Here is a 144,179-nt window from a genome sequence, read left to right as displayed (position 1 = left end):
ACCCAGACCCTACCACTCCACCCTCAGGGTGATGGTCAAGTTAAGCATTTTGAGTAAACACTCACTACTCAGCTGGCCATCGTCACTGACTAGCGCCAAAATGACTGGTACTGACATTTGCCCCTGGTCCTGCTGGCTTGCCCTTCCATTGTGCAGAAGTCAACTAGATTCACTGATTCACTCTTCAATACTGTCTCCATGCAGTGAACCTGCTTGCCAGAGGCCATCGCCCAACAGGGCATTTGACTTGCGTTGTCAAGGACAACCACTGTTGTTTGGAGTCTGAGTGTGGCTGTCTGTACGTCAGTCACCCTGATTATGTCCCTGTGTGGTAAAAGAACACCTAGGTGAAGAAGCATATTGGGTCCAGGTGGGGTGGTGGACTGTTGTAGTTCATAGGGATAGACATGCCATCTACCGGCCCCATAAATGGAAGACGTGTCAGGGCAGGTGGAACCGTTGCAGCAGGGGCATCACCCTGAGGTGGACTTGGAAGCACCCGGGGGCCCATTTGCATGCCTTCTCTGAATGCTTATGCCAACCAGGACAGTGAACATTCTGAGACCCCTGCTGCAGGGAGACAGCAGTGGAGGCAAAACCCTCTGGTGCAATTAAAGGACTTTGTTTGAGCAATGCTCGTCACCGGTACGACAGACCTTTAAGTGGGCTTGGGGCATTCCACCACTGGCTGTGATGCCTTTGGAGTTGGCAAGCGTGCACATTCTCAGGTGCACATTCTCAGTAAAAGGGACTGTATGTATGAGACTAGCCACACCCAGGCATGCTGAATTTAAACATCTCTCAAATAGAACCTGTCTGACAATGTGAAGCTGACAAAAAAGTCTCAAAAAGCAGTACATGATGCCACACTCTAAAGAGATTCAAATACAGAATACAGTGAAATAAAGTCATTGAAATCTATGTCTGGAAAGGGTTACAAAGAAATTGCTTAGGCTCTGGGACTCCAGCAAATCACAGTGAGGCCCATTATCCACAAATGGAGAGAACTTGGAACAGTGGTGAACCTTCCCAGGAATCGCTTGCCTACCTAAATTTAATCAAAAAGCACATCAATGACTTATCTAGGAGGTAACTCAAGAACCCAGATAAACATCTAAAGAACTGTCGGCCTCACATTTTTCAAAAATTACTTAAACATTCAACAATTTAGATGTAAACAAAATCATTCAGAGTGGTTTGGTGTGAAATGTGCCTTTCTAGAGACATTTAGAGAGTCAAAATTGTTCACCATTTTAGTACTAGGAACCAGACATTTTTATGTCACCATTTTATCTGCTACCCAAACTGACCACTGAATGTGTGTTATAAATGTTTATAAATCACGCTGATAATCGTAAAACAGTGCTAAGTTTGAAAAAATATGCTTTCTTTGGGAACTATTTGTTCCTTACAATGCCCTGCATGTACCTCTCCAACTTTTGTGTTGTCTAGGTAGCGGCATTGTGTTGCGTGGTGTCAACAAAACTCATAGCTGATGTGAGTAGCTGCACTTTGCTGGTTACTTTTTCAGAGTGGTGGTGAACTGCACTTTAACAGGATGCAAAAATCAATTAAGAGAAACACTGTACGGTGCAATTTTTCAGTTGCCATTCCAAGTACATTTTAGAAATAGACCTCCGTTCATGTAAATTGATCTCAGTTGAGAATGTGGTTTTGAGAGGAAATTAAAATGTACATGTGTACATTTTACTCCAGAAGTGATCCTGGAGAAATACTTAATAAATAAAATACAATTTTTGCCAAAATGTTTTACAAAACTATCACAAAACAATGTCTCAGGTATCAAGCAACACATTCATTACTATTTTGTATGATAAGTTAATGGGATGTAGCTTTTGGAGCCATTAAATGCTTCAGATATCTGGTTCTCAATTCTGACTCTGTAAATTTCTCTACAAAGGTGCATTTCACACTGAACCACTCTGAGTGATTTTCTTTACATCTAAACCACCACATGATTAATTTTGCTAAATCAGTGGAGTTCCCCTTTAAGGTCAATCTACATGATTCCACAATAAGAAAGACACCAGGCAAAAATGGCTTTCATTGGAGAGTTACAAGGCACAAACCACCGCTAACCAAATAGAACACAAAGGTACTTCTCGCATTTGCCAAAAACATCTAGGTGACCCCCAAGACTTTTAGGATAATATTCTGTGGCCTGCGAAGTCGGTGGAGCATTTTGAAAGACATGGGTTCTGCTACATTTGATGTAAAGCTAGCACTGCATTCCACCATAAGAGCATCATACCAACAGTCAAATATGGTGGTGGTTGTGTGATGGTCTGGGGTGGCTTTGCTTCTGCAGGACCTTGACGTCATAACTGATGGACCCTGCTCTCTGACTTCTGCTCTCTGTGAGAAAATCCAGAAGGAGAATGTTGCCCAGTCAGTTCATAATGTAAAGCTAAAGCGAATGTCTCAAAAAAAAAGAAAAGAAAGAAAATTAAGGTTTTGGAGTAGTTGAGTCAAAATCCTGACTTGAATCTGATTGACATGCTGTGGCAGGTTAAATTAAAGCACTTCCGCAAAATAGACAGCAAGAAAAAAAAATCCATGACATCATAAGTTATCACAAACCTTTGATTGCAGTTGTTACTGCCAAGGGTGGCACAACCAGTTATTTTGTTTTGAAGGCAATAACCTTTTTACATAGTTGATATAGGTTTTAAATAAATCTTCATTTTGAGTGAAAAGAATGATCATTTAGTTGGATGATCTGAAACATTTCAATAGGACAAATTAGCAAAAACAAAAGAAATCAGGTCGGGGGGAGTTTTTTACAGCACTATAATACTGAATGAAGTCAAATTCACAGAGTAGCATCATTATAGACCTAACTCACTTAGGGAGCTGTTCAGTAAATTGTCTTGAGGCAATACTTCCATTTCATCAGTTGTAAACATCACGTCAGACTCCAAATATCTATATAAGCAATGATGCCAGAAAGTGACAGGCTAGAGACAGACAGCACCACTTACAATGTCCAGTAAGTTGCTGTCAGCTGGCTGTGGACACTGTATCTCATGAACTGTACAAACGTTGCTGAGTCAGGTGGTTCATATTTTATTATAGTTTAAGTCAGGACAATTATGCTTTTAAGACCATTTAAAAGCGTGACATCAATTTTTGTATTCAAATGTACTGACAAAATGCCAGACAATTCCTCTAAAGAGTTCATATTCGTGCTTCATGGACTGAATGACTCAAGGACAAACAAACACATTTACTTTGCATTTGGTCTTGTTGTTTATATTGTGACTCTGTTCGTGAATCTGACTCTGATTATCACAATTATTCTGGAAAAAACACTTCATGAGCCCATGTATCTGTTTATCTGCAATTTGTTTTTAAATGGAATATGTGGTGCTTCTGCTTTCTATCCAAAGATTCTTGCTGATCTTTTTTTAGACTCTAATATCATTTCATATACAGGGTGTCTAATACAAATGTACATAATTTACTGTTATCTTTTCAGTGAATTCACAAGTTTAACAGTCATGGCATATGACCGATATGTAGCCATTTGTAAGCCTTTGGAATATCACAACGTTATGACACAGCAGAAGGTGGTAAATTTGATGATTTTTATCTGGATATTTTCCTTACTACAGGTATCTGTTGCAACTGTACTGACAGTGCAAACACCCTTATGTGGTAATGACATTGACAAGCTTTACTGCTTTAACTGGGATGTTGTTAAGCTTTCCTGCACAGATGTCACTGTGAACAATGTTTATTCGTACATTATAATGTTTTTTCAGTTTTTTCAAGCTGTGTTCATCATTATCTCATATACTCGCATCATCAGGGCTGCTTTAAAGTCCAAGACAGAGCGAGTTAAATTCATGCAGACTTGTCTGCCACATTTAATCACCCTCATCAACTTCACCATTTCTGTGTTATTTGATGTTTTGTGTGCACGTTATGGCAAAGGTCAGGAACTTCAAACTCTGCGCAACATCTTGGGAATAGAGTTTCTTGTTGTGCCTCCTCTTCTAAACCCCATCATATATGGATTAAAAATGAATCAGATACGGCGCCGGTTTATGCAACTGTATAGTCACAGACTCAAAGAAGTAGAACAGAGCTTAAATTGATTGTAGACAGATTGTTGTTGTAATACAGGTCTTGCAGAGGAACCTTGAAATGAACTTCTTCAGACAAGAACACATGTGATATGACAAGATCTGATATAAATGGCATGGCACAGCTGCATTTCTAATATGAATACAGCAGTACAGGTGTCCGCTGCTAAAGAGTAGTTTTCAGACTTTAGAATTAGACATTTACATCTGGCATATGTTATATAACCTGGATGGAAGAATAAGCATCAACATCAGGAGTATAAATGCAGTGACATTGTGAAAAATTGTGATGGCAATGCATTGTGGGGAATGGACATTCTATTAATTGCAATGTAATGCAACCTCATTGTTTGGAAATCAAAAATTACAAATGATCAGCACCAACAAATCAGTCCAGCAGTCCTCCTGCCCACCAGCTCTACCGTCATGACTAAGTTGTGCAGCAACATTATTATAGACATTTTCCTTCATTCGAATCTTGCTTGAAATATTGCAAAAATAATCCATCCTGAACCCAGTGTCATATTTAATCATAGGCTAAATGTATTATTAATCAACATTTTTAATGCTTTTGTGTTAAGCTTAAGATGTCTAAAATTGATATGATTAATCTGAACAAAATGACAGATACAACTTTGCAGGACCTTTAGCTGCATCACTGAACATCATGCTGTAGATTACAGTGATTTACCCTGTCTGTTGTGCCCTCAGTTGTTAATGCTGAAGTTACATAGTTGATCAACATGATTTTGAAATAAAGATTGTAAACATTATGAAAAATACACTTTTTTCTTTTTATTCTTTTTCATCCTGAGGCCGAATATAGTCTCTTTTCTTAATTTTATTTACTTTTGTGTAAGTTTACTTTCATAAAATTTTATTTATTTTTATATATTTTTTTCATTTATTCTATGCTATTTGTGGTTTTGAGATATCACTCTATGGTTGGCTAGACCTTTGGTCATACAGGAAACAGCGGATGATACCTAAAATAATACAAAATATGGACATTTGAGATTAAGACAAATAATAAATTAATCTTAAGGGCTTGTTTCCTGAATACTAGTTGAGCCTCTTGGATGAGAGTGCGGTGCCATTGGGGAATCCAGTAGACCAGGAGACCAAAAAACATCTCTGAGCACTTATAAGAATTAATAATCAAAAAGTGGTACATTTGAAAGCATGAGGTGTTACTTCCTTTGTGAAGTGGAATTACATGAGCTCTTTTCAAAAAGGGAGTAAAATAGATAGATTAAAAATATATGTAATGTGTTCTAAAATAATCAGGGTCAGTAGCCTCTGAAAAACTGAACTGTCCTCTCCTATACCTTTTTAGTGTTGCTGGTGTTAAGGGCATTAGCTACTATACTAAAAGAGTAGGGTAAATTGTAAAGAGACCCTGTCTCACATCAGAGGGTGTATCAATTTCACAGAGAGGTGCTTCCATATTAGTATAATCAAATCAATGTCCAGTAGCTGCAAAGTGAGTATTACGTGCTTGGCAGAGCTCTCTGATCAGAAATCTGTTGATAATCAATAACAACATGAGTTGGAATAGGGACTGATTTGTTTTTGAGCAAATTAACTGTCTTCCAGAATTTGAAGAAGTTTGAAGATGAATTTGTAAATATCTGAGGGTTGATTTTATGATGTAGGAAGTACATTTATTCCTTAGTTGCCTGAAATTAAGCCACTGGTCACTGTCGCTCTTTTTTCTTGTGAGAGCCCATGAGTAGAGAGGCAGATGCCCATGTCTGTAAAGAAAGAATCTATCCTGCATGAACTCCTTGTGTGCATTTTAAGCCAACGTGCATACTCGGGGTGTTACCTGTGTTGCATTTCATAATGAAACACTGTTTTACTGACTTTTATCTTGTAGGTATAACTGGCCCTTTCTGTTTGTATGTTATCCCTGTGTCTGTGTGGATTTCCTCCGGGTACTCCAGTTTCCCCCCACAGTCCAGAGACATGCAGTCAGGCCAGTTGGACATGGTAAATTCAGAGAATCTGGAGAAATCTCTGCAAGTTAGCAGCAAGGCAGAAAACCAACATTGAATGCCCGTGACCTTCGATCCCTCAGATGGCACTGCATTAAAAACCCACATCATTCTGTAACGGATATTACCACATGGGCTCAGGAACACTTCAGAAAACCATCGTCAGTGAACACAGTTCGTCGCTCCATCTACAAGTGCAAGTTAAAACTCTGCCATGCAAAGCGAAAGCCATATATCAACAACACCCAGAAACACTGCCGGCTTCTCTGGGCCGAGCTCATCTGAGATCATCTGGACTGACGCAAAGTGGAAAAGTGTCCTGTGGTCTGACGAGTCCACATTTCAAATTGTTTTTGGAAATCATGGACGTTGTGTCCTCCGGGCCAAAGAGGAAAAGGACTGTCCGGATTGTTATTAGCGCAAAGTTCAAAAGCCAGCATCTCTGATGGTATGGGGGTGTGTTAGTGCCCATGGCATGGGTAACTTGCACATCTGTGAAGGCACCATTAATGCTGAAAGGTACATACAGGTTTTGGAGCAACATATGCTGCCATCCAAACAACGTCTTTTTCAGGGACGTCCTGCTTATTTCAGCAAGACAATGCCAAGCCACATTCTGCACGTCTTACAACAGCGTGGCTTTGTAGTAAAAGAGTGTGGGTACTAGACTGGCCTGCCTGCAGTCCAGACCTGTCTCCCATTGAAAATGTGTGGTGCATTATGAAGCTCAAAATACGACAACGGAGACCCTGGACTGTTGAGAAACTGACGTTATATATCAAGCAAGAATTGGAATGAATTCCACCTACAAAGCTTCAACAATTAGTGTCCTCAGTTCCCAAATGCTTATTGAGTGTCGTTAAAAGGAAAGGTGATGTAACACAGTGGTAAACATGCCCCTGTCCCAGCTTCTTTGGAACGTGTTGCGGACATCAAATTCAAAATGAATGAATATTTGCAAAAAACAATAAAGTTTATCCGTTTGAACATTAAATATCTTGTCTTTGTAGTGTATTCAATTGAATATAGGTTTGCTAAATGTAATGTAAATCTGCTAAATGCTGTGAATGTAAATGGATTTGCAAATCATCATATTCTGTTTTTATTTATGTGTTACACAATGTCCCAACTTCTTTGTATTTGAGGTTGTGTATATATATATATATATATATATATATATATATATATATATATATATATATATCGCCTCTGCTTTTGCAAAGAGCAGTGACTGGTGCCACACAGCCTGCATAAAGCAGTGTTGGGTGCAGTGCATGGGGCAGCTGGCCTGAGCAAGAACCTAAAATGGCTGCAGAAGAAGTTCTCCTGGCTGGGATTCAGCCTGAACTTGGAGCGCTATGTACACTGCTGAGCAAGAGCCTAAAATGGCTGCAGAAGAAGTTCTCCTGGCTGGGATTCAGCCTGAACTTGGAGCGCTATGTACACTGCTGCAACCTATGTACCGCCTAGAAAGGGCTGCAGCAGCCGTCGCACAATTTTTTAAAGTCTTTCTGCTCCAGTGCTTCAGTCCACAAAGATAAGAGTAATCATGGATATCCTGAGCCCCTGTCCCATCACTGAGACCGGGAAAAGGTACAGGCTTATGATTATGCATTATTTAACTGAATGGCCCGAGGCATATGTTGTCCTGGACCAGAGTGCAACAACAACAGTGAAGCAGCTGGTAGAGGATTTTTTCTACCAGTTCAGCATACCAGAGAAACTTTACAATGATCAGGGGCGCAACTCGTCGACAGTCGACAGTCATGGCTAAGGTTTGCAACCAGCTGGGCATCCGGTCCATTTGCCCCTGGTCCTGCTGGCTTGCCCTTCCATTGTGCAGAAGTCAACTAGATTCACTGACATTCTTCAATACTGTCTCCATGCAGTGAACCTGCTTGCCAGAGGCCATCACCCAACAGGGCATTTGACTTGCGTTGTCAAGGACAACCACTGTTGTTTGGAGTCTGAGTGTGGCTGTCTGTACGTCAGTCACCCTGATTATGTCCCTGTGTGGTAAAAGAACACCTAGGTGAAGAAGCATATTGGGTCCAGTTGGGGTGGTGGACTGTTGTAGTTCATAGGGATAGACATGCCATCTACCGGCCCCATAAATGGAAGACGTGTCAGGGCAGGTGGAACCGTTGCAGCAGGGGCATCACCCTGAGGTGGACTTGGAAGCACCCGGGGGCCCATTTGCATGCCTTCTCTGAATGCTTATGCCAACCAGGACAGTGTCCATTCTGAGACCCCTGCTGCAGGGAGACAGCAGCGGAGGCAAAACCCTCTGGTGCAATTAAAGGACTTTGTTTGAGCAATGCTCGTCACCGGTACGACAGACCTTTAAGTGGGCTTGGGGCATTCCACCACTGGCTGTGATGCCTTTGGAGTTGGCAAGCGTGCACATTCTCAGGTGCACATTCTCAGTAAAAGGGACTGTATGTATGAGACTAGCCGCACCCAGGCATGCTGAATTTAAACATCTCTCAAATAGAACCTGTCTGACAATGTGAAGCTGGCAAAAAAGTCTCAAAAAGCTGTACATGATGCCACACTCTAAAGAGATTCAAATACAGAATACAGTGAAATAAAGTCATTGAAATCTATGTCTGGAAAGGGTTACAAAGCAATTGCTTAGGCTCTGGGACTCCAGCAAATCACAGTGATGCCCATTATCCACAAATGGAGAAAACAGTGGTGAACCTTCCCAGGAATCGCTTGCCTACCTAAATTTAATCAAAAAGCACATTAATGACTTATCTAGGAGGTAACTCAAGAACCCAGATAAACATCTAAAGAACTGTCGGCCTCACATTTTGCAACAATTACTTAAACATTCAACAATTTAGATGTAAACAAAATCATTTAGAGTGGTTTGGTATGAAATGTGCCTTTCTAGAGACATTTAGAGAGTCAAAATTGTTCACCATTTTAGTACTAGGAACCAGACATTTTTATGTCACCATTTTATCTGCTACCCAAACTGACCACTGAATGTGTATTATAAATGTTTATAAATCACGCTGATAATCGTAAAACAGTGCTAAGTTTGAAAAAATATGCTTTCTATGGGAACTATTCGTTCCATACAATGCCCTGCATGTACCTCTCCAACTTTTGTGTTATCTAGTGAGAGAAATTAAGCTTCTATCTTCTGACCTGAGGATGGTCAGCTCCCTCCATTGTTCATCCTATCTGCTGATCTAAGGTGGTCAACTCCCTGCATTGTCTTATCACCCTCATCCCCCTTGCTTACCCCCCCTAAAACTTTTATCCTCCTTTTATCCGCACCTTTATCCTCCTCCCCCAACTTCCAGTGTTTATAAGGTTCTCTTAAAATATCCCTAATCAGACTGGCTGTGATAGACTGGCTGCGATCCACTAAGCTGTGCCCACATTTCCTGTGTGTCAATAAAATCAAGTCTACGCTGAAGGTCTCCTGACTTCTGATTCCTGAAAGCTGAATTTCTAACAACTTGGTGCCGTGACCCAGATGGCATACTGAAACCTGCTTGGTGAGTAAACGGCATTTCGAACTAAAAAGAAATTCTGGTTTTATAACACGGAGAAGTCAGTAAAGTTTAGCCTCTCTGAAAAAAGGGAAGTTTATTTGTTGTCACTGGTAAAGAAACCTAGTGGTTTTTGTGGCTGTTATCCCCTTTGTTCCAAGGAAAGTTTATTTGTTGTCACTGATAAAGAAATCTAGTGTTTTTTGTGGCTGTTATCCCCTTTGTTTCAAGGGAAGTTTATTTGTTGTCACTGATAAAGAAACCTAGTGTTTTTTGTGGCTGTTATACCCTTTGTTTCAAGGGAAGTTTAGTTGTTGTCACTGATAAAGAAACCTAGTGTTTTTTGTGGCTGTTATACCCGTTGTTTCAAGGGAAGTTTACTTGTTGTCACTGATAAAGAAACCTAGTGTTTTTTGTGGCTGTTATCCCCTTTGTTCCAAGGGACGTTTATTTGTTGTCACTGATAAAGAAACCTAGTGTTTTTTTGTGGCTGTTATCCCCTTTGTTTCAAGGGAAGTTTATTTGTTGTCATTGGTAAAGAAACCTAGTTTTTTTTGTGGCTGTTATCCCCTTTGTTTCAAGGGAAGTTTATTTGTTGTCACTGATTAAGAAACCTAGTGTTTTTTGTGGCTGTTATCCCCTTTGTTTCAAGGGAAGTTTAGTTGTTGTCACTGATAAAGAAACCTAGTGTTTTTTGTGGCTGTTATACCCTTTGTTTCAAGGGAAGTTTAGTTGTTGTCACTGATAAAGAAACCTAGTGTTTTTTGTGGCTGTTATACCTGTTGTTTCAAGGGAAGTTTACTTGTTGTCACTGATAAAGAAACCTAGTGTTTTTTGTGGCTGTTATACCCGTTGTTTCAAGGGAAGTTTACTTGTTGTCACTGATAAAGAAACCTAGTGTTTTTTGTGGCTGTTACACCCTTTGTTTCAAGGGAAGTTTACTTGTTTGTTTGTTTGTTTAGTTGATTGTCTTGTCACTAGTCACCTCACCATGATTTCCAAAGGCCAAAATGCTCAGAAAAATGTTAAAGATTCCTGGAAACCTATTAACTATAAAAAGAGCACACTAGTTAGGGGTGGGACTGAAATGCGGCAGTGGACTGACTCTGAATTTGAAATGGTAATGGAGAACATAGTCAAAAAACATGTTAATAAGAAAAAAAGGTCAGAGTACTTTTCTTCCAAAGGTTTTCCTACTGATAGAGTGTGGTCTCCTACAGAATGCAAAACAGCTTTGGGCTATGGGATTAAGCATGATTCTGTGAAGGAATGTCTTTTTGAATTTCTAACACTAGGTAGCGGCATTGCGTTGCGTAGTGTCAACAAAACTCATAGCTGATGTGAGTAGCTACACTTTGCTGGTTACTTTTTCAGAGTGGTGGTGAACTGCACTTTAACAGGATGCAAAAATCAATTAAGAGAAACACTGTACGGTGCAATTTTTCAGTTGCCATTCCAAGTACATTTTAGAAATAGACATCCATTTATATAAATTGATCTCAGTTGAGAATGTGGTTTTGAGAGGAAATTAAAATGTACATGTGTACATTTTACTCCAGAAGTGATCCTGGAGTAATACTTAATAAATAAAATACAATTTTTGCCAAAATGTTTTACAAAACTATCACAAAACAATGTCTCAGGTATCAATGTAGCTTTTGGAGGTATGTAGCTTTTGGAGCCATTAAATGCTTCAGATATCTGGTTCTCAATTCTGACTCTGTAAATTTCTCTAGAAAGGTGCATTTCACACTGAACCACTCTGAGTGATTTTCTTTACATCTAAACCACCACATGATTAATTTTGCTAAATCAGTGGAGTTCCCCTTTAAGGTCAATCTACATGATTCCACAATAAGAAAGACACAGGGCAAAAATGGCTTTCATTGTAGAGTTACAAGGCACAAACCACCGCTAACCAAATAGAACACAAAGGTACTTCTCGCATTTGCCAGAAACATCTAGGTGACCCCCAAGACTTTTAGGATAATATTCTGTGGCCTGCGAAGTCGGTGGAGCATTTTGAAAGACATGGGTTCTGCTACATTTGATGTAAAGCTAGCACTGCATTCCACCATAAGAGCATCATACCAACAGTCAAATATGGTGGTGGTTGTGTGATGGTCTGGGGTGGCTTTGCTTCTGCAGGACCTTGACGTCATAACTGATGGACCCTGCTCTCTGACTTCTGCTCTCTGTGAGAAAATCCAGAAGGAGAATGTCGCCCAGTCAGTTCATAATGTAAAGCTAAAGCGAATGTCTCAAAAAAAAAAAGAAAGAAAATTAAGGTTTTGGAGTAGCTGAGTCAAAATCCTGACTTGAATCTGATTGAGATGCTGTGGCAGGTTAAATTAAAACACTTCTGAAAAAAGAGAGCAAGAAAAAAAAATCCATGACTTATCATAAGTTATCACAAACCTTTGATTGCAGTTGTTACTGCAAAGGGTGGCACAACCAGTTATTTTGTTTTGGGGGCAATAACCTTTTTACATAGGTGATATAGGTTTTAAATAAATCTTTATTTTGAGTGAAAAGAATGATCATATAGTTGGATGATCTGAAACATTTCAATAGGACAAATTAGCAAAAACAAAAGAAATCAGAGTTTTTCACAGCACTATAATACTGAATGAAGTCAAATTCACAGAGTAGCATCATTATAGACCTAACTCACTTAGGGAGCTGTTCAGTAAATTGTCTTAAGGCAATACTTCCATTTCATCAGTTGTAAACATCACGTCAGACTCCAAATATCTATATAAGCAATGATGCCAGAAAGTGACAGGCTAGAGACAGACAGCACCACTTACAATGTCCAGTAAGTTGCTATCAGCTGGCTGTGGACAGAAAACTGTACAAACGTTGCTGAGTCAGGTGGTTCTTATTTTATTGTAGTTTAAGTCAGGACAATTATGCTTTTAAGACCATTTAAAAGCGTGACATCAATTTTTGTATTCAAATGTACTGACAAAATGCCAGACAATTCCTCTAAAGAGTTCATATTCGTGCTTCATGGACTGAATGACTCAAGGACAAACAAACACATTTACTTTGCATTTGGTCTTGTTGTTTATATTGTGACTCTGTTTGTGAATCTGACTCTGATTATCACAATTATTCTGGAAAAAACACTTCATGAGCCCATGTATCTGTTTATATGCAATTTGTTTTTAAATGGAATATGTGGTGCTTCTGCTTTCTATCCAAAGATTCTTGCTGATCTTTTTTTAGACTCTAATATCATTTCATTTACAGGGTGTCTAATACAAATGTACATAATTTACTGTTATCTTTTCTGTGAATTCACAAGTTTAACAGTCATGGCATATGACCGATATGTAGCCATTTGTAAGCCTTTGGAATATCACAACGTTATGACACACCAGAAGGTGGTAAATTTGCTGGTTTTTATCTGGATATTTTCCTTACTACAGGTATCTGTTGCAATTGTACTGACAGCGCAAACACCCTTATGTGGTAATGACATTGACAAGCTTTACTGCTTTAACTGGGATGTTGTTAAGCTTTCCTGCACAGATATCACTGTGAACAATGTTTATGGGTACATTATAATGTTTTTTCAGTTGTTTCAAGCTGTGTTCATCATTATCTCATATACTCGCATCATCAGGGCTGCTTTAAAGTCCAAGACAGAGCGAGTTAAATTCATGCAGACTTGTCTGCCACATTTAATCACCCTCATCAACTTCACCATTTCTGTGTTATTTGATGTTTTGTGTGCACGTTATGGCAAAGGTCAGGAACTTCAAACTCTGCGCAACATCTTGGGAATAGAGTTTCTTGTTGTGCCTCCTCTTCTAAACCCCATCATATATGGATTAAAAATGAATCAGATACGGCGCCGGTTTATGCAACTGTATAGTCACAGCCTCAAAGAAGTAGAACAGAGCTTAAATTGATTGTAGACAGATTGTTGTTGTAATACAGGTCTTGCAGAGGAACCTTGAAATGAACTTCTTCAGACAAGAACACATGTGATATGACAAGATCTGATATAAATGGCATGGCACAGCTGCATTTCTAATATGAATACAGCAGTACAGGTGTCCGCTGCTAAAGAGTAGTTTTCAGACTTTAGAATTAGACATTTACATCTGGCATATGTTATATAACCTGGATGGAAGAATAAGCATCAACATCAGGAGTATAAATGCAGTGACATTGTGAAAAATTGTGATGGCAATGCATTGTGGGGAATGGACATTCTATTAATTGCAATGTAATGCAACCTCATTGTTTGGAAATCAAAAATTACAAATGATCAGCACCAACAAATCAGTCCAGCAGTCCTCCTGCCCACCAGCTCTACCGTCATGACTAAGTTGTGCAGCAACATTATTATAGACATTTTCCTTCATTCGAATCTTGCTTGAAATATTGCAAAAATAATCCATCCTGAACCCAGTGTCATATTTAATCATAGGCTAAATGTATTATTAATCAACATTTTTAATGCTTTTGTGTTAAGCTTAAGATGTCTAAAATTGATATGATTAATCTGAACAAAATGACAGATACAACTTTGCAGGACCTTTAGCTGCATCACTGAACATCATGCTGTAGATTACAGTGATTTACCCTGTCTGTTGTGCCCTCAGTTGTTAATGCTGAAGTTACATAGTTGATCAACATGATTTTGAAATAAAGATTGTAAACATTATGAAAAATACACTTTTTTCTTTTTATTCTTTTTCATCCTGAGGCCGAATATAGTCTCTTTTCTTAATTTTATTTACTTTTGTGTAAGTTTACTTTCATAAAATTTTATTTATTTTTATATATTTTTTTCATTTATTCTATGCTATTTGTGGTTTTGAGATATCACTCTATGGTTGGCTAGACCTTTGGTCATACAGGAAACAGCGGATGATACCTAAAATAATACAAAATATGGACATTTGAGATTAAGACAAATAATAAATTAATCTTAAGGGCTTGTTTCCTGAACACTAGTTGAGCCTCTTGGATGAGAGTGCGGTGCCATTGGGGAATCCAGTAGACCAGGAGACCAAAAAACATCTCTGAGCACTTATAAGAATTAATAATCAAAAAGTGGTACATTTGAAAGCATGAGGTGTTACTTCCTTTGTGAAGTGGAATTACATGAGCTCTTTTCAAAAAGGGAGTAAAATAGATAGATTAAAAATATATGTAATGTGTTCTAAAATAATCAGGGTCAGTAGCCTCTGAAAAACTGAACTGTCCTCTCCTATACCTTTTTAGTGTTGCTGGTGTTAAGGGCATTAGCTACTATACTAAAAGAGTAGGGTAAATTGTAAAGAGACCCTGTCTCACATCAGAGGGTGTATCAATTTCACAGAGAGGTGCTTCCATATTAGTATAATCAAATCAATGTCCAGTAGCTGCAAAGTGAGTATTACGTGCTTGGCAGAGCTCTCTGATCAGAAATCTGTTGATAATCAATAACAACATGAGTTGGAATAGGGACTGATTTGTTTTTGAGCAAATTAACTGTCTTCCAGAATTTGAAGAAGTTTGAAGATGAATTTGTAAATATCTGAGGGTTGATTTTATGATGTAGGAAGTACATTTATTCCTTAGTTGCCTGAAATTAAGCCACTGGTCACTGTCGCTCTTTTTTCTTGTGAGAGCCCATGAGTAGAGAGGCAGATGCCCATGTCTGTAAAGAAAGAATCTATCCTGCATGAACTCCTTGTGTGCATTTTAAGCCAACGTGCATACTCGGGGTGTTACCTGTGTTGCATTTCATAATGAAACACTGTTTTACTGACTTTTATCTTGTAGGTATAACTGGCCCTTTCTGTTTGTATGTTATCCCTGTGTCTGTGTGGATTTCCTCCGGGTACTCCAGTTTCCCCCCACAGTCCAGAGACATGCAGTCAGGCCAGTTGGACATGGTAAATTCAGAGAATCTGGAGAAATCTCTGCAAGTTAGCAGCAAGGCAGAAAACCAACATTGAATGCCCGTGACCTTCGATCCCTCAGATGGCACTGCATTAAAAACCCACATCATTCTGTAACGGATATTACCACATGGGCTCAGGAACACTTCAGAAAACCATCGTCAGTGAACACAGTTCGTCGCTCCATCTACAAGTGCAAGTTAAAACTCTGCCATGCAAAGCGAAAGCCATATATCAACAACACCCAGAAACACTGCCGGCTTCTCTGGGCCGAGCTCATCTGAGATCATCTGGACTGACGCAAAGTGGAAAAGTGTCCTGTGGTCTGACGAGTCCACATTTCAAATTGTTTTTGGAAATCATGGACGTTGTGTCCTCCGGGCCAAAGAGGAAAAGGACTGTCCGGATTGTTATTAGCGCAAAGTTCAAAAGCCAGCATCTCTGATGGTATGGGGGTGTGTTAGTGCCCATGGCATGGGTAACTTGCACATCTGTGAAGGCACCATTAATGCTGAAAGGTACATACAGGTTTTGGAGCAACATATGCTGCCATCCAAACAACGTCTTTTTCAGGGACGTCCTGCTTATTTCAGCAAGACAATGCCAAGCCACATTCTGCACGTCTTACAACAGCGTGGCTTTGTAGTAAAAGAGTGTGGGTACTAGACTGGCCTGCCTGCAGTCCAGACCTGTCTCCCATTGAAAATGTGTGGTGCATTATGAAGCTCAAAATACGACAACGGAGACCCTGGACTGTTGAGAAACTGACGTTATATATCAAGCAAGAATTGGAATGAATTCCACCTACAAAGCTTCAACAATTAGTGTCCTCAGTTCCCAAATGCTTATTGAGTGTCGTTAAAAGGAAAGGTGATGTAACACAGTGGTAAACATGCCCCTGTCCCAGCTTCTTTGGAACGTGTTGCGGACATCAAATTCAAAATGAATGAATATTTGCAAAAAACAATAAAGTTTATCCGTTTGAACATTAAATATCTTGTCTTTGTAGTGTATTCAATTGAATATAGGTTTGCTAAATGTAATGTAAATCTGCTAAATGCTGTGAATGTAAATGGATTTGCAAATCATCATATTCTGTTTTTATTTATGTGTTACACAATGTCCCAACTTCTTTGTATTTGAGGTTGTGTATATATATATATATATATATATATATATATATATATATATATATATATATATATATATATATATATATATATATATATCGCCTCTGCTTTTGCAAAGAGCAGTGACTGGTGCCACACAGCCTGCATAAAGCAGTGTTGGGTGCAGTGCATGGGGCAGCTGGCCTGAGCAAGAACCTAAAATGGCTGCAGAAGAAGTTCTCCTGGCTGGGATTCAGCCTGAACTTGGAGCGCTATGTACACTGCTGAGCAAGAGCCTAAAATGGCTGCAGAAGAAGTTCTCCTGGCTGGGATTCAGCCTGAACTTGGAGCGCTATGTACACTGCTGCAACCTATGTACCGCCTAGAAAGGGCTGCAGCAGCCGTCGCACAATTTTTTAAAGTCTTTCTGCTCCAGTGCTTCAGTCCACAAAGATAAGAGTAATCATGGATATCCTGAGCCCCTGTCCCATCACTGAGACCGGGAAAAGGTACAGGCTTATGATTATGCATTATTTAACTGAATGGCCCGAGGCATATGTTGTCCTGGACCAGAGTGCAACAACAACAGTGAAGCAGCTGGTAGAGGATTTTTTCTACCAGTTCAGCATACCAGAGAAACTTTACAATGATCAGGGGCGCAACTCGTCGACAGTCGACAGTCATGGCTAAGGTTTGCAACCAGCTGGGCATCCGGTCCATTTGCCCCTGGTCCTGCTGGCTTGCCCTTCCATTGTGCAGAAGTCAACTAGATTCACTGACATTCTTCAATACTGTCTCCATGCAGTGAACCTGCTTGCCAGAGGCCATCACCCAACAGGGCATTTGACTTGCGTTGTCAAGGACAACCACTGTTGTTTGGAGTCTGAGTGTGGCTGTCTGTACGTCAGTCACCCTGATTATGTCCCTGTGTGGTAAAAGAACACCTAGGTGAAGAAGCATATTGGGTCCAGGTGGGGTGGTGGACTGTTGTAGTTCATAGGGATAGACATGCCATCTACCGGCCCCATAAATGGAAGACGTGTCAGGGCAGGTGGAACCGTTGCAGCAGGGGCATCACCCTGAGGTGGACTTGGAAGCACCCGGGGGCCCATTTGCATGCCTTCTCTGAATGCTTATGCCAACCAGGACAGTGAACATTCTGAGACCCCTGCTGCAGGGAGACAGCAGTGGAGGCAAAACCCTCTGGTGCAATTAAAGGACTTTGTTTGAGCAATGCTCGTCACTGGTACGACAGACCTTTAAGTGGGCTTGGGGCATTCCACCACTGGCTGTGATGCCTTTGGAGTTGGCAAGCGTGCACATTCTCAGGTGCACATTCTCAGTAAAAGGGACTGTATGTATGAGACTAGCCGCACCCAGGCATGCTGAATTTAAACATCTCTCAAATAGAACCTGTCTGACAATGTGAAGCTGGCAAAAAAGTCTCAAAAAGCTGTACATGATGCCACACTCTAAAGAGATTCAAATACAGAATACAGTGAAATAAAGTCATTGAAATCTATGTCTGGAAAGGGTTACAAAGCAATTTCTTAGGCTCTGGGACTCCAGCAAATCACAGTGAGGCCCATTATCCACAAATGGAGAAAACTTGGAACAGTGGTGAACCTTCCCAGGAATCGCTTGCCTACCTAAATTTAATCAAAAAGCACATTACCTAGGAGGTAACTCAAGAACCCAGATAAACATCTAAAGAACTGTCGGCCTCACATTTTGCAACAATTACTTAAACATTCAACAATTTAGATGTAAACAAAATCATTTAGAGTGGTTTGGTATGAAATGTGCCTTTCTAGAGACATTTAGAGAGTCAAAATTGTTCACCATTTTAGTACTAGGAACCAGACATTTTTATGTCACCATTTTATCTGCTACCCAAACTGACCACTGAATGTGTATTATAAATGTTTATAAATCACGCTGATAATCGTAAAACAGTGCTAAGTTTGAAAAAATATGCTTTCTTTGGGAACTATTCGTTCCTTACAATGCCTTGCATGTACCTCTCCAACTTTTGTGTTGTCTAGTGAGAGAAATTAAGCTTCTATCTTCTGACCTGAGGATGGTCAGCTCCCTCCATTGTTCGTCCTATCTGCTGATCTAAGGTGGTCAACTCCCTGCATTGTCTTATCACCCTCATCCCCCTTGCTTACCCCCCCTAAAACTCCTTTTCCGCACCTTTATCCTCCTCCCCCAACTTCCAGTGTTTATAAGGTTCTCTTAAAATATCCCTAATCAGACTGGCTGTGATAGACTGGCTGCGATCCACTAAGCTGTGCCCACATTTCCTGTGTGTCAATAAAATCAAGTCTACGCTGAAGGTCTCCTGACTTCTGATTCCTGAAAGCTGAATTTCTAACAACTTGGTGCCGTGACCCAGATGGCATACTGAAACCTGCTTGGTGAGTAAACGGCATTTCGAACTAAAAAGAAATTCTGGTTTTATAACACGGAGAAGTCAGTAAAGTTTAGCCTCTCTGAAAAAAGGGAAGTTTATTTGTTGTCACTGGTAAAGAAACCTAGTGGTTTTTGTGGCTGTTATCCCCTTTGTTCCAAGGAAAGTTTATTTGTTGTCACTGATAAAGAAATCTAGTGTTTTTTGTGGCTGTTATACCCGTTGTTTCAAGGGAAGTTTAGTTGTTGTCACTGATAAAGAAACCTAGTGTTTTTTGTGGCTGTTACACCCTTTGTTTCAAGGGAAGTTTACTTGTTGTCACTGATAAAGAAACCTAGTGTTTTTTGTGGCTGTTATACCCTTTGTTTCAAGGGAAGTTTAATTGTTTGTTTATTTGTTTAGTTGATTGTCTTGTCACTAGTCACCTCACCATGATTTCCAAAGGCCAAAATGCTCAGAAAAATGTTAAAGATTCCTGGGAACCTCTTAACTATAAAAAGAGCACACTAGTTAGGGGTGGGACTGAAATGCCGCAGTGGACTGACTCTGAATTTGAAATGGTAATGGAGAACATAGTCAAAAAACATGTTAATAAGAAAAAAAGGTCAGAGTACTTTTCTTCCAAAGGTTTTCCTACTGATAGATTGTGGTCTCCTACAGAATGCAAAACAGCTTTGGGCTATGGGATTCTGTGAAGGAATGTCTTTTTGAATTTCTAACACTAGGTAGCGGCATTGCGTTGCGTAGTGTCAACAAAACTCATAGCTGATGTGAGTAGCTGCACTTTGCTGGTTACTTTTTCAGAGTGGTGGTGAACTGCACTTTAACAGGATGCAAAAATCAATTAAGAGAAACACTGTACGGTGCAATTTTTCAGTTGCCATTCCAAGTACATTTTAGAAATAGACCTCCATGCAAAACAGCTTTGGGCTATGGGATTAAGCATGATTCTGTGAAGGAATGTCTTTTTGGGCTAGAACAATACTGGGGGTATAAACTTAGGCATATGGAGGATAAGTTAGCAGAGGCTGAGGGGAAGATCCTAGAGTTGACTACTGAAAGTAAAAAGCACAAAACAGCTTTACTGAATGCCCAAAGAATATGCAAAAAACTTCAACAATCACTGACTGAGGTTGAACAGTTACATGCTAACTGCAAACCTAAGCGCCACGGTCAACCAGGTCAGCCATGCTACACAGAGGATGAAAATCCTCCAATGTTGCATGGGCTGTACCCGGACATGGACGCATTCTGCTCACTCTCTGATGAAGATTCTGAATCTTCTCAGAGTAAAGTATTTCAAATGAGACCTGTAACAATCAGATCTGCTGAGGTCCTCAATAGGGGTGGTGAAGTCAAGGAAACAAGGGTACAGATTGGCCACATTCCTTTGGATGCCGCCACATTGGATAGACTGTCCAAGGAATTTAAACATCCAAGGGTAATGGGCCTTGACTTCATTGACCTTATTGAGAAAAAGAAAAACCTTTATTCATTGCATCCTAATGACGCTGTGGCAATAGCAAGCCAAGTTCTTAACATTACTGATAGCAGGAAGCTTGCCAATAAAGTGTTAGATGGTTTGGGTGATAATAGCCAAGACATTAATAAAGGGTGGGAAGTTTTCAAAGAGTGGATTAGCCACAAATGTCGTAAGACCACTGATTGGGGGCAGATAAGTAATTGTAAACAGAGAAAAGGAGAATCAGCTGCAGAATATTGTGACCGGTTTGAAAGAGTTTTTCTTCGTCATTGTGGCATTGATACTTACAACAACGATAGTATTGATTGCACCACTGAGGGTCCACACTTTGGACAACTGGTCGACTCACTGCGACCAGACCTTAGACAGGCTCTAGTGACAGCTGTTCCAAACTGGCGTAAGGTTAAATGGGGTGAGCTTAAAAGTGAACTGGACAGATTGGATCTTGATCTGGAGCCAAGCCATGTTTCAGCGTCTGTACATGTCCTAACAGACAAAGGCTTCAACTCAAGTCCCAATCACAGGGTCACTAACCAGAAAAATGAGTGCCATTATTGTCATTGAACTGGTCATTTTGCAAGGGATTGTCATAAGAAACAGGCAGACAATTCTAGAAGGTATCCAAAGATGAGGGAAAACACTGCTAGAAGATCCTCTGAGGGATTTCCGCAGGATGATACAATAGGGAAGTCTTTCCAGGGTCTTTCACATGACCAATTGTCTATGTTAATCAAGGCAGTGCAGGGCTATACAGAGGTGTCAACGTCTCCATCTGCCCCAGCTTTAAACTAATTTGCCCAGCCGTTTCTGCCCATCTGTGTGCCATCAGTAGAGTTTTAGAGAATCGCCTTTTTGCTGATGTACAAATTAGGGGACAGGATTTTTCATTTCTTGTAGACACAGGGGCTCAGGTTACTACACTTTCTGACATTGTTTGTGCATCTTTAGGAGTATCATTGACAGACAGACACATCACTGCTGAGGGACTGGATAATGCTGGAATATTCTTAACTTTATCTACACCCATAGATGTTAATCTAGGACCTAAAACCATTTCATGGCAATTTTGGGTGGGAAAGGTTGAGAATATTCTTGGGATGGATTTTCTGAGAAAATTGAACTGTTCTTTGTCTATTAATGCTGATTCGTGTGCTTGGAACATTGCCTCTTTGAAACAATCTGATTTGGCTAATCACCCTATTTGGTCAGATGATAAGGATGACTGTGGCCTTTTAGAAATGGAACCAGTTGTTCTCACTGGTCGTCAACCTCCTTGTACTAAACAGTATCCTCTATCAACAAAGAGGCCTTGCAGGGTATTAGACCAATCATAGATCAGCTTGAGAAAAGAGGTATCTTGGTCAAAACACACAGTGTATCCAACAGTCCTGTATGGCCAGTTCGCAAAGCTAATGGAACTTGGCGGCTAACAGTAGATTATAGGGTAGCTAATCAGCATATTGACAAGCTAACTCCATTGGTGGCTGACCCATCCACCATCTTTGACGGTATCCCTACAACACACAGTGTTTTTTCTGTGGTTGATATGGCTAATGGTTTTTGGTCTGTTCCATTAGCATCACAAAGCCAGCCTTGGCTTGCTTTCACTGTGGGGGATGTGCAATACCAATGGACACGGCTGCCTCAGGGTTTTCATAACAGTCCAACTATTTACCATCAAGCACTCAGAAAACACCTCTCCCAGGCTGAGCACATTTTGCAGTCCTCTGTTGTTATTCAGTATGTTGATGATGTCTTGTTGAGTAGTGAGACTGAGGAAACGCATGACAAAGACTTGAAGGCGCTTCTTGAATTTTTGGTTAGCAAGGGACACAAGGCCAGTCGTGACAAAGCTCAGTTGTGTTGTCCTGGTGTACAATATTTGGGGCAATGGGTTACCCAGGGTTCTAGAGGAATTTTGCCTGCTAGAAGCTCAGCAATTAATGCACTGTCGTTGCCAACCACAGTACACAAGTTGCAAGCTTTCTTAGGCCTCTGCAACTACTGCAGACCTTGGATAGATTCTTATGCTGCGATTTCACAACCACTATACGATCTGCTTAAAGGTAAACCTGGACAACATGACCCTCTTGTACACACAGATAACACAACCACTGCTTTTGCAAAGTTGAAATCAGCCTTGATTTCTGCACCAGCTCTTGGCCTTTGTGAGCCAAACAAGCCTTTCACTGTCTTTGTGCATGAAGATTGTGGTTTTATGACGTCCTGTCTGACTCAGGAACATGGTGGTATGCAGCGTCCAGTAGCTTATCATTAAGCTAAATTAGACACGGTGGCTCATGGTATGGGTCCATGTTGAAGAGCAGTACAGGCTACATATCTGGCACTGTTAGCTTTTGCGCTACGGATGCTAGAGCAAATAGTCACAGTCAAATGTCCTCATTCTGTGTCAGCCTTACTCAACAATGGCCGCGTGTTGTCAGTGACAGCTTCTAGATGGGGCAACTGGCTTGCTGTTTTGACAGCTCCTAATGTGGTGATTCAGAACGCACCAATGAACAACCCTTCCTCCTTTATGATGTCCTCATTGACTGATGCTTATGAGGAAGGGGGTGATCATGATTGCATTGAATTATCCAGTTCTCATCCTGTTGTTAAAGATGTCCCTCTTGATAATCCAGATTTGATTCTTTTTACTGATGGTTCCTCAACTTACACTGATGGTCAGCATAGATCTGGATGGGCGGTGACTGACAGTCTTCAAACTTTGGCCAGTGGTAGTCTTCCTCCTTCCTACTCAGCCCAGCAGGCTGAGTTGGTGGCCCTAAATGAAGCATGTAAACTTGCATCAGGTAAATATGCCACAATTTTTACTGATTCAAGATATACCTTCGGCGTTGTGCATGACTTTGCACATCTGTGGAGTCATAGAGGTTTTTTCACAGCTGCTGGCACTCCAGTTAAAAATGCTGACTTAGTACATTGGTCTTTTGGAAGCTGTCAAGTTACCCGCAGATCTAGCCGTTGTGAAAGTCAAAGCGCACACAGGTGGTAATACTTTTGAAGCACAAGGCAATAGAATTGCAGATGAAGCGGCTAAAAGGGCATGTTTTTTACCACCAGCTAGTATTGCATCCCTCACTAATACAGAGTGTAATACTAATGACATTTCTTCTATTCACAAGCTACAGTCCGATTCCCCAAACTGGGAACTCTGGACATGGCTGAGCAAATTGAGTCAGATCAAGGTACTCACTTCACTGGACAGGTAGTGCAGGCTGTGTGTAAACTTCTGAAGGTGAACTGGAAACTTCACTGTCCATACAGACCACAAGCTTCAGGACAGGTAGAGCGTGTAAACCGTGTCATCAAGGAACGACTGACTAAACTCCACAGTCGTGGTGTCAAATGGACTGCAGCCTTGCCAGCTGTACTTTGCAGTATAAGGGCAACTAGCAACAAAACGGTTGGGCTTAGTCCTTATGAAGTTGTGTCAGGTAGACCAATGCTGGTTCCAGGGGTGATTGATCTCCGCAAAGCAGATGTGCATTTACTGTCAGATGCACTTCTTAATTATTGCCAAACACGAACACAAGCAGTACAGGCAGCTCAGAGTCAGGTCAATAGCGCTTGGAGCAAACCAGCTGAAGGTGGCCATACAATAATTCCAGGTCAATGGGTCATGGTGAGGAAACATGACAAACAATCTCTAGAACCCAGATGGGATGGCCCATATCAGGTTCTTTTGATTACTAACACAGCAGTGAAATGTGAAGGAAAGAAAACATGGATTCATGTTTCTCATTGTAAGGTTGTGCCTGCTCCTCAAAAATGAGTTTAAGGGCCAGTAAAAGAGGAGGTGGGTGATGTACAGAGCCTCAAGGAAGAACTATGATTTCTATTATCATGGGGGTTACCCTTGAGGTGAAGACTCCACAACACTGTGTATCATCATAACAGCCTTTTCTGAGGGACAGATAGTGGGGAGCTGCATGACAATCACTGAATGAAAATCTTCAAATTTTTCTGATGAACAGTTCACTGCGTATGTTCCTTTTGTGTATTCTATAGAACCACACAGCGGAGACGGTGTCCCCATCCACTCAGAACACTGCATTTACTTCTAGATGCCTTGTCGACTCTTCAAGAAACGTGCATCTCAAGAAAATCTGCGCAGCTGATTGGAGACGAGGACGAGACCTTGAGGACGACCTACCAAGCAACAGATGCTGTCAAGTTCACCAGGACAACATGAATACATCACAAATCCAAACACTGTGCATGATCATAACCATGATCCATCCATCCATCCATCCATCCATTTTCTAAGCCGCTTCTCCGTCAGGGTCGCGGGGGGGAGCTGGAGCCTATCCCAGCAGTCTTCGGGCGGAAGGCAGGATACACCCTGGACAGGTCGCCAGTCCATCGCAGGGCAGACACACAGACACAGACAGTCACTCACACACTCACACCTAGGGGCAGTTTAGCATGTCCAATTGGCCTGACTGCATGTCTTTGGGAGGAAACCGGAGAACCCGGAGGAAACCCACGCAGACACGGGGAGAACATGCAAACTCCACACAGAGAGGACCCTGGTCACCCGGCCGGGGAATCGAACCCAGGCCCTCCTTGCTGTGAGGCGACAGCGCTACCCACCACGCCACCGTGCCGCCAACATAACCAACATAGATCATAACCATGATCTATGGTTCAAATGCATGGGATTGCACACGCATGCCCACAGAAGACCTGACGTTCCATCATGCAGAAGCAAATCATCCAAGCTCCCTGACCTGCATCCATCTTTGTTTGTTTTTGTTTTTCGACTTCTTGTTGTACATATATTCTATACTTGTAGTCATAACATAATTTTGTGATTCTCCATTAAGGAGAATCAAAGGGGGAATTGAGAGAAATTAAGCTTCTATCTTCTGACCTGAGGATGGTCAGCTCCCTCCATTGTTCGTCCTATCTGCTGATCTAAGGTGGTCAACTCCCTGCATTGTTGGTTTGGCCCTTTGATTGCTGACCATAAGGTCACAAAATAACCCTCCAGGGTGGCAACCATCAAGGAGTGTTGATGTTCGCCATCCTTGCAGGGAGTCGGCACCTCTGTGCTTTTGATAGGGTAATCATCATCCCCCTGCTTAACCCCCTCTTCTTATCACCCTCATCCCCCTCACATAGCCTTGCTTAACCCCCTCTTCTTATCACCCTCATCCCCCTCGCTTACCCCCCCTAAAACTCCTTTTCCGCACCTTTATCCTCCTCCCCCAACTTCCAGTATTTATAAGGTTCTCCTAAAATATCCCTAATCAGACTGGCTGTGATAGACTGGCTGCGATCCACTAAGCTGTGCCCACATTTCCTGTGTGTCAATAAAATCAAGTCTACGCTGAAGGTCTCCTGACTTCTGATTCCTGAAAGCTGAATTTCTAACAACTTGGTGCCGTGACCCGGATGGCATACTGAAACCTGCTTGGTGAGTAAACGCCATTTCGAACTAAAGAGAAATTAAATAATCAAAAAAAGAGAAATTCTGGTTTTATAACACGGAGAAGTCAGTAAAGTTTACCCTCTCTGAAACAAGGGAAGTTTATTTGTTGTCACTGGTAAAGAAACCTAGTGTTTTTTGTGGCTGTTATCCCCTTTGTTCCAAGGGAAGTTTATTTGTTGTCACTGATAAAGAAACCTAGTGTTTTTTGTGGCTGTTATCCCCTTTGTTTCAAGGGAACTTTATTTGTTGTCACTGATAAAGAAACCTAGTGTTTTTTGTGGCTGTTATCCCCTTTGTTTCAAGGGAAGTTTATTTGTTGTCACTGATAAAGAAACCTAGTGTTTGTTGTGGCTGTTATCCCCTTTGTTTCAAGGGAAGTTTAGTTGTTGTCACTGATAAAGAAACCTAGTGTTTTTTGTGGCTGTTATACCTGTTGTTTCAAGGGAAGTTTACTTGTTGTCACTGATAAAGAAACCTAGTGTTTTTTGTGGCTGTTATACCCGTTGTTTCAAGGGAAGTTTACTTGTTGTCACTGATAAAGAAACCTAGTGTTTTTTGTGGCTGTTATCCCCTTTGTTCCAAGGGAAGTTTACTTGTTGTCACTGATAAAGAAACCTAGTGTTTTTTGTGGCTGTTATACCTGTTGTTTCAAGGGAAGTTTACTTGTTGTCACTGATAAAGAAACCTAGTGTTTTTTGTGGCTGTTACACCCTTTGTTTCAAGGGAAGTTTACTTGTTTGTTTGTTTGTTTAGTTGATTGTCTTGTCACTAGTCACCTCACCATGATTTCCAAAGGCCAAAATGCTCAGAAAAATGTTAAAGATTCCTGGAAACCTCTTAACTATAAAAAGAGCACACTAGTTAGGGGTGGGACTGAAATGCTGCAGTGGACTGACTCTGAATTTGAAATGGTAATGGAGAACATAGTCAAAAAACATGTTAATAAGAAAAAAAGGTCAGAGTACTTTTCTTCCAAAGGTTTTCCTACTGATAGAGTGTGGTCTCCTACAGAATGCAAAACAGCTTTGGGCTATGGGATTAAGCATGATTCTGTGAAGGAATGTCTTTTTGAATTTCTAACACTAGGTAGCGGCATTGCGTTGCGTAGTGTCAACAAAACTCATAGCTGATGTGAGTAGCTACACTTTGCTGGTTACTTTTTCAGAGTGGTGGTGAACTGCACTTTAACAGGATGCAAAAATCAATTAAGAGAAACACTGTACGGTGCAATTTTTCAGTTGCCATTCCAAGTACATTTTAGAAATAGACCTCCATTCATATAAATTGATCTCAGTTGAGAATGTGGTTTTGAGAGGAAATTAAAATGTACATGTGTACATTTTACTCCAGAAGTGATCCTGGAGTAATACTTAATAAATAAAATAAAATTTTTGCCAAAATGTTTTACAAAACTATCACAAAACAATGTCTCAGGTATCAAGCAACACATTCATAACTCTTTTGTATGATAAGTTAATGGGATGTAGCTTTTGGAGCCATTAAATGCTTCAGATATCTGGTTCTCAATTCTGACTCTGTAAATTTCTCTAGAAAGGTACATTTCACACTGAACCACTCTGAGTGATTTTCTTTACATCTAAACCACCACATGATTAATTTTGCTAAATCAGTGGAGTTCCCCTTTAAGGTCAATCTACATGATTCCACAATAAGAAAGACACCAGGCAAAAATGGCTTTCATTGGAGAGTTACAAGACACAAACCACCGCTAACCAAATAGAACACAAAGGTACTTCTCGCATTTGCCAAAAACATCTAGGTGACCCCCAAGACTTTTAGGATAATATTCTGTGGCCTGCGAAGTCGGTGGAGCATTTTGAAAGACATGGGTTCTGCTACATTTGATGTAAAGCTAGCACTGCATTCCACCATAAGAGCATCATACCAACAGTCAAATATGGTGGTGGTTGTGTGATGGTCTGGGGTGGCTTTGCTTCTGCAGGACCTTGACGTCATAACTGATGGACCCTGCTCTCTGACTTCTGCTCTCTGTGAGAAAATCCAGAAGGAGAATGTCGCCCAGTCAGTTCATAATGTAAAGCTAAAGCGAATGTCTCAAAAAAAAAAAAGAAAGAAAATTAAGGTTTTGGAGTAGCTGAGTCAAAATCCTGACTTGAATCTGATTGAGATGCTGTGGCAGGTTAAATTAAAACACTTCTGCAAAAAAGAGAGCAAGAAAAAAAAATCCCTGACTTATCATAAGTTATCACAAACCTTTGATTGCAGTTGTTACTGCAAAGGGTGGCACAACCAGTTATTTTGTTTTGGGGGCAATAACCTTTTTACATAGGTGATATAGGTTTTAAATAAATCTTTATTTTGAGTGAAAAGAATGATCATATAGTTGGATGATCTGAAACATTTCAATAGGACAAATTAGCAAAAACAAAAGAAATCAGAGTTTTTCACAGCACTATAATACTGAATGAAGTCAAATTCACAGAGTAGCATCATTATAGACCTAACTCACTTAGGGAGCTGTTCAGTAAATTGTCTTAAGGCAATACTTCCATTTCATCAGTTGTAAACATCACGTCAGACTCCAAATATCTATATAAGCAATGATGCCAGAAAGTGACAGGCTAGAGACAGACAGCACCACTTACAATGTCCAGTAAGTTGCTATCAGCTGGCTGTGGACAGAAAACTGTACAAACGTTGCTGAGTCAGGTGGTTCTTATTTTATTGTAGTTTAAGTCAGGACAATTATGCTTTTAAGACCATTTAAAAGCGTGACATCAATTTTTGTATTCAAATGTACTGACAAAATGCCAGACAATTCCTCTAAAGAGTTCATATTCGTGCTTCATGGACTGAATGACTCAAGGACAAACAAACACATTTACTTTGCATTTGGTCTTGTTGTTTATATTGTGACTCTGTTTGTGAATCTGACTCTGATTATCACAATTATTCTGGAAAAAACACTTCATGAGCCCATGTATCTGTTTATATGCAATTTGTTTTTAAATGGAATATGTGGTGCTTCTGCTTTCTATCCAAAGATTCTTGCTGATCTTTTTTTAGACTCTAATATCATTTCATATTCAGGGTGTCTGATACAAATGTACATAATTTACTGTTATCTTTTCTGTGAATTCACAAGTTTAACAGTCATGGCATATGACCGATATGTAGCCATTTGTAAGCCTTTGGAATATCACAACGTTATGACACACCAGAAGGTGGTAAATTTGCTGGTTTTTATCTGGATATTTTCCTTACTACAGGTATCTGTTGCAATTGTACTGACAGCGCAAACACCCTTATGTGGTAATGACATTGACAAGCTTTACTGCTTTAACTGGGATGTTGTTAAGCTTTCCTGCACAGATATCACTGTGAACAATGTTTATGGGTACATTATAATGTTTTTTCAGTTTTTTCAAGCTGTGTTCATCATTATCTCATATACTCGCATCATCAGGGCTGCTTTAAAGTCCAAGACAGAGCGAGTTAAATTCATGCAGACTTGTCTGCCACATTTAATCACCATCATCAACTTCACCATTTCTGTGTTATTAGATCATATGTGTGCACGCTATGGCAAAGGTCAGGAACTGCAAGCTCTGCGCAACATCTTGGGAATAGAGTTTCTTGTTGTGCCTCCTCTTCTAAACCCCATCATATATGGGTTAAAAATGAATCAGATACGGCGCCGGTTTATGCAACTGTATAGTCACAGACTCAAAGAAGTAGATCAGAGCTTAAATTGATTGTAGACAGATTGTTGGTGTAATGCAGGTCTTGCAGAGGAACCTTGAAATGAACTTCTTCAGACAAGAACAGATGTGATCTGACAAGATCTGATATAAATGGCATGGCACAGCTGCATTTCTAATATGAATACAGCAGTACAGGTGTCCGCTGCTAAAGAGTAGTTTTCAGACTTTAGAATTAGACATTTACATCTGGCATATGTTATATAACCTGGATGGAAGAATAAGCATCAACATCAGGGGTATAAATGAAGTGACATTGTGAAAAATTGTGATGGCAATGCATTGTGGGGAATGGACATTCTATTAATTGCAATGTAATGCAACCTCATTGTTTGGAAATCAAAAATTACAAATGATCAGCACCAACAAATCAGTCCAGCAGTCCTCCTGCCCACCAGCTCTACCGTCATGACTAAGTTGTGCAGCAACATTATTATAGACATTTTCCTTCATTCGAATCTTGCTTGAAATATTGCAAAAATAATCCATCCTGAACCCAGTGTCATATTTAATCATAGGCTAAATGTATTATTAATCAACATTTTTAATGCTTTTGTGTTAAGCTTAAGATGTCTAAAATTGATATGATTAATCTGAACAAAATGACAGATACAACTTTGCAGGACCTTTAGCTGCATCACTGAACATCATGCTGTAGATTACAGTGATGTACCCTGTCTGTTGTGCCCTCAGTTGTTAATGCTGAAATTACATAGTTGATCAACATGATTTTGAAATAAAGATTGTAAACATTATGAAAAATACACTTTTTTCTTTTTATTCTTTTTCATCCTGAGGCCGAATATTATCTCTTTTCTTAGTTTTATTTACTTTTGTGTAAGTTTACTTTCATTTTATTTATTTTTATAATTTTTTTTCATTTATTCTATGCTTTTTGTGGTTTTGAGATATCGCTCTATGGTTGGCTAGACCTTTGGTCATACAGGAAACAGCGGATGATACCTAAAATAATACAAAATATGGACATTTGAAATGAAGACAAATAATAAATTAATCTTAAGGGCTTGTTTCCTGAACACTAGTTGAGCCTCTTGGATGAGAGTGCGGTGCCATTGGGGAATCCAGTAGACCAGGAGACCTAAAAGCATCTCTGAGCACTTATAAGAATTAAGTGGTACATTTACATTACAGCACTCTACATATACCTCAGACAGCATGTTTGTAACTATTTCATTTAACAGCTTTCTGTGAGGTAGTCTTCATAGGCATTAAGCTTTCATCTCTGCTTTGAACAGTATGTTCTTCTAGAACAGTGGCTTGCTGGTTCTAGAACCTCTAGAACCAGCAGGCCACTCTGTTCACAATTCTTCACTGTTTCATGTGATGTCACATTTGAGCCATCTGCCATATAAATGACCTACACAACCCTGACTGAAGACTGTCACCAGCTGGACAGAAGTTGTGCTACTGTAACATGTCATTAGTCATTATTGCTATATTACTATACATATATTTATATACACATTAACTATCCATAGATAATAAATATATACATACATATTATAATTACTGTATTACTTGTGGGGTCTCAAGCTATACTTCTTACACAGTCCAAATAATTAATAAATCAATCAATCAATCAATCAACCTTAATTATAAATCAGTGGACACTAATGGAGCCCCTCTATGTGGCCAAGCCCATACAGAAATTAAAGACTGAAAAAAAATTGTACTGTAAAAACATATCAAATGCTAAAAAAAGCAATAATAATATATAATTAAATTATTATAAAATAATTGTTTTATTATTATTATTATTAATAATAATAATTTTAAAATGCTGTGTTTTTCCACTGCAGCACCAATATAGTCAAGATGGTGATTATTAGCATATAAATGTACTTTGCATTTGGCAACTTAGTTGGTGATATCATTAATATAGATATTAAACAAGGTCTGAGGAGTGAACCTCTTAGTTATCGCTAGTAGCTCTGAATTACTTTGTTCCAGGGCCACACATTGGTGTCTATCAGAGATCATTTCTAATCCATCCCTCTGGTCAAAGCCAATATTTAATAGACTTTTTAAAAGTAAGGAATAATCAACTAAATCAACAGCTAAGCATGAGGCGTTACTTCCTTTGTGAAGTGGAATTACATGAGCTCTTTTCAAAAGGGAGTAAAATAGATAGATTAAAAATATATGTAATGTGTTCTAAAATAATCAGGGTCAATAGCCTCTGAAAAACTGAACTGTCCTCTCCTATACCTTTTTAGTGTTGCTGGTGTTAAGGGCATTAGCTACTATACTAAAAGAGTAGGGTAAATTGTAAAGAGACCCTGTCTCACATCAGAGGAGGTATCAATTTCACAGAGAGGTGCTTCCATTTTAGTATTATCAAATCAATGTCCAGTAGCTGCAAAGTGAGTATTACGTGCTTGGCAGAGCTCTCTGATCAGAAATCTGTTGATAATCAATAACAACATGAGTTGGAATAGGGACTGATTTGTTTTTGAGCAAATTAACTGTCTTCCAGAATTTGAAGAAGTTTGAAGATGAATTTGTAAATATCTGAGGGTTGATTTTATGATGTAGGAAGTACATTTATTCCTTAGTTGCCTGAAATTAAGCCACTGGTCACTGTCGCTCTTTTTTCTTGTGAGAGCCCATGAGTAGAGAGGCAGATGCCCATGTCTGTAAAGAAAGAATCTATCCTGCATGAACTCCTTGTGTGCATTATAAGCCAACGTGCATACTCGGGGTGTTACCTGTGTTGCATTTCATAATGAAACACCGTTTTACTGACTTTTATCTTGTAGGTATAACTGGACTAATGAGGCAAGTCCTAAATGTATACTTGCTTTATGCTAAGAGATTAAGTAATTCAGTAGAATGAATTCAGCATGGTAAGAATCAGAAGGATCTGCATAACCTCTCATTACCTTTATGTTACATTTCAAAGTACTAAATAAATGACATTTTGCATGTGGTCTATTGCATATTTTTATATTGCAAGAACACATTTAACAACTGAGCTCACTGTAATATGTCTTATATGCGTCCAATTTCTTCCTCCACAAGTCAGACTGCATTTAGCCTGCAATGGGAGCTTGATAAGTCCTTGAAAATCACAAAAATTAGTGTATATCTGTCTGCCCTGCGATGGACCGGTGACCTGTCCAGGGTGTATCCTGCCTTCCGCCCGAAGACTGCTGGGATAGGCTCCAGCATCCCCCCGCGACCCTGACGGAGAAGCGGCTTAGAAAATGGATGGATGGATGGATGGATATATATATATATATATATATATATATATATATATATATATATATATATATATATATATATATTACAAAACAATTAACAAGTGTTAGCTATGAACTGTGAAATGTGGAGCTGAATTCTGGAATATTTTGATATTTCTCATTATTTCATTCTACCATTTTTATTGTTTTTCATATTTTATGCCATTATACTTTTCTGCATGCTGCACCTATTATCTCAATGCCATCTGGGACACTCTGCCATACTGCTTGAGCGGTCTGATGAATGCTTTAACACTGGCTCCAAAAAGAAGAGCAAGTCACACAGAGGTGAGGTTAGCCTTGGAAACTGCATTGCAGAATCAGAGGCTATTATGCACTGAAAACACAAGAGGCCAAGGAAATTCATATATAAATTCACTACATCACCAAATGTTAAAGCACAGTTACATTATATTTAACTAAAAAAAAATAGAAAAAAAATGGTAAAAGTTTGTACATCCTTCCAGTTGCAACGTCTCAAAACTAGTTCAGCCTTAACTGACACCTTAGGGCTGGTTATTTAGGTCAAGAACTGCCTATAAAAACTGTCAAATAATGACAATTGCAGTGTGTAATAAATTATCAGACTCTTCCAACCGTGTGCTAACATTCGACAACCAGGGACTCCTCTAAGACGCTAGCTGAGAAAATTAAGCTAATTGACCTCTACAAAGCAGGGTAAGGCTATAAAAACATATCTGCCTGTATGTTTGCCAAAACGGCAAAGCAAACCTCCGTAGTAAAGGGCCTACAGAAAGGTTCGGCTGACACAAGCAGGGTGGTGCACTATTCTACTGTACAGCATTGCTTGCATGGAAGAGCCATCAGAAGAAAACATTACCAGCGGCCTCCTCATAAAAGTTAAAGTCAGAATTATACAAAACGTGTTAAAATTGGACTCTTGTGCCAAAATCACCACCTTCAAAGGTATTTTGCAGAAAAAGATCAGCATTTGAGGAAAAGAACACCTTGCAAACTGTTGATCATTGAGGTGAATCTACAATCCTATTTTCAAAAAAAGTTGGGACACTGCAAAATGTAAATGGTAACAGAATGCAATGATGTGTAAATAATTTAAACCCTATATTTAGTTGAAAACAGGAAAAAAGCACCTGGACACTTACTTTTGGAGCCATTCTGTTATAATACATGCAGAATGCGGTTTGGCATTGTCTTGCTAAAAAACAAGGTGTTCCCTGAAAAAGATGGCATTGTCTGAATGGCAGCAAATCCATCCATCCATCCATCCATCCATCCATCCATCCATCCTCAACCACTTATCCGGGTCCGGGTCGCGGGGGCAGCAGCCTAAGCAAAGAGGCCCTGGCCTCCCTCTCCCCCGCCACCTCCTCCAGCTCTTCCCGGAGGGATACCGAGGCGTTCCCAAGACAGTTGAGAGATATAATTCCTTCAACGTGTCCTGGGTCTTTGCCGGGGTCTCCTCCCCATCGGACATGTCTGGAACACCTCGCCCAGAGGCCATCCTTGCCAGATGCTCGAACCACCTCAACTGGCTTCTCTCAACGTGGAGGAGCAGCGGCTCTACTCCGAGCCTCTCCCGAATTGCCGATCTTCTCACCCGATCTCTAAGGGAGAGCCTGGTGACCCTGCGGAGAAAGCTCATTTCAGCCGCTTGTATCCACAATCTCATTCTTTCAGTCACTACCCAAAGCTCGTGACCATAGGTGAGAGTCTGAACGTAGACTGACCGGTAAATTGACAGCTTTACCTTTTGGCTCAGCTCTTTCTTCACCATTACTGCAGATGCCACACCAATCCGCCTGTCAACCTCTCATTCCATTCTTCCTTCACTCGTGAACAAAATCCCAAGATATTTAAACTCCTCCATTTGGGGCAAGAATTCACTCCCAACCCGAACATAGCATTCCACCCTTTTCCGACTGAGGACCATGGTCTCAGATTTAGAGGTGCTGATTTTCATCCAAGCTGCTTCACACTCAGTTGCAAACTGGTCCAGAGAGAGCTGGAGGTCCCAGCCTGATGACGCCAACAGGACCAGCAAATATTGCTCTAAGACCTGTATGTATTGTTCAGACATAATGGTGTCTTCACAGATGTGCAAGTCACCCATGCCATGTGCTCCCCTACACTATTATGAATGCTGGTTTTTGAACTGTGTGCTCTTAACAAGCCGGATGGTCCCACTTCTCTTTAGCCTGGAGGATGCGGCATCCATGATTTCCAAAAAGAATTCCAAATTTTAACTGTGAGACTACAGGGCACTTTTCCACTTTGCCTCCATTAATCTTAAATGAGCTCAGGCCCAGAGAAGGTGGTGGCATTTCTAGATCTTGTTTGTATGTGGTTTCTTCTTTGCATGGTAGAGTTTTAACCTGAATTTGTGGATGTAACGACAAACTGTATTCATAGACAGACACAAGACGAGAAGATCGCAGCCAGCCGATTGTTTTTTTGGCCTTGATATTATCATCAGGAGAACAGACTCAAGCAAAAAAAAGAAAATTTCCTGTATCTCAGAGATGTTATTTATATAGGCATATAAATCTATGTAATGTGTATTATAGCTTATTTAATGTTTTCTGACTTTTTTTTCATCAATGACCTCAACTGTTTCAACCATTTCTTCATTTTATATTGAGTAATGTAAAGTAGTGTATATCATTGCTGTCCAATGAAAACCATCTCCATTTTTTGCGATTTTCATTTCTCTGCATCATTTGAGCTCAGCAACTATCCTTTGCATTGTGTGAAGATTTCATGATTGAACCAATACAAATGCTCCAAAACAGCGAGAATCTCTTCATTATTATAATATAAAAATATTCTAACAAATCTCTCATGTTTTAGGAGCCATTCATGCAAAAGTCCAGGTAGATTTCAGAATGTATGCAGCAGAGAACATGTTTAATAACAAAAGATTATTTTAAAGTGGACTGACGAGGACAAACTCAATTGGTGAGCTGCTCAGTATCGTATCCTCAGAGATTTTTCTTACATCATCATTTGTAAACAGTATATGTCAGACTGTACAGTCAAACGTCTGTATATAAGTAAGACCACCAGGTGTAGAAAGTTACTGGCTAAGGGACAGGCAACACCATTATAAGACACATAAAGATGTTAGACTCTAAGAAATTACACTTTCAAGACTTTTTAAAACTCTGACATTTGCTTTTGAATTCAAAAGTACAGAGAAGAAATGATGCTAAATTCTTCTGGAGAGTTCATGTTTGTGCTTCGTGGACTGAATGACTCAAGGACAAACAAACACATTTACTTTGCATTTGGTCTTGTTGTTTATATGGTGACTGTGGTTGTAAATCTAACTCTGATTATCACAATCATTCTGGAAAAAACACTTCATGAGCCCATGTATCTGTTTATCTGCAATTTGTATGTGAATGGAATATGTGGTGCTTCTGCTTTCTATCCAAAGATTCTTGCTGATCTTTTTTTAGACTCTAATATCATTTCATATACAGGGTGTCTAATACAAATGTACATAATTTACTGTTATCTTTTCAGTGAATTCACAAGTTTAACAGTCATGGCATATGACCGATATGTAGCCATTTGTAAGCCTTTGGATTATCACAGCATCATGACACCCCAGAAGGTGGCAAATTTGATGGGTTTTACCTGGTTCTTCTCCTTTCTAGAAACAATTATTGGGGTTGCACTGGCAGCTCGACTACCTCTGTGTGGTAATGTCATTGAGAAGATCTACTGCTTTAACTGGGATGTTGTTAAGCTTTCCTGCATAGATGTCACTCTGAACAATGTCTATGGGTATATTCTAATATTTTCTCACTTTTCCCAATGTGTGTTTATCACTGTCTCATATATTTGCATTATCAGGGCTTCTTTGCGTTCTAAGACGTGTCTGCCTCATTTAATCACCCTCATCAACTTCACTATTTCTGTGCTGTCTGATTCTTTGTGTGCGCGCTATGTACAAGGTCAGGAAGTGCAGGCTTTGTGGAATATCTTGGGAATGGAGTTTCTTGTTGTACCTCCTCTTCTAAATCCCATCATATATGGAATAAGGGTGGCACAGATTCGCAGCCGGTTTGTAAGAATGTACAGCCATAAAATCAATTTTCGTACATCAGTAGCACACCAAGGGTAGAACCTGACTTAGTTTGCATTACAAATGACCTAATGCATAATTCTAAGGTTGTTCATTTTAAATGTGTTAAAATTGTGTAATTATGCTTTTAGAAAGAAAGAGTTGCACATTTTTGTGTTCTTAGAAATTCAGATATGCATGGGTGCTGAACTTCTGCAAGCCACCATATAAATATGAAACAGCAAATGTTGACCAAAAAATAATGTATGTGATAAAAGGAATAATGTCTATGATGACTGGTATTCTACTTTACATTACACTGAAAAATTCTAAACAAATTAAAATCAGTTACAGTGTTATGTATAAGTTTGAACATCTCTGGTTATTTTGATTCTCCAAGTGAAACTTATAAAAAAAAAAACTGTAGACTTGAATACGACACTTCTCTGCAAATCTTAATGCACAAGTTCTATTTTATTCACTGAGTTTAACATATTGAAAGAAAAAATCTAAAACATGCAATGGTGCATGGTGGTGTGGTGGGCAGTGCTGTTGCCCCTCATAGTAAGAAACTCCCCAGCTGAGTGAAAGGTCCTTTCTGTGTGGCCTTTACACGTTCTCCCTGTGTCTGTGTGGGTTTCCACCAACAGTCCAAAGACATGTAGTCAAGGGAACTGGAGATGTTAAACTGCCCCTAGGCAGGGGTGTAAGGAGTACTGAAAATCCCTACTCAAGAACGAGTACTCTTACTGTAGTGATAGTGATAATTTAAGTATAAGAATTAGTAAATAAAATTACTCACGTAAATGAGAACATTTAAAAACGACTTAAGTACTTCGTTTCTTTTTCGCATTTCCGCTGTCACAACCTGAACGGATTTCTGAGCTGACTCAGTAACATCACTAGAAATAACCTGCACAGAAAAACACTATGATAATATGTGGGAAAACATTCTGAGAGCTGAAAGCTCTGCTAGTGCACATTTAAACACCCTTCTGTGAGCTGCGTAAGGAACAAGGTTTACAATACACTGCATGTGTTTCATGGTTAGATTATAGATATGTCCTAGTTTATGTTTCCAATAAAGTATTTTAGAGTCCCTGAAAGACTGCGCAGAGGCTGGCACTGTTTAATTAAGGGTATTTAAAAGGGAAAAAAAACTGAGTCAAAATGGTCATTTTAGTGAGTCCTGCTGCCCATCAGCTCCCTGGACTCTAGCTTACATTAATAGGTGTGAACATAAAGACAGTAAACACATACACAGCCTTCAAACTGTATATTTTCACTGATATCTGTTCAGTGTACTGAAGAGATACTGTAATATATTTCACTAATCATGCTGTTTACCTCATACAGAATCAGACATTATTACTGCAATTACAGCTACACAGCCTCTCACGATTAAAGACACCAAGACAGATGGGGAGAGCGAGAGAGACAGACAGAGACAGAGAGGAAGAGAGAAAGGAAGAGAGAGACAGAGGAAAAGAGAAAAGAAGAAAGAGAGAGGAGACAGAGAGGAAGAGGATGTGGTCTGTTCCTCTTGTGGGCTGGGTCAGTTCTCTTCTGTCCTTCTCTACTAAACTGGACATCTCTGTAGTGTTTCTCCTGCCGGAGCTGCTGTTTTTTGATCGGTGAACCGCGCGTTGTTCGTATTGGCTTCTGAGCTGATACGCCTATAGTTTATTTTACTCTGTAAAGGTTATGAAAATTAAAGTAGTGTGGTAAAAGTATTTCATTAAAAATGAACTCAAGTAAAAGTACTATAATTCTACTAAAAAGTACCGTTACAGGGAAAACTGTACTCAATTACAGAAATGGGAGTAAATGTAATTCGTTACTCACACCTCTGCTCCCAGTGTGAATGTATATTGTTGGTTAGTGTAGTGGATAACACCTCTGCCTTCTATGCTGTAGACTGGGGTTCAATTCCTACCTGGGTAAGCACCCTACACTATACCAATAAGAGTCCTTGGGCAAGACTCCTAACACCACCTTCGCCTACCTGTGTAAAATGATCAAACTGTAAGTCGCTCTGGATAAGAGCGTCTGTCAAAATGCCATAAATGTAAATGTATATGTGGACTTGCGACCTGTCCAGGGTGTTTCCTGCCTTTCGCCCAATGACCGCTGGGATAGGCTCCAGCAGTCCAGAAGGTTAAGTGGCCTAGATAGTGTGTGCTTGTGTAAAATAAGTTTTAAAATAAACCATAACTTTTGCACAGACCACCCATTATGTTTTGTTAATTTTTCACAATATGTCAAATTAAGTGGAAAAACAGTAAGAGTGCATTAAAACGTGCAGAAGTGTGTTCTCTTTAGAGGACTACTGAATTATTTACACCTAGAAAACCACAGGATTTGGTTATGAAACTGCTCCTCCAGGGCGCCATTATATCAGTTTTTGAGAAATCAATTCCGTCAATTTGCCTAAGCAAACTTTTATTGGTAAAAGAAAAGAAATGCAATGCATGAAACAAGGCTTCATTATCACCACAAATAAATAATTGATTTACACACATTAACACTGTAAAGAAAATATTCTTCCTTTGGTTTTCAAAACTCATTTATCTAAAATATATAATCTGCTCTCTTTGCACTACTTTATATGCCAACATTAAGTGCTTTCTTGTATAATCTCTTCTCAAAATCCAGGTCATGTAACACCTCATGGAAGTTATACATGGTGTAATGTTAGGAATATACAAAATAAATATATTATCATGTCCTGCTACCAATGATAAATCTCATGGTCGAAAACAAAAACTGAATATCTGCACTGCTACAGTTAATTCAATAAGAGCAGCACGTTTTCCTTTGTTATGAACGACTGTGCGAACCACTTGTACACAGACACACAAAACCACAAATCAACCAAGATCCACAGAACACCACATACAAAAGAGATTGCTTAAATGGGATTAAGTGGATGAAGTAGCTGCACAGCTGTAAAGGAGGTGTCTCATCATCACAAGCAGCAACTGTTATAACCAGCAGGAGAAAAGCAAAGCAGCGCTCTCTAACAAGAAAACTTGAGTTCAACAGCAGCCATTTTTGGTTTCTTGCCTTGTTCTAAATTGTGAGCAAAGCTGGTTCTACCTAAATAGATCATATCCATTGCTGCCTCTATGTTACAACAACCCAACTTTGGAAAACTGAATTAAATCTGTGACAAGACTGCCCCAAGTCATTAAATAGTAGCATTCATGTACTATCTACTGTTAACTTTTACTCTGCAAGGACTACCATTCTGTGCACCACTGACACCACACTGTGTAAACAATGATTTTTAATAGAGTGCTGATGTACTTCTGTATAGTTTTATAGCTGAAGGCAGGAGTGAGGTATTTTATTTATTTACTTATTCTGACTTATTCTGCACACATCAATTTAAGCAAATGTAATCAAACCAACTTGGAACACAAAATAAGATCAATATAATCAATGCAATCAAAATCTACACTTTGAATTTATTAACTGAATGACCCTAGAAAATTACCCTTTCATCCACTCCTATACACAGATTGGCTTTCTCAAGAGCACCATGTTCCCCTGACAACTTTTCACACAGCTTGAACACTGTGTAGCACAGTTTTGTCCATTCCGGCCCTTGAGTGGCCCTTCCCTGCACAATTTTGTAATTTCTCTCCTTTTCTGACCTTAATCTAATGTACAAACCTAGCTTTTAACTTTGAACTGAGTGTTACAGGAGGGGAAATAAGATAAATATTTAAATATGCAGGGCAGTGGTCATTCAGGACAAACACTGAGGTCTACTGCTCTAGTACATTTCAATACAATGTGGTTCGGTGATATCAAACTGTTCAGACCATCAAACAGCCAAGCAGCATTTAACTGTAATGCCACCCCATCAGGCTTTACAGCTGGCATAATGTCCTCCTGCTCAAAAGCAGTTTCTGCCCATCTGGAATTGAGCTCAGAACAGCCCTTGACCGGCCTATCCACAGCACAGCACTCAATAATGCGTAAAACGCTAGAGATTGAGATTTTTCAATCACTTCTGAGCAGGCATTTCTGAATTAATGAATTAAAAGAAAGTCAATATCAAATAATACTGATCAATGTAAATCCTTTGGGTAATTTTGAAGTAACTGCCATCATATGTGCATTTGTGAGATGTGTGGGTTTCCTCCCTTTCAGTGATGCACACAAAAGCTATTTGAGTGCAAACAGCTCTCTATTGTGCAGAATCCTCAAGCCCATCACTACCTTTGGCTCACAAAAAACAAGACAGTTTCCAGTTCAGCTACAGATAGCAGTGGAAACTATGAAGTATTCCATTTTCAGTATTTTATAACTTATTTAAACCAATGGGCCTCTTAAGCTCTAGAGAAAATGCTCAGAACTGATCCTAGGCATGGTATATCACAATCTAGGAAACCTACAGTAGATACATTGAGAAATCTGCTTTAGCTTATCCTAAATAATGCCCTCACAATGCTTAGTCAATAACAGGAGAAAAGAATACATATTACATGTAAATATTACTTAGTATCATCTTTCTTCATGTCTTCTACACAAATATGTCACACATTTCTTGCCAAGAATAACCATCAGGTTACATGTATTAAGAGAGAACTTTGAAAAGTCTTTCAAATGGCTCCTGCATATTAGGACATGCCTGATCTTCTCATGCTAGCATTGATTGTTGAATTGGCAGTGAGCTCTGTCAATGGTGATCCATTCTATCTTTAATCACATCCATAAGGGCATAGATCATAACGCAAGATGGGACATTCCACACTGTGGAAAATGATCAATTAGTGTAGTCTTCTCATAACTAACCAAAACCAAAAACATCATGGAGAAGAAAAAAAAATTGCTGCTTATTTTGATTGACCAGACACTCGTTTTCAAGAGAACTCTATGCCACTGTAAATACTCATGATACATAAACGACAAAGGCAGAACCAAGCATGCTTATTTACTCTGCATTGATCTGCATCTTAAGAACTTTGCAGCAACAGACTTCATTTCACAGTGAGAAATACATTCCGATTTTTTTAAATCTATCAAGATGAAGCAAGTCCACAAGGACAACAATCTTTGTAAGTAAGACACTTCTAAACAGATCTGCGAATCAGATTATTCCTCTCAGGTTCCAGAAACTCCTCCACCAGAGCAGAGGTCACTTTCTTTAACTCCTCTTCAAGATTGGAGATATCACTATAAAGCAAACAAAATGTTATTTTCAATTATTTTTAAACATTCTTTCACAAGACAGTCTAGAATTGATTTTTTTCCCAGAAATTCAAACACATGCCCTCCTGACTGCTCCCTGAAACAAGGTCTGGGCAGAGAATCAGCAAACAAGAACATGACCTGAAATTAATTTAAGGTGTTTTCAATCATGACCCACTATTATTGAAAAACAACCTATAACAGATATTGCAGTAAATAGTATATAAAATAATATTCAATTAGTGAAAAGACTATGATTATTATATCAGGCACATTGTTAAAATATTCCTAAACCTAATCAATTCAAGCTACAAATCTCAAAAGTGTAACAGGGTTATATTTTTAAAACACGACTACTGTAATGTTATGTTAATAACAGGATTACATGTAGATGTACATGTAAAGTTCGATAAGCTGTCTATTTAGAAGATGGAACATTTTAAAAGAATATTATGCCTAACATGACACTTCCTTTACTTAAATTAGGACTACAGTGGTTAAAGGAATGGGAAAAAAGTGTTAGGATACCTGCAGGAAGTAGACAAAAGCATCCTCTTTTTGCAAAATGCCACAAGTAAACATGAAAGGTAGCTGAATCTGTGTATAGAAGATATATCTGCAGGTATCATCATACTGAATGCACTTTAGGTCATTTTTAATGTAATTCTGAGCAATCTGTAATGCATCTTTAAGCTTCTCCCAGACATGCATATCATTTACTGCAGTAACACTGCTGTAGATTTTTGTGTAAATATATCCTGAGTACCCCTGCTACAATAACTACTCATTTTCCCTAATAGAGGCCCATCAGAATGTCAGTGTATTGCTCTTCAAATTGCAAACTAATTACTAAGCCAGTTTACCATAACATACATTTTAAATTGAATATTCGATTTTAATTATGGAAACATGACTTAAACATGATATTTTCACCCTGAAATTGTTTAAAGTCAGTCTATATCTTGATTTTTTTTTTTGTTCCTTGAATATTTGGCTGTAAGGAGAAAAATTCATTTCAAATTTTCCAGATATGCAGTTACCATTCTGGCTGAAACAGTCTTTTGAAGTTGAGAGAATGAGCCTAGGAGTTCCTAACCCTGGTCCTAGAGTACCCACAGTACCCCTGCTCCAACACCCACTTCAACTAATTAGCTTATTAGCTGGACCATTAGAGCAGAGAAAAAACAACAACAGGACCAGAGTTGGGAACCACTGTGCTACACAACTCCTTTGAAGATATCTGAAACACAAACCTCTTTCCAGGTGGTGCGCAGAACTCTGTGTAGTATTTGATTTTGGGCTCTGTCCCACTAGTCCTAAGAGTGGCAACAATGCCATTGTGAAATGTGAATGTAATCATCTGACTGCTTTTGGACATTGGGAGAACCTAAATAAAAAAAAGATACACAAATGTTCCTGATTACTTGACCACACACTGTATCTGCTGAAGTTCAGCTGTGTCAATAAAGAAGATACATACAGATTTTTTGTCAGGCTGACTGCTGTCATAACCTGTAGTCACATCTCTGATGTGTGCAATGCTGTATCCTCCACATGTCTCTGGGTAAACGTTCTCTTCTTCAAAGTTGCGCAAGTGGCTAAATATTCTTTTGACAGTGGGAGGGTCATTGCAACCAACATAGGACGTTCTAGAAATGTGGTAGCCATAACTAGAGAAAAACAGTGAAACAGACAGAAAAACAGGTGCAGACTGACATCATATAGAAAGCAACATCAACACACACTCAGCATAATGTATTTACAATGCCAAACTAGCGTAGTGTAAGGTTAAAAAAGTATTGTGAACTCTATCAACATTTCAACCAGGCAAACTACGCACCACTTTACCAAGCTTCCAAGCTTTGATATTCTGTAGACATCTTATTATACACACACTTCAGGAACGCACAACTAAGTTAGTGTTTCAACTTTAATTCTTGTGTTTCGCACTCTTAGATTTTAGCATAAGGTACAAATATGCAAACGTACATCCCTTTCCTAACATCTGCACCCTACTTCAGAAAAAGCATATTAAAACAAAACACACTTTTTGACTAAACACTATATTTAATACTTAAACGTGGACCACAGGATCCCACTTTTGGTTTGGAAATTCTGTAAAATTACGGGTGTACTTAAGTTAACGATATTCTAGCTGTATGTGTAAATTGAGTCTGAATTTTTGCTGTAATTCTTTTTCCACCCAAATCATAGTCATCAAAAAATTATCCCGCCCCCAAAATTGGTCGCCATGGAAATGCCCGCACTGCACCATACAACAATATTTAGCTATTGAAAATAAAATGTCTAGGAATTTCCACCAATCTGCTGCTTTTTCATGAGAGATCCACTGATTACAGCAAGATGGTTGCAGTTTCTGCATGAAGACAAGTGAATTGCAAAAACCCCAGAGGCATTATTGATCTATGCAGCTGTGATAAACAGGTTCATGTGTGTGAAAATGGCAAGAAGCAGATTAATAAAACAGAAAGAATGAGAAGCAGCACTCACGTTTCATAGATGTTTTGAAGTTGTTGGTTAAGAGTAACATTTCTGGTATGTAAATATGCTGCCATCTCAGCGACAACAGCAGCAGCACTAACTCCATCCTTGTCAAGCACCATGCTCCCACATAGAAATCCTGACCACACAGGACACAGGTGAAAAGCCACAGACCAAACTGACCACAGCAACTGCTAACTAGTCGATGACAATCTTGACCAATAACCTTAATAACATTAATGACTGCCTGCAGATTTTGGCCTGTTTAGACACTTGTACCAATATTTTAATTCAAATCTGTTCCATCTTTTATGCAAAATCAAAAAATTCATATTTTTATAAAAGAAAAGAAAATTGCCAACTGCCAAATTCATCAGACACTTGTGGATTAAGAATGCATAATCTGACCTATTTATTATTATTATTATTATTTTTTTTTAAATAAAGCAGATCTGGTTGAATGGGTAAGTGTTCATCCAGTGGCAGGTGAAACACTAAAATCAGACATAAAATATAAAAAGGTTTTCTCTTAGTCTTTAGAACGAAAACAGGGGGCAATGAAAAGAAAATGGGGAAAGGGGATAACACTTTACAACTACTTTAAATGCAAAATGCAATCTGAAAATGCTGCAATATAAATCATAAGTTTATATTCCAAGCACAGTGAGTGTATTCAACAATGCTACAAAAGAAAATACACACACATGCACTACCAGCTAAAAAGTTGACACACCTGACTGAATATCCATTTTTCATGATCTTAAAGGAATTTTGATTCAAAGGCTTAAATGTCTTTATGTATAAGCATAAGTTGATTCCTACATGTGAAGTTATTATCAAAACTCCAATTTTTCATTTTTACATTTCTAAGTGCTGTTCAAAAGCATCCCTCAATAATCTCATGGAGAAGCTTGAGAGAATGACCTATTCCTACAACAAACTAAAACAGAAAATGGATTTGAATGGATTTGTTTTTGCATGACAACATCTGTGTTATTTCAGTTTTGATGTTGTCACTATTATTTTAAAACATGGAAAACAGCAAAAATAAAAGATATCTGTTTTACAAGTAGGCTTGTCCAAGCTTTTATTTAGTAGTCGGGTTTATTTTTTAACATATCAGAAGGCACATGTGCCACAGTCACACATCAAAGTATTACAAAACAATAACCCCTCACAAAGTCATAAGCATTACTACTCAATTCACAAAATAATCTGAATCAAATGAGCCACAGATTTATGCAAAATCATTTTAAACTCATGTCTTCGTTCACTTTTGTGTTCTGAGCAATATTTCTGTTGCATATTCGGCTACAGAACTCCCATGTTCCCAAGATGAACATGCTGCCTTGCAAGCTGCCACTAGAGGGAAGTGTTGTGATAATTATTGTCATCTGGCAGACTCTTTATGATCACCGAAATCAATGCAAACCAGAGAGGTTTTAAGGGCTCAAGTCCAGTATGACAGAGCTGCAATGATGACTTGGCATCTTCCATGTTATTATCTTAAACAATACATAGTGATATAGGACTTATAACAATACTACGTCTTTAGAGAACTGTGACTTAAATATATCACAATCTGTTACATTCTGAAAGTCACTACCGAAAGGTTAAATTTCTCTCATAATTTCAGTTGAAGATCAAGCCGATAAACAGTAAAGACATTATATTATAGACATTTCTGGCTCATCTTTTGTCAAGGATGCGAGTCATTTTGAAAACGCAGAGCAAATTAAAAACACAATTAACAGACTGATTATTGTTGATTCTTGAAATAAGTAAAAGATTTCACTTACCAATGGACTCTTCAAAGGAAAAAATGACCTCCTTTCCTGTTTTTGTTAACTCATGGATTCTATTTCCAATCCATTTGAAGCCAGGTAATGTTTCCTGAGATGAGTAAACGTCAAACAGGACAAATGGAACAGGACACAGGCAGCCTTTCAATCAACAAGAATGCAAAGATTTAACAAGCATGACCAAATCAACCAAGACTGATAAACGTTTTAGTGATTTCACTGTTGAACTCACTCTGCGGTTATGTACATTGTTATACTACAAGTGATGTTAGATGCACTTGTAATTACTTGTCATTTCGTGTAGGAGGTCTTTTCAAATTTGCACAAGTGAATCATTAAGATCTAACGTCATTCAGAGTGGTTTGATGAGAAAATGTCAGTTATAAAGAAACTTACAGTGTCAGGACAGTTCACAATGGTGGTAATAAGGACCAGACATCACTAAGGACCCCCCCCCCCCAAAAAAAAAGCAATAATACAAAAATAATGTATTAAAATAATACAAATATGTCACTTGATACCCTAGACATTGGCCTCTTTTCCACTGCAGGGCCGAACAGTTCTGAGCAAGGAAGGTAACCAGTGGCGTTTCCAACAGAATGCCTAAAAACCGGGCCTGTTTTTCTCACATGGCTAGCTAACCTTACTCACGGCCACAGAACCGTTGGGATGACATAACGACATAGTTAGCTGTTATCTGATTGCTACTATGTCTATACTTTTATTGTGCCACAGGATCCTATTTTAAACCCGAAAGCATTTAAATAAAACCAGTTTGCTTAAATAAATAAAAGCAGTGCACGATTTTAAATCCACCATTCAACAAACATCACAGCTTCAATCTAAAACCAATTTCTAAATGAGAAACGGCGCTGCCTAACCAGTTAGATGAGAGTAGCTGGTAAGCGTTAGCTTAGCTAGTACGCTGTCAGCGCTGCTCACTACATTCTGACTAGCTAACGTTAAAGCTTTATTCACACAAATTTAGATGATAATGACTCCTATCTAAGAAAGCGAAGTAGATAGGCTGATGTTAGAGGGACAGAAAGCTTAAATTAACCTCTTCTCTGGTGTCTCAAGCTGGAGCCTCCTAGCTAAGCTAATGCTAGCCAGCTCTTCTCTCCTAGCTAACTTAACCTAGCTAAAGAGATCCAAACACCACAGAGCACGTTCGAGTCGACTAACTTGACTACTCTGCTATCTCAGGTAAAGTTGATAATAACTTGTAACAGCGAGAGCAAAGTCAACTGACCAGTGTTGGAGTAACAGAAAGCCGAAATCAGATCTGTTCAGTTAGAGCTTTAAGCTGTAGCCTGCTAGGCTAAGCTAACGTAAGTCTACGGTGCCCCCCACTGCAGTACGGGCTCATTCTAGCGAACCGATATTTAAAAACGCCCGTTAAGGCTCGTATTTGAGAGCACAAATTCAAATGACTGGTGCTGAGGTAAACAGAATTGTTCTGTGGTTACCCTGCCGTGTGACGCCAATACTAATGTAGCTATCCGGCTACAGGTAAAACCCACAACAGTACAGTCTGTTTCAATAACACATGCTCAAATACCCCCGATCAGAGGAAGACGAGATGAGAACGGAGTTGGAGTGACATGGAATCAAACGTGTTTGTGGTCGATGCTGTGTATGTTGCTATTAGCCTGCTATCAGCTTTTGTTTCTGTGGTTTTTTTGGGGTATATCCATTTAAAAAGTCATAAGACACATGTAGGCTCACAGAACATCTTGGACTATATATAAAAGGGTTACTTATGCATTGTAGACATTATGACCCCTGGTTCCTATTACTACCATTATAAAGAAATCTTGTCTGGCAAGTGTCTCTATAATACAGCATTTCACATAAAACGACTTATTATTTGTATTTGTATTAATACTTTTATAGTAGAAAAAGCACTAGAAATTTTGTATGAATCACTTAGGCCATTGTACAGGTTGTTTTGGGTAAATCATATGTATGCCAATGATAAGACATTTTTGATGCCCAAATTAGTCAAGTCTCCAATCACATACCAATATCCAAGCTCTTAAGCTTTTCACTGACCTCAAAGTGGAAGCCCTCCATTTGTGCCAAAGCTTTGAGTATTTTGGAGGAGACCGTGGTTGCCAGCATGTACATTCTCTCAGATTCTGCTGGGTCTGGGTGAGTCTCCTTCCAGTTAAACAGCATCCACCAGCCCAGCAATGCAGCCAGCTCATTCCCAGTAAACACTTTCCAACTACACCTGTCCACACAAAATATACACTGATCAGGCATAACACCTCCTTGTTTCTACGCTCATTGTCCATTTTATCAGCTCCACTTACTACATAGGTGCACGTTATAGTTCAATTACAGACTTTAGTCTATCTGTTTTTCTGCATACTTTGTTAGCCCCCTTTAACAATGTTCTTCAGTGGTCAGGACCCCACATGGACCCTCACAGAGCAGGTAGTATTTGGGTCGTGGATCATTCTCAGCACTGCAGTAACGCTTATGTGGTGGTTGTGTGTTAGTGTGTATTGCGCTGGTCCGAGTGGATCAGGCACAGCAGTACTGCTGGAGTTTTTAAACTCCTCAGTGTCATTGCTGGACAGAGAATAGTCCACCAACCAAAAATATCCAGCCAAAAGTGTCCCATGACCACTGATGACGGACTAGAGGATGACCAACACAAACTGTGCAGTAGCAGATGTGCTATTGTCTCTGACTTTACAGAGAGTGTCTAATAGAGTGGACAGTGAGTGGACACAGTGTTTAAATACTCCAGCAGCACTGCTGTGCCTGATCCATTCAGACCAGCGCAATACATGTCCATTCTTCTTATAGCCCCATCTTATATCTCCTTTTAACAGAGCATAAACATTTGTCTCTGAATCAACACTATAAACATTTAACACAATATTCTAGCAACAATCATGCTAAGTAATTTAATATTAGGTTAGATAAAAAAGGGAAATTTGCCCTCAAGCAACAGACTTAGTGGCCCATTACTGTTACTCTTTGTTATTAATTACATTAATGCAACTGATTACATTTGGGCTGCAATTATGAATTCATAGAATGTCTGTAAAAAGCCCTCTAACAACACTTAGCAAAAGAATACATTTATTTAATATGAATATTTAAAAAAATCATTATCTGTGTTGCATGTTACTATGTGCATTCCTAAAGAAATGACTGACCTGCCACATTGCTCTGCAACAGCCAGGCGATCAGCATCAGGGTCTGTGGCCAGCACGATCTTGGCTTCCTCTCTCTCTGCAAGTCGAAGGGACAGCTCCTGGAAGAAGTAGGAAAAATATTTAACTTGACATATGTCTTTACAACTAAAGGTGATAAGCTTGGTGATGTGGCATAAAAATATACACTACCCTCTACTTTTTTTTGGGAGAGTGAGCTCAAATTGAATCGGCTCTGCATGAATTGTCATGATGGGTGTTACTGGGAATAAATGTACTGGTGTTGCGTTCTTTTTTTGGTTTAAATGATTGATTTTAGGTGTGTGTGATTGCTGTAGGTATATCCAATTATATTCATTTAATGCTCAAGTTGCACTGACTGCACTGAATGTAATCTTGTCATATATGTTTTCTTGGTTCTAGCCTTTGCTATTGTCACAAAAATAAAACAGATTATTTTCAAGAACTTGCTGCCTTAACATTATGAATTCATTGAACTTCAAATAAGTTAACAGAACGTAAGACACAGACTTTTGTTCTGTTAATTTACTACAAAGCCAATTCACTCAAAACTTTAAGGCAGCACAGTTGCTTACTTTATTGGGGCCATATTACAGACAAATCTAATTTCCCCGACTTAAAAAAACTAATAATAATGAACAGTGGAGATGCAATATTCAAACACCATTAAAGTTTCAAAACATACCATTAACACCCTAATCCACACATGGAAACTAAGCTACATAAACAGCTTGTTTTGTTCTTGTGCAGTCACAGAAACCAACACATTTATCAGCAAACACAGCACAGGAACTAAAAAGCATTCAAATCACTACAATCATGTAATTATGGAAAGTCAGTTTTTGTACCATCAACTACACCATCAAATGTTGTGATTGCAAAAGTGAATAATTTACATTTATGGCATTTGGCTGACGCTCTTGTCCAGAGCGACTTACAATTTGATCATTTTACACAGGTAGGCCAAGGTGGTGTTAGGAGTCTTGCCCAAGGACCCTTATTGGTATAGTGTAGGGTGCTTGCCCTGGTCGGGGATTGAACCCCAGTCTACAGCGTAGAAGGCAAAGGTGTTAACCACTACACTAGCCAACCACATATCTATGTTCCATGAGGTTAACCAACATTATTTTGAATTATGAGCCTGGCTAGTTAATCTTCTGGAGTTAACTGTTTTTAGTGTGCAGCTAAATCATGAACAATTGTCAATTCTCGAAAATGATCAAGGACAATACTACAAAATTCATCCTTCACCTATCTGTCTATCTTACATTCAGACAGCGGGGATGCCATAAAAGCTTAAACTGTTTTGTTTTTTTGTTGCTGTTATTGCAATAACGCGCCATGTAGCACATTATGGCTAGATTTTATCAGTCAAGATGCTTTATTATGTAACAGGTATACAAACTGGCTCCTGAAGCACTGCCGTCAGCACTGCATTAAATGGTGGTGCGCCAACAATAAGGTGGCACCAGCGAGAAGTGTGGATGAATTGAACAGTCTTTAAAACAGTACGGTTAAAGCCAATTCAGATGAAGTATCTTCTTGTTCTATTTTCTACTCCAAAACACCTAATCCAGCTCATGAATGACTTGATAATTACATGATAAGCAGAATCAGGAGTGTTGAGGCAAAAATATTAGAAATTTTGCAGCCTCCACTGCTGCACTTGAGAATAACTACTGTAATTCAAAAAGAGCTTCAACCAAAGAGTAAAACATGCCCAAAACAAAAACCTGACACTTTCATTTCTGTTGAATTCATTTTGTGACTTGATGTCCTCACCAGAACTGACTCTCCTTCTTCTGGGTTAGGGCAGCTGACAGTGGAGAAGTTTGGATCTGGATTCATCTGCTCCGGCACAGGGATAGGAGGTGGAAAACCAAATGCCTGAAACGCCCGCTGGACATAAGAATGGCCGACTCCATGGAAGGATGAATGCACAAACTTCAAGGGCGAACTTGTGTTGAGCTCTCTAAAATGCAAGAGTCAGAACTCTCCATGTAAAGATATGTACAGAATATGTATACTCTTTCTACAGTGGTGTAAACTTATACCTGTGGAAGCACACAGTATTCAGCTCCTCCATGTACCAGCGACAGACATCCTCCAGTGGATCACTTCTCAGCGGGCTGCTCTCAACCAGGTCTTCTTTCCAGGACTCGGCCCATGGCTCCAGATTCTCTTTTATACACTGCAGGATCTCCTTATCATGTGGTGAAGAAATCTGAGCCCCGTTCTGCCAGTATATCTGAAGAGGGAAGAACATTAACATACCTGAATCGACCACATTTGTACCTACTTTGACTTTAAATTTAATCTAGCTGAGCAACTACTGATTATTTTGAATGTTGAACGTTCTATTAAGGATTACCTCAAATATTCAAATATTCTCTATAAATATCTAATGCTCAAGACATGTTTCAATTTAATAACTAATGGGAAAAAATTCATTTTATGTTTATAATTATTACTATGAATTATTATTATTATTACAACAAATATTTTAAATATTTATTATTATTGTTGTTACTACTACTATTTATTTTCTGCACTACTGCAAACATTCTATTTATTTTCTTTTTAATACAATCATATCTTTAACAAGGTAATGAAATAACCATCACTGAAAATTAATACTTTTCATAACAAATTACACTAAAATGCTAATCAAGGAACCCTGGCCTATCTGGCAACCCTGTACAGGTTGCTGTCTCTGTTTGAACCACAGAATATGCAGTAAAGCAGATAAAGCAGCATGTTTTCAACATCTTATGGTTCCATTATACCGCGTTAACATTCAATGCTGTCTGAACAATTTTCCAACAGCTCTAGATAGCCAACTTGCCTGCATGCTCTCAATTTACAGTAGTAAATGAAACTGAGAAGATGTTAGCTACATATAGTGAACAGTAGCAGTACAAAACTCCTATAGACTGCACCTGGAGTTGGGACTGATACTGCTGCCTTGCATTTGTGGAGTCTTGATTCATCTCCGATGAATCTGGCATGCAGAGCTGCCAACTGCATTCTACTAGTGACAATACTTAGCGTTTGGCTTCATGAACAAGCATTACTTTTCCCCACAATTAAGCAATAGAACACAAGAGGGAGTGTGTTATTGCGATATAGCATCACGGCTGTGATTTGGTCACAACAAGCAGCTTGTTGCTACGTCACAGTAACAAGCTCCGCTCACTCGCTGCACGTCCGGCAGTTTGCTCTCCAGCACTAAACTCCCAAACTGTCGTTACCACTGAGCAATCTTTTTTGTTTTGTTTTTTTATTGCGGCAGTTTATGGCTCAGTCTGATTTGGTCAGACTCTGAAGATGAGACTACACGTTTGGCGAATAGTCCATCCATCCATCCATCCATCCATCCATTTTCTAAGCCGCTTCTCCGTCAGGGTCACAGGGGGGTGCTGGAGCCTATCCCAGCAGTCTTCGGGCGAAAGGCAGGATATTCAGTTAATTTCTAGCTAATTTCAGGTTGTTTAGGTCTTCTTCAGTCACAGAAGCTGATTGAAAAGCTTTGCTCGGTGGAAATGACAGTTTGAGAAATTAGTGTAGTCTCATCTTCAGAGTCTGACCAAATCGGCTGGAGGTCAAATGTGATCTTAAAAGTATCCATTTTCTGTTTGTGTGCCAAGAAATAAGTAAAAACGTTGAAATGGCTTGAGCGTCTCCTATAAAAGTTGTTGCTTAGAAATGACGTCTTTGTGAAAGTCCTGTGATGCTACGGCGAAATATTAGCATGGTTAAAACACTTCTCTACCAATCTGCTTGTGTGGCCGGAACTAACTGTTGTATAATAGTATGTTAGCAATCATCTCAGTTATTCAAATGGCTTTTCCAATTGGCAAGCTTAGACATCATAGAATATTTGTGGCAGCCCTAATTAAAACATATGGACATGACGAGTTGTTGTTTTATGTTTTCATCCATGTTATGTGGGAAAAAAAGCCCAGAGTAAAGGATCATTCCTCACCTTGTATCCATTATCCTCTTTTCTGTTGTGAGAAGCAGTGATCATCACACCGGCAGCAGCTCCAATTTTCTTCACAGCATATGGCTACAGGACAAAGGAAACAAGCTACATTCAATCAATCATCTAGCTGCAGTAAAAGAGCCTCATAAGGCACACTTACGAAAGCAACAAAAAAGATGCAGTGATGAACATTTTTAATAGCAAATTTAATAAATTATTTTATCACATTATCTTACCACAAACGGGGTAGGCACATAAGTAGAAAACAGATAAACAGGAACATCTTTACAAAGCATCACGGCTGCAGTCAACCTCGCAAGCCTGCATACACAAAGAAACGTATCACATCAACCAAGAGAGAGAAGCATACACACTGCAACGAAGCAAATGAATCTGATGTCAATCAGTTCACTATCAGTGCAAATAAATACATAAAGTAAATACATTTTGTTGGACAATGTCTTATCAGCTCATAACTTCTGCTGCTGAATATAGTTTCAGGATATGAGATGGAAATAATTAAGGTAGCAAACACAATTTCAGCATTAAGGTGAAAAACAAAAACAGGACACCTTGCTTTCATGATGACTGCTATTTTATTTTTAGAAGTTATCAGACAGCAAACAATGCGTGCCAATGCGACTATTCTTTGAAATTAAATGAAATTATTTTCATTATTCAGATGGACACAAGCATTTGCTCTCAGTGGTTTATGTCATCTTAAATGGAATGAAATTTATGCCAAAGAGAACAGTTGAATGAGAGCTGAACTCTGGCTAACCTCACAGTACTGTTTTATTCTGTAATTCAATGTAAGACTCCATTGTTGTAGGGAGAGAGGACTATACTACCCTCACCTTCCCAAGAAAAAAAAATGTTTAACTGTGCTCTTTAGAAAGAAACCAAAAAACAAACAAACAAAAGTATCAGTTTTTCTGGAGTTTTATCCAGACACTGATGTGGCTATTCGTGCTCAAAAAGGACCAGAGAAGCTCTGAGACCAAAGCCCACAGGCAATATTCAACTACATTGACAGCATTCCCTAAAACACACAGCACTGTGCCCACTGTACAGAAAGTTTCATTTGAATCTCTCTCTCTCTCTCTCTCTCTCTCTCTAATATATATACACACACACACGTACATGGAAGCATACGCTCATTGTGCATTTTATCAGGTGCACTTTGTAGTTCTACACTTACAGACTGTTAGGTCACTTTTACCCTGTTCTTCACTAGTCAGGACCCCCATGGACCATCACAGAGCAGGTATTACTTGGGGGTGGATCATTCTCAGCACTGCAGTAACACTAATGTGGCGGTGGCGTTTTATTGTGTGTTGTGCTGGTCTGAGTAAATCAGACACAGTAGGGCTGCTGGAGTTTTTAAACACCTCAGTGTCACTGCTGGACTGAGACTAGTCCACCAACCAAAAATATCCAGCCAACAGCGTCCTGTGACCACTGATGAAGGACTAGAGGATGACCTAAACAAACTGTGCAGCAGCAGATGAGCTACTGTCTCTGATTTGTCAGTCCACCTTGTAGATGTAAAGGCAGGAATGTTTAATAAAGTGGACAGTGAGTGGTGTTTAAAACCTCCAGCAACTCTGGCACATAATGTTGAAGACAGCACACATGCTCAAAAATATTAAAACAAATGACACATTTACAATTCTAATCATGAAAGTCTGATCTCAAATATCCATAAATGTAAATGACTAAAGATAAAATATATAAAGTTCATTGAGAATGTCTTTGCACAGCGCTCTACCGTTCACTGGTGCAGCCACTGCACTCCTCTGCTCTTGTGTCATAGCCAACCACCAAGCCTCTACTACACAAATCAGGGAAACACTTGGCCAGGTACATATACATCCCCTATAACATAAGACAGAAATTTATACACATGTAAAGTGTCTTCAGGATAACGTGTAAAGAGAATAATGCACAGAAATATTAAAGCTCTGAAAAAAGTTAGAAAAATGTGCAGCAAAACATGCAGAATCTGGAATCTTCAGGACTGACTAGGTGAACCCCTGCTATAAAGACATTAGCAATCTAAATTAATCATACATGAAGCAATGGTCTCAGATCCATTGTTGTATTTTCACAGCTTATAAAACAGTCCAGTAACTGCTGTTATTCTCATAAATGGCAGGGGCACAAGGTACTCATTTCAGAGGTGGTAATACGTGTAACTTTCTCCAAAAAGTTATGTGAATTTCTATTATTAGATTACATAGTTTTTTATTGGATTTGACTGATATTTGATTAAGCATTTACATACTACAGAAGAGAAACATGTGATAAAAGGTGGATGTAGTATGCTGTATTTTGTAAATGGTTATGAAGGGCTCTACATATCTAGCAGTATGTTAAGAAGTCTGCTGAATATACAAAACTGTAAATGAAGCCAAACCTGGGTTGACTGGATGACTGTGAGATCATTGACGAGGGAAAAGCCAGCCCCCATAGCTGCTCTCAGTCCAGCAGTTCCAAAAGTCATCCTGGAGCACAGCCTCCTCCTGAGTTCCTCCACCCGCCCTTCCTGCACCAGGCTTTTGATCTGCTCTTGGGTCGCTCCATTCTAAAACCACCACAAAACACAAACACAACTCTTCTCACAAGGTTCTGGTAAAACAACCTATTTTTAGGGACTTTTGTTGTGATGTCACAGAATCACCAGCTGTTTCAGCAATCCAGAGAATAATAGAAAAAGAAGATTCCCCTTTTGTTCAGAGGGGGCACACTGATCTGCCTTTTTGCAAGACGAGTCAGCAGTGAGTCAGCAGTAATGGGAGTACTGCAAGTCGATTTGGTTCATAAGTAGCGAAATGCTTAATGGATTTCACAAACACAAACCTCATATTGAATTTTGATTGCAGGTATTGGGTATCACACAGAACACTGCAATCACATTAAATGTGAAAGGATGTAAGGAAAGCTTGGTAAGACTGCAAATGCATTTTTAAAGGGGACAGATTTTTCAAAATGTCTGCGTAAGTCAATGGTCATTCAAAGTGGTTTGCTGAGAAATGGTGAACCGTAGAGAAATTTACAGACTCCATGGTGGTGATAGGAACCAGAAGTCTCGATATCTACAATAATCATTTAGTCATTTTCCTAATGACGATCAACCTTAGTGAATTTTTGGAGTTTTATCTGTAATGTTCATAAAGGCAAAATAGTGGCTTAATCTGAAATATTTCCTTATAATGCACCGCATGCCTCTCTCTGCATGATAGATTTTAAAAATATGTTTTAGGCCAAAAGCTCCTCAAATTTTACATTTAACATTTTCATGTAACAGCTTTCTGTGAGGAAGCTTTTAGAGGCATTAAACACAGATGTCTGGTTCCTATAAACATCTCTGTGAACAATTTCTGTGTCTCTAAGTTACTCTAGAATGGGATATATCAGCTCAAACCACTCTGAATGACTCAGATAACATCTTAACTGCCATTATGCTGGATGTTTTTTTGTTGGTTCTGTCCTACAACACAGAGCTATCTTGGGCCTACAAAATGCAAAAACTTAATTAATTAATACCATAATAAGTACCATAAGTACAGTGGGCTGGGCAATATGACAATACTTAATGTTATTGTGATAAAATACACTAAAATATGTACAACATGCTTTTCTGAAGATACTGTTATATCATTAGTATTTCTCAACTTCCAAGAGACTTTTCTACTGCATGTTGGAATATGGAGAACGTATAATCAGGTGTTTAATTAGATTCACTGCTGCACAGTAGGTAAAGTCTTGAATACAAATAACTGTATCTATGCTTTCCATTCTGCTCTTGAATGTGGCTACTTTGTGTCACCTACTACTTTATTTGTTCCAACCTACCAGATATCAGGAAAAATAAACATCACAACATATAGTGCATCATGAAAAACCTCCCATTATGATCTTACACTTTTAACATACTGTGTACCTCTACTAGTACATCAGCGTTAACAACCTAAATGGACAAGATAATCTGTAAACTGTTCATAAACGGACAGATTCAGCAAAAGGCTTCCAAAGAAAAAGTTACTTAATTTGCTCAGTCAACACTGAAAGGGAAGAAATGACATTGAAACTGGCTCTAAAACCAGACATTCTGGAGTAAAAAAATTCTCCTGACGGGAAGCATCTGTATCTGTATTTTTTGTGAACTATTTGACACAAACTGTACACAGCTCTTCCTTTAAAACTACCGTCATGAGAATTGATAATGTGTGTTTGTACTTGCAAAAAAAGCAGAACAAATGACTTTCAAACATGCTGAGGCCTTCAAATTCACAGGCAGGCGTCTACAAGCATACTGGAACTGTCAGCAGACACTATTCTGGACAAAACAGAGTCCATTACTGGAGAAAGAGCAGCAATAAAATATGGGTGATGTCATACACTAAACTAGTGAGACTGACCTTTACAGTGGGGTTCATCCACAACTTTGCCTGAGGTAGCTAAGCTAAGCTACAGTTCAGCTGTTCAGACCATTTCCTAGATCTAACGGTTTGCCGTTCCTTGTCCCCCTTTTCTGTGAAATAAACAATGAGCCTCAAGAAGGGTAAGACATGTTCGCGGAGGTCAAAGTTTAAATAAGATCCCTTTTTGAGGGTTTATCTACCATTAAGTAACTCTAAATGTCACCCTAAAACAAACTGAGAAGGTCCAACGTCCTATATTTCTTTAGCTAAGCTTAAGCACCGCAAACAGCTGCAGCGCTGACACTGAGCCATCGTGCCAGGGCGCGTTTGAGGAGAGCCGAGCTGATTCGCCAGCCTTCAAAACATTCACCTTACTCTGCAGACAGGCTGCTTAAAGAGAACTTACAGAACGTGAAAGAAAGAGTGGGCTCACAGACTGCACAAAGCATACAGTAACCCAGGTCAACCGGAAATTCTGGAAAAGGAGAACTTCAGAAATCAGAAAGCACACTTACCTTATCCCAGGAGATCCACTGGCTGATGAGTTTGTCTAAAGTGGAATCTCCAGTGCTCACCAGACAGCTGGTGTTAGCGTTGAGGTCCTCATTTGACCACATACTAGCTACAGATACAAAGATACGCTGAAATACGGCCTTCGTGATCACACACGCTGGGCTACAGCGTTAGTTTACACGGTGCTGGCTGATTCGGAAAGCACCAGGTGGGTTCATTGATCGAAACCAGACATACATATCTCTCCAGCTTCTGCACCTCAGCGCAGTTAGCCAGGGAACAGCCGCCGCCTGGCGGCGCGAGACTTGGATAATATCGCGAGACCTCAAGGATCCCACAGACTTTGCTAGAACTATCCAGGTGAAAGCGGTTAGTTTCTTTATCTGCGCAAAATATCTGAACATTCATTTGCTTTTAAACTAAAAATGTTCGTTAAAACATTTACCTTTCATTTTTATATAGGCCTGCACACTTTGTGTGTATTATGGTTCTTCAAGGGTCCTTGAATGCATGTTAAAAGGGTTCTTTGCATCGTGAAAGCGTTGTTCAGATTCATGGATATACAAGCTTGATATCATAATAACAGAAAAAAAAACATTTTATTATACAAAGAACACTTTATTTATTTATTTATTTACTCAAAGGGTTCTTTGAGTGTTCTATATTGAACCGTTTTCCTTACAAAACAACCCTTGAAGAACCTATTTAGTATGTTTGAATACAGATACAGTTACTTGCACTCGTGTAATTTTGCCTCCATACTATCATTTGTATCTGATGTATTTCTAATCTGACCTAAATTTTTCCAAGTAAAATTTCATTTAAGTAGTACTTTACTTTATTTTAGTACTTTTTTCACCCCAGATAAATACACAATAAAAATGGTTTCATCACTACAAAGTCAACCTGCATGTAAATAGTTCTTGGCATGCTTTAAGTAAGCAGTGCCCAATCCTGCTCCTGGAGATCTACCACCCTGCTGAGAAACTGGCTTAAGTATCTATCATTCCAGCCATTCCAGTAAAGATTTCATTGCAATAGTTCATGAAAGAGTCTCACTAAAGCTCATAACTGCAAAGTGATGACTCTGCAGGCTCTCAAAAAACATGTAATTTGTTCTGAAGAGCTAAAAAATAAATTGTCATCATGTAAGATATGATGAGAGTTTTACCGATTCTTATAAATGGTATCAATAGACTACTGTTTGTATAGCGATTTAATGCATGAACAATTTTGCTTAACATTACTAAGGTGTACACTAAATCAAAAAAAAACAGAGACTTTGAAAATAACAAAACTTTATTATGGCTCTATCATCATTACATCACATTTTCTTTACAGATAATAACACAACTGATTGAACATGTAGTAGTAGTACCCTGAAAAAATGAAAACAACTAATAAAATACAGCCTTAATGACCTTGACAATGAAAACATGTTTCCATACTTCAGATGGTGTGCAAGATTTAAAGAACAGAGCACTAATGAACAAAGTAATGTACAGGTAGCATACAAAGAAAAAACAAACAAATAGCAAAAGAGACAACTGCAGAGCATCTCTGACAGACTGACCAATCTACAGTAAGATCTTACATCTACCTGATAATGTTGAAAATCCAGAATTGCATAACAATTTTGACATCAAGATCCACAGCAAAGATCAGATGCCCTATGTGCATATCATTGTAATACTTATGTTAAAGCTTAGCATTCCCATAAAGCAATGTTTAGTAGGTAATGCTCTTGTACCTGGCAGTAATAGGAATTAACTACTGATACACAATATTTCAAAGAAAACTGGTTGAGCTTTCATTTCCACATTTGCATCAATTTCCCAGAACTGCACAGCTCACAGTTGGTAATTGGGTATGATGTCCTTTGTCTCTTTGTGGCCTTGTGGATCATGAAGTTGTAGCTCAGGCAATCAAAGGCTTTTAACAGTGAAATAAATACAAACATCTAAAAGCTTATAAACCACTCATGAAAATAAAAGATAATTAACAAGATATCATTATGAGATTTTCCAATTTTACTAAATATTTAGCATAATAAGAAATGTACTGGGATGAAGTTGTAAGGAAGGTAGGAAGTGCTGTGCTCATATTTGCTTCGGTTTGATTCCTAAACCTCTCATGTGATACATTTGGCTTACTATGGTAAACAAATGCCATGTTTTACATTAAAGCTGCCTGTATTAGAGTCATTCAAGAGAACATGGCACTATAAATCATACAGATGATTACAAACATACCAGAAAACCATTGCTGACAGCAAGTCAGCTGTGCTTCATGTTTCATATGGACTTGGAAACCTTGGTTGAGACCAGGTTGTTTATAATAATTAGATCTGTACATTCAATACTCATAAAAAACATCTCAAACTGTGCTTTTTGGTCTCGGTGAACCAACAAACAGAATCTGTAAAAATGCCACTTCAGACAAATTCACCTGCATCCTGATGGATATTATGGATGGTTTGGCCAGAAACATCATGACAGTTTGATTAACAGAAATCATTAAAAGTAGTGCTGGTTTAACAGCACAGTTTCAGATTTTGACTGTGAATATTTTGCATTTTGCTTCAGTGAACAGATAAAAACCCTGTAGTTTGCAAGTCACATTTCCATCATTACAGCACTTTATAAAGCTAGTGCTTATAACACATTATACAAAGTCGGTAACATTTTATAATCACAGGCCTTGATAAACAGCATCTTAATCATTACATAATAGTTTGTTTCTGTCTGTTAATGTTTATATAATAGTTAAACATCATCCCTGTCATGCGAAAACATTGCTTATCCATTTCTGTCATTGTTTACTTTTATGCACAATGTAAGAACTCTAGTAACCTTTTGCATGGGGTGAAAATTTCATAATAAATGGATCAGCAAATGATTGTACAGTGTTGGAAAAATCGTACTACGTAGGTACATTTTTCATTCATCAAGGTACAAACAATGTAAAGGGACCCTTATAGATGCAGCAGTGGTTTTAAGGTCCAATTGTTTACCTTAAAGATGTTTTTTCTCAAGGCAAAGGTACATATTTGTACATTTTCATAGTGTAATGTTCAAATACAGAACAATAAAATAAAAAAGCTGGAGTCAAGACCTGGAGTGTGGAGTCAAACCTTAAAAAATGTCATTTCAGTGGAATATCGTACAGTTATGTTCCTCAACTAAAGGTACTTAAGACATAGACTTGAGGGTACCACCTCACTGACAAGAGAAGGACCACCCTAGTGACAGTTTTATATCTTTTTGTCTGAGAATGTATGAAGATCTATGATAATGACAAACTGATGATAGTCATTCATTATAGTTGGTTAATCATGATTGTTATTTGATACCCATAAATTCATGATCATCTTGTATTTATTTACTATCTTGCTACTTTGTGATCCATAAACATTTCCTTATAGCTTAGTTAATCTTCAGAAAGTGGTTACTATTATATACTTGTTTAAACATTAATAATCATTAATTATACCTTTAGAATTCATATAATTAGTTGCAACTTTACAGTGTATTTATAAAGATATGTGGTACTACTTATAGATATATTACTTAAATAATTTAAACATAATGCATTTATGAAAATGTTATATTAAATATTATGTTTTAAAAAGTATATTACAGTTCATTTAATTACTGTATGTCACTAAGTAAACAAATAATATATAATTATTGTCACTCATTAACAAACTATTAGCTAATGATTGCCATTCTTAGGGGCTTGTTAGTATAAAATGTTACCACAAAGTCACATTGTAATACATATTACAATGCATTACCCAGTTTTCTGTCAGTAATGAGACAGTTTCTCTTCTTTAAGCAGCAAAATATGAAAAGCAGACTACTGTATTAGGCTCACTGCATGGAGACCAGCTCTTAGATCAGTGAAACCCTGAAGTATAAAGTATAAGCTCCTCTCAGAGTGTTCCTAGTTAAAAGGATCGTACAGATAAGGAGAAAAGCCGTGCCACACACAAACAGACACAATTTTAGGGATGAGGGAATGGCTAAGTCAACAGTTCCCACCCATAATTTGTTTTACATAGCAGAACATAACACAAGATTTAAAAAAATAATCTACATTTAATTGTAAACATGAGTCCAGCTCTCTGATAAATGTTCAAACAAACTGGCACAAAAAAAGTTCAACATTACTATTTTCTCAGAAACGTCCTCGTTAGCACAGCCTGTCCTGAGTTGTGATTTCTCTTCACCCAGGGGATGTTACATTGACCATTCCTGCAGATGTGAGACTACAATGCAGTGTTCACATCTATGCTATGCCCCAGACCTGAGTGTCTGCAGTGTCATTTTCAGTTTAGGTCACCACAGTGGCAGTCTTGTCCTGTATGGGTGGTCCTTTATGCAACTGGAAGGAAAGATGGTCCGCTCTATTGTCCTCTATGTATAAGAGTCTTGCCAGTCTTCCCTTTACCGTCTCCTCTGCCCGTCTACCGCTCGGCACTGATTTTGTAGCGGAGGACAAAATAAGCAATAAGACGCAAGGAGACAAAGAAGATGCCCAGCACAATGAAGTCCAGATACAGCTTTGCATTTTCAACGTCCAGCTCTTTCAGGATGGCCTCTGACTTTTGGAAGTGACATGTTTCATCTTTGTCACAGTGCAAGTCCTCACGGTCCAGCCCATAGATGGACAAGATAACTCCTTCAAAGCCGTACCTGAAAACCAAGAGACAGCTGTTTTACACAGGTGCAAATGCAGACATTAGATGTATGATTGTATTAACAGGCTATAGAATTACATAAACCTTTCATCACAACTGACAGAAACCTGTGTAAACCTCCTTTCTGAAGGTCTATATATCTATAATGTCTATATGTCAGTTTGGTGCCCTAGTCGAATTACATGTATAGTTTATTTTCTAAGTGATAACAAGATCATGCATCCATACTTTTGTGCATTTATTTACAATTACTCTTTATTTTCTTAATTTAATATATTGAGGAAAAAAGATATAAGAAGTTATGACACCTTACATATTTATTTTTTTCCAATATGTTAAACAGCAAATAAATAGAAAAATGCTATATTTAATGGCTATTTAATGCTCTCTATATAACAATAAACATGCGATTTGACAAGGGGTGTTCAAACCTTCCCATACAGATGTATGTGTTGTTGTAGCCTTATGAATACTGCCCTTCAATAAAGTGCTATCCAGATTTATAATGAATTTACTGTTCATTTCAAAATCTATTCTTATATATTTTAGATAACAACCTCAGCCTCAGAAATGTTTTATAATCAAGGACAAACAAAAATATCTATTACCTGACATATGAAATGTATGATATCCACTGGAGGTACTTTGGGATGGTGTCAAAGCTGACAAAAAAGCCAGAAAAAAGCAGAACTGGAATCGCTGTCACTGGACCTACAAAAGTGGCCACCTAGGAAACAAAATATTACAATATCAGAAAAGCTATCCAGTCAAGCTAAAAACATGCCAGCATTATTGAAAAAAGAGCCTAATCATTTTGACAATGACACGAATAATTAATTAGATTATTATCAGTATTTCTGTGCAATGCGTTTAAACCTAGAATCACCTGCAAAGATGTAGATGCTGCTCCAATCAACAGGCCCAGGGACTGTGCCACCAGAGAGGTGAGAGTCCCCAAGGCCAAAAAGAGAATGAAACGAACAGCGTCTGAGGGTTGAGAGGTCATCCAATAAACGATGCTGCAGTAGGCCACTGGGAATACAATCTATGAAGAAGAAAATGTAGGTATTTTGTAATCGCAATCTGTTTTTTTCAGTTGTACACCAATGCAGAAAGTCCAGCACTGTGCTCCAATTTGAACTTTGACGTACTAAAAATAATGCTTAGGTTGTTTTTTTCTTCAGTATTTCATGTTTTAACTGCACACTGTGATTTAAACATTAAAAATGTTCATTAAACTTTATAACAAACATTAGCTCAGACATGCTCTTGCCACTAGAGTACAAGTGACTTCAACTTGAAATCAAGCTTGCATTCTACTGACTAAACTGAGACAATATAAGAAAATGTCTGCTAAAAATGACTATGTAGCGGTTTGGACCATTAGTTATTAGATCTCGGAGAAGAGCTTTTCTAACAGGGAGCATGGCCTGCTTACATAATGTTATTGTGGGATTTGGCTAAATTGGGAGAACCCTGCTCTGACCTGAGCTCTAAATCCGTTCTGAGCTCCTATAGCATGTTTATGTCATCATAGCTCCAAATCTGTCCTTTCTGTTTTAACATGATTAGTTAAAGTGAAAATCTAAGTGAAAATCTGATCTTGAACCCTTAAGTCTTACCAAATCTAGGAATTCCTACTTTAGTCCCACTGTCTGGTCTTCATAAGGCATGTGCTTTCCATGTGTAGGCCTGTCATGATTATAACTGCCATATAAATAATTGTGATTAATAATTGAACTGTCTTTGGTTCATTGCATGCAGCTGTTAAAGTACAAGTCTAAAATGGTCTATTTGGCTGATTAGCTATCTTACTTTATAGATGACAACATTTAGAGTGGACAACAAACATATAAGAGCTCAAATCAACAAATATCACTCATCACTGGTCTCTAAAAGTGTTATAACATCAACGTCTAAAGACCCATGAAATGTCTCAGTAGATGAGTTTTCTGCTGTCTTTTATTTACACTTATGTGCCTCAACCTGACTGATGAAAATGCACCCAATTCACATTCTGTCTGTTGCAACATCAACTTGATTGTCAAAGGTTATAGTACCCAAGGCCAGGAACAGAATCATCAGCTGAAATAACTGCAATCGGGTGATTATGTAACAACCGTGACAGGCCTATCCATGCATAACAGGGGTTTTACCTGGAATGGGACATCAGCCATGGTCTTTGCCAGATAGTACGCCTTCAGACTGTACCAGTAATTTAAGTGTTCCCTCAAAAAGACGCCCATTTCAAGAGGAACTAGAATTTAAAAAAGCAAAGTTCTTTTAATTAACAACCCAACAAGCATACATCATTAAAATGAGACATTTAGAGCTTGGGATGTAAGAGATATTAATATTTTAGAAAGGTTACTCATGCTAGAGAGCTACACTCATGCTAGAGGCAACAAAGAATATCAGGGCCCATTAAAACTCAGCAGATAACATCATGTTTCTAGGCATGGTTAAGCAGACAGAAAGATGAATAGATAGTTAGTAATTTAGTTCACTCACAGGTGAGCACAGTGGGCATTAGAGCAGCAAACATGAGGAAGAGCATAGAGAAGAAAAGGAAACCAGAATTGCTGAGGACTTTCTTGGCCTCGTTGCCGATGCCAAGGTACAGAAGTCCTATCAGGATCCCGATGCCAATATGAGAGGTGATACGAAGATGGGTCAACACCTGTTTAAAAAAAAAAGAAGAGAAAAATGATTCTTATTTTTGGGCTATAAAATGTTAATGTGGACTTTTCATTCAGTTCAGTGTATCACGTTTTCAGAGTATGTGAACACTGTATCTTCTCTTCACTGTTTTGTCTCATCGTCATACTTATTTTAAATATTGTGTAGGCATCTATGCACAGACAGCGACATAAGAGCAAGAAACTTTCTTCTTTCTGGCTCTACCAGGATTTTCCAAGCAAATACTAGTGAGGACAATTTCTATTTATTTGATAAATTTAATATACTGGGAAAAAGTAAAACAAAATCTAAAATTGTAACTTTTGCACAAACCACATTTTATTCATTATTTGCTATATGCGATATCGTGTCTAATTCAGTAAGTAACAGTAATTGTGCATTAAGATGACCAAGTGTTAAAAGTGTTTTAACAAAAATTAAAACACTTTTAATAAATAAGCCTGAGAACTTAATGTGGGATTCTTAATGTTTTATTATACGTTATATTTATTTACTTGTATCTGTGAGAATTTCACAATTATCCCTTGCCCGTAAGTGGCCGCTTTCTGCATTACTACATGCATTATTCCACTCGTCCATTAAGTGGCAGTGCTGCTTACCGAATCCCTCATGATGCTGAGGAAGGTTCTCTTGAAGAGGATGCAGAACTGCGTCAGACAGCTGGCAGAGAAGCTGTGGCAGCCCTCAGTAGAAGAGGAGTCCTACAGAGAATAAATGTCCTTCTTACAATGCTAATTAACAATTAAACCTTCTGATAAGAGCCCTAATTGAGGGAGCCTGCATTAGCTCCTACATCAAACAATACCTCTTTGCATATCCAAATTTTACGGTGTTGCACAACAGAATTGAATTTTAAAAGAGAAAGCTTACGGGAAATATTTGCATGGAGAATGATATGACACAAACTAATGTTTATGCAGCACAGGCTAAACATGCTTTGACCAGAAGTAGGAAGAGAGGCCTAAACCCACACTCAAGTGAAAATATTGTCAGTTCAGTGAAATAATGACTGGAGTAAAAGGTAAATTATCTTTCTAGAAACAAACTTGAGCAGAAGTACAAAAGTACAAGTAAAAACAAGTTTGTTAGGCTCTGTTTTTTCTCTCTGGGACCCCTCTGCTCTAAAATAAAATGCTAAAGCTCCAAGGTCAACAGTGTCACCAATTGCAAGGCAGTACAGTTGCTGTCACCAATGTAACATAGTACAATTAAAAAAAGCAATTATTAACTATATGTTAATGATTAAAATCACTTGGCCTGTTATGATCTTAAAACTGTAGCTGGCAATTGTCATATTTGTGATTAACTAAATGAATTAGTTGTGTTGTTTTTTTTTTTGTTTTTGTTTTTTTTTGGTGTTTTTTTCTTAATAGCTATATAAGTAGAAGCCTACAGAGGCCAAACTGTTTATTAGCTTTCTTACTTCCTAGCTGTCAATACTTAGTAGCTCTCAACTAAAAACAGAAACATCTACTCAAGAAAAAAAAAACACACACATTACTCCTTTAATCCTCTCTAAAGGTGTTTTAGCATCAGTCGGAAGTCAGAACTTTTGTTAATTTTTTTGTTGTTGTTCTCATAAAACGCAGTGTGTCTCAACAGGTTTTCTGCTTTCTTTCATTTATGTACTTTTGCCTCAACCCAACAGATGAAAAAACACCCAATTCACATGATGAAAACACCCAATTCACATGATGAAACACTAAATAAAAGTGTTTATAAGTGCCTTTAGCTGTACCTCCTCAGATGGTCTATGCCACAGAAAGGGGTTCAGGGCTCCATCTGCACTCATCTCGCTTTTGTAATCTTTCTCACACTTCCTCTCCTGAACAGCCTTCACCAGCCGAGCCATGTGGTCACCATATTCTCCAGAAGCCACCTCCATTACTGGGGTAAAAGAAAAGTTCACATGTACTAAACTCCAACTCTTCAGACAATGTGCAACCCAAAAAAGACTGAGATTATTCACAGAATAAAGTTATTTGGTAACAAAGTCAAAGTGAGTTTTGCAACCCAACACACTGAGAAAAACATCTATTTCTAGCATTTCCCAGATTTTGTTATGACTATGCATATCTGGACGTTCAGCAGCTGCAGCTGCTGATGCACACTGGTTTCAGGCTTTTTTAGCAAAGAGGATGGTTTTCTTACTGAAGTCAGCAGGGTTGTGATACGTAGGACAGTTGAGTCCATGTTCCCTCAGGTAAGGGATGAGGTTGGATACTTTTCCCCGGTAGATGCACTGACCTTGGCTCAGGACATAGAGCTGTGAAACCATGAAGGAAAAGCTGTCAAATGAACTGCTTTTCATATTTTATCATATCTATACTGAGTTCACTTCAGGAGGCCACAGGAAGTCAGATTTACCAAAGATTTGGCTAATATTATCCCTTGTAAAGAAACAGAATATGTCTCCTTAGAAATTAGCCGTAATTTGGATATATAGCATATCATGTTAGTGTTAAGTTAGTATGTTAGGATCATATGGCTTTGGGTTCTTTGGAAAAAGATGATCTTTGAGGACCCATAGAACTTTTCAGTGATTTGCTCTTTAAATTTTATAAATGTAAATGTGAAGAATATTTTAAAGTTTAAAGAACCTCCACATACTGAAAAAGGTTCTATTCCAAATAAAGCTTTTTCCAAGAGCCACAAGCCCAAGACAAGAACCATTTAGGAACCATTATTTGAAGATCATATAATGCTGAATTTACTTTGTCAAAGAGCTCAAAGACTTTGGCGCTGGGCTGGTGGATGGTGCAGATGACTGTCCGACCACCTTGTGCAAGAGCTTTCATCAGTGAGACCACTTGGAAACAGGAAGAACTGTCCAGTCCACTGCAGGAGGAAAGAAAACATCACATTTCACTTTATATAAGCCTAACTTTTCTATCTATTAGTGCAAATAAAAGACAATCTATTGCTTTCCCATTGGGATCAGTTCAAAGGCAAACTATGCCAATTACTGTATGTATACCATCAACGCTTACAGGCTCAAAAGGTCTTCTCTGTGACAGAAGGTAGAATCATTACACAATAAACTTACAAAAATTGAATGGCATTGAAGAATGTACAATGGAATCAGCATTTTTCATCAGTGTAAATCAGCTATGACAGTCTTCTATTTCCCCTAAAGAACTGTAATCAATAGAAAAATGAATAAAAATGATTTTTAGACATAAGAAAATATTTTCTAACAGGTGCATTCGATGCAAAAATGACTTTGAGCAGTCATGTCTGTGCTCCAGGCAAGGCCATCAAGGTGATTTCTGACTACTTAGCTTGCCAGCTGTAATCTGTCAGAGACAACAGAGACACTGGACAAAGGGGATGAAGTGTTCATCTTAATACCACTGGAGGACAGAGCAGAAATAAATGCACTAGAAAGTCAATTGAGCCTTGGAGCCTTGACATAACATATCACTGTGATATTAACACCTTATAACATGTGTTTTATTAACTGTTGTTTTAAATTATTTGTTTAATTTGGAAATGCCAGCTACTGTTTACATTGTCTGAACTTTTCACACTAAAATGGTCCAGATTCATTTATTTATTTTCACTTGGAAAAATCTGCAAAACATCATTTGACTGGGGCTATTCAAACTTTGGCATAGCACTCTTCATTAAAGATAATTTCAGAGCAAGGTTTTCATATGACAGCAAGGATATGCATATATGTTCTTCTGAGTGCTGCGAGAGGGCAGTATTGTTTTAGTTCCAAGACATAATCTCTCAGGGGATATAACAGAAAGCCGAGGGGAGAAATGAACCGATTGCCTAATAGAGTCCTGAGGGACCTCCATCCCAAGACAGTTATCATACCCCTCACCAACCCCATTGGAAGCAGCCTAGTAAACCATAATTCAATTTCACTCCTCACTACAAGGACATGACAGAAAAACCTCATGGGCAATGAGTTTTGTTTTGCTTTTTTTCCAAGAGCTATATTTGGCTCCAGAAGTGCATGGTCTGCTTCTCGAAGAGGTTGAAGTGATAATCCTCATGTCATTTGAGGGCGTGTGTGTATGTGTTTGTTAACAGGCTCACCTTGTGGGCTCATCAAAAAACATGACGGGTGGGTTGTTGACAAGTTCCAAGGCGATGGCCAAGCGTTTCCTCTGGCCGCCGGAGAGGTTAGATGTGCGTGTTTTAGCACACTCCAATAAACCAAGCGCAGTCAAGATCTCCCTCACCTACAGAGAAAAGGCAGCCTCTATTAAAGCATTCAACTCTTTTCCAAAGCACATAGACTAGTTTAGGTTTATTGAACTATTCTACTGCGTATTATTTAGATGTATTTAGTTATTCATTACTCAGTGTCAGAGAAAGCAAGAAACATACATTCAACCAAAAATTGCACAGGCTCCAACACTAAGTTTATTCTGTCAATCTATCAATATTTAATTTGTCCACTCTTTACTCCTGTGTACCCTACTACCACTTCAACTCTTCCATCCTTCCTGTCTCATAACCAACCAGTTACTGCTGTGTTCTCTAACACAATGTTTCTCAACCATGGTCCTGGAGGCCCAATGCTCTGCACATTTAGTGTTTTTCCTGCTTCTGAAACACTTGATCCAACTAATCAGCTCTTTGACAAGCCCCTATTGAGCTGAAGTGGACATACTGAAGCAAGGAAAACTCTAAAATGGGCAGGACAATGAGTCTACAGGACCAGGGTTGGGAAACACTGCTCTAACATTAGTGTCAGACAAACAGTGCTTAAGGTTTTTGACTTTGAGAGAGAGAGACGAAACATTCTTAGTTCAGATCTGAATAAAATATACAGGTGTTCCTGTCCATCATTCTACTATGAGATGACAACTCAACGCTATGAGTTTGAAAGGATGTAAAACTGTCAAGAAGCTGTTACGGAGAAAAGAAAATCAATAAAAAAGCTAAAATTAGCACTACAATACCCAAACTGGACATCTGAGTTGTGGAAGTTGTGATGTTGAATGTGTTTGAGATTGGCTGAATTTTGAAAAGCAGAAAATGCAACAAATTTCTAAGAAGACATTCTAAGAAGTGTGGAAAATTGCACATTTCTGCATGCTTCTTTGAAAAGCTGAAAGCAAGTCTCTTGAAAAGAATGGAAGCTATAATAAGGCCAAGTTGACACACCAAACACAATTAATTTTCATATTTAGTTGTTTCTGTTTGTTTTTTACTGATGCTAATAAATGTGTAATTTGTACTTAAAAGCTGTTTTGACTGGAAATAAAATAAGTGAATGGCAGTTTCTGACTTCTGCACAGTACTGTATGCCAGAAGCATGACATGTGAAGTGTGCTGGATAGCAGAATATAGGCTTCAGTATCATTCAGGCTTTAGTATCATTCAAGTTACAAACATTAGAATGTTAGATAATGTTACGATAAAGGTTATGAAGAATTTCCTCCAAAACTGTTCACAACCAAATCAGTATGTAGGCAATATCATATTATGGTATGATACCTAAGCTACATCATAACTATGTCAAATAATAACTATGTACAATAAAATAGGCTTCCTCTCTCTATGTGCATTCTTTTGAACTGTCTATGGTGGGTGAATAGATTTTATCAAAATCTGTGCAACTCATTTATACTGATTAGCTCAGCAGCACAAGATAGACACTCATTTTTAATGCAAACTTGGAAAATGGAAACGAATGTCAGTCTTGCCAGATATTTGCCAGTGTTCTCACCATTTTGACAGGTCAAAGTGTCTGTAAATAGCCCAAACCAACATTTAAAGGCTAAGACTACACTCTTAAATATGAGGGTTCTTCAAGGGTTCTTTATTAAAGAAAATGGTTCTATATAGAACCACGAACACTCAAAGAACCCTTTGCATGATTAAACGGTTCTTTGCATTGTTAAATAGTTCTTCAGTTCCATTTTTTAAAAGGGCTCTACATAAAAGAATTCTTCTATTTTTACGATGCGGATCTTGTGATAATAGAAGAACCCTTTTTGGTGCTATATGAATACCTTTTCAAAAAGGTTCTATATAAAACCATCTACAGCACATTCTTGTGATGCAAAGAACCCTTTAAACATGCACAAGGTTCTTTGGGTGTTCATGGCTTTATATAGAACAGTTTATTTTACAAAAGAACCCTTGAAGGACCATATTTAATTTTTTTTTAAATGACTGAATCTTGTATTTTTACAGATTTTCAATAAATCCTTAGTTCCTTCATTAAACATAGAATAACTTGATTACTAATACAGTGCCCTCCACAAATACTGACACCCCTATTTAACTTGAGCAAAACAAGATGTAAAAAAATTCTTTATTACTTATTGTTTTGATCTTTCATTCCATATATTAATACAAATCTATCCTTTTTGAAGTATACTGATTAAAAAACCTAAAGCTTATCAGGAAATAAATATTTTTCTCAAATCTGGGTGGCCCTGCTTCATTTAATAATTTGTGTAGACTCCCTTTACAAAGATCACAGCTATGAGTCCTCTCCTTTCTGTCATTCTCATGTAATCAGACAGAAGAACACATGGCAAGGCATCTGAGACCATTCCTCCATATAGAACCTCTCCAGATCCTTCGGATTCTGAGGTCTACACTGTGGATTTTCCTCTTAAGCTCATCTCACAGGTTTTCTATAGGGTTTAAAAGTGGGAACTGGGGTGGCCATAGCAAAACCTTAATTTTGTGGTCAATGAACCATCTTTGTGTTGATTTTGAGGCATACTTTGGATTCATGTCTTTCTGGAAGATCCAAACTATAGCCCAGTTTCAGCTTTCTGGCTGAGGCAGTAAGGTTTTGATTTTATTTCTGCTGGTCCTTGACAGAGTCTGTGATACCGTGTATCTAAATAAATTGTCCAGGGCCTTCCAACGATCACCAATCCACCACCATACGTCACACTAACTGTCTTTGTGTCCATGCCAAATTCTCCTCTGGTGTTTGTTGCCAAAAACCTCTACTTTGGTCTCATCTGACCATAGAACACTGTCCCACTGAAAGTTCCAGTAATGCTTGGCAAACTGTAGGAGCTTGAGTTTATTTGTTCTTTACAGCATATAGGCTTTCTTCTAGTAACGCCCCCACCCCAAACATCTTGTGGTTACATATGTGGTTTGATCATACTTTGGGAGATGTTCTGATACCAAGAGCTAAATAATGCCTGCAATTCCACATCTGTAATCCTTGGAGATTTTTTTGCCCACTCAAACTGTCCTCTTCACTGTGTGTGAGGACAGTATAGACATACGTCCTCTTCCTCACAGATTCTTAACATTTGCAGTTGTTTTAAACTGCTTAATTATTGCCCTGATATTGGAAATGGATGTTTTTAACTGTTCAGCTATTTTCTTGTAGCCATCCTAATTTGTGGATCTTAGCAACCTTTAGTCACACATCACTGCTGTTTTCTGTGGTCTCATACTGATGCATGACTGAGAGAATAAGGTCTGTATTTCATCTCATATATATTCAGAAATTAAAGTTAAAACAGGAAGTCATGGCCGCCTATTGAAGTGTTCCTACATGCTCAGATGTACTTAAAAACATAAAATAGATTTCACTCTTAAAAGATGGAGGGTGGCAAATAATTGTGGCACACATATATTAAAGAAAAAGACTTTGATCACAGGAGTTTTTTTTCTTTGTATCATTATGGTTTAAAATGGTTAGATTTTTGCTAATATGTTGAATGAAAGATCCAAAACAACAAGGATTAAGAATATTTTTTACAGCTCATTTTGCTTATGATTGCAAGGGATGCCAACATTTGTAAAGGGTACTGTGTATACTAATCAATAACTCAATGTCCAGCTAACAATATTGCCTCAAACAGAACCACATGTTCTTGTTTTTTTCCAGACTGCATCTTGCATAATCCACCAGATACCGGTGATGTAATGCTAACACAACCAGTTGCTGTAGCTCCTACAGCTGCACCTTATATTAAAAACTGCACGTATACCATGAGAGAAGAAGTTCACACAGTTCTCTCTTACCATCTCTCTCCTGCCCTCCTCCTTTTCCTGGAGTTTGAGATTAGCTGACACCTGAGGAGGTTAAAGGGGGGATTTAGACTGTGTGCAGCAAGCATTAACAAGTAGAATTAAAGGTAACAACAGGATTTGCATGCTCTTATGGACAACAACCAAGATAACACAGAAGAAATTACAAAGAAAACTGCTAAGAGAGCTACTTATGACCCATTTACAGTGTTGTAGGTAGTGAATCATATAATATAGACAGTATATGTATAGCCATGATATATACAGCTATCTGTGAAAATCTTCTGAGAATATAATGATAAGGTGAGGCTGATCATTCATCCCTTGATCATGTACTGTAAGAATACGGTTTATTTCCTTATGTTTCCTTCAGGCACTGAGATGGCTGAGTAACTTTCAGCTACATGAGCTTCCTGAAGGAGCTGTCTAAAAACACTGATGTTAAATTAGCTCATTACCATCATGGCCTCCTGCACTGTGAGGTGAGGCAGAAGCATGTCGTCTTGCATAATATAGCAAGACACTTTCCTGAAGGAGCGTAGATCTCGGGGCTGTCCGTTTATTAATATTTCTCCTTTCATTCCTGTTTCCCTGCAAGATAATTGCACACATTTTAAAATATGTATATGAAAGTGAATGTATATGAATTGGGTATGTATTTTCTGGCACTAGAACAAAATGCGTTTTATGAAACTCTGATCCTCAGTGAGGGCTGAAAGCAGGTTCATTTTGCTATTTTCTACTCTAAATTCAAATTGCACTGTATATATTGCATCGTACTGTACAAAGTAATGTATTGTATGGGGTTGTAATTGTCATTTCCAATAAATTTTACAGTTGAATGGCATTTAGTGAATGATAATATTCCACAAGAAGGTATTTAAAAAGTTTGCTGGGTGACAATAACATGTGACAGTTTGCTCTGTTCAAAATACACAGTACTGTGCAAAGGCAGAGACCACCCCCCATTTAATTCATTGCAAGTCAAAATGGCCTTTTAGTACAAATATTTAATTTTTTAGATGATATTTCTGAGGAAATTAGATGGAAGATAATCCACTTGCATAAGCAATGCAAAGTCAAAAGAAAACGTGAAAAAACAGGAGATCCCAAAACTGGTGTTTAAAAATGATCAACGGTTAAGAGAAATGGGATTCCTAACAACTGTGCAAGACCTGGCAGACCACCAAAATTGGTAGTCTCAGATAAACAGTACTTAAAGCTTCTATCTGTAAGAGAGAGGAGAAAATGAAGCTCCACCCTTGTTTCAGATCTGCTCCACAGGAATTTCTGTCCATCCTTCCACTGTGAGTAGACAACTCAACACTATAAGTCTGAAAGGATGTCTATGGACTGACCACCCCAGAGTCCGCGGGAAGCAAAGAATGCAAACCAACTTCTAAGACTGAAATTTGGAGTTGTGGAAAAATATCTCTTTCTTTGAAAAACTATAAGCAAGTCCCCTGAAAAGAGTGGAAGCTGTCATGAAGATAATGTGTGGCCATATTAAATACTGAAAAAAATCATATTTAGTTATTGAGGCTTCTATATGATTTTCTGCTTTTTTTCTTGACACTGAAAAATGAATAACTTGTAGTGGCCGCTTTGACTGAAAAGTAAATAAATGAAACATGGTGCTGTGTATATACACTGTAGATATTGTATGTCATTAGTTATGCGTGTTTGAGTGATGGGCCTTGGTAATCACCTATATCCTGCCAGAATATTCATAAGCGTAGATTTCCCGGCTCCCGAGGGCCCCATGATGGCCACCAGTCCTCCACTGGTAAAGTTCCCGGAGATTCCTTTCAGCAGTGTCTTGTAACCTAAGCCAGAGGGGAAAAGAGGCAAAGGGGTTTCTGTGAGAAACTCTCTCCAGTCTTCACAGTGGACATTTCTCTGCCCAAGTCACACCATATCCCTGCATAAAACCAATACCTTCAGCACCTTCCCTTCACATAAAAGCTGCTTTGTGATTGGGGTGAAAGAAGGTATTTGTTATACACCTCTTTGTTTCTGGAATTTTGTGCATGAATGCTCCTGTTTACCTTTGTGTGTATTACAGAAGAAACCTCCAACTGACCTGTCCTTAAACAACAGGGCTAGTCTATAACCTCTGCTTTTTTCAGTTGTACCTATCCACTTTCTTTTGTCCAATTACACAATGCATTCTTGATCAAATTAAACCAAGGCTTTATGTGATCAGTCTGTTTGTGAGGACCTTTCTGTGGTGTGTTCACGGGCAAGGCTTAAGCTATTCCTCAAGCTGAAGAGTAACACATTTTATAAGGGATGTCACAATTACTCAATCAAACATCTTCTCTTAGACAATAATGTTTGGCTGAAGAAAAGCGATAAATCTTAATTAAAGAATAGAGAGCAAAAAATCTGAGACACAGAATCTCTCCAGATTCTCTAGGGTTCTAGGCCCTCTCAAGATTCAAGACAAGTTTATTCTTCTCTTCAGCCCTCCCCACAGGTTAGATTAAAGGACTGGTGTGGCCTTGAAAAGTCTTGATTTTGTGGTCACTGAACTATTATTGTGCAAATTCCTATGTATGTTTTGAAACACTGTCCTGCCACAACCCGGTTTTAGCTTCTTGGCAGAGACACTCATATTCATTTAAAACATTCTGGTACTTCATGGAATCCATGATGCCATCCTAAGAATGGGGCTTGCTGACAAGAAGGTGGGTTCCAATTTCAGTTTCTGGGAGTTGGTGACCCCAAAATGCAACCATCATCTGCAACTGTGACCCTTAAAGAGATTGTAGCATCTTTAATCATGTTCCTCATTGTGCACCTTGTTCCAGGTGGGCTAGTTGTGAGTTGAGGATGTGTCACCTTGTATTCATACCCCAGTGAAATAAGAAGGTACTTATGGGCCTTTTCGTTTAGTTATTGTTCAGTTAAGTCAATTTTTGTTGTTTGTCCTTTATAAAAATGGCAGCTTAATTAATCATCAAAAAAAATAATCTTAATATATGGACGACTACAGAACAGGGATCAAATGATGAACATCTGCAGAAACTGTGGCAGGGCAGGGAAAGATATGTCCGATAGTAACCTGCTATTTATCTAATGGCTGAAGCTGAAATGCTAATCCTGTTGATTGCAGTGGCTCCCAGCTTAATTGGATTTGTGGTCACAATCCGTCAGTGTGATACACAAATATCTCCGACCTTCCCTGTCCTTTTTTAGTGCTGGATCCCAGCGTCCCTGTCAGAGTGCAGGGACTCTTTTAGCTTCACTACCACACACAAGAAACTATGATAGGACTAAAACAGGCGAGTAAAGCTAGAGGGGAATCCCACACCTGCTTCACTGCAAACACAGATAGCATGGCTCATTCATTCTATGCAAGCTTCATGTATCAAACAAACAGCGGTGAGTGCTGGGGTTTCTGAGGCAGCAGTTTCACTCTTGCAGTTGCCGAATAGGGCTTTCCTAAGAAGAACCACTTTTGGGTCCTTAAAGAACTTTTTCAATTCATGGTACTTTAGTGAACTATTTCTGTAAATGAGATGCGTGGATGTGAAGAAGCTTTTTAAAGTTTAAAGACTCAACATAATGTAGAGGTGCTATACCAATTAAAGGCTTTTATTAGAACTGTACTGCCAAGCCAAGAACCTTTGGGATCCTTTATTTTTAAAAGTGTACTTTAAGGTGCAATGAAATGCAGGTCATTACTAGCTTACTCATGTTTTGGTGTGAGATCTGGCTGCTTCATTTGAATGGCTAAAAAACATTTCCACAGAAATAAAATGAACACAGCTTGGACCGGTATTCAAATAATTGCAGTCTTCTTAAACGTCTTTGTCTTACACAGCTGTTAGTGGCACATTGCCTGTGTACAGTGGATTAAGAACATCATGCACGCAATCCTGCCATATGCAGTGCTGGGTCATCAAATATTCCATCGTCTTTAGATCCATTGTAACCACTTGTGCACTTGAATGATCGATTGAAATGACTACGCATGTCAGTATTGGTACAGTTTGGCATGTTTAGGATATAAATGTTTAGGATATAAAGGCGTACTTCAATACTTTTTTTTGGCTTTAATACAGGACTATATTATGCACGTAGTACCATAGGCCCTTGCAGTAACGTAATGAATATAACTGAATATAACTTCAAAATACCACCTTTTTCAGTACTGATGCCAATATAAAAATCCTGAGTACTTGGCAGTACTGATACCAATCTGACATCATGCTTTAAAATGAGTGCAATTTCCTTTGGAAAAAGTTCACATAAAATAAGCATCTAAAAGTATGCCATCATGAACCTACTCAAACACTCCACTAGCCCACAGGAAACACACAGCTAACAATGCCACATCACTCTTTGCAGAATCAGAATTTTTCCACTCCAATATCTGATCTAGCATTGTCTGCTGATACTTGATATTGATACCTGGTACCAGATCTCTAAACATAAAAAGACAAAGAAGGAAGACACAGTAGGAAGCTTATATAATAATATATATTTTTCCAATTTATTAAACCATGCAAATAAACATTAATTGTGCCCTTAAATGCCAGAACAACTGTTCCCTTGTCATTTTCACTCAGAAAATCAACCAAACATATAATTTGACAGAGGATGCTCAAACTTTTGCGTACCATTACACATATCCAATATATAATATTTTTCATCTACATATCTGCAGATGCTGATATATAAAGATTTATTAAATGTAGAAATTAGGACTAAATCCACCTGGATTAACATTACTGATGAATATTACAAGTTGCTTGCATTAAATGCAGTATAATGAATACAATGCAGACATTTTGGCACAGTAGTCCAGCATCACCTAAACATTCTGCTCTTCCAGAGTTCAATAAACGTGTTGTGGAATTTTGGTTTGAAATATCAGCCAAATCTAGTCAGTTGAAACCCTAAGCATATTTTTATTCAAAGGAAATATCTGTAGAATATCTTCATTTCTTGGTTACACAGCATGTCATCCTCATTTGGCCAGCATGTCTGAGTGTACATGTTTTTGCATTTCTATGACAGTTAGAGAGAGAGGGAGAGAGAAAGATAGAGAATCAGAGATGGAGGCTTCAGGCAGGCCGCAGCCGCACGTGTCACGGCACAGCGACAGCTGCTGTAGCTAAAGCACAGAAGGACTGTTGTACATGTGTGTTGTGGTCAACAGAGGATCAGAGGCTCCTCTCACTCCTGAGAGAGGCTTGTATTTTGGGAGGGGGGGGGTGTCACTGCTGGCCCAGGACCAGCCATTTTAAAGCCAGCACAAACTAAAGCAGATAGAGGAGAATATCCTGAGCTGTTCAGCGATCATTGGTAAACCTCTTCCAGGATGAAGATGCCCAGAATGTTATGTGGCCAAGGAGTTATTCTGTTGCCAGTCATCCCTACTTTGACTGAAAATTGTGATCAGATTATGCAAGACCCTGGAAAAAACACAGTGTTTCATAATATACAGGGGGTCTGCTTAATAACCAAGAGTCAAGAGTTCCTGAGGGCCTAAGCGAGGATAGAGAGTACATTTATAACCAGAGAAGAATATATACAGGCAGGAGGTGATCAGACTGTCAGCAAGAACAGTCTATTCACAACTACATAAAGAGGGTATTATAATAGGCCTGCACAACATAAACACCTCATTACAAAGATGAATGCATATTTGAGAGTTGAGTTTGTAAAAACCATCTGTGCTGGTCTAAAATTGGATCCCTATAGTGAGGGGATCTGCGGGCTATGTTATACTTTTGTGGGTACATTTTGGGAAAACAAGAAGTTTAACTCACTATTATACAACTATACTATTTTAGAATCCTCTACTATTATATTCCTTTGTTTCTGTTTATAAGATTTGTTCATATTAATGATCTAAAACCCATGAATTTGCAGAGGACTAACATTTTAGAATTATATTATACTTTGTATATCTATCCGCAGTCATCTTAGTTTGATACTACGAAAAACTTTGATTCTAATTTCAAAAAGCCATATCTATGATGTGCCATCAGACAAACACAAACATTATGTTAACAACAGAGAATTCATATTTTCTAACAATAGGCAATAACATTGTTTCTGCCCCACCTGAGGCATCTTCCAAAGGTTCACAGTGTTCTTCTGCACTGGAGAATGACCTTTACTTGGCTGCAGCTTAAGAAATGCCCAATGCCCACAGGCCCATCCAGACCAAAAACCCTCCAATTCCCTTTCTTCCAGTGTTTGAGAGATGTACTGCGCACAACCTCTGTTCCAAAACAATCCCATAACCCCTGCTCCAAACATGCCCACTCCTGACCTTTATGACTGTTTCAGATATCGCCATTCATGTAGTCCTTCATTATCAGCATTTAGCTGAGTTTTGTCTTATTTCACGAGTGTCAAAAACAGAGACCAACACCCGTCTTGACTCAAGAGTATAGGGCAATCCACGATTAACTAAACAGTTTACTTCAGAACTCCAGCACTGAAACAATGAAAAAAGTGAAACAATGACTACAAAGTGCAGAATGTCATTTTTAATCTGCAGGAATTCATAGCCGTGTATTGTGTAAACCTCACAGAACATCAAAGCATTCAGTGTGTCCAACCAATCAACTGTTTGGTACATTGTAAAGTAGCAAGAGTTCATTTTGGGGGCGATAGAAAACATTGTGGCAGACCACTGAAGACCACAGTAGTGAATGAATGACAGTTAAGAAGAATACTGTCAATCATGTATAACTACTGTTGAACAGATCAAATATGCTTTATAGCATAATCTCAGAGGGTTTACCACAAGATTCAAACTACTAGTAGACCTCAGAAAAACAAAGGACATTATATCCAAACATTAAAGTATATAAGGAGTTAAACCATGTACAAATACATTAAATCCAACTATAGTCCTCTGAAGTTAGCAGATTATGTATTTAGAGAAAGTGCAATGTGGTGAACCAAAACTAGATGTATGAATTAGTGTAACGTGGAGCGATGAGGCGGACGCATGCGCTGAGAAAAGCGAGATTTATTCTGGGCAAATCCAGGCTCATGGTCGAAACAGTCCAGGGTCATAGAGCCAACACGGGGATAAGGTGGGACAAACACAATGAAATAACAAAACAGACTAGAACACAGAAAACCAAACATTTAACAGAACACTTTGAACCATATATTACATCCAACACATACAACACATCCAGCACAATCAAACAAAGACCATCTAAAACAAGGGGCAAACACAGGGATTAAATACAAGTGGGCTAACTAGGGATAACAGGACACAGGTTGAAACACAGGTGGCAACAATCAGGGGCGGGGTCAGAAAACAAGGGGGCTGGACTGGGAATCAAAACAAAGAAAGCACATGGACATGACTGGGAGGGGCCAATCATGACAATTAAACAGACATTCTGCACTAATCCTTGTTTCATTGTTCAATTTTCAATTTATTACACAGTGCTGGAGTGTAGTACATGTAATAACTTAATAACACAGATGGAAATGAAGCCTGAATTACAACTATAAGAAGTGTGTCTACAAAGTCTACAAAGGAAATGTAGGCAGTGTTATAGAGACAGGATATAGGCAACATCTGACCTAGGCTACATTATATAACAACATGTTGTTATGGACTGATGGACTAATAAATATCATACAAATTCTGTTGTTTCATCTTTTGTCTTTTATATTATGATGCAGTTTATTGTTTTATGGTGTTTCACTTTATTTGTTTCATAGCAGGCACTTGGCGTAGCTTGCACTTCAAACAAGATGGCGTGATGTATTTAAACTGCTCACAGAATGTTATGATAGCTTGTCACTCTTTGCTGAGAGTGGTCTGTCTGTTTAAATTTAAATGGCCACAAAATAAATCAATCAATTATAAAGAGAGTCAAGCTTATTTTTATGGTGTTGTTTTTGACAGGGGAAGATTCAGTAGGACTATACCATACATTAGATCTCTATTTTGGTGCAAGTGAACGGGTAGAACAATAAATTCACACAGGTTGTCGAGGGCCAGTACCGTTTGGTGAATTCCTTGTTGAAAAATGCCTGGTTCAAATCTTCTGTTCATTGACAGTTTTGGTAACTGTGCTTGAATAGGGAAACTGTGCTGAACCAAGATTGAAACACACCCTGCGATTTCTCACAACTACATAGCTTAGTTTCATATTCAGGCCTGTCAGTCATGAAATTTTAGCTGATGCTTAACTGCCGTGTAAATAAATACGATTACCAATTTAACTGACACAAACAAGCATTACTCACAGCTGCCCTCTAAGTGTGTTGTAGCAGCAAGTCAGAATTTAGAACAGAAATAACAGAAAATGGAAATATCATCAATAAGCCGTGGGTTTAAAGGCTTCAAAAATGATCTGCCTTTCAATGCACTGGATACTCTCTTCTTCTCTCCTGTACTATTCACAGCATCTGTCTCCCTGTGTCATTGGCCGTCTGCTGAATCTCACCCTGCAGGAGTAGGTAGCCATGAGCCACACACAGCTGAAAGGTGAAAAGGCTGTCACATCTGCATCTGTTGCGAATAAGCGTGACATAATTTGGCTGACAAATCTAAAGACTGCTCAGCTATCAACTTTCCTTGAGGCCATGTCTAAATATTCTAGTATGGGCCTGGCAGTGGAGCAGGGCCAGCTCTTACATCAGCACTTAGTCCGGGGAATACACCTCAAAGAGGAGGGATCAGCTGGAGTAAAAACACCAAAGAGATCCATACAGAAGATGCTGAACAGTTTGGTTTTGATGCAGCTTGTTACTTGCTTCAGTGGCTGAACATAGCCTTGCATATTAACACAAGCTACAACTTAGAGTCCTTGCCTTTTAAATGATTCTGCTCAATAAGAGTTACTAAAGGTCGGAGAGTGGACCCATACCCACGGGAAAGAGCTATTTCCAGCATTGCCAGAGTTCAACTTAAGGACTTGCAGTATTAATCCCTCTTTTTTCCAGCTGGTGTGGTGCTAATGGCACACACATAAAGCCTACCCTTAGGCCACGTTGGGTAAGTGCGTGTGTGTATGTTTACCACATGTATATTTCATTTTGTTGCGGGTGATATTTGTGCCTGTCTGTGAGACCTGGGAGCAGATTGGTCTTAGGAGCAGGTCCGGTCACCATGCAGCAATGAACTTTGGAGGCTAGGTCACTCTGCAAATTGCTCATGCTCACATTTAGACAGATGCAAAAGTATAAAAAAATTAGTCCTTGAAATTTGAATGCTTAATGCAACATTACAGTACAGTACTGTGAGAAGACAACACAGGGGAAGGATGGTCTGAAAAGATGTGCAGCTGTCAAGAAGCTCTCAGAAAACAAAACAAAAAAGAAAAATGTTTGAAGAAGCCGCTGATGTTCTCTCAACAATGGAAAATATACTATCAGACTTCTTTCAAAAACTGAAAGTCTCCTGAACAGAATGGAAGTTGTAAGAAAGGTAGGTTATTTTTCCTGACACTGAAAAACAACTTGTACATAGTCATTGTGACTGGAAATAAATGAAGGGTTGTCTCTGGCTTGTGCACAGTATTTACATGCATTTACATGCATTTAAAAAACACAGAAAACACTGTATCAGCTAATCACATAAAAACTGTAAGCACTCCAGCAGCACTTCACATCAGATGCCACAAAAATCCACATTCAAGCCAAGTGAATGCCAAGTTACTGGGCAACAGAAAACAGTCCCTCCTACACAGCTGATGATTTCATCCTGATTGCTGAGTCCTGCCTCCGTGCTGCAGAAACCAGGGTTACTGCAGTTTATTGACCGACAGTAACCGGCTGAGCTGTTAGCGAGGATCAGGGCCACGGTCATCGCTGCAGCTAGATCTCGCTTTCCACTAAGTATGGATTACAAAGATTTGTTGGACAGCTCACAGGCCCCGGATTCAGTTGCAGTCAGTTAAGGATGAGGGAACAAGTGAAGGATGCCTGTCTTTGAATTTTTTGGACACATCCTATACATGGTCATATACTTCCACATATTAAGTTAGGTTCATTACTTACGATGTACGTTCTGTGGTTATTCAACAGTAAAGTGACTGACTATGAATTAAAATTCATAAACAGACTCGATGCATATTGTTGTATGCAAAAGTTTAAGCACCTCTAGTCGAATGACATTGTGTTGATTTTCTAACAGAATATAGTGTAAATAAGTGAACATTTCCTCTACACTTCTGCACATTGAAATGCACAATTATTGGTTATTTGCTGAATTTTGCATATTTGGGAAAAATAAAACATAAAATATGACCTGTGCATTTTTTCTGCAACATTTTAAACTTAACATAAATAGAAACTGCACAAAAAATGCAGAAAAATTCCATAGTTACAAAGCGCCTTCTAACTTACATACAATTTATAGTTAAGATGTCATCTATTAATAACTAAACAATAAAGGTACAGTTTAAGGAGATAAATTGTTTTTGTTAGTTAATTATGCTTCTATCATCATGTCTAATGCTTCTATCATCATGTCTAATGCTTCAATCATCATCTCTAATGCTTCTATCATCGTGTCTAATGCTTCTATCATCGTGTCTAATGCTTCTATCATCATGTCTAATGCTTCTATCATCGTGTCTAATGCTTCTATCATCATGTCTAATGCTTCTATCATCGTGTCTAATGCTTCTATCATCGTGTCTAATGCTTCTATCATCATGTCTAATGCTTCTATCATCGTGTCTAATGCTTCTATCATCGTGTCTAATGCTTCTATCATCAGGTCTAATGCTTCTATCATCATGTCTAACTGTAAAGGTCTGTTTCAGCTAATACAACATGCTTGTTGTTGTTGTTGTTGTTGTTAGGGTAAGGGGTCCTGCTTCTCTGGTCTGCATGTAGCTGAAGGCTTTAATCACTGTGACCTCTATAGTGTGTAAGCCTACTCCAGTCACACAATGCAACAGGATCAAACCGGTCCTCTGCCCTATGTGCACCCACTGCAGCGTCATGCTAATTGCTACCACTCCTGGCCATTTTCTGACAACATTCACTACTCTGTGGAAGACCACTGGTCTCCAGCCCCAAACCACATCTCTGCAGCTGCATGCTTCTGCAGCATGTCATTACCCTTTCTCAAGAGAAGGTTGGAAAGAAAAAGTGATAACCATGTATGAGAGGTGAGGAACAGTCCGTTTGTTTTGTGTGGTGAGCCAGCCAATCACAGAAAAGCACTCATGAATGTGTCATCTCATGAATGATATGACTTACACAAATACATATGCTTTAGGACATAACCCACAGCTGGACTTCAGTAACAAAAGACATTCAAACATGGAGCACGTAGGTCTGAATCTACAGGCCAACCACAATCACTGATAATGCCTGATGTATGTTTTCATGCCTTATCTTCCAAACATCTGGAAGCGGCATGCAGCAGCGCAATGTCTAAATCCAGACTATGCATTATCACGAAATTCATACCAGCAATGGACCAACATACTATGATAAAAGTATTACATTCCAGTCACATCAAAACACCCATGTTTCATCTTCTGAAAGCATCAAATGTTCATTATATTGGGCAAACATTTAATCTGTTTACCGTGTTCGTTAAACCCTTTGTCAATCAAACTGAATGACAATGGAGCTCGTTTATGGGATCACTACTGCTTAATCTAGTCTAGTTTTCAAATATTTTGCAAGAAGAAACTGTATCAGCATTATTATTCATTCTCCCTCAAAGCAGGATCATATTACCAAACACAAAATTTTTCTAAATAGCTTAGCACTTGAGCACTTAGTAACCTGAAACCAAGATCATACTTTTTCTTTTCATTTCTTTCTTAGTTCCCTGGTACATATTAAGTGTAATTTATCATATATAATTTGTAAGAGAAAATTCTTGTTTTCTTGTAATTTTCCATCACAATGTAATGACTTTTGCCCACCTCTAAAACTTTTTTTGAGTTTGCATTACATCACTGTGAACTGGTGGGGTTGGAAAAAAACGCAGTAGTACAACCCCAACACCTCAACCTCTCATCAAGTGAAAATGCTCTTCTAGCTGAACGGCCTTGGAAAGAAAAACAAAAGACTTATATAAGAATATAAGAATATAGCAATATTGGCCACAATGCAGCATAAACAAGACCAGGCACTAAAACAATGTATAGGTCAAGATCAAGGCAGCTATTCTTGGCTGTCTGTCCAGACTGATCCTTCTGATGAGAAGCTTCTCCTCTAACATGACCTCTGTCCTCACAGTGGGACTTGAAGCGAGACACAAAGGGACCTCTAGATATAAAAAATAAGCACGTTTCTCTCTCTGAGCAGCCAGCAAGACACTGAAGAGGAGACCCAAATAAACAAACAAATAAATAAAAGCTATACAACACAGGAAAGGAGAGAATAGAAACTATGAGGAAGAAAGAAAAAAAGAATAAATTAATGGAATGCAAAAGGAAACATCCAGATGGCTTGTCTAATGAGGCCAAAGTTGCCCAGCTGTGAAACAAGCCGCCTGACAAATCTAGTAATAAAGAGAGACAAGGCCTGACTCAAACACAGACAAAGCAGCCAGTTAGGAGGAGCGGGATTTACTTCAGCGGGGTTGGGGGTCTGCCTCCATAGCTATACATCATAGCTACACATTTTGGTTATTATTATTAATGTGAAATATTTGGGAAAATTGTTTTCTTTTTGTACGAGAGATTCATAAATAAGCAATTTAAGAACAACACCATTTTAATGTGTACTGTGAACTTCTTTTGAGAGTATTTATTTTTTTGTTACATATAAAAGTACTACTCTAGTATAGTACAACACTACTCTACTATTAAGCCTCCATGAGTATTAACTTTCTAAGCACTTAGAGTAAGTGGGTAAAAGCAAAAGCATCTGTGGTCCTTTTTTTGATAAATACAACAGTTTTATCTTGAAAACTTTGTCAGTAGCCGAAAAATGAAATGGCCTAAAATAAACAATAAATGAACAGTTAAACATTAGTATACAAAACAGCATTAGGCACACACCACTATCCCCTATAATTCCCATCAGGGACATTTGCCAAAACATCTGTGATCTGATTGGCGAGCCAGTAAAAAGGTGTGCTGCAGCTTCTCTAACATAGTTGTTAAAGAAGTACCTGCTAAGAGAGACATGATGATAAGTACTGTTGAAGGTACAGAAATAAGGTCTCTTTAGCCAAGGCCTTAAAAGACCACTGAGAATTTGACTCTATGGGTGAATTAGGCCAGTCAAAGTCACGTTCAGTGTTACCTTTCTTTCTCCACCATGGTCCCTCAGGAACGGAGTAGGAGAGGTCTCTGAATTCGATATTGACCGCTGGTCTGCGGGGCAGGTAGGAGAAGCGCTGGGCTTCAGTCAGGTTGTTCTCCACTTTTTTCAGGTGTCCATGTAAAAGAGGCGTCTGCTGGCTGCCAGTGTGATTGGCCACTACATCATCAATGGACACACACACTGTTCTTGGGTCCAGCATAAGATCAGGGGGTCCGTTGGTATTCTGAGATATGAAAAGAAGAGAAGCTATTTAATGCACTGCAACCACGAAAAAGTGTTTGGTACAAGATGGTTTTAAAAAAAAAATGACAGGAACAAAAGAAGGTTTTTGAAATTAAAGAGGAATTATTCTACTCTTCAAATACAGAAGCCAAAGGGTTTTTTGGAGCAATGCCGAAAAAGAACCACTTTTGGATCCCTTAAAAAACTTACAATGGATGTTTATGGACAATCCAGTTTGGATTTACAATCCAATCTTTCCACTTGTACCTCCTGTCAAGTTTTTCTGGGAGCTTCTCCGCGTCCACATACTCCAGTGGCTTATTTGGCCGCGGTAAAAGATTTTTCTGTTTCTGATTTAGAAGAAGGAAAAACCTACTTCTAAATCTGCATTGATGGAACTTAGCTACAACGTACTTACAATGGGTTTTATAGTCATCTTGGGAAATAATGGGACGGGATGAGGTGACAATAAAATACATCGGCATACACCGACCAGCCACTTCATTAAGTATGCATTCTTTTGTCTACACTCATTGTCCATTTTATCGGCTCCACTTACAATAAAGGTGCACTCTGTCGTTCTACAGTTACAGACTGTAGTCCATCTGTTTCTCTGCTTACTTTGTTAGCCCCCTTTTACCCTGTTCTTCAGTGGTCAGAACCACCACAGAACCACCACAGAGCAGGCATTATTTGGGTAGTGTATTCTCAGCACTGCAGTGACATGTTAGTGTGTGTTGCGCTGGCACATGCAGATTGGACACTGCAGTGTAGCTGGTGCCCAAATATTTCCCTGACCATGATGACGTCCACAGCTCATCTAATCATATAAAAGCCACAGCAACAAAAACAGGGCAGAATTGTCTTTTCTTCAACAGCACAGTAGAGAACGTTAAAAACATACGTTTTAACTTACAGAGCTTTAGACGTTTTATTTGTTTATTCCTTTTTTAAAACCTCAACCCACACAAATCAGCTGCATTTTGGTAATGTCCACTGGCAAAAAACAAACCTAAAAAACAAACAAACAAATGTATTCCATATCTCGATCATGAGCATTAGAGATGACACAAAACCACTTCTTCTTTTCCGAAATCGATATTTAGACCATGAGTATCGGTCGATAGCGATATATTGAAACCCTAAGTATCTTTTCATCTGATATCTGATTCAGCGTTTTCTGCTGAAATCGGCTTCATACTGATACCCATCTATACTGTTACGCCATCTCTAATTAATATATTCGCAAATGGACTACAGACATAAACCACATGCAGCTTCCAAAACACAACAACCAGCTATAGATTAAGCTTATCCAAACTACGCTACTTGACCGAATACTGAGATCCTTCTTTCCATCAGTAGCACATAAAACGAGCAGCAGAAGCAGTACAATTCCGTACGTGCCACGTTTTGGTTCAACCTCTTGTAATTTAAGATAAGATAAGATAATCCTTTATTAGTCTCACAGCGGGGAAATTCACTGTTTCAAGCAAACATTAAAAACTCAAGCTACTCTTCATGGTACTGTGTACTGCAACAGTGCAGAGCACACTCGGGGGAACATGCACTGCTAAAGAGACAGTCTAATCCCTTTCCCTGTGGCCACAGAAGGCAGATGGGGTTACTATCGGGCAAAGTTTATTCGAGTCTGAAGAAAGCAGTCATGCAGTAGCATCAAGTCAGTCGCGTTTCACAAGTGCATGAATAGCATTCACTGCTGCATCCCAGGATAATAACAGGCTGATAACGTTATTTGGTCAGTTATTGTGTGGAAGGTAGAGGTGGGCGATAAGGCAAAATGTCATATCACGATTCTTCAGGAGGTTTTTTACGATACACAATATGTCACAATTTTATTTTTTATTCCATTTTTTTATTTAACTTTCAATTTTATTTTTAATTTCATTTTCTGATACGTTAGCACAGATAAAGTAAGCCCACATTTTAAAACTACTATCAAAAACTGTAAATTCAATTATTCATAATCAGCGTTTTATACAACGTGCTGTATTAAATCTAAATGAATATGAATATTTATGCTCTCTTTGTTATCAAACACGCAGCTGGGGGGTGATGGGGGGGGGTGCATCATGATAAATATTGGCATATTGCCAGTTAAACACACATACTGCCTACAGTGGATATAAAGTAAGAATAAACAAATAAATAGAATAGAACAGTATAAGTCAATCATGTAATAAAACACTACAGGGTCTCATTGTTATCACTGTCATTGTCACTGTGTACAAGAATGGATAAACCCATAGACCCTCATCCCACCAACTTGTGCACCACACGGTCTGATCTAATAAGCAACCAATAAACACAGAAGTCAAAACTGCTACTCTTACCATTATGATAGAGTTGGTCACAGAGGTGTTGTTGACTGAGAAGGCTGCCATAAGACATGCCATTCCTTCTGAGTGTGAGGCAGTGGAGTGGACCGTGCGTGGCTGGCCGCTTCCAAGCAATCTTGTGCATCTGCTTGATCCCTGAAGTCTCGGAGCTGCGCTGCTCTCTAACCTGCCTGAGACAGATTCACTCTGTTTACCAGCGAGCGATGGGGTGACGTCACTCTCTGCACTGCCCCCTGCTGGCGTGTTGATGAACGTGCTGATTGTCGGAGAGGTGCCTGTGAAAATTTCATTCTGCTGCCGGAGAGAAAGTTTGTTGACATTTGAAATATAACGGCTTTGCTTTGATTCGCCGTAATGAGCTGGCTTGGTTTGAGGCGTGAGCTCGAGACTAAAGCGTACATGTCGTTCTGAGTTTGTTCATCCACAGACATTTACATATCTTTCACTGTTAATGTCGAGAAGCAAAGCCGCTCACACGTCGCCAGGAATAAGTTTCTTGAGGATTTGGATCCACAGTGGCTGGAACGCGGGACAAGCACATAAGCGCCCCCTAGTGGATTGTCTTGGCAATGAAGCTTTTATAAATTACAGTAACTCTTCACCTCCACAGACAGACACACGGAAAAGCGTCCTCTCTCTCTCTCTCTCTCTCTCTCTCTCTCTCTCTCTCTCTCTCTCACACACACACACACACACACACACACACACACACACAAGGCAAGGCAAGGCAAGGCAGGTTTATTTATATAGCACCTTTCATACACAACGGTCATTCAAAGTGCTTTACAAATGAAAAATACAGAAAAATGTAATTAATGTAAATAAAATCAAATTTATGTAAATTAAAAAATTAAAAAAAATAATTAAAACAATAGATTTAAAAGAAGTTAATCAAATGTAAAAGAAGGAGATAAAAAATTAGAATAAAAATAAGAAACATGATTAAAACAATAGATATAAAAGAAGTTAAATGAATGAGCATAAGAGTGCCGTTACAGGATAAAAGTGGATTAAACTGAGCTAAAGGCCTGCTCAAACATGAAGGTTTTCATTCTGGATTTAAAAGTGTCGAGTGTTGGGGCTCTTCTAATGCTCTCTGTCAACTGGCTCCATTTCAGAGCAGCGTAGTAGCTAAATGCCGCCTCTCCGTGTTTAGTTTTTACCTTAGGCTGCACTAACTGACCAGTTCCTGATGATCTGAGAGTTCTGCCCGGCTCATATTGCTGGAGCATATCTAATAAATATACTGGTCCTGCAGTAATAGCACCTTAAAGTCTATCCTGTAACATACTGGTATCCAGTGTAGGGATTTAAGGATAGGAGTGATGTGCTCCCTTCTTTTACTCCTAGTGAGAACTCTGGCAGCTGCGTTTTGAATCAGCTGAAGCTGTTTGATTGTCTTTTTTGGGAGTCCAGTTAGGAGCCCATTACAGTAATCAATCCTACTAGAAACAAAGGCGTGGATGAGTTTCTCCAGGTCTGCTTTAGCCAGAAAATCTCTGATTTTGTTGATGTTTTTGAGGTGATTTGGTGACAGCTTTGACATGACTGTTAAAAGTGAGATCAGAGCCCATTTGTTCACCAAGGTTACGTACTAGTTCTAGATTTTAGGCCTCTCGAATCTAGATAGGCAGCTAGTCTGTGTCTTTCATTGCTATTCCCAAATAAAATAATCTCTGTTTTATCTTTATTCAACTGCAGAAAGTTGTGTTTCATCCATTTGTTTATGTGCTCAAGGCATTTGCACAGTGAGTCTAGGGGACCGTAGTCATTTGGGCAGAGAGCCATGTAGATCTGAGTGTCATCTGCATAGCTGTGGTAAGATATCCCATAAGTATGCATGATTTCACCTAGAGGAATCATATATAAATTAAATAAGAGTGGCCCAAGAATTGAACCCTGGGGTACACCACAGGTCACTGGCACAGTCTCAGAAACATTACCTTCCATTTCCACAAAGAAGTTCCTTCCTTGAAGGTATGAACTGAACCATTTTAGGACAGTTCCTGAGAGTCCAACCCAGTTCTCAAGTCTATCTATGAGAATTTTGTGGTCAATGGTGTCAAAGGCAGCGCTGAGATCGAGCAGTAGTAGAACAGACATGGTTCCTGAGTCTGTATTTAGGCGAATGTCATTGATAACCTTAATTAGTGCAGTATCAGTACTATGATTAGGTCGGAAGCCTGACTGAAATTTGTCTAGACAGCTATTTGTGGACAGAAAGTGCATAATTTGCTTGAAGACAATTTTTTCTATTATTTTTCCAATGAATGGTAGATTAGAAATTGGTCTATAATTATTTAACAGGCTTGTATCTAGAGTTTTCTTTTTCAAGAGAGGCTTGACAACTGCAGTTTTTAATGCACTCAGAAATACACCTGACATGAGTGAGGAATTTACTATTTGAAGAATGCTCACTGATATTGAGGAAAAGACATTCTTTAAAAACTTGGTTGGTAATGTATCAAGACTGCAAGTGGATGATTTGAGATGACTCACTGTATCAATTAAACCTTCTTCATTAATAACACTAAACTGGGACATGTTGAACATGCTTTTGCATGGTTTTGGAGAGAAAATCGTCTCGTTGGTAGATGTAGGCATACAGATAGCTTGTCTGATGGTGTGGATTCTAGCATTAAAAAATTTTGCAAACTCATTACATTTCTCAGTTGAACTAGCTCAGGGGCCATATATGTAGGTGGGTTTGTTAGTCTGTCAACCATAGTGAAAAGCACTTTGCTATTGTTAACATTATTGTTAATAATGCTAGAGAAGAAGGATTGTCTAGCTTTGCACATTATTCTATTGTAATCACGCAGCCTATCTTTGAAAATCTCTTTATGTATGTGAAGGTTGGTTTTACGCCATCTGCGCTCAGCCTTTCTGCATTCTCTCTTTTGGTGCTGAACTGCAGGATCATTTCTCCATGGAGCTTTCTGCTTGCATTGCATGGTTTTAACTCTAACTGGTGCAATCTGATCCAAAACACTGGCAGTTTTTGAGTTGAAACCTTCCAGCAGAGTATTAACAGAGCCAGATGGTTGGCAAGGTGAAGAGCACATTTTGGTAACAAAAGTCATTTATCTGTCTTTTCTTAAACCTAACTTGCCTGGCACTGCTGTGGATTGAAGTCCACATTTCAAAAAATACACAGTAGTGATCAGACAATGCAACATCCTTAATAGAGGCTGAAATGTTAAGACCCTTTGAGATAACCACATCCAAAGTGTGACCATGGCAATGTGTGCTTCCAGTCACATGCTGAGAAAGTTCAAAAGATTCAAGTACATCATAGAGTTCTTTGGCGTAATTATCCTTGGGATTATCAATATGAATGTTAAAATCACCAGCAATAACAAAATGATCAAAATCAGTAGAAATAAAAGATAACATATCTGTGAAGTCATCAATAAAATTAGCATTGTACCTTGGAGGTCTGTAGGCAGTTACTAGTAATATTCTTTGTGCCCCTTTTAAAATCGCACCTAAATATTCAAAAGATGTGAAATCACCAAGTGATAACTGCTTGCATTGGAAAGTATCATTAAACAGCATTGCTACACCTCCACCTTTCTTGCCGGTGCGTGAAACATTTAAAAAGTTCAAGTTTGGTGGAGCCGTCTCAGTTAAAACAATATCAGCACTATATGAGTTTAATGTCTCTGTTAAAAGCATAAAATCAAGCCTGTGAGTTGTAGTTAAATCATTAATTATATAAGACTTGTTTGTAAGAGATCTATTATTTAGTAGAGCTAACTTAATAACCTGTGCACTTTGTTTCAAAGACTGTGAGTTACTTCTAACATACTGCAGGTTGGATGTATTCACAGTATAAGATATAAGATGGGAGAGATAATTGGGACACAGGGTCCATGCTTGTTTTGAAAACATGTACCGGTGATATCATCACTGTAGCAGCACGGACCCAAAAGATGTCAATTTCCTGGATTACATGGGGTGGCCTGTTCTTTTATGGTGGTGGAGGGTGGGTGGAGCTCCTGCTGGTGATGAGCTTGCGAGCGGAGCTGTCTATCTGATGGTTTATGAGCTTGTTTTTTCCTTTGAGGTTGTCTCCAAGCACACACACACACACACACACACACACACGCACACACACACACACACACACACACACACACACACACACGCACACACACATGCTGACGCCTGCGTCCAGCTGAAGGGCAATTCCAGAGAATGTTCGAAATTTCTGTATATATAAATCATTAGGATGTAAACAAACTTGTTCACAATGGTTTCACGTCAAATTCACAGCTGTGGTCACAGAGACATTCAGAAGGTTCATCTCCGTGAAGCCTCCTCACAGAAAGTTATTATATCTAATGGTTATGAATATGCTGCCATTGCTTGATGAGAGTTTTGAGAAGAGTTTTGAGAGAAGCTTTTGGTCTAAAGTGTATTTTATTTTATTTGTTTTATTTTATTTTTTATTTTTTATTAATAAAATGCCTTACTGAAAATATGTCAACATTAAATACATGAGTTGTTTTTTAAGTTATGTAACATGGACAAAGACAGTATTAATGACAGTATTTTCCAATCAATGAAACAACATGAAAAAAAAAAGTTTATTATGATCCAAAGAGAGCTCTGTTCCATAAAAACTGCACTGGAATGTTTCAATTGTATTACATCAACAATTGAACTTTATATTGATAAATGTCTGTATGAAATGGCTGTGTGAAGCCAAGAGATGTGTTACATACAGCAGGGGGTCAACATGACTACATTGACTAGACCCACTCCCTCCTACCCCTCCCCTACACAGACTGACTCCATTTGACAGAGTGAAAATGTATGGCATGAGTGAATTAAGTTCATACAACTCTGTCTTTTCTGAATCACCACTAGAGTAAAGAAATCAGATTTTCTATAAAGTCTTCTATAAATTTCACACCAAAACACTCTACATGACTCCAACAATCGAATTAGGCAGAAGTTTTGAAAAACTGGTGGAATTCAAGAATAGTGAAAGATTAATTAAATGACTTTGTATTCCAAGAAATAATTTAATTGCTTTATTATACAAATGTGCTCCCTGCCTGAGACTTTGTTTTATGACATTTCTAAAAAAAAAAAAAGGTTTTGCTCTAAAACATCATTTTTTTGTTCAGGCTACATTCATGGTGGACAGATAAACGCAGGGCTTTGTAAGCAAAAACAGACAACAGACCCCAAACTCTTTCAGATTTACTACTACTTTATCATTAACAACATATCAAGTTCAGATGACTCAGGTTATTCATTAGATAGTAAATAAAGTGGCTATTTGTGTGGCAGATATTGTGACCTGTGGTTCCTATCAGACCCACTACAATGAAATATAAGTCAGTAAACCTCTCTACAGTGCATCATTTCACATCTAACCACTTTGACTTCTCAAGTAGGGGAATTATGCAGAAAATTGCTGGAATTTCCCTTTAACTGCTAATTTGTTGATTTTTTTCTTCCATGCACAGTATTATGAACGTTAGCCACGGATGTACAGTCTCACTGTCACTGGGGTGGCAATCCTTAAAGGTACCTTTAGTCCGGGCTCGTAACATAATTCTGCCACATTCCACCTCAATGATATCTTTTCAAGTTGTATTGACTCCGTGCACCTTGTCTTGTCTCCAAGCTTTTTGTTTTATTGTTCTGTTTTAAAACATAAGGTCATGAAAAAGAACAAATATGTACCTTTTCCCTGAGAAAAAACCTGGTACACAGTAAGACCTCAAGTCTACTGCTGTACCTGTGAGGGTACATTTGCATTGTTTCTACTCTGATGAACCAAAAATATACCTACCCTGTACCTTTTCTCTGACAGTGCAGAACCAAAACATTCTTAGTTCAGTTTAGGTGAGCCTTTTCCAGCTCGGATGCTTTCAAAAGCGTGTGTGTGTGAGTGTGCGAGGGGGTGGGGCTGGTCACAAGGGCTTGCATGTGCCTCTGTTGCTGCAGTGAGTTCTGAATCTTTTTTGCTGACGAAGCCCCTCGTCCTCCACAGCAGCACCACTACATGTTTATCCAGGAGTTTAAACTGCAGTAACTCGCCGACACGTGTGCTAAGAGAGGTGAAATCATGCTTCACATGACGATGAGGTGTCTGTGGAGGGCGGGGGGGGGGGGGGCAACATTCATTTAGAATCATTATTTGAAACAAATGCCTTCAGTCAGCTTTACAGTGTGAAATCTCGACAGCAGAGGTAGACGTTACTGCCAAACCATATATATTCTAACACTGATATTAAAACACTGCTGGTCAGCATGACACAGGGTGTAACCTTTTAGCATTGTTGTCCTTGCTACTCGGTTACCTTTGCTCTCTACCCTGAAACGTACTTTGTAAAGCCTTAGGCCAACATGCTCTCAACCTGCATTATATGTAAGAATGCAGCAAGTGATACATAATAAAATATCTGGGTGAAGCCAAAAGATGTTGTAAGTGTTACATATAGCAGGGGGTCAACATTGACTAGGTCTATTCCCTCCTACCCCTCCCCTCTGTGGGTGTTGTAATAGTGTATAAATGGAGCCTGTTAGTGGGCAGCTACCAAGCCTGAGATGATACGAGGTACAGTTTGGCTAACAGCATGAGGGCACTGGGATTGCTCCTTTTCACTCTGCTGCTGCTGCTGACAGCTGGCCAAGGTATGATATAACCTGTTTGTAGTAAATGAACAACTCATAGGTCAGTCTAGAGCAGTTACCGCCCTTTCACAAAGAATTACTCTGACATTCTGCTACTTTCTGAGGATTTGGAACAGTTTGTTAAAATTTTGTTGGTTTTATTTTTTCAGCAGAAGATATAGACATCCAAGGTTGGACATGTGGCTATCGGGGGCTCTGCAGAAAGCACTGCTTTGCCCAAGAATATATGGTGGGCTACCATGGCTGTCCTCGCAGATACAGGTACCGTACAATATTAACTTTTAGAGATTAGATAAAGATAACATACATTATATTAACTCTACCAAAAGAAAAATGCACCAAAACATCCACACTTCACTAGCTCACTTTGAAAGTCACGTAACATTTAACCCCTTAAAATACAGGGCTATTATGTAATTCCTAACCTATTATAAATGATTCAGTAACTATTAAACATATCAGACGTGTACGTTGTCATTTTGTGAGTGGGAAGTTGAAATGTAGCAGTTTGAGGGCTTTGTAAACTGTAAATAACTAAAACATGATCTAAACAGCTGTACTTCTTATTTCCAGGTGCTGTGCTCTGCGATTTTAACCCTGAATTTGGTTCCTGCAAGGGCATTCACTTAATCTCTTTATATACAGAATGCTGTGCTGATTTAGCCTGTTTTTAACTGTAGTTTATTCACGTTGTAATGAAAACATGCCTTTCTCTCACAACTTATATATGTACTATGAACTGCACTTTGCAAAAATTGCCAAACATATTGTTTGGTGGATTTAAATTAGTGTCTAAAAAGGTGTTCCAGTTTTGTTTAGGGGAGAAAACATTTGCAATAATACAAATGTACTCTAATTGGATTAGCACAGTCAAAGCAGCTCGGCTCATGCCCTGCATTGTGCATGTGCAGGACAGTAACAAAGCTGACTGACCCATATAAGCTTTCACTGTGGAGTCACTGACCCATTAGACCAAGCTCAAGTTCAGCATCTACTAACACAACAGTGATGCAATGAATGCTGAGGAAATACTGTAATAAAAAGTGGTAGAATGAAATGAATCTGATGTTGGACTGAGTACATTTTGACTGTAACTGGACTGATTGTTAAATCCAAGAAAGCAGACACTACCAGTGAAATGTTTTAGAACACCCCTATTTTTCCAGTTTATTATTGACAATTAAGCAGTGCAAGTCCAGTGAATAACCTGAAATGGTGCAAAGATAAGCAGTAAACTGACAAATATTAAAAGACTAAACAAAAAACTAAGAACCAAAAAACAATGTAAATTAATTAAAAAAGTGTATAAAAAAGTTATAAAAAAGGCTTTTTTCAGGGAACAGTCGTTGAGAGCATACAGCTATTCGTCAGTAATGGAAGTGAATTAAGCTTTGAAAGTTGAAGCAAACAGTTTCTACAAGTGTCCCAACTTTTGTTGAAGACTTACAAACCCTCTGTGTGTATTAAAACAGTGTTAGAACAGACTGAGCCACCCGACCCTCTAGGCCATCATTTGGACAACTGCACTAGAGTATGTAGTACATTGCTATTAAAGGTGTAGGTCTTTAGCGTCAGGGTCAGTGAGTACAGATTTCTGCAGCAGGAGAGGCACTTGGAAATTCTAGGAAACTCTGATGGGACTCTGGTAGGTCTAAAGCCCCAACAGAATCAAAAGGCAAGTTTCTGAGAGCTAGCAGCTTGGCTTACATGCCAAAACCCCAACACTGGTCAAAGAAAGCAAGTCTCAATTTCAACTGTGCAAGTAAGACTCTCAGCTGCTGATGTGACGGTTGAAAGCCATTGCTGAGAGGGCAGAAAACGAAAAAGAGGCTTTCCTGAGCCACACAGCCCTGCCAGTGAACTATTTAAGACTGGAACCCTTACAAAAAAGCTTATTCAAGTGTGCTGTACACTTCTTTTAAACTGAGAATAGGTAAGTACGTTTTCAGTATTCCTTAATGAACTTATCAGAGATTTGTTAAACGAAATAATGCTTAAGTATACTTGACTTATGCTGAGGAGTATACAAAAACGTTTTGATCATCTTTTGATCAAGATGTACTTAAGAAAAGTATAAAGTATTATTACCTTATGCATAAAGTGGCTGTAGTTTGGATGGAATAGCTGTAAACAGTACACAGGAGGAGCTGAACCTTTTATGTGTGTGTTATTAACCCTCACAAAAAACAGATGGCAGATTTTGTTTACAATTCTTTGTTTTGAACTGTAATATGAATTTGAGTTATGTTCCTGAATTCTGGCATCAAATACAATATTTGTTTGAATTTTTTTATTTGTAAAGACGACGTATTCTTAATTCTGAGTATGTCTAGAGATTTTTTATATGTGTTCATATCAGTTAACTTCAAGTCTATTTAAAGTACAGTTAAAGGTACAATTAAAGCATAAAATATTACCTAAACAGAGCCCTGGTGGAATACTGTAAGGTACAAAAACAAGATATAAATGAACTATAAGTTTTAATAAGTCAGTTTAAAAAATTAGACGTATATTTGCAGAATAAAAACCAGAGTCTAATTAAAAGTGTACTTTCATAAACTAGAAAGTATGATGTAAGTATTGCGATAGTGAAGAGACCATGACTATGCCCCCCCACACAAGTGCGAGCCACTCTTCTGCCTGATCGGGGACAGCTGAGGCCAATCATGGACACTTTAAGGGCCTGGCTTGCTTGGTATGGAAGGGAGAGAGAATTCCACAGCTGGAAAGCGAGTCTGATCTAAAGACGGAGAGAAAAAGGTGCTCAAAAGAAGAGAGATAAGTTCATTTGTTTTGGTTTTTATTCACTAATGTACTAATAAAGAGCTTCATATTGATCCCATGCTGGTTTGTCTGTGTGTCTCTGGACCTCCACTGGCTCTAAGCGCAAGCCCACCGCTGTTGGAAGAAAACCTTGCATCTCCACTTTTGTCGTTTTTCAGTTGTTGACATTATGTGAACATGCCTGTTGCCCTTTATATTGTGTGTAAATTTCATGATGAATGGACCGAAAGAAACAGCCCAAAATGACTTGGAAAAAATTCAGGTTTCACTGACTTACATTAAAAGTAAAGTAGGCTTTTTCCTTTTCCTGTAAAGTTACCATTTTGGAGATACAAGTTTTTTTTACGACAACAGTTGTACAGTACAGTGTGTTGTCCAGGACTAGACTTAATCTCTGTCTGGGAAACTTATCCTATCCATCCATCCATCCATCCATTTTCTAAGCCGCTTCTCCGTCAGGGTCGCGGGGGGATGCTGGAGCCTATCCCAGCAGTCTTCGGGCGAAAGGCAGGATACACCCAGGACAGGTCGCCAGTCCATCGCAGGGCAGACAGACAGACACAGACAGTCACTCACACACTCACACACTCACACACTCACACCTAGGGGCAATTTAGCATGTCCAATTGGCCTGACTGCATGTCTTTGGACTGTGGGAGGAAACCGGAGAACCCGGAGGAAACCCACGCAGACACGGGGAGAACATGCAAACTCCACACAGAGAGGACCCTGGCCGCCCGGCCGGGGAATCGAACCCAGGCCCTCCTCGCTGTGAGGCGACAGCGCTACCCACCACGCCACCGTGCCGCCCAACTTATCCTATTGGTTTACAAATATATATGCATTAATAGTGTGAAATTCAAGAAGCCTAGAACAGCCTATTCCTAATGTAATAATGCAGTACATTCTACTGAGAAACTTGAACAGATAGATAAAAAAAACCTTTTCTTTTCAAACCTATCTTTCCTAGTTAGAGCGAATCTGTTACAAAATGTTCATGGACATTGGTAATCATCATATTTTAGATGGAATCATTTCATAAAAAAAGGCACAAATGCTGAAATGTTTATTACCAGTTTTGAAAATGACTGCTGTTCAGCTATATTGCTGGCTGATGTTAACATTGCGAACATTAATGAACAATGAATTAAGCTGATTAAGCATTATTGTGAACACAATGGACAGGGATGTTTCTTGCATTAAGCTATATGAGCAGTCACTTGGACCCCCCACACCACCAGGGAGTCCACAGACTCTCGTGCAAAATAACTGAATGCAGACATCACCCCTTTTAATGAACTATTACTTCTTTTTCTATTCTTGCATATAAAGAATATGAGCGCCTCAAATATTCATAAGAGTGGAAGCAGCCCTGCAAATAGAAGCAGGCAAGAAGATGCTACATTCACTCCTGCTGAGTATTGATAGTGCAAAGATTTGGGATGGAAAACAGTAAACTATCACTTTAAAAACATGCTCATAAAACAGCCACAGCGTTTTCTTGTGTGCAATATCTCCATCTTTAGGTTTCTGCTTGCCAGTCAGCAGCGTGCCACTAGTACAGTAGAATATAAACATCCACAGCTCCCTTTATGAGTCCATCTCTATCTGGCCAATCTCTGCATATCTTGCATAATCATTCACAGACCAGCTGGACTGGCGAGATCATAAATGACCCATTTCTTCAGCAATGTCATTTTTGTGATCTCATTTATGGTAAAGCCTGATCCAAGCAGGGTTGATTTTAATTAGCATGGAGACCTGATAAATCCTTTAATTAGATTTGCTAGAACCAGCTGTAGCAGTTGACGTGGGTGACTTTGTAATTTGGTGTTATGATAGCTGTCATACAAACAGAATGCAAATATCATGCAGCATAATTTTATCATGTCACATCATGGACATGCAGTTTTTTTTTGGCAGAATGTTAATCAACAACTATTTTATTAAAGGCTGGCAAAACATTGTGCTTATTTTATGTTATAGGCCTATACTGTTTCTAGTTTGATCACTGGTGATGCCACAGCCATCCATGCCCAGGAGTCCAATCACTCAGCACAATACCAGTCACTGTGGAAGTGTGTTAGGCTCACGTAACAGAACCAGTGAGCATCCTCCTTCAAGCGCGTTCAGCTGCCCGATGACGACGTGTTGACGGCAGGTTGAAAAGATGCAGTGGATGGATTCAGATGACTCAAAATGTAACTAATCGAAACTGGCCCTTTATTTTGCATTGCTCCATTTTAAAACATCAGGTTAAGAAAAGGTGCAAATATTTAATTTTCACCTGGGGAAAACTTATTTAAGGTTCACAGTTGGACCGGAAAGCCATTATTGTACCTTTAGGTTACATTTACACTGTTTGTACCTTGATGAACAAAAAAATGTTCCTGCACAGAACCTCTAGTTCTAACAGTGTACTTTAAGTGCCTAAAACAGAATGAGGTGTAAATGAGCAGAACATCATTAGAGAGGATTTGGAGAAGTTGGTCTTATCTAACCCTCAGACATTTAGTTTGGTTTGCTCTTGATTGTTGAAGTAAGTGGCATCACCACGGCAACATCTAGATAGCTCCCCGAGGCCTTCAGAACGAAGGTTGTAGATGCACATGAGTCAGAGATTTAAAAAGATCTCAATACAAGTAGCAGCCATTCCACTGTCTGGAAAATCATTTACGAGTGGAGAACATTTAAAACCACTGCCAAAGACCTGACTTGTGGAGTCACTGCCAGCTCAAGCGCACGCCGTCATCAAAGCAAAAGAGGATGTAAAAAAGATGCTCTGAAATTCATGTGAATGTGTCAGACACTACTTTTCTCACTTGTAAAGCATCAAAAGCTTTAAATCGCAAACATCAGATGAAAGAACTCCAAAAACGCATTTACAAATGGCTTTGCAACTTTATTTGATAACTTTTTTTGAAGAAGAAAAAGAACAGGCACATACAATGATGATAGCTAAAGCTGAAAAACTACTGACAAAACTTGCAAGTACTCTGGTGTATCCAGATGCCCATACAAAGAAACTTTACTTAGGTCTACAAGTCTAACCATTACAAAATAAATATGGTGTTTGTGATTACGCTGTTTAAACACTAAACCCAAAAGCATGCGCTCCTGGGCAAGAATAACCAACCGTCTTCAATCTTCACGCCTTTTTATGCTGCAAAGGTACGGTTTCAGAAAAGACTAGTTTTAACAGAAAGAACAGGTTTGCTCTGCACTAAACCCTTTAGGGATCACTTATTAAAACAATTCAGTCCTGCACTAGAATAACCCAAGACCAGGAAACCTGCCCACAAGGTAATGACCTATAGAGACTGCACAGCCTGCACACTATGGATGGATCATTTCTCTCACTGTTTGCCCTTTATAGCCAATAGAAATAAACACAGTGCAATTCATAACAAAAAATATCTATCTGCAATTGTCAGAGCGAGTAATCCTATTCAGTAAGGCCCAGGCCTCTCTTAGATGTAAAAATTTCAAGAAAAAAAAAAAAACGACTTATTTCAGACATTCACTCCAATCTTTAATAAGGCGCATCAAATGTAGAAAATTTGAAGGGGAAATAGAAATTCAGCTGCAGACCACTATCGATCCCACTGTAAAGCAAGTTATAGACTCCATGGATGTAAACAGGGTAATACATTTCTATGAGAATAGAAAAAACTGTCTATGCACATTACAGATTATCAAAGGAAAGCAACTGCTCTCCTGGTTCAATGTTTGTTTATGCACCATATTCAATATTCTATCAAATATTCTGCTCCTCCTTACACATGAAGATCACACAAATCTATCATATAAGGAGCCTCTGTAAAACCATCTTACTGCACCTGCACAAAGAATGTCAGACACATTTTCTCAAACTGAATGTTCATATAAAAGTGATGCTGACTGAAAATAAAATTGGACCAATGAATAAAGAAGAAACAAAATATACTATGAAGATCGTTATGCAATTTCAAAGCTGCAGGATAACCTCTCAAACACACAGGCCTGTACAATGTCCCTCCCACAACTACAGCCTTTATTAGTGCTCTGAGGTCACAACACTGCTCGTACACTCACGCTTCCGCTCAGCTTTACTTAGTTTTCTTTTCTCTTGTCAATGTGTCATGAAGCTGCGAAACACACTTTTCATACTGGTCCATCACCAATGTTCCATTTTCATCAAAGAACACCCCAACAGACTTTGTGAACTCAGTCTCCCTTGACTGCTTGGTTTTTCCATCTGTAAAGGAGGCCTTCAGTGTGTACTGGTCATCAAACCTACAGGAGATATTTCAATCCATTAGTGGATACTTGGCTTAAAAGAAAAAGGTAGAGTAAAGAGGAATGAGTGTTCATACACTTCTGGTTTATTTATTTTAACTTGATTTTATTCATTATTTAAAATTACATATATTCATGAAAACCACATTTTATGCTTACACTACATGCACCCCAACCCCAAACTACATTTCAAACCTCATTTCCCAAAAAGTTGGGACACTGGGAAAAATGTAAATACATTCAAAATGTAATGTCCATATAATTTAAACCCTATATTTCAATGAAAATAGTACAAAGACAACAAATCAAATATTGAAAATGAGAAATTCTACTGTTTTTTTGAAAAATATGCACCCATTTTAACTTTGATGCCAACAACAGGTTACAAAAACGTTAAGACCAGGGCTACAAAAGGCTGATAAAGTTATGTAATGCTGAGAAAAAAAAAAAAAAAAAACACCTGGTGGTTAACTGGCCAAGCCAGTAACATGATTAGGTATTTATGGGAAGAAAGAAAAAAGAAAATAAAAAACCCATCCCAGAGGGGCTGAGTCTTTCAGAAAGGGGTGGGGGGATGGGGGGCAAATAGTGTAACAATTCAAGAATAACATATTTCAAAGTAAAACGGCAAAGAACCTTTGCATTTCATCATCTACGATACATAATATTATTCAGAGAATAATTCAGAGAATCTGGAGAAATCTGTATGCTGACTGTGATCTTTGGGCCCTCAAATGTCTGTTTTTAGTGCATTGACATGATTCTGCAGTGGCAATCACTGCATGGGCTTAAGAACACTTCTAAAAAGATAAAACTCCAAAACGCAAAGAAGAAACCATATATAAGCAGGATCCAGAAATGCCGCCACCTTTTCAGGCCCAAGCTCATTGAAAATGGACTGAGGGGAAGTGGGAAAGTGTCCATTTAAAATTCTTTTTGGAAATTATGGAGACTGATTTGGCACATTATGAGATGAATAAAATATGACATAGGAAACCCCGAACTGTTGATCAGCTGAAATCCTATGTTAAGCAAGAACAGGAAAACATTTTCAAATGTTGTTGGCATCAAACCCAAAATGGGCATATACTTTATAATAATTATTTTAAATAAATACATTTTAAAAATTATATATAATTTAAAAAAAATAATGTTCTTGCTTAACATTTCAGCTGATCAACAGTTCGGGGTTTCCTATGTCATATTTCTTTCATTTCATAATGCGTCAAATCAGTGTCCATAATTTTTTTATATTATATATATATATATATATATATATATATATATATATATATATATATATATATATATATATATATATATATATATATATGTTTATTTATTAAGTAAAATAAAATTGTTTCAACATTTGATTTGTTGTCTTTGTACTATTTTCAATGAAATAGTGTTTAAATGATTTGCACATCATTGCATTTAATTTTTATTCACATTTTGCACAGTATCCCAACGTTTGGAAGGAGGGTTGTATAGATTTTTTTTGCAAAATGTAAATAAAAACAGAATGCAGTGACACACAAATCATTTAGAGCCTTAATATCCAAGTACAAGCATCTAAATACTTATTTCTCTTTTTCTATATATAAAATAAAGAAAGAAATACCTTTTAAGACTGGACGAAAGCTGCCAGATGTGGTCAGGGTCCATGCCGGCTGGGTCTTTTTGAACGGCCACGAGAAAGATGTTCTTCTCTTTGTAGGAAGTATACATGGTTAGGATGCCCATCATTATAAAATATGTATTATTAATTAAGGAAACAACAAAAAACAAACATTTTACAAATATTCCCCTGGTGCGGTAATCATTGAATTAAAATTAGTTTAAATGAATTTCAGATTTTTATTGGGAACGCCAGATACCATATTTACCAGATATATGGTTTCATAAAAGATTACTCTAAGCCAGAATAATTTAACTCTCCTCTAATGGGCAACAATAAACATATTATGAATGAATGAAGGTGTTGAATGAATGCATGAATGAATGAATGACACAAGCAAATTTCATCATCACAAGGAAGTGATGCTAAGGTCAGGTCTGAAGTCAGTCTTCAAACAAGCTGTTCTGAACAATGACAAGCATTTGTCCCAGTGGTAATTATACTACTGCACTCATAGGTGACCGGTGCAGAGCAGAAGACGAATCAGCCACTAGACATCACAGAGTTCTGCACTGAGGAAAATTATTTCTAGAGGAAAATGATTTTAGCTTTCACAAAAACAGTAAATAAGGCACACACATCGTGAAGGATATGAAACCACACAACATGCCAGGACAGGTTTGGACTCTGGGAAAGGGTGTAAGTAATCCCAAATCAAAGCTACGATGGCAAAAAGGCAAGAGATGGTGCAAATGAAGAGACGTCCATCCACAAGGTTGAAGTTCTCAGCGTATCCATACTTCTCAATGAGAACCTGGCATTACAAAAGAAAAGGCTGTGAAACAGTGGAATGTCCCCCAAATGACTGTTGGGCAACAACAACAATAATATTTTGCTTACCTTCTTTGCTGCATCATCAAGAGAATTTTTCACAGCTGCACCATCCCATTTGTCAATTTTCACTGGTTTTTCATCAATCCTCCACTGAAAACATGAAATTCACACATTAAGGTGAGCTTCCGTTTTCAAAATTCAGCATTAGTCTTTTTAATGAGACACGACTGCTTAAAGCAGCCTCTCCACACCACACTCACAAGCACACAAATAAACCGACAGCAGTTTTGCAATGAAACCGAAAAGTGTTAACAGGAAGTACCTTAACAGCTGTGCAGCAAGTCTTGATGTTAAAGCTGAACATCTGATATTTAAACATTCATGTAAAGACAATGATCTTTGGATGTGGAATAGAAAGAGGTACCTGTTGCTTACAAGTTAACTCTGAAAAAATGACCAACAAAAGACATTTAGCATTCGCTTTTTATCGTGAGAGGAGTGCTAAAGGCTCTGACATTATCTGAACTTAAAGATCAAGCTACAAATGACTTAAATGTGTACGGTGTGTCTTTGTGAAATGAACAAATGCAAAAAGAAAGTAAAGCTACTTATTGGAGTTATTCTTCCTCCGCATGTTCTTTTCACATAAACAGCTTTATCACCTTATACAGCCTTCAGATTACATACAAGTTTGGACATCCGTTTAACAGGTATTCCAGCCATGAGTGTGTCTGTGTCTCTGGTTAGGAGACTGTTTATTTGGATGTAACAACTTAAGTTACTGCTAGCTTATAGCAACTTTTCTCCTACATTTACATTTATGGCATTTGGCAGACGCTCTTACCCAGAGCGACTTACAATTTGATCATTTTACACAGGTAGGCCAAGGTGGTGTTAGGAGTCTTGCCCAAGGACCCTTATTGGTATAGTGTAGGGTGCTTGCCCAGTCTACAGCGTAGAAGGCAGAGGTGTTAACCACTACACTAGCCAACCACCACATGTGAACATATTATAATTAGGTATAACTGTACACTTCTTGTGAATGTTTGTATTTTACAAGGTATTAGTTACTTTAACTTAAAAACAAACACTACAGCATGAGGAACAGCATTCATGCATTTAACTCATCAAATAACTCAAAATAAGTTAACACAATTCATTGAGCAAACTAAACTTAACAGGATTTACAGCAGCTTTTTGTGCACAGAGCCTTAAACAACAGGCTATAAATGAATGTTACCAATGTGCCCAAAGACTCAGTGATGCTATTTCCACCCCAAATATAAAAAGTGAATCTTTTACTGTCAGGCTATTGCTACAGTTAAAACCGAGCACTTTATGAGAAAAGAACCCTGCTAAACTGAAGAACCAAGTGAAGTGAAGTGTTATATTCAGAAATGAGAATCTTAAATACTCTGCCTTCAGGTATATAAACATATGGTGAGACATATGGTCATCACTCCAAACGCGCTCACAACAGCGTTTTATACATTACAAAGAGGTGGTCATCTAGTCATCCTGCCATTTCTCAGATAGCCATATATACACAGCGTAAACATCAGCGTTTATTTTTAATAGCATTTTCAGCCCTGCTCTGGATCATCTGGAAACACGGGCAACAAGACCAGCCAGCAAACCGCTAACTGTAACACAGACACGTAGAGCTACTCTACCCGCGCAGGTACGGACACGTTAGCTACACGAAATCGAGCATTTATGAGCTTTAAAAGCACTTTAATCATTTGGAAAGGAAAGGAAATCTCTTTTAAACTGTTGATGAAGATGCAAAACAGTAACTGAGGGGTTTCATGTGAAATGTGTCATTTTCAGAGGCAGAACTGTTCACAGCAGTTGTGACGGAAACCAGACGTACGGAGCGTTTAAAGCTACCTCACTTTCTTATAACTGGAAATGTTTAGAAAGCCGCCAGAGACGCTGTTTTACGATAGTTGTCATTTACGACTTTAACGTTACCCTAAATATGTTACATATCTACTAAATGCCTAAGAAGTACATGTACGGAGTTCCGTAACTACTTAAACAGTCAAATAAAAATAACTAACGCTGCACTGCGAGTCTGAAGCGCCTGAGGCGCCACAATGAAACTGCTGCACCTTTTCATGTGGAAAAGCCGAATAAGCAGCTGGCGTATAGGGAGCAGACCTAATTGTGTTTGTGATGAGCCATTTGTCCATGAACAGCATTACATGGCGTATAGAATCTGAAAAGACATGTGTAGGTCGCACTAGTTGTTTTCGATAATCAATGAAATCTTTATCGGAGTTGCAGGCGCCGCTGGGCCCGTTTCCTGCCAGCACCACTGCAAAGGGAAAGACCTAGCGTTAGCCAGCGAGCACACCACTCTGAGCGGCTGTTTACATCTCCGTGTTTCAGCTACGCAGATTTCTGTTAGAAAATGGGCTGAATCCCTCTTTAAATATGCACCCACCCGAACACGTCTACGCCTAGTTCACTGCATCACACTGAGTTTATCGGAGCTGCACGGTCTCTGCAGCTGTCAGCGAGCCGTTAGCGAGCCGAGCGCTAGTCAACCTCTATCCGCTCCCATGACCCAGCGAGGCAGGCCATAACGTTTGAATTAGAAGGGAGCAGACCTCAAGACTCGTGTGAACATCGCACTGCTGCAAAGGCTTAAAACTGAACAATATGATTTAATAAATCTTACTTTTTCCAGCAAACCGTTCTTCACATTCTTCGCAGCCATCGTTCCTTCCTGGTCATTTGCTGTGACCTGGCTCACACTGATTGGGCGCTCATACAGAGCGCAGCCGAGCGGAGGACCCGAGTCTGCCCCGCTGCTGCCTGAGCTCAACTCTCACTGCGGACTTGTCTGAAGCGGAGCCGAATTCCTGAAATTCGTGAAAACGAACCGTGTGCGACACATTCAACAGGCATGGATAAATTACTATAAAATAAGAAAGTGTACGTCTTCTATTATTCATATATAATTCGTAGTTGTAATAGTAATGATTGAAATTTACAGCTATAGCCTCAGCACGCAATGTCTGTTCGGCTTTTTGATGTAGCTTTACCTTTGACTTGACCTCTCGGTATTGTGAAGGGGTTTATAAAAATTAAAATGACCTTTTCTTTTGTTTTCATGTATGTGACGCGTTCAACACCTCCGGCACCTCAGCATCGAGCCGCAATTTTTCCCGCCTTTTCGCTCCCCTTCTTCCAGCTGCAGTCTTAAAGGGGCCTAACGAGTTGTCCTGCCCATCAAGTGGTCAAGGCCCTGCTGTTTTATGGTATTTTTAATGTTATTCCGTGCAGACTGAGCCTTATATTATTCACTTACTCCCTGATTTAGGCGATCAAATTATATGTGTATGTATGTATGTATATATATATATATATATATATATATATATATATATATATATATATATATATATATATATATATATATATATATATAGATAGTTCATCGCAAGTACGATGGAAGGCTGTACACTGTTAACAGGTTTTACTTAACTCAGAGGAAATACTTCAAATGAAAGTATTTTGGACAGTCATGGGCTGGAGGGGAACCAGCCCTGTGACTGGAAGGTCACTTGTTTGATCCCCAGAGCCAACAGCACATGACTGAGGTATCCTTGAGCAAGACACCTAACCCCCCAACTGCTCCCCAGGTGCTGCGGTTCTGCAATTTCCCTCTAGGATCAATAAAAGGATTCTGATTCTGAATGTACAGAAACGGTTTAATTCAGATCAGGGAAGCACAACTTCGGTCCTGGAGGGCTGGTGTCCAGTTAAGGTGATTTACCTGCCCAAACACATGATCACACTCATTTGTTTTTGGGTGTGCTTGCACAGATAAACCTCAAAGCTGTGCTTGCACAGAGAAACCTCAAAGCTGTGCTGGACATCCTCCCTCCAGGACTGGAGTTGTGCACCTTTATGGTATACAAGTTGTCATGAAAAACAAATTCACTGACCAGTAAGAAAACAGTGTTTTCTTTGATTTATCTTTTATTCACTTTGCTTAAATGAATAAAATGGTCAGAGAGTCCTCTTGGTGTACTTTGAGACCTTGTCCTTCAGTTTGAACAAAACTGACAGGGAGATACAAGAAAATATCAACATGTGAAAATATATTGCAAAAAGAGATTTAGACTTCAGCCGAGCTGGATTTCTAATTAAGAATCTTGCACTACAGTTAGTCATAAACCAGCCATATTATTCTGATTATCAAATTCTCATATCAACACCTATGATGTAAGTTTTATGAGACACTGAGTTCTTCAGTGAGATAACGTTTACATGGTTTTCTCGAGCACATTAAGAAAAAAAAATCTGCAAAACAACACCAAAAAAAAAAAAAAAACCGCTTGTATTGTTATGCTACATTTCTTTCCTGCTTGTCATTCAGAACTGCTTGATAGTTTTTGCTAACCCGAGAGTCCACAATCCTGTCACCTAAAAGACCAAATGATTCAAATATTGTTTACAAAAATAAACAATGGGTGCATTTGGTCCCATTATTCGCATAATTATCAAAATTCTCTGAATGCAGTCTAACATACATGCCAAACATATCAAACACTTTTAACAGTCAAAGACCAGGCCAAGCCCAGGCACGCCAGGCTAATCCTTCACTTTCCGTGCATACATCTGCATCAAGTTTCCTTAACAGTATTATTTAGGACCTGTTATACAGTACTGGCTAGAAATCTAGAACTTCTAAAGCATACAGAAAATAAATTCTTCGAAAATATGAAGGGGAAAAACATGGTTAGATGGTCTGACTCAATGGCAGAGATCAGCAAATTTGGCACATTTACAAAATGCCATAAAGACATTTTTCTATTTCCAGAACAGTCTGCAGTGATGTATATAAGCCTGCTCATATATAGTGCAAGTGCTTTTTCAGTAAAATTCAAGGATGTAGACTTGCTGAACAACAGAAAACTTTTATGATATGCACACTTTCCAAACCAGTCATGTGTAGTGAATAGATGTTCCAACAGAGACAGAAAAAAGGAAAAGCATAAAAGCTAATGTGTTCACAAATAATGCACAATATGGAAGAAACTACAACTATTACTTGATTTAATATTAAAAATTAAACCAAAAAAAAAAAATCTCTTAAAGCAACAATTTTAACTGAGATAACAAATGAGGCAAGTTGGGTAATGTATATAAAGCTTTTTTTTTTTTTTTTTTTTGTGCTATCCAAATTTGGATAAAAGCACGGTATGTGTCTATTGGCCAGGAATTCAAGTCAGTCAAGTCAATCATCATACATACTGAGCACTTAAGAAATATGGTTTGTTAATACAAAAAGAAATGAAGAGCTAATTGTTGTTAAATTACAACCGATATTCAGCATTTCCATATTAGTGCCTTTCTGGATTTTAACAAAATAAAACATTAGATTTACAGAGATAATATATATTGCATAAAGGTAGGCTATTCCTCTTCAAAGACCTTAATAAATCAAAATAACAGTCCTGGGGGGGGGGGGTCATTCAGCTAGTTTTTATGGGATTTGAATGTCTTTCAGTAAATTGAGTACTCTGAAGCAAAATATGTCGAGGGCAAAAGTTTCTGTTATATCCATATTATATAAAATAGCAATTTTCAGATAAACTATTTTTAACATGCAATATTTTATGGGGAGAAAATAAAATGACAAGCATAGCTAGTCTTCAGACAAGGACTATTCCAAAATGTATCTGCCCCACAGGTAACAAAACTCATCCTTCTGCAAGTTGCTTTTGTTCTCCCATCTCGTTTTAAGATTTACAATTGAAGTGTTTGACCCTTCTAGAAATTCTTCCTGATATGCGTGGATTATGCACCGTTCTACCATCTACAGACACCCAGGACCGTAGAGAATATTTATCAGAACTTGTCTTATGCCTGTCTATAATCTGGCATTCTTTGTCATATTGTCTTTGTAGCTTTAGTGCCAGTTCTCTGTCCTTTCTTTCTTGATTCATCCGTCTACCATAGAAATCACTCTCCCCATGTTGCATTTTGCAGGCATCACAACTTTCTGTCCTGGCTATTTTTATCTTCCCAGTCAGTTCTAAATGTTTGGTCTTCTGACTCCTCTTCTTGCCCTTTCTTGAGGTAGGTCTGTTGGGTGCACAGCTCCTGACTGACTTCCGTGAGTCTTGGTGGTCCTCAGTACCCTGATTACAGTGACTTACTCCAGCATATTTGTCAATCGATTTAAAGTTTCCACCCTGTTCAGAAGGTGAGCAATGTGTTTTACAAGCATTGTGTGACTTGCGAGTATCAGAACTCTCTAGTGTTATTAATGCCGGGACTACATTTACTGTTGATTTGGTGTCTCCCTCCCTGCTACACGGATCAAAAATCAACCGCCGTTTATTACTCAACAAAGACTTTTCCTTCTTCTTTCCATGAACATCTGTATTTGGACCGCAAGTGCATTTCTGACTTTGCAAGCCCTTCTCCACTGAAACACAACTGCAGGACTTGCCTCTTTTCGCCTCTTCTCCACAGCTCTGTTTAACTGTTAGATCATCTGCCACTGGGCTGGTGATGGTACCTTTGGATGTGACCTTGATACACTGACGATCTACTTCAATCTGTTTCCACTTCTGCAGGATGGTGGGGCTGGCTTCATAGGTGGTTGTTTTTTGGAAGCTCTGGGTCAGGTTCCTTGGCGTGGACTTGACAATAGTGGGCTCCATTAGCCGCCCATCTGGGAGCCTCTTCGGTGGGGTACATGGGGAGCACACGATGGGCTTGAAGTGGTTCAGCTCCTCAGAGATGCTATCATTGCTCTCAGGGCTGATTGATCTCTCTGGTTTAGCGTGAGGCACTACGGAGGTAGCAGGAGAGGCTAATATGGAGCGCCAGTGATGCCTCTTGTCAAGAGGGAGAACAGGTGCTGAGAAGGAACGACTGTTCTCGGAGGACAGGAGGATTCCAGCATTGAAACTATGAGTAACTCCGGCCTGTAGTGAGGAGAAAGAGAACTTGGTGTTGATGAAAAATTGCAATATGCAAAATCATGTATATTATATGGAGACTTTTTTGACAGTTTCCAATAGATTGTTTATAGAAACTCAAATTACTATCTGATAAAACTATCTAATGTTAAGTGTAGTGTTAGGTTTTGGGTTCAGATTAAGGTTAGGGTTAGATTTAATAGAATCTAACATTTCACTGAAACTACAGTGTAGTTTCAAAATAAAGTGTTACCATATTAATACAAGAATATAAAGAGGTGTTACAAAAAAAACCAAAACGTTACATCGCCTTTCCTTTAAACACTTAATAACCATTTTGGGGACTGAAGACATCAACTGATCCAGTTTTACAAGTGGAATCTTTGCTGTTTTTCCATCATTGACTGAGCCACACATTTTTGGGGGGCTGACAGGTTTGGACTGCAGACAGACCAGTTTAGTACCTGCACACTTTGAACACACAGCCATGACACAATCAATCATGTGCAAGTTGTTGCTTGGCGTTGTCATAATCTAAAAGGCAGCATAAACTGCTTCATATGTATATATGTTTTCATGGTTTCATATATAAGATATGTTGTATATATGTCTTCATACATGTGTGTGTTACCACAACATGTTCACAACATTCCTAGTCTTAAACTGCTCTTGTCCCAGCTTTTTTTTGGAACCTCTCACAGGCATTAATTTCAGAAATTACACACACACACACACACACACACACACACACACACACACATATATATATATATAAATAAAGGTAAAAAGATAAAAATCTCGGTACTGTTTTCATATAAATACAGGTCAAGTGGATTCATAAACACTGCTTTTTGCTTTGTTTTTGCATTTCACATCCTGTCATAACTATATGTAAAACTAATTATTAGATAATAATAATAATAATAATAACAACAACAACAACAACAACAACAACAACAACAACAACAACAACAACAACAACAACAACAACTATAATTTATCTTAACACTCTAATAGATTCTACCTGATTAAAAAAATTATACAGGTGAATTGCCACCTTCATGTTACACACTAATGTAAATAAAATTAGGACTAAAACAGTCTAAACTGATCAGACTAGTTACAAGTGTTAAATTATGTCAAACCTTCTCTTGCACAGAAATGTGTGATAGTGCTCGGACTTTTCCTCTGCCTTCCTCAGAGTCAGTACAGCTTCGACTCCTCTGGACAACACTGTTCTGAAAACTAAACAGAGACGACAAAAAGGTGGAGACGGTGTTAAAAGTTACACAAAATCAAAATTCAAATCCAAATTCAAAGCATCCTTACAGAGAATACTGGTTTAGTGGGGGCAGACATGGGCTGTGGGAACAGTCAATGGCTGGAGGTTAGGGAACCGGCCCTGTGACTGGAAGATTGCTGGTTTGATCCCCAGAGCTGACAGTACATGACTGAGGTGTCCTTGAGCAAGACACCTAACCTCCAGGCGCTGCAGACAGGGCTGCCCACCGCTCCGGGCAAGTGTGCTCACTGCCCCCTAGTGTGTATGTGGTGTTTCACTTCATGGATGGGTTAAATACAGAGGTGAAATGTCCCCGTTGTGAGACTAATAAGGGTCATTTAATCTAATTAATCTAAAGTGGATTTCTGATTATGAGGTAAATGTGTGTACCTTCTGCTGAACGCTGGGGAGAACCTTGTTTTCCGCACAAATGCTGATACATGTCTGGTCCTCATGCCTATAGGTTCTTCATTCTCAGAGTCTGACAGGACTCCAATAGACTAAAAAAATAAAAATAAAAAAAACAAACAAACAAATAAATAAATAAATAAGGCTCTCCTGCAGTCTTGACACAGTCCTAATCTGTGTTCTTCTGTCCGAGTATTTGGCCTGATATAGTAAAGTATATATACCTTTTAGTGACTTGATAAGTTTAAAACTCAGTTTAAGATGCATTACACACAGCAGTAGCTCTGTAGACCAAACAAAGAAACCCTCTTACTTTTTTTTTTCTTTATTAAAGTAGCAGAAACAAAAAAGTGTAAAAACATACAGGATCTTGGATGTGCAGCAGTCCAGATTCTTCCTTTCTACAGTGATGAATTCTTTTCTTCCTCTCCTCAGTTTCTTCATCCACGGTCACCTAGAAACACAACTCATCACTTCAGATACTTTTCATTTTGATTTTAAAACAAATGATCTCACCTATATATTACTTTATCAATGTTTTTACAATCCTTCAGGTGTTTAGTTGCCTAGTTCTCTGGATATTCCCTATTAATGCATTTTTTTTGTGAGGCATCTGAGGTGTAAGTGGAGAGACTGCTGGGTCACCCAGACACAATGCTTCCATTTACACTTTGGAAACTGACCTTAATCTTTTGTTTTTCATACTCCTGCCGCACTTCTCCAGCCTTAAATATCTGTGTTGGTGAACGGAAAATATCTGTGGCAGAGACAAAGAACAAACACACACACACATTATTTATTATTATATATGTCTGGTTAAACCAAACTTAGCAAACCCTGCAGAAATACACTTAGAAAAACAGGGAGCATGATGGGTTGGCATGGACATCAAATAATGTAGTATGCATCTGCTTAGAAAATGGGCCCACTGTCCTCCTAGGAATAAAACTGACTGCCTCACACACAGCTGCGCTGACTTGCTTATTTACAGCATGTGCTTATTACTATCATTAAGTCTGTCTTGCTTCAGCCAGTGAAATCAGAATGAGGAGCCAATTAAGGTGGCACTCTTGCCAGCAGTAAACATTTACTCACTACTACATCCATTGTAAACATGTCTATTCGTCTCCTGGTGTCACAGTAGTGTCTATAGTGAGGTTTTCTGGTTGAAAGCCTAAGAAAACCTCGATCTGATGATGTATTATGAAGGCAGGAATAACTTTGGAAAAACTACAAGGGCAGATACTTAAGATCAGGCTTTAGAACCAAAGTTCTGATAAAACTAAAGTAAATTAAAGTAAAATTAAGGCTTTAATATTTTCCGCTAGCCAGGTAATGCAGAAGAAAGACAGATAGGTTAGATAACTAACTAACTAACTAACTAACTAACTAACATGACTGCTACGAAACAAACAGCCTATAGATCAGCAGCTAGACTAGCAGTCGGGATTTCGTCAGTGCTGGTCTACATACAGAACGTTACACAACACTGTACACATAAATAATATTTAAAGAACCTAGGTCTGAATGCCCTTTTCAGACTATATTGTGCAGGCCAAGACTTATTTCTGCATGATTGACCATGCTGGTCTGTTAAACATGTTTTTATATATATATATTTTTTTCCTTTTCAATTTCCACATTCCATGAGAACAACTTGGAAAGCGAGCACTCAAAAGAGTCAGCATTTTATTTATTTATTTATTTTCAATGTAGGAGGCAAAGTGACAGCACGCCATAAGTTAGCCAGACGACAAGGCTGTCCCAGTAGCGGTCCACAGTACAGCAGGCTCTGTGCCAGCTTTCTGCTGAAGTCACAACTTTGTGGTCGATGTGGATGTAATCAGCCCTCTGGAGGAGCATTTGCCGCCTGCGTTACCTCCTAACGCTGGTCCACTAACTCAGGGCTCATCAGTGTAACGTTACCGTGCAGCGATGTAAGGACCTCAAAATGACGTAGCGTTACACTGGGAATCATATTTTGCTTCAGCGTCAACACGCCTGACACATTCGATAAATAAGACATGCTGTCCGACACATTTACCCGTAACGATTTGACTAAAACACTGTCAGATATTTAGCGAGTCATTAGCTAGTTGGGCCCTCGCAAGTGTAACGTGAACTGATCTGCAAGTGTTTCTGGCACGAACAGTAAACTTAAACCTTTTCACATGGCTTGTTTACATTACCTTCCCCAACCGTCGCTCCGTCTATCTGCTCTATTCTCCGCTTGCATCTTTCTGGATAACTCTGGCGGACCATCTCCCATAGCTCGGTGTTGACGAGGCTTTTCTCCCGGGACTGTTTACGGGCCCAGCTGGACACTCGCAGCCGGCATAAAGGGCAGCACAAAGTGCTCAACTCCACTGTCCGCTTGAAACAGTGAAGGCAGACGGAGTGTCCGCACGGCATGGTGACGGGCTCCAACAGGATCTCCAGACAGACAGGACACCTGGCTTCCTCCAGAGTGAGAGACCGCACAGGTATGTGAAGCCTCGGCTTGTTCCTCTGCTCTAGTCCACTGGTGGATTTGGCGCACCCCGTGGCCGCCATTTTCATTGGTATCTCGCTGCTCGGTTTGAAAACAGTCCCCGCCCAGTTTTTTTGCATCAGGAAAGTTGTTTTTTCCCCACCTGTATTCCGACAAATCCCGCCTCCCTGCACTGGGATTGGCTAATCCTGACCCGCGTTATTCGTTATGATTGGCTAGCAGTAGCCCGCGCTCTGCGGGAACGCTTAAGAGTATGAATTATTAGCCAATCCTTGCGCAGGTAGGCGGAGTATTCCGGAATACAGGTAGGGAACAATGGCAGGGTAAAGTCAGCGACTGTCAACACGAACGGCCGTTTTCAATCCCTGTGCTTCGCGCTTAGAGTGACATTGGCTAGTAAGTCAAGTACACTCCGAGTACAGACGACAAAAGCGTCCGCTTTACAAGTATGATTTGAAACTCTATTTTTTGGGGGTATTTTTTATAATAAATCTCACTGTTTTTTCACGAGGAGACGGGCAGTAGTCTTTAAAGGTAAACAAAATTCACCACAGAAGACTAGAAAATGAAAGGCGTTGACTATGTTTGGGGCGGCGGTCATGTTTTAGATGCTGGTCAAGCAGCATATCCATGATGGGTGACCGACTAAACCAGCAGCAGATTATCACAGCTTAAGTAAAACCAGCTTAGACCAACAAAGAAATTCATGCTAGTCTGTGTTGTTTTTATCAGCAAGGCTATCAGCTAAATCCTCAGCTAAGAAACTGGGGAACGTCTATGCTGCTATTTTCAAGAGATGAAGCAGTAGTCTTAATAGAAGGCCTGCACAACCCTGCTTAAATAAACCCATATGAATAAATGAGTTATTCTGTTTTAAGACGTTAACATTAAATATACACAAACGTGCACAAACAGCTTGTGCAGCTCCATACCTTCAGGGGCAATGAAACCTATAATGCATTCAGATCCCACTGAAATAATCTTACTTCTCACTTTGAAAATGTTCACACTCAAGCTCTAATAAGTTTTTATGTCAACTTCTTATGTATCATAATCTCTGATGATTTTTCTAAAATGGAGACTTTTGGCATAATTATCCATAAAAAAGGTGCCACTGTGGGACATTTGGCTAGCTCAGAGGTTAGCGTGCCAACATTCACTGAATTCAGAAGGCCATAATATCATTTAATTGAGAAAATCAGATCCTGAGGTCCTGAAGACTGAGAACCACTGTTCTAGCTTATTATTTACTGCTTGATCAGAAGCCACGTTTAAGTCCATCTAATCAAATTCATGCAGGGTATAATGATGAGTTGATGAGTGGGGTCAGGGGGTCAGTAGGTCAGGTTGACAAATTAAGCAAGTTGACCAACTGAAACTGTTCAGGTCAGCGGGTCCCCAGGACTGGAGTGGAAATAAAGGTAAACAAATGGCAGATTCATAATGCAAAGTGTATTTGTGCTTTTGCTTGGTGTAAAAGACTGAAATGCTATAATTGGAAGGATAAAAAGTAGATAGTAGGAAAACGGACTTGGTGTTCAAACTGCAAAAGCAAATCATTGCTATTACAACAAAACCATTTGTACCTCTATTTTTGTTTTTTTTTGTTTAGTTTTTTGTGCCAGCGATGATTTGTAGACAGAGTTATGTAGACTATCACGCTAAAATGTGTTATTTGGTAAAATAAAACTTTGACAGTATTGCAGCTTGTTTTCATGGCAAAGTTGAGGGATGCACCTATATACAAATTGTGGGCCGGTGCTGATATATATGATATATATAATATTTTCATGTATATCTGCCAATGACAATACATAAACATTCATTAGATGTAGAAATTAGGGCTGACTCCAACTGGATTAGCATTACAGAGAAATATAATGCTTATTTGTAGAGTTGGATTTAAACTATAAGTGAAATACAGAGATTTTAACCCAGCAGCCCAGCATCAGCTAAACATTCGGCTACTCCAGAGAGCAATAAAATAAATCAAGCATCAGTTTGCAATGTCGGTTAAATTTAAACATCTGTCTTGTGATGATAACATTATTGAAGCAGTTATCTTCTAGTTATCATTGTTCATCCCTAGTAAAGTCGCTTAAGAACGAATAAAATTCATAGATGCATGTGAATAGTTTTAAGCATTAGCACATCCAGCGACATTTATAGCACCACTTTGGAAGTAATAGATGAATAAAAGTTGATTGTCAGATGAAGAAAATCAATCAATATCGACTTATTTGTGTCACAAGTGATTTAATCAGACTGCATGTTGATAAACATAGAATGCATCATAGATTAAAGTAAATTGACATGTGAAAGTGCCGAATTACAAAGCAATATTAATCTTTAAAGATGACTTGCTGTAGATGCACATTAATAGGTGAGCTGTGACACATGATGAAACGACCACAGTGTGGAACACAGTCCGGTCTTCAGAGAATAATATGGGAGACGCAGCAACTGAAATAAACAAAGCAACAGTTTGAGGAAATTATTTGAGAAAAAGAACTATTAAAAGACGTTGTTCACTTTGTCTGAGGTGAATTAAACCAGCAGGCAGTTTTCAGTGACAGTCGACACCTACACAAATCCTTTTGCGCAACCGAAAGGTCCGAAGGGCAGCTCTGTAGGCAGACACATTGGACGGCAAACTCCACTGTAGTTCGTGCAGCCCCATGGAAACACCACGGCTGCTCTTCCTTCATCTGATGTGCAGAAAAGTATGATTTTACACGGAATTACACTCAAATTACTCAACACTGCCACTTTCATACGCTTGCATGCAAAGGTTAAGACAATGACATGTTTTGTTGATTTTCATAGTGAAAGTAAGTCTACAAATAAGTACAGAGAACACACTTCTGCACATTTTAATGTACAGTCACTGCTCCCTTGCTGATTTGCTTGATGTCATTTGAACCGGAGTTTTCAAACTTTTCCACACAAATGTACATTATGGTCATGCACGCCCAAATTTGGATCCTCAACTGTAACATATCCCTATTCATTCTGAATAAAGCATCAATGTCTGGCTTCTCACTAAGCTATGCAGTTTCAGTGTCACCAGTCTTAAAGATAAATACTTACCGGCAATGACAATCACGACCAAAAGACATAAAAGGATCAGTCTTTGATGGTTCATTCCTGCTGCTGGCTTTTCTTAAATCTGTTAGATCTGAATGTGGCAGGGTCTTTGAGCTGCAGCTGCATCGCTATTTCTAAAATAAGGAGGGGCGAACTTAATATGAGCACATTCTTGTGCTCCAGATGAAGTCCAGTCACTCAGAAATTCAATTACATGTAACTGAAATGGAAATGAATAGGTCTGATTGTGCATAATGTTATTAAGTACCTTCATAGGCTTTCCTGAATCTAGTCATGGGATGTCTGGACTGAGAAAGCAGGTTAAATTAGTTTCACTGGACTAACGGTCAGTCCAGCATTGCCTTCTATGCCGTTCACTGTTTTCAAAAATCGGCTCTCGTGTCGAACACTGGAAATTAGGGCTGCATGATGATAACAAAGCCATATCAGTATCAACATAGAATTGTTTATCAAATATCAGCATCAAACAGATGTTTAGATCGGATCAATACTTCAAACTGATATTTGTTGCTGTGTTTATTTTCCTCCGGAAGAGCAGAATCATGAACCGTCTGCATTTGTAATCTTGCAGAAGTAAATGTTCTGCTGGTTCCTGGTGGTGTCCAGTAGTCACTAATAGCCTTTTGTTCTCCTGATGGGTTGATGTTAAAGAGTAAAGGATTCTAGTGGTTTAGCAGGTATTCTGGGACTGATAGATGCACTTGATGCTTTGAGGTTTGCTCTGTTTAGCCCAGCCATTTTGTGTTCTTGGACCTTACAGCACTCTCCAGGCCAGCAGGTGGCACTCCGCCACCACACAAGCCCTGAACGGCCCCAGAAGGAAAAAGAAATCAAAGATATTAAAGAACGAAGATGGCCAAACAAACAAACCTCACAGCTACACTTTCAGCTAATATAATGCAGATTTATTTACGGAGACTGTGTAGAAAGTCATTTACTGTCTAAATGAGACTGTTTCACCGTGTCTTCCACGTGTAAAGACGTTTACTCGACACTGAACAGCAAGGAAACGATTCAAACTTGCTTCGTCGGCTTGCGACTCTCGCTTATATTGATAAGCTCTCTGACCAAAATGTCAGCCCACTGGTTCAGTCAAACTGCTTCAGGATGACAGGTTAAAGTCTATTTTTCTCCACGACGAGGAAAATGGAAGAAAATAGCGTTTGATTCTTGCAGGTACTGTAGTTGTATGCAGCCTCTGTCATCATTCCAGAGTAAGGGTAGCTTACAGTTAAAGCTCAGGGCTCTTCATGGGGAACGTTATTCCCAAAGTGCAGCGTTTTACTGCATCTCCAATAGATTTCTTAGTTTTATGTGTAAATTTTGCAGTCAGTGTCAGTTATACAGTATAGTGATGGTGCTAATGCAGGTCCATTTGTCATAATTAAAATATATGCGTAATGTACGTATTTGGACACTTCAGCTTTAAGGTGAACCCATTCCTGCAGCTCATACAGTCTCCACAAAAAAAGCATTGCCAGTAGGAATGCTGTGGAGCAGCTGCAGGTGAGGCTAGGGTCACCATGCTCAATGTCAAGCGACAGCTAGAAGTGTATAAAGCCAAAAAGCAATGGGGTGTCGAACTGTATTCTCTGTGGTGACTGTGCACCATCCAGTACCTTTGGAATGAGTTAGAGTAGTATTTGTGATCCAGAACTAATCCTCCAACATCACTACCCAGCCTCAAGAAGGAATGGAGTCAAAATCTCATAGATGTTCTAACATCTGATGTAAAGACTAGAACAAACTCCCTATTAATGCCCCTGTTTTCAGAAGAGTGCCTCCAGACTTTTGGACATTAGATTAGATTAAGATTAAGTGACCCTTATTAGTCCCACAACGGGGAAATTTTACCTCCGCATTTAACCCATCCGTGAAGTGAAACACCACATACGCTCTAGTGAGCAAACTTGCCCGGAGCGGTGGGCAGCCCAATCCGCAGCGCGCAGGGAGCAGTTGGGGGGTTAGGTGTCTTGCTCAAGGACACCTCATTCATGTGCTGTCGGCTCTGGGGATCGAACCAGCAACCTTCCGGTCACGAGGCTGGTTCCCCAACCTCCAGCCCACGACTGCCCCCATACAGTGTATATTAAAACTTATGTGTGTCAAAAACTTTTATTTAAAAACTTCTATTTTGAAAAATCTACGTGAATACGTTTACATTGCACATGGAATACTCTGATATCGGGAGTGTAATGTAAGTGTGAAGGTCTGATAAAGTTGTTTACTGTTGTACTTACAGCAGGTCAGATGTGCAAACCTGAGAGTCAAGATGTCACTTGGAAAGACCCCAGTCCGCGTTGTGCATTTGGGGAGAATTGCTTACCGAAGTGCCCTACAGATACAGCAGCATTATATCAAACAACATTTTGATTCTTCGAGCCAGATTCCAAACACTTTGCTACTCTGTGAGCACTATCCTGTTTACACTGTCGGAATTAGGCGAGCACAGTACCCAGCCGAAGAAGAGCAAAGACTGAAAGATCTGGGTGCAGACTTTTTCCGCGCAAACCGAGGTGGCCTGATTACTTTTCATGGGCCAGGGCAGCTGGTTTGTTATCCCATTCTCAACCTAGGCTGCTTTAAGAAGAGCGTAAGGTGGTACGTGTGCGAGTTGGAAAGGACAGTGATTGAGATGTGCGGCAAGTTCAGGATCAAAGCTTCTACCTCTCCCGACACTGGAGTCTGGGTTGGAAATAACAAGATATGTGCAATTGGTAATTTGTTTTTGCCTTGTTTCAATTTTTAAAAGTTTAGATTTAGTAACAGAACTGTAATGGTTACCTGCTGTTATGTTTTTCAGGCATCCATTGTGGGAGATATGTGACCTCTCATGGTTTGGCTTTGAACTGCAACACTGATTTGAGCTGGTTTGAAAACATTGTGCCCTGTGGCATTGTGGGAAAAGGAGTCACTTCGCTCAGTCAAGAGCTTGGACGTGATGTAATGATTGAAGAGGCAACTCCAGTGTTATTAGAGGCTTTCAGTGAACAGTTCAGTTGCACACTGACAGAAGCTCAGAGCTTTAGTGATCACACACAACAGACTGTACATTGATATGTTGTACTACTTAATTGTAGATGACAACACTGATCTGACAACACTGGCCTGTTTGCACGTTTAAACTATCGTGTCATTAACCTTAATGAAAGGTTAAATGTTTTTCTCTAATTCTCTAAAATCTTTATATGCAAAGTACTTCCTTGACCTACCTTGTAAAAGCCAATTAACTCGCTCACTCATGTTTAGCAGGCTGAAGATTCTCCACAAGGAGGTGCTGTTAGCACTCAAATAACTTTTGGTGCTTTGCTTCAATGACAGTGTGGTTCCTTGTCTTATTTACTTTAATTTCATTTCTGTCTTTCAAGTATTCAACGTATGACCTTTTTTAAAATAGCTGCATTGAAGTATGATGTTTTCTATTTGGCTAGGAAAAGACCATATTATTTATTTACTCAATAAATCCATGGAAAAAAGCCAGCTTTGACTGCTCTATAAACACAGCCAGTAGAGTATAAAAGAGTGAATAAGGATACAGAAAACAAGCTTCAAGTTATATCTGAATATATGGCAACCATACATAATTTTAATTTTAAATGAGTTCTTTTAAACTGCCTTAAAGCCACAAATATTTTTCCCTTTAAAAACTGTTAACATTATGGGCAATCTAATGCTCTTTAATACTTACTGTAATACTCACTGACAAAAGTAACACCAGTAATGTTTCCTAAAATTTAGGAAACAAGCTTAATTAGATCCACAAGTCCTACTTTAGTCAGATCCTAAGTTTGTACATTGAGATGACTCTGCAATACGTCTTTTGTTTGTCTCTACATTGTATTGTTTCTCATGTTTTTCCTTCCACCTTTTGGGGTCTGCAGTCATGCTGGAAGGTCAACCTGCAACTAAGGTGCTGCTTCCAGAAACAATGAGGATTCTGTCCAGAATGCCAAGAATGATTCTTAAGGACATTGTTTTGGCATATCAAACCAGAACTTTGCATATATATATATATATATATATATATATATATATATATATATATATATATATATATATATATATATATATATATATATATGTGTGGATAAATATGTGTGTGTGTGTGTGTGCGCGCATTTGTGAGCTCACTGCATTTTCTGTTTCTGACTGTCCAAGTAATCTAAAACACATTCAGTGATGTGGAGGTCTGTACTCTGTTGTGGTCAGTTCTGTTTCATTTGCAAATTTTATTATAATTTTTGTTTGCTTTCATTTTTTCGGTGAGGCCTTCTTGGCAGCTACACATCCTTTCAGACCCCTAGTGTTGAGTTGTCCTCTCGTAGTGGAAAGATAGACAGAAACATCTGTGGACTTTTTCAGATCTTAAGCAAGATTGGAGCTTGATTTTCTCCTCTCTCTCAAAGATGAAAGCTTTATGCACTGTTTATCTGATGGTGACAGATTTGGTGGTCTACCGAGTCTTGCAAGGTTGTTAAAAGTCCCATTTTCAGTGTATCTTTCAATAATTTTTTTTTCCGGTTTTGGAAATTCCTTTTTTTTTTTCACTTATTTTCCTTTGTGTATTTTGACAGGACATCAAATAATTGGAGGCGGTCACTGACTTGTAAACAACGCTGTACATTTTACAAATCTCTGTAAATAGCCTGCGTAGTATTTTGCATGAGGGAAATACTTTTGTCTTGAAATGTGATGAAGTTTTTCAATGCAAACACCTCATTTAACAGCTACTGCAGTCGTATAGATTTTACTTCTCTGCTGATTTAATATTAAACTATGAAGTATACCAAATATTAATCTGTGGTTCTTTATTATATTAATACCATCAGGTTTCTTGCAGGTTTCTTTTTTAGCTACTCCTCTGCCATACTTTGTCAGCTTGCTTTGAGATGCAGTATGTGTGGAGCTATAATTACACTTGGAGTAGCTATTGGTAAAGGCACTGCTTATGTAAGCATGATTAATTCTCTGTCAGGCCTGTTCAAATGGCAGCTCCATAGCGGGACCGGCCATGATTTATTGGTCTGATTTTATCATGGTGGCGGCTGTTGTGCAGAATAAACAAGCAGCACACACTCCAGCACTGGAGTCCTTTACATATTCCATCATTTTTAGAGGATGTGTGTCATCAAATAGAAAGCGAAACCCGCACTGCATACCGTACCAAAATATATGAAAGGATACATGTCTTGCTGTGTGCAGTTTTCCATGTGGCATAATCCACCTGGTTTTAGCTCAGACTGCCATTGTAACTAAGTGTAATAAAATACTGAGAATTTTTAACACAATCTACTCATCTGATAAATTGCCCCATCCTTTGGAAAAAAACAGTGGCACCTTGGTGACGGGAATACAATCCTGTTCATTTACAGTCTTTAACCACTGGATGGTGGTATTCTAAAGCTAATCTGTATCATTTTAACCATGCTTGTGATTTTGCCTTTGTCTGCTAATCATCACTCTTTCCAATGTGGATAAAACCACGAATAAGTAATCTGATCTTTAAATAGCCGTAGCTGAAGACTGTACATTGTACAGTGGTTAAACAATAAAATAGAGAAAGACTAAAATGTCAGTTGTAGTTTTTCCGCTCTTGATGAGCATGCAATGTGAATTCTAAAGGTCAGGCCTGGCCGTTGCTGCATGTGGAGTGACTATTACACATGCATATCTACTACACTTCTCAGGCTCTTCTACTTTAATATAATGGTCTTCACCATGATTGCATATATACCATAAAGAATGATGTAATTGTAATCTGAATGAAGCTCTCATGTAAAAAATACTTGCTTATTGCGTATTTAATGACCATGTTATATATACTGATTCATCACACGACATGATCAGTTATGTATTAGGCTTTCATTAGAGGATGACTGGCAAAATGAAAAAAATAATCATCGTTAGTTCTGTTGTAAACACGTGTAGCCTCGTGATGGAAGGGTAGAAAATAACATGAGATTTTCCAGTTTTAGAAACTATAAACCCATTTCTGGGTTTATCTCGATGATGTATCTCGGAGATGGAGGAGGAACATTTGAAAATCTGCTTTGGGATGGATTTTTTAGTGGTGGGGTCCTTTGATATGTGTATGTATATACAGTGGAGAGACTGGGTTACTCAAGTGACAGAAATGACTTGTTAGAAAGAAAAAAAAGCTAAAAGCTGTAGTTAGCAAGGTAGCTATCTGAATATCTACACACGTTATCTTTTCGGCTTCTTTGGCTAAAAGGGTCCATTTTGTCCATTTAGTGACAGAGGTAATGCTTGCTTGGTTGAATTTGTTAGCCTATAGAGCCATGTCTAGGCTAGCAGTCTGTCAGTATAGGTTGATACCATAGGGATTCGCAATGCTTAAATGATGTTTTTGCATGATGCATGCTGGGTATTGTAGTGAGAGAACACTGATGAATGAAAATGTGTTCCAAACTTACGAATTCTGTCAAACAGTTTTACGCCTGAAGGCCCCCTTAAGGAGACCTATAAGTTGTGGTGCTGGATAAAATACAGCTGCAAGCTATAGTGTGAAAAAGAGCTGACTACTCTTAGTCTGCAAGTGTCTCACATGTCTACCTCCATCACTGAAAATTTTAAGTACTGCATTTACTGTGAATCACATAACACTAAGACTATCAGTCAAACACTGATAGTACAACCCCAATTCCAGTGAAGTTGGGACGTTGTGTAAAACAGAAATAAAAACAGAATATGATGATTTGCAAATCCTTTTCAACCTATATTCAATTGAATACACTACAAAGACAAGATATTTAATGTTCAAATGGATAAACCTTTTTGTTTTTTGCAAATATTCACTAATTTTGAACTTGATGCCTGCAACACGTTCCAGAGAAGTTGGGACAGTGGCATGTTTACCACTCTGTGTTACATCACCTTTCCTTTTAACAACACTCGATAAGCGTTTGGGAACTGAGGACACTAATTGTTGAAGCTTTGTAGGTGGAATTCTTTTCCATTCTCGCTTGATGTACAACTTCAGTTGCTCAACAGTCCGGGGTCTCAGTTGTCATATTTTGCGCTTCATAATGCGCCACACATTTTTAATGGGAGACAGGTCTGGACTGCAGGCAGGCCAGTCTAGTACCCGCACTCTTTTACTACAAAGCCACACATGCAGAATGTGGCTTGGCATTGTCTTGCTGAAATAAGCAGGGACGTCACTGAAAAAGACGCTGCTTTGATGGCAGCATATGTTGCTCCAAAACCTGAATTTACCTTTCAGCATTAATGGTGCCTTCACAGATGTGCAAGTTACCCATGCCATGATGCACTAACACACCCCCACACCATCAGAGATGCTGGCTTTTGAACTTTGTGCTGATAACAATCCGGACAGTCCTTTTCCTCTTTGGCCCGGAGGACACGACATCCATGATTTCCAAAAACAATTTGAAATGTGGACTCGTCAGACCACAGCACACTTTTCCACTTTGCGTCAGTCCATCTCAGCTGAGCTCGGGCCCAGAGAAGCCGGCGGCGTTTCTGGGTGTGGTTGATATATGGCTTTCGCTTTTTATAGCAGAGTTTTAACTTGCACTTGTAGATGGAGCGACGAACTGTGTTCACTGACAGTGGTTTTCTGAAGTGTTCCTGAGCCCATGTGGTAATATCCGTTACAGAATGATGTCGGATTTTAATGCAGTGCCGCCTGAGGGATCGAAGGTCACGGGCATTCAATGTTGGTTTTCTGCCTTGCCGCTTACTTGCAGAGATTTCTCCAGATTCTCTGAATCTTTTGATGATATTATGGACTGTAGATGATGAAATCCCTAAATTCCTTGCAATTGCACGTTGAGAAACATTGTTCTTAAACTGTTGGACTATTTGCTCATGCAGTTGTTCACAAAGTGGTGAACCTCGCCCCATCCTTGCTTGTGAATGACTGAGCCTTTCAGGGATGCTCCCTTTATACCCGATCATCACACTCACCTGTGGAATGTTCCAAACAGGTGTTTTTTGAGCATTCTTCAACTTTCCCAGTCTTTTATTGCCCCTGTCCCAACTTCTTTGGAACGTGTTGCAGGCATCAAATTCAAAATTAGTGAATATTTCCAAAAAACAAAGTTTATCGGTTTGAACTTTAAATATCTTGTCTTTGTAGTGTATTCAATTGAATATAGGTTGAAAAGGATTTGCAAATCATCTTATTCTGTTTTTATTTCTGTTTTACACAACGTCCCAACTTCACTGGAATTGGGGTTGTAAAACCCAAAGATTTTCATAAGACTAATGTGATGGAGGTATATTTCAATCATGATGGCGTTTATATGCATATATGTCATGTATATTATATGTATAAACACTTTAAACCTGGTCCTGGAGCATCCTAGCCTACATTTTAAACCTAGACATTGCTTTAGTAGCTTTACAAATTTGATATGATATAGTTGCCACCAAACCAAAACTAGTGCTAATACCTTGGAAATCTTAAAGGGGCTTTCTTTAAGAAAGCCAAAGGGAGCTTTCCAACTACTGGCTGCTCCCAGTTGTGTATTTTCTGTAAAGAATGGGCCAATTTTTCACTTGAAATAGTTCAAACATCCATAAAAGCATTCCACAAGGGACTTGAGCTGCTCTGAAGACAAAAAGGAGTTCAGCTCCTTATTACTGATACAGCTGTACATTGTGTGGTATTTCCATTGTCTTATCCAGGCTTTTTTTTTTTGGTTACCATGAGAAAGGAAAATGGCACTTAGAGTGGATAGTCACAAGTAGTCTGGAAAAAGTACCCTTACATATATTTTAAATGACCTTACTGTAGCTTGGCAGTCCTCGTGAATCTCCTAATGGCACTCGATGACGGTGGCTGGCTCTAATTCAATATCAAACAAGCATTGTGGTGTCCTATGGTCATAAGGCCTATGTCCAAAAGCCCAACACAACAGTTAGTTTAACAGAAGGGATTTAATGAGGCAGGCAGTGTGAATAGGCCAAAGCAGCAGTCATATAGCAGAGTAAATGAGATGACACTGTTACCCTTGTTCACTCACTGGCCGCAGGTTTCTCTCTATCTCAAAAGAACTACAACATCTGGGCCGTAATTTTTCAATTAGTTGAGATAATTGTAAAAAAAATCTTAGAGACCATGAGACAAATTATTTCCCTGCCGATGACGTTTATGTAAATATGAATGCATTGTGAATGACTCACTACTGCTAACTCCTCTAGTAGTGAACAGAGATTTACTGGTATAAAAATAAATGCAGCTGTCATTGTCGGTGCTATAGATTTTGCCATTTTGTAGGTACTGTGGTAAGCCCAAAGACAGTTAATCACACATTTCAACAAAGTGTTGAGTCATTTTACTTTTACATTTATGGCATTTGGCTGACACTGTTATCCAGAGCGACTTACAATTTGATCATTTTACACAAGTAGGCGAAGGTAGTGTTAGGAGTTTTGCCCAAGGACTCTTATTGGTATAGTGTAGGGTGCTTACCTAGACGGGGGATTGAACCCTAGTCTACAGCGTAGTAGGCTGTAATACAAGATATTTTGTCACAATTCAAAGAAAAATAAGTAACATAACTTACTTTTAATGTAAATTAATGTAAAGAAATTTTATTCAAAGCAATTTGGAGCATTTCTATTGGCCCAGTCATCATTGAATTTTGAAACCGGAATAGCCAACACAGAACAGGCCATGAAATCCTTATTCCTTCAGGCTGGAACAGGGGAACCTGACGGGGATCTGGCTAAGTTGGCAGGGATGCTTCTGTCCTGCCTCTTACTTGGTCTGCAGTTCAGGAAACAATCATGAAATGTAGTAACTGGATTCAAGACACATGTGACCAGCCGTTGACCAGGCCTGAAGAGAGAAATGAGTTATCTGTGCCAGACTAGAGCGATGGAGCCTCTTTTGACCACTTGAGGAGGTGTGGCACTACACCACTTATAGTGGACACAAAAACTGTGTTACAACTTCCATACCACTTGTATGTACACTACATGTCAATGAAGTGTGAGGAGGACACAGCAGGGTACAGAAAAAGCGTGCACAAAATCTGGTTGGAGATCTAGATTCACTCCTGATGCTGAGTGAACACAGGGTGCTCCAGCTGCACACCACTCTGAAGAAAGGTTTTCTAGCAGAGGCTGAACTGAGCAACATTAAAACGAACGTGAAAGAGGAGATCCGAGGAAAAGAAATTGAGGAGAGCTGGAGCTGGTGGGATGGAGAAACCAGTAGAGCTGGTGGACACTGCTGCCCTGCCGGCAGAGCCAGAGTGGGAGGATTACTGTAAGAGCATGAATGTTTGCTACCACACGACTCTTTTTGAAAACTGGCAGATGACTCCACACATGGCTTAGTCCTCACACACAGTGGTGACAACCTGAATGTTTGACAGGTTTCTGCAAAAGGACATTGAAAAGACCACCTCTCTAGAGGAGGTGCAGAGCTATGTGCATTGCATTACTACCACTACTACTATGACTACTACTATTACTATTACTAATACTACTACTACTACTACTACTACTACTACTACTAATAATAATAATAATAATAATAATAATAATAATAAAATGACCATTATTATTATTATAATAATACATTTGTGTTGTCTCATGTTATGTCATTATTATTATTATGTCATTATTGTTGAAACTTTATTATTATTGTTATTATGGAGGGGTGTATTGCCGTTATTGAGCACTTTGGCAGGCCCAAGGTTTTATTACACATTTCTATAACCTAAGAATACCTCAACCAGTTTGCGGTTGAGCCTTAGTAAATAATAAATAAAAGTAATAAAGTAAGTAATAAAAAGCCTTAGTAGATAATAAGCCTGAGATTTTAAGGGGATAAGTTCACATCGCCCATAGCTAGTAGTTCCAGGGATTCGAGTGAGAATGGTAATGGGTGTGGGAAAATATCCCAGTCCCCCATGAACACAGGCAGGCAGCTGCAGTAGACCTGTGGTGCTGTAGCTTTCGGGAGGCAGGAGTCCGGAAGAGATAAAAGGGGATTTTAGCTTGTGGCTGAAGAGCTAAATGAGGATGGTGGAAAGAGTGGCCTGTGTTATTGATCCCCTAATACTGACAGCATCCAGCCACAGTGCATCAAAACAGCCCCCGGCTAACCCTAAACACACAGCACTCCATGTGCATGACAGAAGCACGTAGAGACGCCAGACATAAGCCCACTAGACATATGATTTCATTTACCATTACCTTTAATATAGACCCTATTAAACCTATTAGCATCTGTTCCTAGCAGCAGTGAGGGAAAAGGGGAGGAGATGAAGCAGTGTTGGAGAATGAATGTTTCCCAACAACTTTGCAGATGCAGTGAAGTGTGGCTTCAGTACTTTGACAGGAGACTCCCCCAGGCTTTGGGGTGGCGGAAGGAAGGAGGGGTGGAGGGAAAGACAGGAAGAAGCAGTGAAAAATGGACCTTACATATTGGCTTACATTGATATGCATGACAGTGGCCAGATTTACTGCTGGACTTTTGACAGCGGCTCAAGCCGAGTGACTCAAGCTCGGTGGAGTCACTGTTTTACTCACTCACACACGCATACATTACTAAATACAGATATGCATTATACGTATATGAAATGTGCATTCAGAATTCAACTAATGTTCTTCTGACAGGAAGAAAGGGTTGCTATGCACTCTCTCTTACATTAATACTCAGGTGCCTTTCAACCAAATCTCTATCTGCCACTTCTGTAGTAAACGGCCAATTGCCATTAAGATTAAGTTTAAGATTAAGTGACCCTTATTAGTCCCACAACAGGGAAATTTCACTTGTGCATTTAACCCATCCATGAAGTGAAACACCACATACACACTAGCGAGCAGACACACTAGGGGGCAGTGAGCACACTTGCCCGGAGCAGTGGACAGCCCTATCTGCAGCACCCCGGGGAGCAGTTGGGGGCACTAATTTGGACACTAATTTGCTTTTTTCCACCTAGTTAAAGAACAGAAAACCTGATGACTCACGACACACCTGTAACAGATGCCAATGGGCACAGGTTGAAAATTTTACTCTTTACTTTTGCCCCAGAGGTTTTTGCAGCTTAGTTTACATTATGAACTGCATGGACAGGAGAGTGAACGATACATTTTGACATGTTAACAATGTTTAGGGGAGAGTGGGAAACAACTAAAATGGGACAAAAATGAACATGAACTTTTTATGTTGTTATAGAAGGTCTAGCAGTGTGTATTTCTGGCCACATGACCATATTTTCTAACCACGTTCCTTTGCCATAATTCAGAGTGATTTGTGAGCATTTTAAAGAGATCAGTGCCAAGGAGTGTTTTCAGGGCATGTGATTTTTTTCAACACATTTTTTTCTGGTTACTGAACTGTTTGTGTAAATCACACAATTAAAACCTTATAAACTATTACTTTAATCACCATCTTGTTGCTGACAGAATCGCACCATTTTGAAGCATGTGACAAGCTGAAGGCAAATGATAGCTAGGCTTAAGAACAGCCTCCGTACTGTAGAGTTACAACTAAGCCACCTTTTCTTACAGCTAAGTAAACAAAGACAAGTAAAGTAAATTATGTCTTTTTGTTCTACATTTTTACACAGATTTTAAAAGGAAAAGAAGAAAACATCTAAAAACTGGGATTTTCTACCACTTTATTAGTATCTTTCAGATGTTATTATGCTGGATTTCTATAAGTAAATTAACGAAACCCACATTAACAGTTAGTAAAGCTGTAGTTATTCAGAAACAGTGTTCCAAATGTTACTGATGTGTGACGTTCTTTATTTGCTGTTCTACAGTGAACAAAAAATACATTTGTCATTTGTTTGACACGCAGCCTCATGTCAGTTTTCATATATAATTTGAGGTGTGTGTATCTATCAATTCAGCTCTCTGTCTGTCTTATAGATAGACTGCGTAATATGATATATTATGCAGTATGGTTGTAAAATATCTTTGTTTATTACAACACAGAATAATGCTGAATTAACTTTATTTGCACTAATTCATCAGACTTTTCTGGCACGTGTTACAACTAACCCTCTGTTACACTTAATATTGTAACATTGTATTGTAAATACACTTAATATTGTAAACATTGTGCTTCTCGTCACTTTGGGTGCAATTGTACATGAACAGTAAGTACTAGAAACAAAGTTTAGGTATCTGTTTATTTGTTTATGAAATTTACGATTGTTGCTTAAAAATATGATTATTCTAATTTAAATATTTTTAGTTATTCAACAAAAAACTAAACGTGTTAGGCACTCTCCCATACATGCTGCATTATATTCTATAAATTCAACAAAAAAAAAAAAAAAAAAAGGAAATTAAATGGGCCCTTTAAGTTGTATATGTTATAGCACAGCTTCTATACACCAGGTACTTAAGTTCTTTTTATTTTGGGAGGTTTCAGACAAATTTGGCAAGTTAAATTGATGTTTTTGTGACTCATACAATCCTTAGCTATTTTTTCCCAGGTGACCTCCTTGGTTACCTCCTCAGCATGTTTGTGTTGTTGTCTTGGTACAAAGTAAAGCACCATCCAGAGAGTCTTCATGCATTTTCTTGTAAATAAGCAGATGAGATTTCTGTGCTTCTGTTTTTATATCACATTTAATGAGCATGCCAGTTACAGATGCCAGTATTGTTTTCCTAAGCCAAGTGGTTGCTGGCAGTTTTTAAGTACATAGCGTCTTTTGAAGATATTCCACACAGTTGATTTTGTTATGCCTCATTTGTATCCTGTGGTTCTCATTTAATTATTTTCTTTCAGTTTTGAAAGACTTTGCTGTTTGTAATGCTGGAATGTGGCTGGTGATGTAAGGCAGATAGAAGTTAGTATGGTGGTGACTAACGGAATTACAAACATAAGTTTTACTAAGGCTTTGGACCTCACCAGCTGTCAGAACAGTGGCAGTGTGCCTTGATATAGTCTCTGGAACTGTGCTGGAGGGATGAGAGTTTTCTTTGGGCAATACATTTAGGCCCAGATCATCAGGATTTCGGCCCCTGGGCACAAATGTTTGGTGGGCCTCTGCATGGCTACCTTTTTTGCAGTAAGAGGTGAACATAAACTCAACAACCAGTGCAATTCTCCATAAAACATGCGTCCCAGTGAAGACAACAGATTAAAATGGGACTGCTGAGTGTATATACAGAAGGAAAATCCATACCATCAAGCATTGTGGTTTAAGCACACTGCCACTGCAGCCAAGGACAATGCTTTTTTCCATTTTTATATTACCTTTAATGACAGTTCACAGATCACTACTGGCAAGGATGATCAAACTTTCCTCTGTACCTTGGGTGGGGGGACACTATATTTGGCTTTGGAAACAGACATCTTCTACTCTGTCAAATTATCAGATCTGGCTTTTACAGATCCCCCTGGCACATCTTTTTAAACATGTTTTAAATGCCTTCAAAGGAAATAATGTTAGCTCACTGCAAAAAAAAATAAATAAATAAAAAATTGTAGTAAAATCAAATAGGTGAACGGGTTCTAAGCAGTGATGGAATGAAAAAATGGAGCAGCATTTAAGAAAATTAGAAATTTTTAATATAGTTATTTTTTTCCAAAGTGCTGCTAATAAAGTTTCTACCAATGCAAGGACAATGAGTCAAAACTAGATTTTCTCATAATTGCTCATAGGGGCCCTTAATGACTCAAGTCCCAGGATACATGCCAGTAAAACCCATGAGAGGATCCAAGCCTAAGAATATTACCTCACAACATCCTGCATGTACCTCTCTGCTGTGGATTTTTACAAATGACATTTTAGGCCAAAAGCATATTGTAAAACTCTCATAAAACAGTATATCAGGCATCAGGTAGCATATTTGTAACTAACTAATTAATCTAATAAATTTCTGTGAAGGAGCTTTTAGAAGCATTACATTCTTGGTTCCTATCACAAACCACTATGAACAATTCTGACTTGAAAGGTTTCTCTAGAATGGAGCATTTCGCATTAAATCCCTCTGAATGGTTTTATTTACATTGTAACCCCCTATCAAATTTGAAAAATAGATGGAATTCCCCTTTAACACACATTAATGTTAAAAATATATTCCTTCTCTTATTCAGTTACTATTAACAAAGTTTTGCTCTTCTAATGACTAAAATCCATATGGCATCTGCACTTCATCTAGTACTAAATAAGGCTTCTGTTTTGAAAAGATGAGAGTAAACCAGGGCACTTTCAGTGTATATGCACACATTGTGTTGTGACATGAGGTCACAACAAAGGACAAAATAAAGCAGAGCACTGCCAATGTCCTCGAGTGTCACAGTCTGTTACAAGGTAACAGTTAGAATGCCAGGTAGGAGTTGACAATGTTCTGTTTCAATTAGGTCATGACAGCCTTACTCAGGTATTGTAGGTTACCCTTTAAAACAACACCCACCATGCATTTTGGCAAAGTTAGTCAAAGTAAGTGCAGTCTCACTTAATTTGGACTCATTCCATGACTCCAGGTGACCCCACCATTGCATCAGTTTTTTCCCTCCTGTGTGAGGTGACGTTTGTGAGGTGTCATTACTAGATCAGCCAGCCGTGGGATTAAGGTTCTGGTCAGCTTGGGTCCAGTAATTGGACTGGTGCAACCGAGCCCACTGGCAATGGTCAGGGTTGAGCGGCCTGTCAGTCAAAGCAGTAGGCCTGCATTTTTGGTATTCGACTGCATTGGCAGTGGATGTGTGGATCAACGCTTGGGATCACAGGCTGAAACTGATGCAGACAAGGTGGCAGCTCATCATTCACTCAGACAATGAAAGCTTAAATTAGGTAAAAGGGAAAATATTTGAGTTCCGATTAATCACTTAGACACTGTGAACTATAGAAATAACCCTAACAAGAACAGGTACATTTACCAGCCGTTAAAGTGTTCTTTATCCTTCATCATTACTGACTGTCAGTGGAGGAAGATGCTTTTTTTTAGAATGGTAAAGTGAATATTGCAGCATTTTCAGACTGATCTCTGTCTGCTGCTTCTGTATTGTATGGTTGATAATCATAGTTATTTTGACCCATACAGGGTCAACTAGCTATGAGGGCACCATGTTTGGACTTTGGTTGTCTTTAAAGGCTGTTTAACTTCACAATCTCCAATTGTGAATTTCAGTGTGGAAAGAGTGACATCATACTAACGTGTTGACAAAGTGTAGCCTATGTGGAGAAGCTTTCATTCCAAGATTTCCCAATCAGTAGTGACATGACTGATTCTTCACTGACCTCAAAGCAGCTGTGGTTTGCCCATTGATATATTGCCCACTATGCATATTAAAGCCCACTATGTTAATGACATTAATGTTTGTGTCAATTGTCTGTATGCAATTGGTGTGTCAGATAGAGATTAGATTAAAAGTTGTGGGAGGCTTTCTTTGAAACATGGATTTAGGTCTAAGAAACTAGGGTTACCATCAGTATATGTATCAGTACACAGCAAGTTCTGCATGAGTCACAGTGAATTGAGGTGCTCTACAGCTACTTGAAAAAAGTCAAGCAGTGTAGATTTCATATAAAGTCTATCAGCCTCTGAAAATGAAGTGAGAGATGAGGGGGGAGCAGTGCAGAGGCAATATATCCTGCTGCTGGAAAGTTTGTATCTTGTTCCTCTCTAATGTTGGTGAATCTAGGCAGACTTTTTCCACTCAAGGGTGATCGATAACAGGCTCTGCCTTAAATCAGACTCTATGAGGACTAGAGAGTGGTGTTACTGAGAGAATTTTCCCTCAATGAGTCTTGAGATGTGAAGGAAAGTTCAAAGTGAAGAATGTCTCTCGTTTAGAGTTTCCTGTAAGTGTCAATGCACAGAAGAGAAAGTTTGAATGGATTTCTGTGGCGTGACTTGATGTTTCTCAGATTCTTGCTCGACATCACCAAGTCTAATGTCCCCTATTCACTCTTAGTGCAGCAGTGTACTGAATTTTAACCACTATGTATGTGTGTGTGTGTACATAGTGGCTACATGAGAAGCATTGCTCACAAACAACTTTGCACACCTTTTGTTTGGCTGGATGATTCAAAGCCATGCCCATTAGAAACTGGCTGGCACAGTAATACTTTCCTCAGCTCCTTTCCAGGTGCTGGTAGTAATTTCGGGCCACCTGAAAATTTCATGCATGGGCCCCTTGCTTCCTCGTTGCCTTAGCAGAACCTGTCACAACAATAAAATGTGCCACATTTTTCAGAGCCCTACCCTTTATTTTGTTATGGCACCATGATTGAAAAAAATCTACCACTCACCCAACATACAGCAAGCTGTGAATACGAATGTAATCAACACAGCCGAATATCAATATTCCGTATGAAACTGGCTGAAACTGTGAGGTGTGTAATTTGTCAAAAGCATTAGATCTTGGCTATTAAAGTAACACTCTATAAAGAATGGTTTTGACTTGAATAGGACAGAGAGGACATTCGAATATCCCTAAACACACTGGCTTATCCATCTGTCTAAATTTGAAATGCTGTCATGGCTTGATGTTCTGGTTTTAATGTACAATTTACCCAGGCCCTAGAGAGCATTCTCCCCATTCAAACTTTTCTAGACTGTTCTCTCCTGTTCACACTATTCTGTTCTCCAGAATTCAGAGTGTTCTAGAATGTTTCCCCTTCATCCACGTTGTTCTAGAATGTTCTTCCATGCATATGTCTCCCCCATTCACTGAGTTCTAGAATGTTCTCTCCCTGTTCCCTGCATTCACTGTTCTAGAATGTTTTCCCCAATTATGCTGTGGCAGAATGGTCTCCCCTTGCATTCACACTGTTCTAGAATATTCCCCCCAAATTATGCTGTTCCGAAATGTTTTCCCTCATCCACATTGTTCTCCCATGCACATTGTTTTAGAATTTTCTCCCACCATTCACACTGTACAAGAATAGTCTCCCAATGCACTGTTCTAGAAGGTTCTCTCCTTGTTCAATGTTTTCAGTGTTCTAGAATGTTTTCATTAATCACACTGTGTCAGAATGGTTCGCTTATACTGTTCTAGAATTTTAATCCTCATTCACACTGTTCTAGAATATCTCCCTAGTCGCAGTCTTCTAAAATTTCCCTCACACTGTGTTAGAATGGTTCCCCTTCATTCATACTGTTCTAGAATTTTAATCCCCATTCACACTGTTCTAGAATATTCCCCCCCATTCACACTCTTCTAGAATGTTCCTCACCATTCAAATAGGCATAGGAGGTTCTCCCTATTCAAACTGTTATAGAATGCTTTTCCCTCAATATTCTAGAATGTTCTTCACATTGGAAGTATTCTAAAAACTTCTTCCCATTCACACTGTTCTAGAATGTCCTTCCACATTGGCTCTGGTTCAATGGCATATCAGTTATTTTCTAAACATTCTGTAACAGCTGGCAGCCTTAGAATGAGACATGGGCCCATGATTTATATTGTTTTCAAGCTCAGCTAAAATGACTGCTTTTTTATGGATGGGGTTTATTGTCATCTACAAAGCAACCTTCCTCAGAATAGAATAGTATGCCATAAAACAACCTTTTTCTACATCTTACTAACATTTTTATACAGCATACTGTGGAAAATGGTAGCTTAATTGCTTTTTCACTCAGTAAGCTTTGTTTTCATATAATTTGTGTCTCTCATTTAGTCAAATTATCTCAGTATTTTAGCAGCTAGTCATGAATGCTAAGCAGGGGAAAAAAAAGAAGCACTTCAAATCACTGGACCCAACAGAACAGTATTTTCACAATACACCAAGACAACACATGACATATTTAACAGTGTGAAGGTATACAAAAACAATGAAGGACTCAGAACATGACAGGAAGGTTTTGGGCCAGGCAAGACGTGATAGGCGTGAATTTGCTGCCCAATAGTGGACAGTATGAGTGAAGTGTAATTTAGTGGAATAGCCTAGTGCATATGGATAGGCCTGCATTTTCCTAACACACACCATTAGTTGTTATGGATACCAGCAGGGAAGGAGAAAAGCTAGAGACAGATATAAAACACGTGTCCATGTGCGAACACTCAATCTCTTGTCAGCAGAGGCAGCAGCGAAGTGATGCATTCCTCTCATCAGTTCAATTAAGCTAAGTGGCAGTCCTTTGAAAACAGTCATCTAGTAACATTGCTATGAAGGACTCTTCTCTGCAGTAGAGATTAATAGAGTTTATTAATAGTAAAGAGAAGAAAAGGACATGCTGCACCTGAGCTAATGACATTTCTGTTCTAGGCTGACCTCTAGATACAAAAGGCATCTACATACTAGAAAGAAATCCTTGCTTTGCTTTTTCTTTTCAGCTCAAAATAGTGGAACAGTTCACCTGCCTCAGTCTTCTTTCTTCTCCAAATCCTCAGACAATTGAGTCTTTAGCCTTCAGACTTTACTCCCCTGAAGTCCTATACATTTTCTTCTGTCTCTTTTACTGCGATCTTTGCAGACATAATGTACTTCTTGTGTCCTTCTATTGGTTCTCCAGGGTGTATATAACCCATTTTTGTTTCATATGAGTCTCACCTCCACCCGCTTGTGTCCTTTCTGTCACCCTTGTCTGTCATAAGTGGATAAGAAAAACAGCAGCAATCCAAAAGGGAAATGGTGACATGCAGAAACGATTAAGGTGTAATGTCTGCTACTAATACAGCATAGCACATCTCCCTCTATTTCGAGACAATGCTCTTTTGATTGACGCATAAATCGCCACAGACACGCAAGGAAGAAAACATTATACAAATGTGAAATGAAATGGCTTTACTGATGTAGTGAGCTGTGAGGAAAGCTAATGTAATTTTTCCATTCATTGCTCTTCTACCATGGGAAATCATGGCCTTCTGCCTCAGTGTGCGCTTTCCCACAGTGTGATATCACTGCACTCTGCTCCACATTTGTAGACAGCTTTCCCTCAATAAAGGTACCAAAAGGGGTTATTTCAGATGATTTCAATATATATCATGGTATAGTTCATAAACACTGATGAGTCAAATCAATATGACCATTCACAGATGAAGCAAATAACAATGGTGCAAATAATCATATCTCATAACAAGTGTATGTCAAGGTCTCGGATGTATTATAAGTAAAGCATTGAGTACACTACATGACTTTTAAAGATTTTTTGGTGGGCGACTAAATTATTGGGCATCATACTCTACTCAAATTTTAAGTTGTTGCTGAACCGAACGGAACTCACTGAGCTTGTGAAAACTCACGCATTCTCCTATTAATAGGAGATGCAAATAAACAAAGGTGGAGCTGCTCACTGCTGCTGCTGCTTTCTCTGCTGTTTGCACTGACACAGTGAGGAAGCAGCGGGTAATCATGGTTAAGTGATTTCAGAATGTTTAAAAAGAGTTTTAGATATACATAAACTTGATTGTGCTTGTGTACTCAGCTCATTAAAAAGCCTCACACCACATGACTAACTTGTCACCATTTTTCTTTGTTTACTTAGTGTTCATTGTCTGTTGGAGGAGTCTGTTCAGACTGAGTTGTTGACCAGTTTACACTACTATATTATGTTCACAGTCAGGTTGAAAAAAAATCAAACATGTTTGATATGTTGATGTTTGATATGTTTGATATGGTCTGAAAAACCAGTGGTGAGGCCAAAAATCTGAGCCCTTGCACACTACTCAGGTCTTTCTCCAACTGTCGACTCCAACTGACTCTGCAGACTAGAGCCAACAAGTATACATTCAGCCAGACAGCTGGGGCTAAAATCAGGGTAAAAGTCGTGTAGTAAGTAGGCAATCAGTTAGTTTTTTATAGTCAGTGCGTTGGATATGAAGACATGGGCAGGCATGAAGACCTGAGGCCCAAATCATTATAGCCAGTTGAGTGGGTAGGAGTGTCTCTGAAATGGCAAGGCTTATGGGGTGCTTCCAAACAGTAGTGGTGTGTACCTACAGAAAGTGGTCCAGCCACAGACCTCTGACCTCTGTTAGATTTAAAGGCTCAATGATGCACAGTGCATTGCACTCTGCTTCATCTGGAGCTCCGTAGCTGCAAACCGGTCACAATGCCCATGCACAATGTCCAGCACAAAAAGCGCCTACAATAGGAATGCCAGCATCAGAACTGGATCTTGGAATGTCGTCTGTTCTGATGAGTCCCATTTTCTTTTCTTTTTAGTATTTGTGCTCTGTTTATCTGGGGAAGTGATAAACTCGGTCTCGGACTCGGTCATGCAGGTTTCTCCTATACAACATCCGAAGGATCTGACCCTTCCTCACCCAAGAGGCTGCCCAGGTGCTAATGCAGTCTCTTGTCATCTCAAAGCTTGACTACTGCAACTCACTCTTGGCTGGTCTTCCCATGCAGGCCATCAAGTCTCTGCACCTCATCCAGAATGCGGCAGCACGACTCGTCTTCAATCTGCCCAAGTTCACCCACATCACCCCACTGCTGCGCTCCCTTCACTGGCTCCCTGTAGATGCACGCATCAGATTTAAAACCCTAATGCCTGCCTACAAAGCCAAAAATGGACCAGCCCCTACCTACTTGATGGCAATGGTGAAATCTCGAACTGTACCACGAGCCCTTCAAACTTCAAGTACAGCTCGGCTTGACCCGCCATCCTTCAAGGTGCACGGAAGACAAGCGTCGAAAATGTTCTCTGTACTGGCACCCAAGTGGTGGAATGAACTCCCACTGGCTGTCCGAACAGCAGAGTCTCTTGCTGTCTTCAAACGTAGACTCATCTCTTTACACAGCACTTAAATGAGCACTGCACTTATATATATTTTATTGTATTGCACTGTGTATTGTAGTTTATTGTATTGTATCTTATTGTTATTGTATTGCATTGAATGGCACAGAGTTCTGTGTTCAACTCTGTTCCTTTTTCTCTCGGTATCTACAGTGACTTTTTGTTTCTAGCAGTATCTGAGCTCAGGACTGTCTTTTTCTCTAAGCTATTGGTAACTAGCAAAGATACTTTCTCTAGATTGACAAAGCACTTCTTGTAAGTCGCTCTGGATAAGCGCGTCTGCTAAATGCTGTAAATGTAAATGCATTGGGATACGCGGTGGGAAGAAGACAAGTCGATGGAAGAAGTGTGATGTTCTCCCTGTGGATTAAGTACATCTCGTCATGGAAATGGTATTCCCCAATGGCAGTGGCCTGTTTTAGCAGGATAATGTACACTGCCACACTGTGCATGCTGTTTGAGAATGGTTTGACAAACATGACCAGAAGTTCAAGGGCTTGCTCTGGCCTCTAAGTTCCCCAGCTGTCTATCCAATTGAGCATTTTGGGGATGTGCTGGAACAACAGTCAGTCTAATCAGCAGCTGACAGACATTTTTGCGATAACTTACCCAACCAACGAAGAACTTGTTAACTAATTAACAAGTGTGGGAACTACTTAGTGTACATATTACATTCATGTTATCGGTAGCAGCTGAGAAGAGGTTTGTTGGAGGACCAGGCAAGAGATTGGAGAAGCAGGCTGGTGTTCATGCTAAGCTAGAAGCTAACCCCAAGAAAGTGGCCTTTTCTTCCAGAATTCTCCATATTTCTTCACATCTTTCAAAAACAAATTGAAACTCAAATTGTAATCAACAACACAGTGGGAGGGAGGGAGTGGGACTTTATCCATTCAGCCTAATGGGTAAACCTTTGCATGTTTCATGTGCTGTATGCTGCATAGCACACTTATTTGGTGCATACTGGTATAAAAGTTGACAAAATTCATATCGTCCAAGAATTTCAACCAGTGTTCCTGATGAACCAGTACATCACTTACCATTAGTTTGGAGTGATGCTATAGAACATTCACTTTTGGTCCCTTAAAGAACCTTTCAAGGGATAGTTCTTTAAAGAACTGGTTTCACAATTGAGATGTGTGAGTGTGAAGCCTATTTAAAGTTTACAGAATGCAAAGTTGCAATAATAAATGAAGCTTTCCTATAGTCATACTTCCAAGCCAGGATCTGGTTAGAAACCTTTACTTTTTAATAGTTTGTTCTTACTACATTTTTATGCATTAAACGCAAAAATGTACCACTTGATAAATTACAATTTCAACAGCCCTTGGATTGCTCTTAAGTGGCTATGCATGAATATCTTCAAGTGTCCCAGTGGTTAATGAGCCCTAGTCAAACTTGGCAAGCCCAACACAAAGATAATACAAGTTTTCTTCATGCAGACTAAGCCCATTAACCTGTGTAGGTACCAGAACAGCCTGTCAATATCTGCAGTGCATCTCAATCAGGCTGCTGTCTACCTTGGATGCAAACAAGTTATTTTGTGTTTTATAGTATTTATCTGAAATTACACACATTGGCCCAGAGCTGACTTGTCTTGGTTGATTTACTTCAGTGTTTCTGTTTTACACAACTGCCAGTGAACCATGGCAATGCATTGCTTATGTATGTAAGGAAGGACACATGATGAATAATGATTTCCCCTATTCACTCTTAGGAATAAGTTTATTCTGGGGTCTGAATAGTAAGTACAAAATATTCTACAATGACTATTTGAGAATATTCAGTCTCAAGTAGTCATTGTAAAATATTTTTGGTGTTGAAAATGTGCCAGAAATCAGGTTTACGACAGACCATCATATAAATAAAAGATATTTGATAATAAAATTATTTATAAATAATACACTGTTCTGAATTCTGTGATGAATCATAAATAACAGTCATGTGCATGTTTCATGGTGACCTCTAAAACCTCCTCAAATCTGTATCGAAAAGTTTGTACTGTATGTGCACTGGACAATAAATAAATATGCATACTGTATATTGTAAAATGAACACATAATGAGCACACTGACACTACTGATGTCTAATTAGGATGAATAGCTTAAAGATGTATTCTGATCAGTTATTTTCAGTTATTGTAATGTGCATTTTTTCAAATGACTGCATAGATACATGTGTCAGGATTCAGTCCTTGCAGGCCAAACCACTGCCGATTTCAGCATGGTGCCTCATTA

The 144,179-nt window shown here is 38.9% G+C and overlaps 9 protein-coding genes across 16 annotated transcripts; 5 read left to right on the top strand and 4 right to left on the bottom strand.

Moving 5' to 3' along the window:
* Positions 1–3,173: 3,173 nt before the first annotated feature.
* LOC108414489 (olfactory receptor 1509-like) lies at positions 3,174–4,121 on the top strand. Its single transcript, XM_017687354.2, has one exon. It carries the CDS (start codon positions 3,174–3,176, stop codon positions 4,119–4,121), a length of 948 nt encoding a protein of 315 aa, XP_017542843.2.
* Positions 4,122–12,587: 8,466 nt separating this feature from the next.
* LOC108414490 (olfactory receptor 52D1-like) lies at positions 12,588–13,535 on the top strand. The gene has a single exon (XM_017687355.2). It carries the CDS (start codon positions 12,588–12,590, stop codon positions 13,533–13,535), a length of 948 nt encoding a protein of 315 aa, XP_017542844.2.
* A 15,238-nt stretch (positions 13,536–28,773) lies between these two features.
* LOC108417089 (olfactory receptor 4S1-like) lies at positions 28,774–29,721 on the top strand. The gene has a single exon (XM_017689836.2). It carries the CDS (start codon positions 28,774–28,776, stop codon positions 29,719–29,721), a length of 948 nt encoding a protein of 315 aa, XP_017545325.2.
* A 6,453-nt stretch (positions 29,722–36,174) lies between these two features.
* On the top strand, positions 36,175–37,119 carry LOC108426884 (olfactory receptor 4S1-like). Its single transcript, XM_017696693.2, has one exon. The coding sequence runs from the start codon at positions 36,175–36,177 to the stop codon at positions 37,102–37,104; it is 930 nt and encodes a 309-aa protein (XP_017552182.1). The 3' UTR covers positions 37,105–37,119.
* A 2,341-nt stretch (positions 37,120–39,460) lies between these two features.
* On the bottom strand, positions 39,461–58,956 carry pgm2l1 (phosphoglucomutase 2-like 1). Of its 2 annotated transcripts, XM_017696735.2 has the most exons (14): positions 58,672–58,956; positions 56,149–56,316; positions 55,501–55,607; positions 53,966–54,050; positions 53,730–53,813; positions 51,799–51,992; positions 51,527–51,716; positions 49,727–49,824; positions 48,606–48,786; positions 46,548–46,641; positions 44,758–44,887; positions 43,727–43,916; positions 43,500–43,633; positions 39,461–42,231 (listed from the first exon to the last, which is right to left on the bottom strand). In XM_017696735.2, the coding sequence occupies exons 1-14, from the start codon at positions 58,771–58,773 to the stop codon at positions 42,129–42,131; spliced, it is 1,860 nt and encodes a 619-aa protein (XP_017552224.1). In that variant the 5' UTR covers positions 58,774–58,956; the 3' UTR covers positions 39,461–42,128. The 2 variants fall into 2 exon arrangements, with proteins under 2 accessions (XP_017552224.1, XP_017552225.1); XM_017696736.2 differs by lacking the exons at positions 55,501–55,607; positions 58,672–58,956 and having other exon boundaries at positions 56,149–56,310.
* A 994-nt stretch (positions 58,957–59,950) lies between these two features.
* On the bottom strand, positions 59,951–90,076 carry abcg1 (ATP-binding cassette, sub-family G (WHITE), member 1). The gene is made up of 15 exons (XM_017696737.2): positions 89,870–90,076; positions 87,273–87,516; positions 75,760–75,877; positions 74,510–74,642; positions 74,046–74,096; positions 70,122–70,267; positions 68,786–68,909; positions 68,223–68,337; positions 67,810–67,958; positions 66,671–66,772; positions 65,883–66,051; positions 65,528–65,628; positions 64,258–64,416; positions 63,980–64,098; positions 59,951–63,366 (listed from the first exon to the last, which is right to left on the bottom strand). Exons 1-15 carry the CDS (start codon positions 89,930–89,932, stop codon positions 63,138–63,140), a joined length of 2,022 nt encoding a protein of 673 aa, XP_017552226.1. The 5' UTR covers positions 89,933–90,076; the 3' UTR covers positions 59,951–63,137.
* A 12,121-nt stretch (positions 90,077–102,197) lies between these two features.
* spcs2 (signal peptidase complex subunit 2) lies at positions 102,198–108,914 on the bottom strand. Its single transcript, XM_017696738.2, has 5 exons — positions 108,733–108,914; positions 106,113–106,196; positions 105,866–106,026; positions 105,216–105,350; positions 102,198–103,591 (listed from the first exon to the last, which is right to left on the bottom strand). Exons 1-5 carry the CDS (start codon positions 108,769–108,771, stop codon positions 103,405–103,407), a joined length of 606 nt encoding a protein of 201 aa, XP_017552227.1. The 5' UTR covers positions 108,772–108,914; the 3' UTR covers positions 102,198–103,404.
* A 2,050-nt stretch (positions 108,915–110,964) lies between these two features.
* Positions 110,965–117,296, bottom strand: rnf169 (ring finger protein 169). Its single transcript, XM_017696740.2, has 6 exons — positions 116,876–117,296; positions 115,370–115,443; positions 115,051–115,140; positions 114,669–114,778; positions 114,142–114,241; positions 110,965–113,002 (listed from the first exon to the last, which is right to left on the bottom strand). The coding sequence occupies exons 1-6, from the start codon at positions 117,294–117,296 to the stop codon at positions 111,806–111,808; spliced, it is 1,992 nt and encodes a 663-aa protein (XP_017552229.1). The 3' UTR covers positions 110,965–111,805.
* Positions 117,036–124,272, top strand: lipt2 (lipoyl(octanoyl) transferase 2). Of its 7 annotated transcripts, none has more exons than XM_017696744.2 (3): positions 117,036–117,169; positions 122,528–123,002; positions 123,089–124,272. In XM_017696744.2, the coding sequence occupies exons 2-3, from the start codon at positions 122,558–122,560 to the stop codon at positions 123,340–123,342; spliced, it is 699 nt and encodes a 232-aa protein (XP_017552233.1). In that variant the 5' UTR covers positions 117,036–117,169; positions 122,528–122,557; the 3' UTR covers positions 123,343–124,272. The 7 variants fall into 7 exon arrangements, with proteins under 7 accessions (XP_017552233.1, XP_017552231.1, XP_017552235.1 ...); XM_017696742.2 differs by lacking the exon at positions 117,036–117,169 and adding an exon at positions 117,482–117,711; XM_017696746.2 differs by lacking the exon at positions 117,036–117,169 and adding an exon at positions 117,494–117,623.
* Positions 124,273–144,179: the final 19,907 nt, after the last annotated feature.

Source organism: Pygocentrus nattereri, chromosome 17 (assembly GCF_015220715.1).
Source record: "Pygocentrus nattereri isolate fPygNat1 chromosome 17, fPygNat1.pri, whole genome shotgun sequence".
NCBI lineage: Eukaryota > Metazoa > Chordata > Actinopteri > Characiformes > Serrasalmidae > Pygocentrus > Pygocentrus nattereri.
The sequence above is the reverse complement of the archived record's forward strand: the minus strand, read 5'-3'. Positions and strand labels throughout refer to the sequence as shown.

Coding starts and splice junctions, on each gene's coding strand:
- spcs2 (XM_017696738.2), bottom strand. CDS start 108,771: ATGGCTGCGAAGAATGTGAAGAACGGTTTGCTGGAAAAA. Junction 105,351..105,865: donor CTGGCATGTTGTGTGGTTTC/ATATCCTTCACG, acceptor AATTAATAATAC/ATATTTTATAATGATGGGCA. Junction 103,592..105,215: donor CTTTCGTCCAGTCTTAAAAG/GTATTTCTTTCT, acceptor TATCTCCTGTAG/GTTTGATGACCAGTACACAC.
- LOC108417089 (XM_017689836.2), top strand. CDS start 28,774: ATGCCAGACAATTCCTCTAAAGAGTTCATATTCGTGCTTCATGGACTG.
- lipt2 (XM_017696744.2), top strand. CDS start 122,558: ATGTCACTTGGAAAGACCCCAGTCCGCGTTGTGCATTTGGGGAGAATT. Junction 123,003..123,088: donor TAACAAGATATGTGCAATTG/GTAATTTGTTTT, acceptor TATGTTTTTCAG/GCATCCATTGTGGGAGATAT.
- LOC108414489 (XM_017687354.2), top strand. CDS start 3,174: ATGCCAGACAATTCCTCTAAAGAGTTCATATTCGTGCTTCATGGACTG.
- abcg1 (XM_017696737.2), bottom strand. CDS start 89,932: ATGGCATGTCTTATGGCAGCCTTCTCAGTCAACAACACCTCTGTGACC. Junction 75,878..87,272: donor ACCATGGTGGAGAAAGAAAG/GTAACACTGAAC, acceptor CCTCTGGCTTAG/GTTACAAGACACTGCTGAAA. Junction 67,959..68,222: donor TCACAACCCTGCTGACTTCA/GTAAGAAAACCA, acceptor CTTTTACCCCAG/TAATGGAGGTGGCTTCTGGA.
- LOC108414490 (XM_017687355.2), top strand. CDS start 12,588: ATGCCAGACAATTCCTCTAAAGAGTTCATATTCGTGCTTCATGGACTG.
- rnf169 (XM_017696740.2), bottom strand. CDS start 117,296: ATGCAAAAAAACTGGGCGGGGACTGTTTTCAAACCGAGCAGCGAGATA. Junction 115,141..115,369: donor ATGAAAAACAAAAGATTAAG/GTCAGTTTCCAA, acceptor TTGTGTTTCTAG/GTGACCGTGGATGAAGAAAC. Junction 114,779..115,050: donor TGCTGCACATCCAAGATCCT/GTATGTTTTTAC, acceptor TTATTTTTTTAG/TCTATTGGAGTCCTGTCAGA.
- LOC108426884 (XM_017696693.2), top strand. CDS start 36,175: ATGATGCTAAATTCTTCTGGAGAGTTCATGTTTGTGCTTCGTGGACTG.
- pgm2l1 (XM_017696735.2), bottom strand. CDS start 58,773: ATGTGGTCAAATGAGGACCTCAACGCTAACACCAGCTGTCTGGTGAGC. Junction 49,825..51,526: donor AAGAAGGAGAGTCAGTTCTG/GTGAGGACATCA, acceptor TACTTCTTCCAG/GAGCTGTCCCTTCGACTTGC. Junction 43,917..44,757: donor CTTCAAAACATCTATGAAAC/GTGAGTGCTGCT, acceptor GTTTTTCTCTAG/TTATGGCTACCACATTTCTA.